Genomic DNA, 144,179 nt, shown 5'->3' with positions numbered 1-144,179 from the left:
CAAACAACAGATTTAGAGCAAATATTGTCTTAATCGTTCCTCTGGTTTAGACTGTTTAGAGCTGGCAGGTGGGCGAATCTTTCACATGAAATAGTTGTCTTGTTCCTGGTGAGAAATCGAAATGTTGGAATGATACTCATCTCGTCTTTGAGTAGCTTTCAACTAAATATCTATAAAATGCAGCTGAATTCCAGTTGAAAGGTTGTAGATTGCTTTAAACCTAACCATTGAGTCCTAAATCTATCCCCAACCCTGTAAGTTCTAACAGACAGTTTGTTAATTTGACCATCTACATATACTTATATATCTATATATTAAAATTGTCATGTTTGATTTTAAATTGTATAAATAATCTAAAAAAAAAAAAAAGTTGCATAATAAGAGTTTTGCCTTCAAGGCATGACGGGTGAAACTGTTGCTTCTGTAAAAGCATGAATATTCGCATCCTGTTTCTTTCTCAGTAAGGGCTTTTCTTTGTCAGTAGCAGTTCTAGGCTTGAATCTTGACTGTTAAAAAACTTGCATGGAGGTGACCAGAAAGAAATTAGGTGTGTTTTTAAGCTATGTAAGCAATACAAAAAGTAGGCCTGTCTAACTTACCAGAATTGTATATATTAATAGGTGTGTAACAAGCTTATATAAAAGCCTATAATGTAATTGGATTGCCAATACTGAATTGGTAAAATTCGTTATGAACCAGGAAAAGGGTGTTAACTGTTTATACCTCATGATTTGGCCACATCATTTTCAGTCTGTCTTAAGTTTTTGAGGGCTGTCATTTGTAATCTGGCCAGATAATTGGACAATATCAAAGACTCCCACTTCTCCCACCATTTGTGTTAAAAACTGGTGGAATTTTGCCTCCATCTTTTAACCTGTCTGTGATGCAGTGAGCGTATGTGCCTGGAGCATTGGCAGCCTTTGCTAAGGCACCTGGGATGCAGAAAGGCTTAGCAAAACCCACATCTAGCGGGGAGCATCAAACCCACAACCCTGTCATCAATAACCCAGTGCTCCAACCACTGAGCCGCCACTGGCGCTGTAGATGAGAGAAAAGCCCTTTTTAGGTTGGGTTAGTTTGTTAGGGGGACATCCGTTATAAAAACTTCACATCTTCTCAGTGATAAAAGTCACAATTTCGAGTGGTGTTAATATTACCACTCGTGTGCTGGCACATATTTCCGTTTTTGGGGAGGGTGAAGCAAGTTCTGAGAATTATTGGTTCCCTTTTCAGAAAGGCGTTAAAATCTACTAGAGGAGTGTGGCAGCGGCCAAAACCCCCTTTTCCCTCGAACAACAGGCAACTGGGAAAACGCAGAGAGCCTGTTTACACATGGTGTGGACTTCCCCCATTGTGAACAGATGAGATCTGATTTTACGTTCCTGCATGAAAAGATCAACTGACTGATGGTTCTGATCAAGGTAGTCTGACTTTAGGAAATTGAAAAACAGGTTTGAAGAATAGATGGTTCTCACATCCCAGTAACTGAAAAAACAGGAAATGTGAAGTACTATTTAAACCACAAGGGAACTTGTTTGTAAAACTGCCAGCTGTGGTTGGTCACTTACCTGTAAACAAAAATATGCATACACACAAAGTGAGCGAGACTGAGAGAGAGAGCGAGGGTGATGGCGCGAGAGTGAGTGAGACCGAAATCCATAACAGTAATAATAATCCTTTTCCCCAACAATCGTATTTTTCACAGCCTAACTGTATGTGGTGGAAATGCTTCTCTGTCCGCCTATGAATGTTCTTTGGGTGATCCAGCCGTAATCCGATCACAGTGCATCCTGGCGGTGTTTACAACTAAATTGTCATATGACATAAGGAAATTTTAAAAACGCACCTTAATACCAGGTGTAAACAGGCTCAGAGAAGTGAATGCGGATGGGACTAAATTGATCAAGCCTCCGCTGATTAAATCAGAGAGGAGCCCCTGTGAAAGGGAGAGTTCCTGCTTTAGATGGGCTGTTGAATGCTGTTTTTTTTTTCTTGTGGTCTGTGTTGAGTGAAGTCCAGAGACAGCTGCTGCAGTACAGTGAAGGAGAATCTGTTCCGTATGTAATAGTACTGACATGTTCTCTCGCACCAGTGCCAACAAAGCAGCAACCAAGCTGGTTCTCAGAAACCTGCCCTCCTGCATTGTTCACATCCAGCATTAACCTTCCCCTTTTTCCTTTACATCAACACCTTCTGCACTCTGACCACTAATGACTCCTCTTTACAGGCTCATTACTGCTCTTGCACTTAAAGAAAGAGGTGGTTAATATCTGATAAAGAAAGAGACGTCTAGTGAAGGCACCGCCATTCTCTGGTTTTGCTGAATATTCTAGGTCTATGTTATAATTGTATGGTTACGCTTGTGAATGTCAGTAGTAGTTTTTAAGTAGTCGCTGATGACTAACATATTTCTTTTTCTGTCTTCTCTAATTAGATTTGAAGAAAACGTGACTAAAAATGTCCAAGCCACAGAACTCTCCATCCAGGGACTCTCGGTCCAGATCAAGGTCCCGTTCCCGATCCTACTCGCGCTCTCGCTCCAGCAGCCGTTCACGCTCGAGATCCAGAAAGCACCGTTACAGGTAACCTGCGACTGTCACTGCCACTTTATTAAACTAGGGCTCAAATATATTATAAGTATTTAAGTGGGATGTCATGTCGTGAAGTTCACAGATGAGATATATTATATTATTTGGAAAATAGTAAAGGAGGGAATCGTAGCTAATTATCACTCTGACCATGAGTTTAAGTTGGGACGTGCTGGTTAGAGCTGCACGGAATAGACAAGCACTATATTATTATAGACTGTCCAGTAAAAATCTAGTCCTATCTGCCCCTTTTTTAGACTGATTTTGAAGAACACATTAATTACATATTAAACTTTGTGCGTATATATTTGTTACATCTGTGATGCGCCTCTCTCAGTCTGGTTGTATACTGCTGGTCTGCTTAATAAAAAAAAAACACTTACGATGCACTGTTAATTAGTTTGTGTGCCCTACGGCCAAAAAAGCATTCTGTGAAAGGTGTGAAGTGTGTATGTTTGGCTTAAGTAATTGGTTAGAGGCTTGCTTGTGTTTTGTACACTTTTACAGTATCAGTATATCAATATTGTTTATTCAGTATCATTCATAATTCATTTCGATGCACTGAAATGGACAAAGTTGAATTTCCATCGTCACAGAAAAAAGGCACCATGGTGCACTGAAGATTTTCATACCCCCCCCTCCCCCTCAAGTGTGATCAGACGCATGCTTTTAATAAGTTGCAGACAAAAACAACCACAGTGTAGGCTGATAGATCAAGCTTTTACCATAACCTGCTGGCAAGCATCCGGTACTGTTCATTTGGAAATCGTCAACCTTAATTTGAACCTTTTCATCAAAGAAAATCTGACACTCAGTTAAAGAACTGCAACTACTACCCATGGTGTTCTTAAAGTCTCAGTAACTTTACTGACCAATAGCACATTTATTTGGGTTTATTCTAATGTTATATAGTTTTACAGGTAGACACTCTCACTGACTTGTTTACTTGGGTTTAGCTCAAATAACAAATAGACATTCACTGAATTTACAAATTAACAAATTAATAAGTCAGTGGTCAGTAAGAGTGTCTACCTGTACAACTATATAACATTAGAATAAACCCAAATGAACATAGTCAGAGGTCAGTGAGAGTGTCTACCTGTAAAACTCTATATAACATTAGAATAAACACCAATAAACATAAAGTCAGTGGTCAGTGGGAGTGTCTACCTGTAAAACTCTATATAACATTAGAATAAACCCATAAACATAAAGCCAGTGGTCCGTGATACAGTGTACCTGTTAAACTCTATAGATCATTGTTTATTTGGGTTTATTCTAATGTTATAGAGTTTTACAGGTAGACACTCTCACTGACCATCTTTTATTACTAAACTGTGTCTTTGGTTTATTGTCCATTTTTATAGCAATTCATTATTACATAAAGCCAGTTTCAGGTGTAGTGCTGGGGCAGGGATGCAGACAAGGTTGCGGACAGACTGAGGACAGGTGCTGTTGAGCAGCTCTGGGGTTGTTGCCAAACAGGCATTACTCATTCTGTCATTGATAACTCAAATAGAAAACCAGATAACTTCATTTCAAGGGTTTCAGGAAGCAGCCCTCGCCCCACTCTCCTCCTCTTCCTCCTTCTCTCTCTCTCTGTCTCTGTGTGTCTCTCTGTCTTTTTTCTTTCACTCTGTCGTCTCTGTGCCGATTAGAGCAGTTTCTCCTCTGTCCTGTGACTCTTTCCACTGAACACACTCTTGCACTTGCTGAAGGATGTCTGTTCCGCTGTTGCCGCTTTTATTCAGGAGGAGTTGCTTTGTAGCGTAGTTAATATTCTTTCTGCCAAGTTTCCAATGAAAACGCGCCGCCGGTAAGTGTGAGCTGTTACGAGAGTGTAGTATGTTGCTCTGTGTTAGATGTCTATCTGTTAATGTGTTTTTTTTTTTTTTTTGTCCGTGATCGCTATAAGAGAATGCCGTGCTTTTATGTTACTGCATCATGTTTACTTTTACTGTACTTCTGTTTTATTTTTACAATTTAATTTTTAATCATTTCGTTTTTGACTACTGTTGAAGGCGTTTATGTCTGTAAAAGAAATGCATCTGGATACCAGGACAGCTTAAAATGCATAAATGCTTTCGGGTTGTCGGACCTTACAGCAGACATGCTGTTAGACGTTATATGCGAGTTGACTGGTGAAAAAGAGGGTAGTTATGCAGCACCCCCAAGTGGTAATAACACCACAGTGCCTTATGTTCACTGTATTGAGTCCAGCTGGTCTCATTGGAGCAAAATTCTCTAAAACCATCACTACTAGGCCAAAATCCGGTGTATTTACTCCAGTGAAAGCAAAAAAGCGTACTTAGAAGTAATTTTGGAGCATTTCTATTGGTCGATTTATCATGAACTTTTTCAAAAAATGTATATGGCAGATTTTACATTCATTATAGTTTTCAAGTTGTAAAAAACAAAAAAAAGATGGAAAGTCAGTGTTAGACACTTAACAGAATGTAACGATTCACAAAATTTAGACATTAATTTAATTCTATAATCTAAAAAACAAATTACATTAAATAAAACAAATGCCAAGTTTATCTAAACACGTTATTTTTTTAAATAATAGAATTACATTAACTTTTATATTTGTTAAATATTGTTAAGGGTCTAACACTGACTTTTTGTGTGTGTGTTTTATACTTTGAAAAATATGATGAATGTAAAATTTGCCCTAAAGTTGATTTAATTTGACACATGATATGGTTTACAAGCAGTGAGGTATCTAATATAGGAAACATAAACAATTAGGTCCTAATTTGACACTCTAACCCCAGGCTTATAAACTAGCTGCACATTGGCATCATAGACCCAGACTAAAGAGACTTATTTACGATACAAGGGTACGGTGCAATAAAATACATACAGATGTCGTATATTATTTTAATGCGTGTTGGATGTATTTCATTTGAAATATTTTTCCCCCCCTGTTTTCCTCATAGCTCTAGATCTCGCTCCCGTTCTCATAGTCGGGAAAGGAACTACCCCTCAAGAGATTTTCAAGGTAACCGTGGATACACACGTGGCTACCGTGGCTATCGCAGGCCCTTCTACTACAATCGGGGCAGAGGTCGTGGCTATTTCCCCCGTGGTTACAACCGAGGCGGTGGTAACTATGGTTACCGCTCCAACAATTGGCACGGTGGCCATCGCGACCAGCAGCAGTCCTACGAGCACCACGCTCACAGCCCGAAGAGGGGACGCTCTCGTTCCCGTACCCCTCGCAAGCGCTCCGGCAGCCGTAGCCGCTCGCGCTATTCCGACAGGTCATCATCTCACTCCCGCCACTCCAGCACCTCTTCGCGATCCTCGTCTCCGCGGCGACGGAACTCTGGAAAACGCCGCTCCAAGGACTCCAAGAGCAAGGGTTCGCCGGGAGAAGGGAAAGTGGCGATTAAAGAAGAGGAACCTAAGCCTCCTGCAGCCGTCCCCGAGGAGCCACCGAGCAAATGGGAGAGTATGAGTGACTACGGCACCAGCCCTAAGCAGTCGAGTCAAGGGCAACCGTCCGCAGGAGCTCAACCCGAGGTCAAGGTGTCCATCTCTGGAACCTCTGGCAACGGTGGCTCTCTTTGGAGAAGCATCGACAGCAAGAGCCCACCAAAGCCAGCGTCGACTTCAACTGGCTTTGGGTTCTTCTCAAAGGAAGATATGAAGGCTGGAGACAAATCGGCGCAAATCTCCACCGCGTTCAAAAAGTAGGTGATGTGTTCGTTGTCGAGGCCTTACAATTTTTCTTTTACCAACATCCCTCTCTTTTGTGTTTCTCTCGCAGTATTTGATTTATAATCATTCTTTCAAATGTGTTTAGTCTGTGCGCAGCAAACAAAGGTCCTTGGAAGAATAAAGGGTAAAATGGAAGTCAACTCAATTCAAACGCAAATAAATTCCAAATCTTGCTGGCTGTTGCCCTGTGCTATGAGGTTGTTTGCAATCCCATAATTTAGGAGATAAAGCTTAGATGATGTAAGTATATTTCCCCAAAATGAGTACTGGTCAATCATATCTGCTGTGGTGCCGTTTCTGAGTGCTCAGTGTTTTGATTGATTGATTGATTGTGTTGAGCTTTTATTTTTGTAGTAATTATGTTAAGTTGCTCTGTTGTCAGTTACAGTTCATACTATAGATACGACTGTTCAGATTAGGCCTGGGCGATATCGGGGGAGTGGAATAAGGTGTCGGTAATTATTCATTAATTGGCAAGAAACCTTATGACAGTTCAAGTAAATTGCAGTGTTAACATGGAGAACTGCTGGTGAACAGTTCCAGTTTATAACACAATGAATTTATTATCATTATTATTAATTTATTATTGTTTTTTAATATATATTATTTTTATACACTTCAGTAATTGAGATGGTAAGTAATTAGAGTTGGGTTTGGTGTAAAAAAAAAAAATTGGTGGTGGTGATAGAAACCAGGGGACATTACACATACAGTGGCATATAGAAGTTTGGGCCCCCCTGGTCAGAATCTCTGCTGCTGTGAATAGTTGAGTGAGTAAAATCTGCTAAAAGGAGCCCATGGCTGCTGATTGTTGGGACAAGGTTTGAGGAGTCGGAGTGTTTATAAAACTTTAATATGTGCAGCATCTGGCCGCTCCTTAGGATTGTGAACAAGCCATAGCTCTAGCAAGTCTGAGATCTTTAGAGAGCTTTTACATAGCACTCCTTTCCTTTTTAGTAATTCACTAATATTGATTACAACATGGAAAAGCATGTTTCATTTTTGACTTTTTGCCTTCTGGAGATCTTCTACTTGTTTAACTATTCAGTGTCAAAAAAAAAAACTTTGACCAGGGTTGGCATTTTCAGTTCAGTGTATAGCTGTTTAATTTACTCTGCAAACCCACTAGTGAAGCTACCATCACCATGTGTCTACCATGGGTCTTGTATGTAATGTTGATTATGGTAAAATAATGGGAAATCTGAAAATGTGTTCTCTTTGGCCTCTAGAGACTAGTGTTCTTCTTGCGCCATTCTAAGTGAGGTCTTAATGCCTCCTGCTAGGCCGACATGGCTGGTTTTTTAGAGTAATTTAGCGTTCTCGTTAGGACGAACAGGTTTTCAGAATTGTTGTTGGAGACAACAATGAAATTCTGTTAGAATAAATTAGAGAATTGGTCAAAAGAATTGGGGGTGGGAGTGAGAGGATTTATTGGGAGGATTTACTTTATAGTTGATATTTTTAAGCCAAAAAATAATTATCGCCCAGGCCTAGAAGTTTAGTAATGAATTCTAGACCATCCTCTGTGTCCACACTCTGTGAATATGTGTTAAGAAACCAATGTGATCGCCCGCTTCAGGTTTTTGGCAGAGAAGAAAAAGCCGTCATCCGACTGGGATAACAATCAGGATGAAGACGCGAGTGCTGTAGATGCTGAGAAGGATAAGAACAGCAGGAAGCAGAGGGGGCTTTTCGACGCGGATCCAGTCTATGGCGAGACGAAGACCGATAAAGGACTCCCTTTCTTGGATGAGGAGGAAGAGGCGTACCTGAAAGGCCTGAAAGAGAGAAAGGCGGAGGAGGAGTCCAAGTACAAGGTTAAAGCGACTCTTTCAGCGCGGGATTTATTTGAGGAGCGTTTTGGGAAATGGGATGACGACTCCTACGCCTCCAACAAAGAGACGCCTCAGCAGGAAGACGACGTGGAAGAGGAAGAGCAAGTTCTGGAGGAGCTCTACCGAAGCCGCAAGCAGGCGGCCCGCAAAGAGGAGAAGGCCTCTAAGAAGAAGGAGAAGAAGAAAAACCGTGTGAGCCCATCTTCTCCGTCGCCCCCTAGAGGCTCAGAAAGGGGCAGGCCGCTTTTCCCTGCAGCAAGGGAGGTGTCCCCTCCACCCAAGTCGTCTAAGAAGAGAGAGCCTGAGTTCAATTTTAGTCTGAAAACTTTCAATGAAGAGGCCGAGAGGTAATTAAAAATAACCGTTTACTTGTAAGAGACCTCAGAGTTTGTACATCATTCTGTAGTTGCTGTCATGCCCATACAAGGAAATCTGCTTGTAGTCCATGTTTCTTTAAGAGAAAATGGAATAGCCCCCAGATTTTATTTTAAATGATGAATATGCCTTTCATGAGAATTTATAGGTTTAATGATTGATTGATTTATTTATTTTAAGTGAGGGTGGTCTGATGCCAGCAGATAATTCAGAGGATCAATCAGAGCTTTATTTAGTAGCTTTCTAATGAAGCAACCAAGACCAGCAGCTAGTGTAATGGAATATAATTACTATAATTTAGTTATATACTCAGGCTGAAGAGTTGAACTTCTCTTGATTCTTCTCTTGGATGGTCATAGACCACTCAGAGAATTAAGAAAGCAAGTGGCAATCAACAGGGACCAAGCACCAAGGGCATTTACTAGAGCTTTTTTCCCGGACCCAAATACATTTGGTTAAGTGTGGATGCTGTATTTGAGCCTGAGAGCAGTCCAGAGCCCTGATCTCTGGTCCTTCTGAAAGCGGTTGTCTGGGGTTCGCTTCTAGCAGACCCCGGTGTGGTCTGCTGCAGGCCTGGAAGCAATCCACTCCTTGTGCCGTGTGTGGGGTTACGTGATCGGTTAATGTTTTTATGTGCTTCGACTTCTCATATGAATGGCTAAAAAACCTTCTCCTATGAGAACGGCTCCCTGTTGCTCCTTGTGGAGGTGGTCCTGCACGGTGAAGTGCCATGACTGCTGAAAAGTGCTGTTCTTTTGGGCTTGACAGCAACTACAAAATGATGCAAATGAGGTCTGCAGCTTGTATGGTTTTTCTTAGTTATTAACATAGTCAAGTTCTTTTTGTCCCCCCCCCCCCTTTCCAGCTCAACTGGTGCATTATCCAAAGAGAGACGTTTGTCTCAGGATCTAGTGCACCCTGCTAAGAAGGAGCATGAGGAGTTCCGCTCCATCTTCCAGCACATTCAGGCTGCTCAGCTCCGCCGCAGCCCCTCTGAGCTATTTGCACAGCACATAGTCACCATTGTTCATCACATCAAAGGTAACTTGAGCTTTTCATCACTACAAATGAACTGCTGCACTCTTGGTCGTCTCATAACTCTGTCCTGGCCATCCTGAAATTGTCAGGGTTCGGACCCAACCGCCCTCCTGTGCGTACTGACGGTGGAATAGAATTTTGTTTATTGTGTTCGATTCAAATGATTAACGGTTGGTGGTTGGTTTTTGTGTCTTCTTTTTCTTCCCGTTTGTAGCTCAACACTTTCGCTCGTCTGGGATGACTCTGAATGAGCGATTCGGCATGTACCAAAGAAAAGCAGCACAGATGGAAATGATGAGGCAAAGAAAGAGTCCTGAGATCCACAGGTAAATGCGTGTACGCAGCAGTTTTGTACACCTTATGTGTAACCTTTTAAACCCTAAAGTCCGGTATTTCTGTCTGTCAAATGAATAACTAGTTACAGATGGTATAGTAGTTACTGAATAATAGGTGCTCGAGTTAAGTTGCCTTAAATTAAGGCTAGTTCTTAAGTTACCTGTTAATTATTGGCTTAATAAATATGGACAATCATTTATTTTACATGGTTTATTCATTCGTTTCCTTGTTTTTGTCTCTGTAGGAGAATTGATGTGTCTCCCAGTGCTTTTAAGAAGCACTCTCGTCTGTTTGAGGATATGGAAGAGAGCGAGTACAAGGTGACAGAGCGTTTTCAAATCCAAAATTCCAGCCCAAATGTGTGCCAGCTGAAACAGCAATGTGCTTTTTCCCCCCATTTAAAGGAGGTGCATAATTCTAATACACAAGAACCCAAGTACCTTTTGTATTACTCAGCATTACGCCCTCCCCCTCCAGCTTTTGTGATATGATTAATCGGTGGGTACATACATGCCCAAACAAAAGGCTAATCAAAATGGAAGTCAAAGTGGAATTGATTCTGTTGTCCAAGCCTTTCAGTGGACCTCTAAGCAAATGCAATAGTAAGTATTTCTCCTTGAAACTGCATTTTGAACAAGTGAGGCTCTATACTAATCACCATGGGGAAAGCATGGAGCATGCTGCTTTCCCATGAGATCTGTGCAGTTATCTGTCGTGTAGTCTCACTTGTTTTTTTTGATTTGCACATTTTCATTGGGTGGCCAACACTCTCCTCTTTGTCACAACATATTGTATGTGGTTCTAGAAGTACTGTATTAGCTGTACTTTGTGCTTGTAGAAAGTTGGAATTGCACTGAACTGGAATTGCAAAAAGGGTTCCTATAGCAGAGTTGTGTTTTAACTTGGATCTAGATCATATATTTAGTTTTATAAACATGTTATAATAAAAATATTGAAATGTAATCACTGTCTAAAAATAATTTTGTACCATTAGAGGTCAAATATTTTACTGAGCTGCCTGAAAACAACTCATTCAAAACGCATTTGTCCAGGTAACTGATCCTGTGGTCAAAAATGACATATCTTTAGAATAGATGTGAATACAGGCCGTGCTGTAGTTTGAGTTTATTAAAGAGATTTAATTATTTGTCCATTCTTAAGGTATTAAAAAGCATTGTATGTATAGATGTATGTTTATTGTTTAGCTGTGCTTCAACTTTTAGGATGTAGTAAAGTTGGTAATGGGCACTGCGTGAGGGAGGGTCTCCATTTTGCACATCTGAATTAGAAGATTTAGTCTGTTATGCCTCTGAGTCACCAGTAGATGGAGCACTGCAGTGGCTTTTTTGGTTAAATGTGGTCCACAGTGCCCTGTTCACTGTTCTGTATTTCTACCCCACTTCCAGTTAGAAGGTCATGGAATGGTTTCGTCAGAGTTCAAGTTTTGCTGTTTTAGAGTTCAGTTGAGAACAGGTCCAGACTTCATATTGGTGCTTTCACTCAAAAACCTCCAATCTCAAAAATGTCAGTCAAAGACATTGTTTTTAAAGAAAAGTCAGTGTAAACATATATTTTATTAAGTAATTCCATGGCATTTCTATTGGTCCATTCACAAAAATGGAGATGCAAGTTTTTTGTGGTACAACGAGGATGTGCGTCTATAGGACTGTCTTCAAAACACAGCTTTGGTCTAGTAGTTCGGGGCGGTTTCCTTCCATCAGTTAGGAATATTCTACTGAGAAGCCTTTTGAGTTTAGGATTTGGAAAACCAGTTCTCTTATTTATAGTCTTAGATCCAAAATAAATAACTGGGATTTTTATTTAAACTTGATCCTAGTCCACATTTAACATTTAATTTGGACTTCATACTTGCCGTTTAGGGTGTTTGCTCAGCCTTTTAATACGCCATTCATGTGTATTAATTCTGTGATGCATTTCTGTGTCTCCACAGGATTATAGCAAAAAATATGAAGGAGAATCAATGGACCTTCGTTTGGATATTGAGCGACGTAAAAAATACCCCAAACGCGAGGGGGGCAAAGGCTCAGCCGGGTCACGCACCCCCAGCCGCGAACTGTCTCCTGACAAACCCTCCAAACACAAGAAGTCCAAGTAAGTCATACAGGGTGACTGGGTCAGAGAGCAGGGTTGAGTTCTGAACACTTGCCTGAGGGCTCCTGAATAAACATTTGATCTAACCGTGTGATTGATTGTTGGTCAGCGTTTTTTATGTGGACTGTTGTAGCTGTTTTTAATGGCGTACAAGGCAAATGTTAGCATTTCAGTTCAATCCTAGAAGTGGAGTGCTTTGAGAACTGCATTCAAATGGCCAAGTGCCACAGATAATTGGAGAAAGACAGAATTTTAGATGATACAGGACTTGTGACAGAAGTGACGTATACAGTGGAGTCCAAATGTCTATTTCCAATTGTCCTGGAAATAAACAGGTATTTTTAGAGTTTTAAACAAAGTTAAAATGAAAGTTGAAGTTAAGGTTAAAAGTTAAGTTGAAGAAGAGATGCTGAAGATTTCTGGGTAAGTGTTCAAATTTAAATACACGTGTGACACTGTACATGCTAAGCTGTACAGAAAGGTTAGGTGTATTCAGGTCTTCCTTTGAAGCTTGTATTCAGACAACACCACCAAATACTTGAACCTGAATTTTAAAGCTGGTCTAAACTCTTCAGATGTTCTGCTTTCAGACTTTTGAGCCCCACTGTACACTCAAATAAATAAATAAATAAATAATAGAGGTGCTATAAAAGGTTCTTTGGGTTCCATGAAAAATAATTTCTGTAGTAGGGGTGTGACCTTTTTATAATATGTATAATTAAGAGGTTATTCCTCACACTCACTCACGTATCTCTGTAGCACTCAAAGAACCATTTGTAGAACCTTTATTTTTAGGAGTGTATAATTAGCATCTTCCCCTTAACCTCAGGAGAAAAATGGTAAAAGGAAGAAAAAAAGGCAGCTGCTCTTTCAGGCAAATCTCTTTATTTTAATATAACCAAGCAGAATCAAGGATAACTTCCATGCATCTGAGGAGCACCTAAATGCAGCGTGGGCTCATATCCCAAAGATCTCTAATCTGTTGCTTCATGGATCACTTTATTCCTCATTTTAAGGAAAAGCAAGAAGAAGCGCGAGCGTTCTCCTTCTTCCTCCTCTTCCTCATCTCCTTCCCCACAACCGTACCGCTCCAGGGAGTACCACGGGGAGGATGTCGATCATATGGATAAGGGGGGATTTGATAAGTCTCGTCTAGGACCCCGGGAGTATCCAGGCCCTATGGACCGCGGACCTCGCGACTACGAGGGGGGCCACATGGAGCGGGGCTATGAGAGAGGAAGAGGGGGTTATGATCGCGGAGGATACGACAGGGGAGGATACGACAGAGGACGCGGGGGATACGAACGGGGATTTGTAAGTACAGTGAGATGAATGTATGAACACAAGGAGCGCTAATGTTTTTGGGTGTATAGAGCACTCTGTGAATTGGATATGAAAGTTACATTTTATTATGCAGTTTAAAGCTGATGTTACTGAAAAGTCACAGAAATCCTATATGTATGATTACTGCTATTAGTTTTTTCAGCTTCTACCTGCTGCTGTTCTAAAAACAGGAGCGTTTCTTCAGGGCTAAAACATTAAGCTTGAGTCAAATTAAATCAGAAATGGTGAATCAAATGAAGAACTACGGCCTCCCTGAAAAATAGAAGGTTTGTTGTGTTTAGTAAAAGGAACTTTCTGGTTTGCAGCCTCGAATGAGAGGAGGCCGAGGATGGAACAGAGGAAATTACCCTGGCAACAATAACAACGGTAATCCTGGCAATGTGAGTGGGCCTATACGACCACAGGATGAAGAGTGGGACCCAGAGTACACCCCAAAAAGCAGGAAGTACTTCCAGGTAACCAGATTACCATTGGTTCCATTGATGAAGTGATTTCATAAGGTTTTAAGGAATGACTGTGATCTAATAAAGCCTAATATTTATAGATGTTTATTTTGTAAGTGTTAAACTCTCGTTCTAAACAACACAAAAATAGGAATATAAATCCCATCATTCACTTTTTATGCTTTCTGTGATTGAATAAAAACAATAACTGTGCTCTTAATGAGCTCAGGAAAAAATACAGTGCATCCAACAAGAATTCAAGCCTCGTCCATCTTTTATACAGCCATACTAACATCACTCACACAAAAAGTGATTATGTACATGCTACATACAGAACAGTGTGCAGACTCTATTTACACCACTACTAAATAAATGAGTGGAATGTTTGGCCACAGAGGGAATGAGAAAAGAGGTTATAGAAATTTTACCTTGTGTGTTTAGGTGGTTTCTGACACATTTGTACATGCTGTTAAAAAAAATGCCGTTGATTACAATAACAGCATATCTGTCTCTCTGCAGCACGATGACCGTGACCGAGAAGGGGAGATGAAGTGGGCTGACGGGCGTGGTCGGGGACGTGGCCTGTACCCACGTACTAGAGGTTCCTTCACTGTGCGCAGAGGCAGCAGCAGTGGTGGAGGCGGCGGCAGCGGGGGCAGTCCAAAGTGGACCCACGACATGTTCCAGGGAGCCACCGAGGAGGGAGAGCTGGCCGACGACGGCCCCGAGCACAGCCACAAAGACGAGGACAAAACAGCCGATAGCGAAGCGTCCAAGCCGTAAACCGCACCACCTTCGCCTCCATTTCTCTGACCCGCCCACCCTGCTGGGTTCTTGGGGGGAGGGGGGGGGGGAGATTAGTTGCCACAGCAGTTGTAATCCATCCACCCATCAACCTACCCACCTACACACACAGGTGTCTCAGTGAACTGGAGTGTGCAGCGCTGCTGTTCTGTCTGATGTTGAGCCACTGTGAGGTTTTTATTTCCAGTTTGAATGTGTTAAACTCTTTTGTTTAGAAAATCAAACCGTGGTGATGTTTTTGGTCCGTGTGCTGAGATTTAATTTACTATTCAAAGTTGGTTTGTCTGAATATTTTTCTTTTTTTTAATTAAACAGGATAATTCTTCAGTCTGCCGTCTCTGCTTTGTGTTTAAAAAGTGCAATGTAGAAACGCACTTGTGCCTTAGAGCTGGGAACTGCAGTTAGGTCGCTCTCTACTGCGCATTCTCTCACGTGTGCTCTCTCGCTTGCAGTTCACTCTGTCTCTTGCTGATCACCCCCAAACTCCAAAAGTCTCTCACTTCACTCTTTCACTCTCTTTCCTTTCTCTTTTTTCCCTCTCGTTCCTTTTCTCAGTCTTTCTCTCACTTTCTCTCCACTTTGTCATTCATTCTTTCAACCCTTGCCACTTTTTCTCCTTGTTCTCCATCCCTCCCTCTTTCTTTTTCTTCCCTTTCCCTTCTCTTTTGGCTTTTTTTTCCTTTTCTTCCCCCACTTCCACTCTTTCTCATTCCCTCACTCATATTGTTTATTTTCCCCTGTCTTTTATATCGTCTATGTCGCACTAAAACCTCCTCTCCAAGACAGCACCTTAGAAGGAAGAAAAAAAAAAAAGGAAAAATAAAAGACGAGTCATTTTGGCACATTTCTGTTCTATCATGGAATTTGGACACAGTGTAAAGAACAACTGCCAGGTTCTCATTAGGGCAAAAATGGAGATAAAGGTTTGCGTGGCAGCGACAGAATGTTTCTTTCTCTCATGCTTTCTCTCGCTCTCTGGTCATGTTAGATGTGTATAGAGTTTCAGGGGCCTGTGGATTAGTAGCACAGGTGTGCTGTATAAAGTTCAGGCTTGTCTTTCCTCATGGTGTTTTAATGTCTAGACTAAAACCTGCAGCAGCGTTTCTGCATGGATCAGTCCGCTGTGTACCTCACCTGTTCCTCAGTAATAGCTCATCGGGAACATGTTAGAATGGAAGCGTTTCCCCACCTGATCTTAAGTCATACAGTCAAACTGGTTGTTTGTTCTGCTTCGTGGATGACCTGATTAAGATGGCTGTAACTGCTGATAGATTTACTTGTTTTTTATTTTAATGGTTTGCATTGTAATATAAAGAAAATGTCAGAATTCTGAGGGCAACTAATGCAGTTTTGCTTAATTATTTTAATTGTTTTGTTTTTTTATACTATTTGGACTTTAGTTGCTTGTTATGAGACTGTAGTAATGTGCCTCTGTCACAGCTTGGTTTCAAGTGTAGATAGTTTAATGGACGAGGGTGGCAGAGTTAGCGGGGCAGGGTTAATTTTATCGTGGCCTTTGTCTTCAAAGGAAACTGGTAAATGAAATGATGTGAATTAGAGCTGTTTACCATATTCATTTTAGACCAACAGCAAAAGCATTCGATGTGTTTTAGCTGCTGCAGACGTTTACGTTATCTGGCCTGAGCTCCAAATTGCTTCTTACACTCTTAAAATTAAAGGTGCTTCAAGTGGTTCTTTAAAAGACGCCATAGAAGAACCACTTTATGTTTGTGAAGGAGATTTGTGAGAATGTGAAGAACCTTTACATTGGTAAATTCCTTTCTTTAGCCCTTTTTAAAGGTTCTTGATTACAAATGTTTCTTTAAAGAACCAAGAAAATTGGTTCTTCTGTAGCATCGCTCACAGAGCCATTTGAAGTACCTTTATTTTTTAGAGTGTACAGTAATCTCTTGTAATGCTGAACAGTCTCAGATCTCAGCAGCTGGGGAAAGCAGTGGTTGTGTTTATCAGACCTGTTCATTGCTGCTTCTGGATTGTGTACCGGTCTCCCCTGGTTTTGATTCTGTATCTAAACGACTCTAAGGCTGTTTGTTACGTTTATACGATTCAGGCAATGCTTCAGTTTTTGTCTTTCACTCTTTGTTTCAATAAAATCCTTTCCTCGGTTTATTTAAAGAGAAGTGTTTGTTTATCACTGATTGGCCCACTGCATTTTCCTCTGGAGGCTGGAGGCTGCTGGTCTGCAGCTGGGAGCTATTAGAGACTGGATGTCATGGGAATGGGTCAAGTTTAATAGCCGTACTTAACAGAGATTGATCATATCTGCAGTTACACGCTGAAATGTGACGGCTGAACAAATGGCCGACCCCCTTTCTTCTCACACTATCGGCTGCTGACAATTACAGAGCGGCGTAATTGAAGGATACTGTTACAGAAAGTCAGCAGTTTAACACAGAATGCAGTTTTGCTGCTGCAAAGTGCAGACTGTTAATTATTATTATTTATATTAAAAATGCTGCAGTTCATATTTCCATTTTATTAAGACGTGCAAACAGCAGATCCACCAGGTCTTGATCAAAACGTTCCTGTAAAAGAGAATTTCTATCTCTGCAGTATTTTCCTGGTTAAATTTTCAGTGATGGAAATAGAGAATTTGTGAGGTAAACTGGTTGATGCTTAATTGGAATGTAGAATTAGTCTCAAAATAGGTCCCACTGGTTAAATTCTACTATTAACACAAACTTCCAATTAAAGTTAAAGTCCCTAAGAAGTTGGAAGTTCTACAGGGAACATACACAGGTTCAGTACAAACCATGAACCTCAAACACTGCTGTTTCTTCTTTTAAAAGAATCTCCAAGAGAACTAAAACAGAGGTGTATAATGGGCCAATTCCAAAACTCTCCCACAGTCTGGTTATATTTACACCACCCAAAACGTATCGGGGCTAAACGCAACAGCTAGAATATGGAAACTAAAGCCTACCTTAGCCAACAGGAGAAAACAACATTCAATAAATGTGTTCTATGGGACATTTAAGATGACATTAAAGTTTATTGGTCCTGCAAAGCCAACCCTGAACATGGAGGAGTGCTGCACTCATAAATGCCAGCCTAGCCTATATGAATGACCGATAAGGGCAGGTTGGGTTCGCTTTGTGAGTGGTCACCATCTGCTTTTCAGCTTGCGCTCCTTCTGGGGAAACAACATCAGTTAGCCCCACCCACTCACAAGATTTATATATATATATAAAGTTTCTCTGCAATAATGGTTAGTGCTGCATCCAATACTTTAACACATGAGTTGGGGCATTGGGAATTAGGTGGGGTGGTGATCATCCAACATCCTGGCCATCACAGCCATGCTCCAAAATCTAGTAAAAAGCCTTCTCTGGACAAAAGCAGCATAAACCATTTGTTTAATACCCCTGATTTAGGAAGAAACACTGTATAAGGATGTGTCCCAATACTTTTGTCCGTATAATGTTAAGAATCGTTTAAACCCACACAAACATAAGTGAACCTTATGCGGACGATTGCACCTTAACTTGGATGGACAAGTAGCCTCTTAATAGCTTAGGTCACTTTTTTTGGTCCCCTGGGCGGCTGGGGGAATGTGAGAAAGCAGCCACAGGAAGCTCAGGGCTGAGAAATGAAGGGTGACAGACAGTGAAGGGGGTTTATTTGTCTCCTGGAAATTGCTTCTGGTTTAGGGGAGGGGTTGGAGAACAGTCATTCTGAAGTCAGCTCTCAGTTCCAAATCCAGAGCTCCAAGGGATGACTGGAATGTGAATCGGCTGCTTTTGTACAAATCACAGATAAGATTTATTTATAAACGGCACAAGAAGATTCAGACGTAATGACACTCCAAAAATACAAGGTTTAAAATATTTGCGCCTAAACGTACATAAAAGTTCTTCTTGAAATATCAGAGTTAGAACTTAAAAATAAACCACAGCATTTCAATCACAGAACAATCACCTCAATGCTCCAACTCCAGAAGCCTTCCTTCAGCTTTCCTCTGGGGCTCTGGGCTGGATTTAGAGGTGGCTTCTCATGTGATGGGTTGGTACTTTCCTGAATATCTTTAAAGCCTCTACTTGAGAAGATCAGTGAAGAAAGGAACCTACTTTCACTCAGTTTCAGTTCAGTTATTGACATCTAGTTCTGGTCAAATCCATTCTGTTGTGTTGATTCAGTTCCTCAAATGTCACTTGAGGTCATCTGGAGGTTCTAGATAGGTCACTGGCTGGAGTAGTGTCAGCAGGTTTCAGTCAATTGTTAGAAACAGAGCAGTAAACTGTAAAACTGCAACATACATGCTCACATACACCAATTAGCCACAACATTAACAACACAACACCTGCCTAACACTGTGTAGGCCCCCCTCCAAAACAGCTCCGACCCATCAAGGCATGTCTGGTGGTATCTGGCATCAAGACGTTGGCAGCAGATCCTGTGGGGTGAGGCCTCCATGAGCATCAGTGAGCCTCAGGTGCTCATGACCCTGTTGTTGGTTCACCGGTTGTCCTTCCTTGGAGCACTTTTGGTAGCTACTGACCAAAACTGCACACTAGAAAAGCCTTGTAAGACCTGTCTGATGTTTTGGAGATGCTCTGACCAACCAGTTTGGTTGGTTGCTTCCAACACATCACCTTCAAGAACTGCCTGTTCACTTGCAGCCTAGTATGTAGATCCCTCCCCTTGAGAGGTACTATTGTAACTAGATAATCAATGTGATTCACTTGATCTGTCAGTGGTCTTAATGTTTTGGCTGATATATATGTGTAGGTCTGTTACAAGCTTCAGACAAAACATATGAAATGTCCTTCAGAAGCTTCAAAAATTTGTGTTTAATCTAGAACAGCCTCAAAATGGCCATATGCATCAGTGTTAGCTTTGCGCTAACGTACTATTAGAATTCCTGTTGGGGTGCTAGCAGAAGTTAGCATTACCGTAAAGGTGTTTTTTGACTATTATGGCCTGAACTGAAGCTCGGATTGTCGCAGTTCACCAATGACATACATACACACATACACACATACATTTAGAATTAAAAAACCCAAACAAACAAACCCAAAAACAGTGGACTGACTGCTAGCGGTAGTGAACCCGCCCCAGAGTGCCCGTCCCTGTCACTAGAATATCGGGCTGTCCATTCCTCCAGATTTCCCTGACGATCCTCTCCCTCTCCTCCAGTCTCCGAGCTCTTTCCAGCTCCTCCGCCGAGGCGAAGACGTTGACGCTTCTGAGGGTGCTGTTTGATTGGCTGCACTCACTCATGGGTGCCACGGTAACCTTCGGCACTTCCGCCTCCTCATCGTCTCCATCCCCGCCTTCCATCTCCTCATCGTCTCCTTCATCTGTTTAACCAGCACCAGATAAACCAGACGTTGAGACAGTGCAAATCAAGAAGACGTCTTAGATCATCACAATATTACACTGTTGCCAAATCGCCAACCCCTACCTTCCTCCTCGTCTTCCTCACTGGACTCTTTGAGCCGCTTGCGGTCCGGTGATGAGGGTTTCTTTGTGGCTGGACGTGGCCTACAGGCGATGCCCAGGATGAGGAGTGTCAGGGCCAGCAGCAGCCCGAAACACACGCCAAGCATGAAGTAAAGCGCAAAGCTCTCCATGTTCTCTGTGTCCAACAAAGAGAGACCGGTTAGGTCTGATAAGTCAAGCATTTACAGAACCGTTCTTCTACAGCTGTGACACTACTGCAAGCTTGAGCTCCTCCGCCTCCTCTTGTCCCTCTTTTCCTGCAGGAACAGGCTCTACTCTCTACTCTAGGCTTCACACTAGATGTTGGAACATTGATATGAGGAGGATTTGATTGTATTGATTGATTGTATTGATTGATTGATTGTATTGATTGATTGATTGTATTGATTGTATCCTCACAAGAGCATCAGTGAGGTCAGGTTCTGATGTTGGGAGATCAGTTCTGCCACTCCGACTCTTCCAAAGGCACTGGATGGAGTTCCAGAGAAGCAGTCCAGGGTAAAGCACTCCTTATAACTTCACAGTGAGTGGGCGGAGCTAAACGGGTGTGGGCTAAATAGGTGGTATGTAAATGCAGTGGAGGATTTGATTGTATTCAGGCTCTTGAGCGCATCAGTGAGGTCAGGTTCTGATGTTGGATGCCCAGTTACACTACTCCAACACTTCCCAATGGCACTGGATCACTCCAGAGAAGCAGCCCAAGCTAAAGCACTTCTTATAACGTTACTGTGAGTGGGCGGAGCTAAACGGGTGTGGGCTAAATAGGTGGTATGTAAATGCAGTGAAGGATTTGATTGTATTCAGGCTCATGAGCGCATCAGTGAGGTCAGGTTCTGATGTTGGGTGATCAGTTCTGCCACTCCGACTCTTCCCAAAGGCACTGGATGGAGCGCCAACCATCCATCCAGAAAAGCAGTCCAGGCTAAAGCACTCCTTATAACTTCTCTGTGAGTGGGCGGAGCTAAACGGCTCTGGGCTGAATAGGTGGTATAACACAGCAAGGTGTTTTGCGGCTTACCGTATATACACTGAATGTCCAAATGTTTGTGGACAGACACTCCTTTTAATAAAGGCATTCTGCTACTTTAAGTTGCACTCACTGCTGACGCAGATGTGCAAATGCACACTCACAGCTTGTCTAGTCCTTGTAGAGAAGTACTGCCAATAGAATAGGTCTCTCTGGAGCAGGTAAACATGACCCTTTTGGCATCATGTCTGATGCCAGGTGTGGGCTAGAGGGGTATAAAGCCCCTCAGCATTGAGCTGTGATCTCTGAAATGATGGTTAGTGCTGCATCCACTATTGGTATGAGTTGGGAATGAGGCAGTGCTTCCAACATCTTGTGGAATCCATGCAATGAAGAACCGTTTGAGGCTGTTTGAGAGCAAAATGAGGCGCAACCCAGGATTAGTCTAGTGCTCCTAATAAAGGGCTTTATAAGTGTATATAAGCCTATCTAGCCTACAGCTGTGTAGCTCCATTCACAGTGAAGCTATAATGAGTATTTTAGCCTGGGCTGCTTTCAGAATAAGGCACAGTACAGGGCAGCCAATCAGAATCGAGATCGTTTCCATGTATTAGTCCTAAAGGCACAGTAACAAACAGCCTGTTTAATTCAATGGGATGAAAAGCTCTAAATGGTTGTGTAAAAGTAAACTAAGGGGTGTGTTTGATGCATAAACCCACACAAATGTCCTGAGTGGACCACTGAGTAATCGAATAAATACACTTTAACAGTGTTTACATCCTACATCAAAGTCTTTTATTGCAGAAAAATGTGGAAAATGTGGTTTTCTATGAAACGGGCCTTTAAAACACAGAGAAAACAAACTCCATCCATCCCAGCGTGTTTGGATATTTAGCTAGAGTGAATCGGTATTTCCGAGTGAGTTTGTTGCTGCTCGTTTGATTGAACATGCCAAGCTTTTTACAACAGCATCAACACACCTGTGTTTGTAGTGGCACAAAACCCGGACGTTTTGTATGGGCAAAGGTGTAAAGCCTAATCAAACACAGCACTTAAGTCCTCGGAATGGGCTGTTTTTCTGCTCCGGAGTTCATCAGGGTAACGTCTTTTCTCCTGTTATAGCACTGACATCCCACTCAGGAGCACTGATTACATTTTACACCAAAGGTTCTCCATAACTAAGTGTTTGAGAGCTGAACAAAGTCACTCAGAGTGGGTTTGGTGGGAAACACCCTGTTCTAGAGAAACTAGAATGTTATTACACCAAATAGATTTGAATATACTGATGTCCGCCTGATGTCTGAGACCATAGTTTTGCCTATAAATGTGTTTGGTGATGGAGAAATACACCTAGATGTTTTGTAAGGAAAAACAGTTCCCATCATCATCCTCAAATATATAAAACTCAGCAGTCACATAAGGGGTGGTAGCTTTACTGTTCTGTTACTGGTGCAGCTGGTCAGCCAGCTGGTTAACCAGCATACCACCATCAAAACAGACTTCATATAGACTGATTTACTGGTGACTAGCTCTGATGAGTCATCTGTGCTAGTAGGTGTCTTGAAGCCTAAGTTCAAAGGGACATTAGCTCCAGAGTGCTCCACAGTTGGATATCAAAGAGTGATATTAGCTGTGTCCCAATTCAGGGGCTGCATCCTTTCGGAGACTGCATTCATATATGATTGCATCAGAGTGGTGCGACTAGGCTCTCCCATTTCCATGGCTCCTTGGTTGGCTGTCGAGAAACGTGTCCTTCTCTTCCATGGCAGCAAAGGATCCAACAGGGGGAAACCTGCTGTAGAGCTGACTGTTTCTGTTCGGCCTTTGCAGAATGAAGGCTACATCTTAATTAACCGCATCCCTCGAAGGATGCAGCCCCTGAATTGGGATACAGCTATTGTTTTTCTCAGAAGGATCCCTTAGATAATAATGTTGAAGTTGGTGATTTTGCAAAAGTTTACAAAGATGCATACTCCAGTTGTAATACTAGCACGGCTAATGATGAATGAAAATTAGTTGAGACTCACATTGACCTCAGCAGGGGCGCTCCCAAGGATTTTGGGCCCCATAAAAAAAGCAAAGACCTCATGTCTCCAAAATAGCAACTTTACACGGAAAGGAAAAACCCTTCTTAACTTTCAATGGTAGTCAATGTAAAAAGAGTTTATACCTTGGAGCATTTCTATCGGTTCATTTATCATGATGTTCTGACACTATATAAAAAAAACAACTGGCAGATTCAAATCCTGTCAAAAAATGAAACATTGGAGGTGGTAAAAGGTATTTCTGTGACTATATATAATAATAGGTACATGTCCTACCTTTAATATGGGCGTATGTGGCCATGCTGTTGCTCAGCAGCTCCATGTCCTTCCGTACGGGATTCATTTTTATTCTCTCTGTCTGTTACGTTCGTGAACTCTGAGCTTCGGTTTCCATTATTCACCTCGCATTACGCCTCTGCCCTTAGAGCACTGGAGATAGAAGAGAGAAAATCTTCATCTATGAAATATGAGATCACAGCGAATGTTACTGTGAGTCAGGCCTCAATGCACATCATGCAGCTTTAACTTCAGTGTTGACCCCAAAAGCTGAGCGTGTAATTCTACTACAGCACTGCTGCCTTTCCCAACCCAGCATACTCCTGGCTGCTCTAACTGCATTATGCTACTGTATGTATTGAATTGCACAGTAAATTTGATTTTATTTGATTTAGTTTCTGTCCGGAATGAGTCTGTTTGTGTTTTTCGCTTGTTTTGATATTAAAAAGTGACAAGAATGCAGAAAAAATCAACATTTTCATTCTTATAAAAATCCTGTTCACAAAACAAGACGGTGCAGATTCAATTCAGCTCATAATAAATATCTCATTTTCTACCTAGACACACTGATGAGTACTGCAAGGGACGAGATCTTTAAAGAACTTTGGAGGTTCTGTAAAGGAACCTTTAAGAAAATATTCTTAAAAGAACCCATTCTTAAGGACAAAGGCTTTTGCAAAGAGCTAATGTTTATTTCAGTGAGATAAGCATAAGGATCTCCTAGGCACATTAATTCAGATGAGTTTTTTTGAAGAACCAGATTTTACTCAGTACCAGAAGGTACTGAGGATCCCAAAAGTTCTTATACATACCTATAAGAGCACTGAGCACCTCTAAGTGCAGAACGTTTGAGTTCTTGGAGGAACCTAGAGGTTCTTCAAGGAACTACTCATGTTTTACAGCAGGGCTGCTCAATCCTGGTCCTGGAGATCTACCACCCTGAAGAGTTCAGATCCAACACAGCTCACTCTAACGTTCAGCTGCTCCTGAAGGCCTTCATTATCTGGATCAGGTGTGTTAGATTCAGGGTGGAGCTAAACTCTGCAGGGTGGTAGATCTCCAGGACCAGGACTGAACAGCCCTGTTTTACAGTGTTCACAAGATCTTTCGGTAGGACCTTTCGGAAGTCCTTCAATTTAAAACTATAGAGAAACAACTTAAAGTGTTTTAAGGAACCTTGGAGAAAAGTTTCTTAGAAGAACCCATTCTTAAGGATGAAAATGTTTGCAAAAAGCTAATGTTTATATCAGTCAGAGAAAGTTTAAGAAGTTTGATCCAAACATAGTCCCTGAAGATCTTCTAGGAACCTAAATTCTGATATTCTGTTTTTTGAAGAACAAGATTTCCAAAGTGATGAGATACTGAGGAATCCCAAAAGTTCCTACAGGCACTTCTAAGATCATTGAGAAAAGTTTGAGTAGAACCTAGAGGTGCTTTAAGGAATTGCTCATTTTTCAGAGTGTGGGTTGGACTGTAAGTTTAGAATCTGCACTATTACTCAGTTTCTCTGCTTGCATGAAAAACAACACATGAAAAATAACCATTACAAGTTCATATAAACATTAGAAAGGTGGGAAACTCTCAGGTGTTTGGAGAAGGACTAATAATTTCTGGAAACCAAATAAATAAATATATGTTTTATGTTTAATTGGGTTAAAACATGCTTCTACATCTTGCTCTCTGGGGCACTGCCATGTTAAAATGCCAACATGAAATAACTCAGAGGAACTCAGGAACCTCTCCTGAGTTGCAGAGTAGGAATTAAGATTTTGCCACCTTTTATTAAGGACATATTGTAAGTATCAACTTAGTAAGGAACTGACCGAGGAATCAGCTGACTTACAGTGGGTGGGACCAATTGAATGTGAAGAAATATCACTCTGGTCCTGGATACGTCTCTGACTGTGAAACTGAACAGTAGTGCGAGCAGGACTCAGTCGTTAGAAATAAAGAACAGTGGCGGCAGCTCGGGGTCAGAACTCTAAACCGCTAAACTGCTACAGACCAGCTTACATTTCTGCTAAAGTATTTGAAAGCTTCTGATCCGACACGTGGATCATCTTTTATAAGCTTTGAATGTTTCTGTTTGAGCTAGAATTGCCTTAATACATCTATATGGACCAGTGTTAGCTTAGCGCTTAACATTTCATTAAATGAAGGCTTGATTACATGCTTATTACATGTGCACTACAGCATTACAGCATCACTGGTAACGTCTGATAAAGGAATATGGTTGTTGTGTGTGTGATAATTCTTCAGCCCAAAAACACAAGAGCTGTGTGAGTGTCCTTTCAGGCAGCAAACTGATTCTTGCTCTTTGCCCTTAGTCAGGCAAGACTTTCTATTTTTCCCACAGGAACACACTCACAATGAGTTTCACACACACACACACACACACACACACACACACACACACACACACAGACACACATACACATACACACACGGAGAGGGTTTCTTCTCAAGAAAAATGCTCCAATCTTAGCATGTCACTCTCTCCAAGGAGAAAGACAGGATGTGTGTGTGTGTGTGTGTGTGTGTGTTTTTGTGCATTTTTCCAAAGTAAATCAAAATAAACAGTTTCAACTAACAGGATCTGCTCCTGATCCCATGTTTCATTTTCAGAAGTAAAAGAACTAAACTGCGTATTACATTTCTTCTCCAAACTCTGGTCTAATGATGTTCTAATGTAATCCATAAAGCTCCCCAACTCTGGAAGAGCCTTCCTGTTGCCGTTCAGGACTCTCCCTCCTCAAATCTAGACTGATAATGTACAAGCTTTTGGGTAATCCTCCATTTCAACGTTTCTAAATTCAGCCATGTCTCTCTACTGCTGCGTTCTCTCTTCACTGGCTCCTGTAGGTGCTGCCTGTATCAGATTCAGAACCCTGACTCTGGCCTACAAAGCCAAGAACGGACCAACCCCGACCGTACCTGATGGCAATGATCAAAAGCCGATCCGCACCAAGAGCCCTTCCAACTTCAAGTACGGCTCGGCTCGACCCGCCATTCCTCAAAATCCACGGAAGACAAGCGTCCAGACTTTTTTCTGTCCTGCACCGAAGTGGTGGAACGAGCTTCCCCTGAGTGTCCAAACGGCAGAGTCCAACGCTCGCTGTCTTCAAACCCAGACTGAAGACCCTCCTCTTCAGAGAGTACTTGGGCGAATAGCAGAGCGATCTCCATATTGACTTGTGTTTAGTAGAGTCTAAGTTTAGAGGTATCTTTGAATTATTAGTCTATTTAAACTAGTTGAGGTTCTTCTTGGGTAAACAGCAAAGCACTTTTGTAAGTCGCTCTGGAGAAGCCAGTGAAGAGAACGCAGCAGAGGAGTGACATGGCTGAACTGCCGCTGCATTCTAGATTGCAGGGGCCTGGTGGTGCACGAAGGGTCGTTTTCAACTAGACGTTTATAAGTGGGCTTTCAGTCGGCCAGACTTGAGCTTGTTTTCTGGCAAGCAGACTGTTATCCTGCTAGCTAAGCTAACGCTAACCAGCGTCTCACTCCTGAGTCAGAGCAGTTTCACATTTGCAGATGTTGTCAGACTGACAGTTTAACACTTATTGAATGATGGTTTTAAAATAGCGCAGGATGAGACTGTTCGGAAACCATGTAAACACACAACTAGCTCCACTACTTGTGCACCTTACACTACTCCCGGCCCTCAGTAATAGCATACATCACAGTAATTTGACAGCGTGAAAAAAGTGGATACCACCCAACCCCACATTCATGCATTTACATTTACGTTATCATTTAAGGCATTTAGCAGACGCTCTTATCCAGAGCGACTTACAAAAGTTTACACTCTACTAAACACAAGTCAATAAGGAGACTGGTACTCTGCTATTCACCCAAGTACTCTCTGAAGAGGAGGGTCTTCAGTCTGGGTTTGAGGACAGCGAGTGTTGGACTCGGCCATTCGGACACCCAGGAGAAGCTTGTTCCACCACTTTGGTGCAGGACAGAAAAAGCCTGGACGCTTGTATTATGTGGATTTTGAGGGACGGCGGGTCGAGCCGAGCCGTACTTGAAGCTGGAAGGGCTCTTGGTGCAGATCGGCTTTTGACCATTGCCATCAAGTATGGAGGGGCTGGCTGGTCCAGTCTTTGCTTTATAGGCCAGAGTCAGGGTTTTGAATCTGATGCGGGAAGCAGCTACAGGAAGCCAGTGTTAATGCCACACTAGATACGGCATAGCTGTGCATATGCCTGTTTAACCCCTTACCACACAAAGCTTACTAAACTGCAGGGACCTCTGTACAAACTGGAGGGTATATTCTATGGTAATAGACACTTTCGGCCCACCGGCAGGCCATAGGCTTTTAAAGCGTTTTTAACTTGCATGGACTTTCGCATTAACACTGAGCATGTGTCCTACACTCACCCACATACAGTATTTTACAGCTTGTGTCACATTAGCCATTGCTCTTCATTATCTCACTATTTCTGTCCAGTTGTTCTTGTTGTGTTGACCAGAGGAGGATGCTGAGTTCCCCTTGTGAGTTGGGGTTCCTCTCAAGGTTTCGTCCTCCCAATCTGAGGAAGGTTTTCCTTGCCACTGTCACCCTTGGCTTGCTCAAAAGAGGCTCGGACCCGGATCTCTGTAAAGCTGCGACATTCATCGTCACATCATTTGTTAATCAATATTTAATCGTGTACCACAAATACAGGTTTGTGTGTATCCGTGTGGGTGAGTTTGTGCAATGGACGGCAAAAGCTGCACACAGGATGTGACTTCACAAACATGACTCCTGAACCGGAGTGTAACTGCAATCACTAAGAGGCTCTTTACTGTGATTGGCTGGAACGGGAAAGTCTGAGTGAGTCAGTGAGACAGAAATACCAGCACATAAATAAATGCAGTGGCTCTGCTGACCAGCGGCTCACCAACTCTGAACACCCGAGAGACGGTGGGGGTGGGGGGCGGATTGGGGGGTGCTGTTCTGTTCTGTTCTGCCCACTTCCTGTCTTAGAGGCTGTAATTACTGCAGTCTGTAATCTACTGCATCACAGCCCACCTCTCCCACCCTGATCCCTATCTACACCACGGGCACAATGCTGCAGCTGTAGTATACACACACACACACACACACACACACACTACACACACACTCTCTCTCTGTATATGCGTGTGTGTTTTTCTTAGTGGTTGAATGACGTCCAAACACTGTAAAGTTTTGTCATGCACAAATGCCTGTTCATATACACACTCAGAAACACACACACACACACACACACACACACACACACACACACACACACACTCGTCTACCCACTGAAAAAATAATGCACTGAATGTGTTAATTTCCAAATGAATAAAATAATATATTGCTGTCATGTGAAAACCTTGTATCACCAAATTACCAACTTTACAGGAGAAGGAAATGGATGGAAATGGAAGAAGATTTAATTCCAAGTCATTTCTGAGCATTTCTATTGGTCCATTCATCATGAAATTTGGGCACAATGTAAAGAACAACTGTCAGATTTACACTATATCAAAAAGCAAAAAAAAAAATAAATAAATAAATAAATAAAAGAATAAGACACGGTAGCAAAAGTTTTAGTCCCCTGTGAGAATAAGCTGCTTATCTGGGCAGTAAGTGATTATTTCCTCAGTAAAACACTTTTTTATATTATTATAATAAACACTAATATCATTCCTACAGAAAGCTGTGGTGGTTTTCCGTCACTGTGTTCATTAAAACATCTCTAAAGTTCTCCTCATGGAGTATTAATTAGAGTTCTCCTCATAGCAACACCTGGTTTAGTAAATCAGGGATTATTGATGGTAAATCAGGTGAGTTGCTCCTGCTGCTGCTGATGGAGTTGAACACATCCACACTGTGCTGGCTGGACTGGGCGGCTTCCAGGAGAAACCTGGAGCCAAGCTTTGTTCTTCAGACTAGCTCTCAAGATCTCACCTACTTTCTTCAGAACGAGAAATTCTGGCTCAGAGTGATCCATCAAACTAAGGCGCTGTCATGCTGCCTGCCATCAACAGCCGGAGCTTGAGAGAGCATAACTGGCCTTGCCCTCTCTGGGTGGGTAATCGGCTCACTCTCTACCCACGTCACTGTAAATGGTGACACAGGCATCTCTTGCTGATGCTTCAGAGCTGGGTACCCGGCCAATCCCTTCAAGTGCATTGGTTGGCCATTGTCAGGTCAAAAACTGGCCGTTTTCTGCATGAAGCAGGAAGGAAGCATGTGTCAGACCCCACCCTTCCAGAGCCGGGGGAAATACATATGAAAGGGAGAGAGTCCTAAGTGGGTTTGGTAAATTGCTATTATTATTGCTAAATCTAACATTGGGGAAGGAAATTGGGTTGAAATTCTTGTTCAGTTTTACTGTATTAATGTTTGCTTGCATCTGTTCTAATGGGATCTGGAGTTTTTACAGTAAAGCTGTTTTACCGCTGAGATTCTTTTAAATAATGTGCTTAAGTGTCTAGAACCTCTACACAGCACAGTACATTTTCTTTACAAGAACTTTGTAAGCCCCTCTGCATCGTGCCCTCCCCGGGGCGAAATCGGAACTGCCGCCGATAGGCCCAAATATGGACTTCTCCCTCGGTTTCGTTCATGTGTTTGGTTTACTTGTATTGTTTTATGATTTAGTTTGTTTGGTTCATGTGTTTCACCTGGGACTGGGGGTATTTAGGGAGCCTCGACACACGCTGCCATTTCAGGTTAGGTCGGCCTTGCCGTTTTGTCTAGCTGCTGGTTCCCCAGCTCTCCTTGTCTATGTATTGAGCACTGCTCCAGTGCCCATTCAGCTCCTGACTCCTCCTACTTCTAGGTCTGTTATGTTCGCCCTTTGTGTCTGCAAGTGTTCGCCCCATCTTGGTCTGGCCTAGCATGCCATGACAGACTTAATAGTATTCCCAGTACCAGATTTGTCTGGATTAGTAATGACACTTAGTGACACATAGTTTTTGTGTTGTTTTATATTTTATTTTAAAAGACTGATCTTCGAAATGAATTACTGGGTAGAAGACCCCTTTCATTCAAGCACCACTGGTCAGACTGTGATAAGAGTCTCATTATCCGGTCAGACGGGACCAACTGTGAGGAAATAAAAGCTGCATCATACCACCCAGCACTGCCTAGACAAGGCCATCCCTCAAAACTCAGACCCTGTTTACAACTGGTCACTTCATGCGTCTGTAGTATCAGGATTACATCCGGATAAGATCAAGACACATGAAGCTGCAAGTGTAAACACAACCAAGACTCATTTAAACCAGATCCAAATCCCATCACTCAACCCACTTCAGGAGGTGGTCTGAGGTGGCGGTGGTCTGAGACGCATTTGATCCCCATTATAGCAGTGTAAACACATCCGCCAGTAATAATAAGATGAATTTGCATATTCCATCCCACATAGCAATCGGATTTCAGTCCGACTAACTGGAGACGCATTCAGCGACTGAGTGTAAATGCATGTGGCTAAAATCAGGATATCAATTAGATATACTACTCATATGAAGTGAGGTGTACATGTAAATGTACTGTGTCAGAGCCGGAGGAACAGAAATCACTGTGAAAGAGCCACGAAGTTCATTGGCTGAGACTGGAGTAAAGGAGCTACAGCCAACAATACCAAGAGCTCTGAATACAACTGAACTATTTGGGAGGGTGTCTAGAAAAAAGCCATTACTGAAGAAGAACACACATCAAAGCTGGACTGGGGTTTTCCAGAAAGCATCAGAGTGACCAAACTAAAATGTAGGGTGGGTTTTTGTGGTACCACAACAAACACCATCCCAGTTTAGCATGGTGGTGGCAGCATCATGTTGCGGGGATGCCTTTCCTTTGTGGAATTTCTTGTTACCCCCTAAACACAGCAAGGCTTATTACACAGCAAGGCAATGGTTCAGTACCTACAAGGACTTCTGTACAAACTGTTGGGGCTATTCTTTGGTACTTGATATTTGTAATAACACCTTTGGCCTGCCGGTGGTCCATAGACTGTTATGGGGGTTAAAGCTGAAGGAACAGATGGATGGACGGCGGAAAATACAAGCTTAGAAAGAATCTTCAGCTTTCAGCAGGAGAATGATCCCAAATACATGATGAGACAACACAGGAGTGGTTGAGCAGAAAGGTGAGTGTTGTACAATGGCCAAGTCAAAGCCCTGATAGGATCTCAGTCCTATCAAGTATCTGTGGCACTGTTCAGTCTTCTGACCTGAAGAATCTGCAACACATCTGCATGAAGAATGAGTAAAATTTCTTGCAAACTGTGAGACAGCTGGTGAAAACTCACCCCAGCATACTTACAGCTATTACTACAGCAAAATGTGGTACTAATAACTAGTCTGAGGGGGTTAAATACTTATGCAAACAGCTTTTTTTCAGGTTTCATACAGAAATGCTGGTAAATAATCAAGTTTATAAAATGTACTTGAAGATTTAAGGTTTATAATAAATATGCTGTCTGGAACAATCTGAGTAAGTGTTGTTTATAATTCAAACAAATTTGATGACTTTAGGGGGTGAATACTTTTGCAAGGTAAAACTGTAAATATTTACTTTACACTTATTACATTCAATAAGAATTACGTTCAGAACAATGACTGTGTTTAATGCGCAGTATGTAATATAGGTTTTACATTCATTCAAATTATGAACATTTTTGAGTCAGGTAAACACGTATCAAATGACTGTGAATAAACACACTCTTAGAAAACACACACACACACACTTTAAATACACACTTGAAATACCCAAACACACAAACACATAGCAGGAATGTAATAACAGGCCCTCAGTAAGAGCCCATAAAACCCACTTTCAGAATGAGAGAGGGAGAGAGAGAGAGAGAAAGAGAGAGAGAGAGAGAGAGAGAGAGATGGGGTATGTTGGTATGGGGCTTGTTTAGGAAGCCAACCACAGCAGCTGAAAATACCTCAGTCACAGCAAACACACACATACACACACACACAGGCTTCAGACATGACTCCATGTTTACAGCACTGTGATTCACCAACACAAAGACAAAACAGATTTTACACGCCACACCACTTCCCAACAACCACTCAGACCATCAACCTGCTGAAACCATCTGTTCTCGGAAGAGACACACACAGACACACACAGACACACACACATACACCCCCCCCCCCACACACACACACATCATGTTTCTCTGGATATTAAACTTTCCTTTGATGTGAAAATGACATCCAGACGTATAGTACCCACAATGAATCATTCAGTATCTGATATAAATTATTCAGAATATACAATTAATTATTCAGCTTCCACTAAGAATTATTCAGTATCTACTATAAATGATTCAGTATCTACTACTGAAACTAAGCTGCATCTGCTAATAAATCAGTACATATGAATTATTCAGTCTCTACTACAAAGGAAAGTTGCACCTGCTATTAATTAGTACATATAAATTATTTAGTATCTCTTTAGTAGCTATACATACTTCAGTATCTACTATAAATTATTCAGCATCTACTATGAATCATTCAGTATCTACTATAAATTATTCAGTATCTATTTTGAATCATCCAGTATCTACTATGAATAATTCAGTATCTACTATAAATCATTCAGTTATCAACTATGAATTATTCAGTATCTTCTATAAATTATTCAGTATCTATTTTGAATCATCCAGTATCTACTATGAATAATTCAGTATCTACTATAAATCATTCAGTTATCAACTATGAATTATTCAGTATCTTCTATAAATTATTCAGTATCTATTTTGAATCATCCAGTATCTACTATGAATAATTCAGTATCTACTATAAATCATTCGGTTATCAACTATGAATTATTCAATATCTTCTATAAATTATTCAGTATCTATTTTGAATCATCCAGTATCTACTATGAATAATTCAGTATCTACTATAAATCATTCAGTTATCAACTATGAATTATTCAGTATCTTCTATAAATTATTCAGTATCTATTATGAATCATCCAGTATCTACTATGAATAATTCAGTATCTACTATAAATCATTCAGTTATCAACTATGAATTATTCAGTATCTATTATGAATCATCCAGTATCTACTATGAATAAATCAGTATCAACTATGAATTATTCAGTATCTACTATGAATAATTCAGTATTTACTATTAATTATTCAGTATCTACTATAAATTATTCAGTATCTTCTATAAATGATTCAGTGTCTACTATAAATGATTCAGTATCTACTATGAATCATTTAGTAAGTACTATGGATTATTCAGTATCTACTATGAATTACCAGTGTCTACTAATTATCCACTACAAAACTAAAGTGTACCTACTACTAATTAAATCAGTACTTATGACATATAAAGTATTTGTTATGAATCCTTCAGTATCTATAATGAATTCCTGAGTATCCACTATATATTTATCAGTTGCTAAAATATATTATACTACAATATTTAAATAATTCAGTATCTATTATGAAACTAAGGTAATTAATGAGACTGAAGACTCTGACAGTTTCTTAAAGTTAAAAGATGCCACTGTAAAAAAGCTTAAATCTAAAGTAGCTACAGTGCTGTGTACAATTCTTAGAATGCCTGAGAAAATCACCTTGAAAAACTAAACTGGGCAATAACAAATTAAAAAGAATAAAATAATAGAAGAAACACAAACAAACGGCACACTGTGTGTAAGAATAAACATAGCTGGTGCTCTTTACTGGTGGAAAGGCCAGCATTCCTAGCTCCCGTCCAACAGCTACTTTATCTAATCACTCCATCATTACAGTAAATCAGGTGAGCAGTTGGTGGGACTGTGGGACTGTGGGACGAATCCAAACAGTTTCCGAAGTTCACAGAGAGAATCAGCACCCAAACCTTTCAACCAGCATCTTAAAGAACTTTATGGACCAATACTAAGCACATTCTGACCACTAACCTTATGCTTATTTATTCTAATGTTATATAGAGTTTTACAGGTAGACAGACTGCTGGCATCTATTATTATGAATGGTTTGAGCAAAGTAGGAGAAAATACTGGAAATATAAATTTAAATATTTCCAGTAAACAATTATAATACAATGAATAAGTAGGGCCTACTAGTTTACCCACTCACCTTTGCTGATGATGAAGCATCATTTCCTCAAGCTGCACCACAAAAAGCTTCCCAAAATCATCCCTGCATCAGTGTGTCTGTCTAGAACGGCCGGTGAGGAACGTAAGGCATGCTGCTGTGAGGGGGGAGAGGCGGACAAGGAGGCTGAAAGAGTGAAAGGAGGGGCACAGAGGAGTCTGGGAGGTGCTTTTTCTTTTGAGAAGTCAGACAACACAAACACGCCTTTCCTTTCCACAGAAAAGACAAAAACTGCAACACCAACCCTCCCCCTTCTCTCTTTCCGTCCTACACACGCTGGACACGGCCGGCGTCCGGGACAGAAGGAGGTTGTTTTCTGTCAGTGAGGAAAGAAAAAAAGAAAAGAGCAGTGGTATTGCTCTTGGGAATCCACTGCAGTTTCCACCCACACACTGAGAACAGCCGGGCCTGATCTCTGCACTGCTGACAGCAACCATCCTCACACTGTTCCTCACACACCTTCATTCATCATGTGACCCTTAAGTGCCTTTTCTAATCAACAAACCGTACAGAACAGTTAGACTGGTTCTCCTGGGAAGATTAAAGCCATCTTGGCCACATTACCCCCCACTCAAGGTTGCACCGGAGCTACGAGGCTAATGTAGCTAAGTAGTACTGGAAGCGTGCACCCCACCAATTAGCAATTAGTTGAGCACCCAATTAGCATCATTGGGTTATATGAGTAAACTAATTATGCAGAGTCATAAGAGTTACCCATAATATACAGGTTTATTAACTGGTTATTATTTTTTTATTTTATTTAAAGTGTGCAGATCTTGGTTAGCCTAGATAGTTAGTTACACATGCACATGCAACTATATATATATACAGTGAGTCCAAGAAGTATTTGATCCCTTGCTGATTTTCTTCGTTGGCCCACTAATAAAGACATGATCATTCTATACTTTTAATGGTAGATGTATTCTTACATGGAGAGACAGAATATTAAAAAGAAAATCCAGAAAATAAATCTAAGGAATATATATTAATTGATTTGTATTTCATGGAGTGAAATAAGTATTTGATCCCTTAGTATTCATTAGCAGTTCTGGCTTTTACAGACCAGTTAGACACTCCCAATCAACTTGTTACCTGACCTGAAGCCACCTGTTCTCACTAATCACTTGTGTGAAAAACACCTGTCCACAGAATCAGACAGATCACACAGATTTCAAGTCTCCAACATGGGTAAAACCAAAGAGCTGTCACAGGACCTCAGAGTCAGAATTGTTGACCTTCACAAAGCTGGAATGGGCTACAAAAAGATTAGTAAGGTGTTGGATGTGAAAGTAACAACTATTGGTGCAATTATCAGAAAGTTTAAAGAGTATAACATGACAATCAACAGACCTCGGCCCGGTGCTCCAAAGAAGATTTCGCCTCGTGGGGTGGCAATGATGCTGAGAACAGTCAGAAATCGTCCTGCAACCACTCGGCAGGAGTTAGCAAATGACCTGAAGGCAGCTGGGACCACAGTTTGCAAGGAAACAATTGGCAACACTTTGCGCAACAATGGATTCACATCCTGCAGTGCCCGAAAGGTACCCCTGCTGAAGAGAGCACATGTGGAGGCGCGCCTCAAGTATGCCAATGATCATTTGAAAGATGAACCAAGTTATTGGGAGAAGGTTTTGTGGTCAGACGAGACCAAAATTGAACTTTTTGGCCTCAACTCCACCCGCCATGTGTGGAGGAAGAAAAATGCTGCCTATGACCCCAAGAACACTGTGCCCACCGTCAAGCATGGAGGTGGAAGCATAATGTTTTGGGGGTGTTTCTCTGCCAAGGGTACAGGGCTACTTCACCGCATCACTGGGAAGATGGATGGAGCCATGTACCGCACAATCCTGAGGGACAACCTCCTCCCCTCTGCCAGGGATCTGAAAATGGGCCGTGGTTGGGTCTTCCAACATGATAACGACCCTAAACATACAGCAAAGGCAACAAAGGATTGGCTCAAGAAAAATCACATTAAGGTCATGGAGTGGCCCAGCCAGTCGCCAGACCTCAATCCGATCGAAAATCTATGGAGGGAGCTGAAGGTCAGAGTTGCCAAGCGACAGCCCACCAACCTTCATGATTTAGAGAGGATCTGCAAAGAAGAGTGGGCCAAAATTCCCCCTGGTGTGTGTGCTAAACTTGTGGTTAACTACAACAAACGTCTCACCGCTGTGCTTGCAAACAAAGGCTTTGCCACTAAGTATTGAGTGTGTTTGGCAAGAGGGATCAAATACTTATTTTCCTCATTGAAATACAAATTAATTAAAATATATTCTTTAAAATTATATTCTGGATTTTTGTCTTGATATTCTGTCTCTCCATGTTAGAATATATCTACCATTAAAAGTGCAGAAGGATAGTGTCTTTATTAGTGGGCAAACAAAGAAAATCAGCAAGGGATCAAATACTTCTTGGACTCACTGTATATATATATATATTGATAGACATATATAATATATATATATATTGTACTTATTCTGTTTCTCTGTGTTTATATTGATATTCATAAGATTATGTCGGTAAAAGGAAGAACTGCAAAGTAAGAATTTGATTGTACAGGGTAACTGCTTGTTTCTGCTGTGCATATGCTGTGCCTATTAGTGGATTAGGTGGATTAGCTGAAGTGTGACTCACAGTCAAATCTAGATAAATCAAGTGTGTATCCACTGAGAAACTAGTGTGTCTCTCGGTATTTCAAGACTTGTACTTGACTACTATTTACTAATAATCTAATATTAAGCTCTAAAAATAATATCACCTGTAGCTCTAATAGTCATAAAGCTTCTTGTGTGGGCAGTAAGTGTTAATGTCCACAGTAAAACACTAATATTAGAATATATAATAATAACATTAACACGGTTGTGGTGGTTCTCCATCACTGTGTTTGTTAAAACAATGTTCTCCTCGTGGAGTCTAGTATTAATTAGAGTTCTCCTCATATCAACACCTGGTTTGGTGGTAAATCAGGGCTTAATGATGGTAAATCAGGTGAGCTGCTGCTGCTGATGATGATGATGGAACTGAACACATCCTCCACGCTGTGCTGGCTGGACTGGTGGCGTCCAGGAGAAACCTGGAACTTTTGTTCTTCAAACTAGTTTAGAGGATCTTAACTACTTCTTTCAGAATGAGATCTTGTTCCCTTTTACTAGATTCATGTTTATCTGCATCACTTCTAATTTAATCTGGAATCTTCTACAGTAAAAACGTGCTGTTAAGTAATTTGCCTAAAGCCTCAGCACAGAACTGTATGTCAAAAGCAGATCCCAAAAATTAGCAAAATTATTATCAGGATGTAGATATTGAGTTTTATTGACAATTGACATTTTCCCATCATCTGTCATTACATATCTGAGCAAAATACTCTATTAGTGAAAATGTGGTAATAACAAACCATCATGCACCCCCTAAAAAAAAAACTTGCCCATGGGCTCAACCATGGGCTAACACACCAAACTCATTGGTACGTCACATGGACAAGAGCGTCAGCCAAATGCTGAAATGTAAATAATGAGACGTTGTTCCTTAGATTAAAGGCACTGTTTACGATTCTGGAGAATGACTGGTATATAAACTCAACAGCAAAACAAATACACCCCTCCCTTCAGTGCTCCTTCAGAGGCTCCGCCCCTAACTCCATGCATGTATATTGCCAAGGTAAACACACTGGGCTAGAGGACTGTCTTGCCGCCATGGCAAGTAATTTGCTTTAGCTAGGTTAGCATTAGCTAGGTTGTGGCTCAGCAAACTGTTGTTATAATGTTGTTATAATGGCCCCCTGTCCTGTGCATGAACGCCCCCTGTTGCTGATTGGCTAAAATACTGTGGAGTTTCTCCACATTCTTTGTTTGCCATTTACAGAGGCAGGGCTGAGTACGAACACCAGACTAGTTTCCTGGACGCATACAAACCGTAGAGCTGGCAAACCATTAGGAAACATTTACTGAATTTTTACGAATGTCTATTGGCTGGAAATCGCATACAGTGCCTTTAATTAATGCATTTGATAAGGAATAATGTCTGCTTTCCTACCTAGGCTAAGAGGCACATCAAGTGCTTCATCCTCCCCATACTGAATGCCTCAGACATGCAGGATTTATGACAAAGTCTGAAGGCATTCGATTTTATCATAAAACCTGCATGTCCTCTACTTTACTCAACAGCAATTAAGAAGACTATTCGTCACTTCCACAGAAATACTTACACCCAGATTCAGATGATATCTGGGACGAATGAAGCCAAGCTCACAGTCCCTGCATTTTGGCAACGCAAGCTTTAGCACAGGTTCTTTTCCAGGAAGCATATCAGTGGTGCTGTTGTTGCCCATCGCCATCTGAACAAGAAGCCTATTGGACTGGAGGTAATGTTGAGCTTAGGTGTCTACAGGAAGACAGGATCCATCTTCTGTACAGCCTGTGTTTAAAGAGAGAACTGAGCTCAGAGCCAAAGCTGCGAGCTGGGTGGAGCAGGAAATAGTTTCGGAGGGCCGCAGTGGGCACAGAGCCTGACTCTAGCATTAAAAGGGTTCTTTGTGTTCAGGTTTGTTTCAGGATCCCGCTCCTGAAGAGAGTCTACTGACGCAATGAAACATCTCACCCTCCATGCTCTGGCTTTCCGTAAAGTGCTGTGGAGGAGCTCAGTTTTGTCCTGGAGCTTCGAGACTAATGTCCACTATATGTGCATAGGTTGGTGGACACCAGTTCCCTTCAGCAAATTGAGGTTTTTCAGGTGTTCAGTTGGGCAGCTTGTGTAATCTACACAGAAAAGCACTGGCCAGTAGAGCGGGACACTCTGGAGGAGCTGCACATGACCCTATGGTCACTGTGTCTAATGCTGAGCATGGGCTAGAGTGGTATAAAGCCCCCCAGCATTGGATTGTAAAGCAGTGGAATTGTGTTCTTTGGAGTGATGGAGTGATGGGGTTAGTTGGAGTGACAGAACTGATCATCTAACATCAGTAACTGACCACTGAGGCTGAATGCAGTCAAACCCAAAAATGGTCCAAATCATAAGATTGGTAAGATCATGTTCCATCAGTTGATACTGTGTGATAGCTGATAGCACATACTGTTAAACACTCATGGTACAGCTAATGTACCTCATGGAAGATGATACCTCGCAAATTAGCATGAGGCTAACTCCTAATTAGCTCCTCTCTGTTTTTTTGCTCAGATCAGATTTGGCTTTCTTGACGATTCACATTCATAAATGTAAGTGAACTGAATCTGTCAGTAATGTGAACAAATCTGTCCCTGAAACTACATGCATGCGCATTAAAAGGTTTAAGCACGTTGCCTCCGTCACCAACAACAAAAAACGTCCCTCTCCACCGCCAGGGGGAGGTCTGAGGGGTCTGCTTTTTTTACATACCCACAAATTGGACACGTATTTGATCTAGGACCACATATTTAAGTATGTTCGAACTGCCAGCACGACTTTTGGCATATCTAGATTGTCTCCAGTTTAATTATTGATAGTCTGGACAGCAAAAAACTGGATCCAAACCACATTACAATCAGATTTGGACAGACATGTCTCAGCCTAGACGCTATGGCCGCTCAAAGTGTCTTCTGCGTCAATCACAACGCGACAAACCACGACCATGCTCAAATCCAGAGCGACCTCTACCTCTCCCGCTTCATTGTATGATAGCAGCTCTTCAGGGCCTACGTCGCTACATCAGGACGTTTCTCAAATCAGATCTGTTGAAATGACTGTCCGCACTTTTCATTGCAAATGATCAGATCAGATTTGTGTATCCAGACATCACAAACCTGATCTGACCGTAACAGATCTGATTTGAGGAGCAGCTCCGATTTTCCAGCCCAAATACAATTTTCCAGATTGATTGTTGGTAGACTGGCCTTACGTCCCAGAAGAGACTGAGATAAAGAGACTGGACAGCCAAAAACACATGAAATTCCACATTTGGAGGTGGTTTGAAATGGTCTGGACGTTCTGGGCGTTCAAATCCGATATCAAAGTGTCTTTTACGTCTCTCAATGCGACCATGTCCAAATCCAGAGCGTATCTCCCTGTATCTCTCCTGCTTCATCGTATGATAGCAGCTCTTCAGGGCTACGTCGCTACATCAGAACGTTTCTCTAATCAGATCTGTTGAAATGACGGTCCGTACTGTTACTGTATTTGTAAGTGATCAGATCAGATTTGTGTGTCCAACTGATTTGAGGAGCAGCTCCGATTTTCCAGCCCAAATCCAATTTTCCAGATTGATTTTTGGTAGACTGGCCTTATGTCCCAGAAGGGACGAAAGGGACTGAGAGAGAGAGAGAGAGACTGGACAGCCAAAAACCATGTGAAATTCCACATTTGGAGGTGGTTTGAAATGCACCTACAATCAGATTTCTACAGACACGTCTCAGTGTGGACGTTCTGGGCGTTCAAATCCGATATCAAAGTGTCTTTTGTGTCTCTCTCAACACGACCATGTCCAAATCCAGAGCGTATCTCCCTGTATCTCTCCTGCTTCATCGTATGATAGCAGCTCTTCAGGGCTACGTCGCTACATCAGAACATTTCTCTAATCAGATCTGTTGAAATGACTGTCCGTACTGTTAATTGTAAGTGATCAGATCAGATCAGATCACCATGTGGGAGACCAGGGTTCGATTCCCGGACTGGGTGACTATGCTGCGCTACACCAATAAGAGTCCTTGGGCAAGACTCCTAACACTACATTGGCCCAACTCTGTAATATGAGTAACCTTGTAAGTCGCTCTGGAAAAGAGCGTCTGCTAAATGCCGTAAATGTAAATGTAAATTTGTGTGTCCAGACATGACAGTGTGGACAGATCTGATTTGAGGAGCAGCTCCGATTTTCCAGCCCAAATCCGATTTTCCAGATTGATTTTTGGCAGACTTTCAACACAACCTTCATCTCTCCTGCTTCCACATATGAAAGTGCCTACGTCATTATCACAGCTACCCATGCAGAGAGGTTTGTGATGTCCGGACATGCAAATCCGATCTGATTGTCTAGTGCAGACAGTCATCTCATCAGATTTACCTGAAGTCTGAACAGCACCAAAGTCAAGACTGAAATCTGATTAGAAAAGATCAAATCTGTGTCTCATTGAGGCAAAAATCTGATTTGTGTCACGGCAGCCAGGTTATGCGACTGTAGCCTTTGAGAGATGTGGCAACATGGCGCTTATGGAAACCCCAACAGCTAACTAACTAACTGTAGAACAGTTTCTACACAGATTTTCATCAGATCACACAGATCATCTGAACAGTAAACATCAGTGTAGAGTTCATTCAAGTCCAAATGAACTCTAAATAAATCATAAAGAGAAAGAAGGAAAACGTACATGTTGTTTTGTGTTGCCCAGAATAGGCCGGTTTTCACTGGGCTGAGTGTGAAAAAGGCTGAAAGGCTGTGATTATGTGGTTAGCGTCCGGCCAATCAGCCCACTGCGGTTCACCACAGCCTCTCCTGTAGCAAAAACGTTTGTTTCAAAAATAAAATAGAAAAACCCAAAACCACTCTTCCCAGACCGACCTCAGGCAGAGACAATCGCACCGAACAACATCACCGGACAGACATCCTCCCGCAGGAGAGCCTTCAGCTGATCATTTTTATCTGCATGATGTGGAAGAATAGGCAGCTCAGCATTAGATTGTGTTATTAAACCTTGTGGAGCTCCTCTGATAGTCTGGCTTTAAAGACTACGAGCCACAAAAGCAAAGCTTACCTTCGTCACTTTAGTTTTTAGTTTATTTTATTGATGTAAATTGAATTTATTGATACGATTCATGAACTGAAATTAATAATTAACTTCATGATTCAGAAGATTCATGAACTTCATAATTCAGAATTTTTATGATTCATGAACTTCATGATTCAAAAGATTCAGCAACTTCATGATTCAGAAATGATTCAAACGTATTGATTCAAAACTTAATGAACATCACGGTCCATGCTACATTAATTAAACCTTTCTTTATGCGTCAGAATTGTCTGTGAATTATGAACCTTAACATTCAGAAACTAATGATGAATAAATAATACGATCAAAACTGCTATATGAATAATGAATGAACTTTAGAAACATTATTATTTAGAACTTTATTATTCAAACCTTTTGATTTGATTTAACTTTATAATTGAGGAATTGATTCAGAACCTTCTGATTCAGTCTGATTCTCTTAGTCCCGAAAAACATTCTTAGGAATGTTCACTTTTGAAGGGCTGTAGTTCTAAGAGTACCCTGCCTTTAGTGTTTACTGCTTCAGGCTCACTGCTGTGAGTTAATCTAATAGTTTGGCCTTGAGATGATGAGGGGGTGTTTCTTCAGTCTTTCAACTTCTGTTTTGAAAAACACCAGAATTCAGCAGGAGAGATAAAACTCATGGATTCATACACACTTCAAATTCCTGAGCTTCTTAAAAAAATGCAAATACACACACCCTCCTCTCTCCATCCATCGTGTTCCTCTTATCAGAAAAGGCTGTCTCATACAGAATGTCCTTAAATCATTTAAAAATGATACAAAACATAAACAGGCTTCCTTTTTTATAAAAAAGAGCTTTTGGGGACGGAGTAGGACTGAGCTGAATAAATACTTTTGTGCGTATTTTGGCCATTGTCCTTCTTTTACTTTGTATTACTCTTAAATTCCAGTGTGAATTGACGGTTTATTTGCTACTGATGTGTCTCAGCCAAGTCTGTTCTGCTACAAAACCCTATCGCAAGAATGCAGCGCTAATACGGTTATAAATCTGGCAGTAGTTGTTTCATCAGCAGCTCACAGTGAGAGCTAGCCAGGCTAAAGTACAGCCTCCAAACATGGTGGAGGTAGTTTCCTCAACAACTCACAGTGAGAGCTAGCCAGACTAAAGTATAGCCTCCAAACATGGTGGAGGAAGTTTCATCAACATCTCAGTAACAACTAGTCAGGCTAAAGTACAGCCTCCAAACATGGTGGAGGTAGTTTCATCAACAGCTCAGTAACAACTAGTCAGGCTAAAGTACAGCCTCCAAACATGGTGGAGGAAGTTTCATCAACAGCTCAGTGAGATGTCCGTTAATGGTGCTTTGAGGCCACCAGATGGCGCTCTGAACACAAAGACAAGACAGAACTGTCTAAGGACACCTGATCTATTAAAATATGCCTTGATTTACCCTAGTAAAGACTAAATATGTGAACAAATCTACAGAAAACTCATTTCCAAAAACATTTTCCACACAATTTCGATTGTTTTACTGAATTTAACATTAAGGAAAAAATTTAATAATATAACACATATCCAATGTACCTTACCATAGTTTTATTTGTGTGTGTGTGTGTGTATCTGTGTGTTAAATTCAGTGAATAAACAGTAATTGTGTCCTAAAACGTGCAGAACTGTGTCTGATGAGGACATTAATTCATTTACACTTAGAAAATCAATCAACACCACATGTAATTTGAGCAGCGGTGTAGAGATCTCAGGTTGAGGTTTTGAGAACTAGCCCAACTGGCTGAGATCTTGTACACTGGCATAAAGCCATAACTTACTGGCTCATACTGATGAAATGAGCTGGCATATTGGCAAAGCTCACTCTGTGGCTTTGTGGTGACAGCAAGCAGCCTTGATACTTATGGGCAATAAATAAAGGCATGTAAGGAATACAAAAACGCAGCTAATAAATCCATCAATCAAAACAGCAAGATGGTGCTCAGGCCTGTAGACATTGCAAAGAACACAAAGAAACAGAAATGCTGGATAGGTTACGTCTTTTTTGTGTTCATGAGCTCCAGAGAACAGCGAGAAAAGCCCACAATAATCCATTAATTAAGAAAACTGAGTCCAAAATGATCTCAACGTTATTTCTTCTTCTTGGCGAACTCTTTCCTCCCTCCTTTCTCGGCGAAGTGCCGAACGCGGTGTATTTTGTCCAGCTGAGTCTGAATGGTCTCAGCGATGTCCATGTGATCGGGGATGTGGACGTAGCGGACGTTGCGTCCCGTGATGAACAGGTCGGCCATCTCGCAGACCCGGCCCCGCCTGTCTCTGTACAGGACCTTCTCCAGGCGGATGTTCATGAATGCATCCACGTTAATGACACGCCCGCGGGCCGTGCTCTCGTCCCGCAGGTCCACCGTGGTCACCTGGCCATGGAGACCCTGCAGCAGGACCACCAGGCTGTTCTCCGCAATGGTACGCTCCCGGATGGATTGAGAAGCCATGTCTGTCTCTCTGTTCCTTGTTGGTGTTTACCTGCAAACAGAGAAGCAACAGAGTTTGGCACAGATGCCAATATGGGACAGAAATACGGTCACAGGGAAGGTCCTGTAAAACAGCTGTGTAGTTGTTGTGTGTTCACTGGAGTAAAATGATTTGTGCTAAGTGGTTGCTATGGTGTTCCAGCTGAAGTTACACATAGTTTTGTTTATCTACAAGCGTTTACATCATCTATGTATGGGTAACGGCTGACTTTCAGATCAAATATGCGTGTATCTGTGATTGACTGACAAGTTAGCTGAGCCTGATGGTCAGATCATAATACAGTAGGACCCATATTTTGCAAGTTGCTGCAGTACTGCAGTTTCTCGTTTCACCACTAGACGGCAAGACAAACCTCACTGTTTTTGTTCCTATGTTTCTATGATATCTGACTCCCAGCTCAGATGAAAACGAGCGCCATGTAGCGGGAGGCAGAGTAAAGACTTAACACCACTAACCTGACCTAGCTAATCGCCTAGCTCAGAGCAGTGTGCTCAACACTGCAGTTCTGCACAGGAATTCACAGGCTTTCAGCTCCACAGCGTTTAAAATGTGGTTGATTCCAAAAAGCTAAAAGTACATTTCATCCTGAGAGACAGAAGCCATGCACCATGAATCATTATCAACTAATGCCTGGGAAGGCTAATGTGGCCTCCATCCTCGCCCGAGATCGGTATCAGCAATCGGCCATGCTGACAGACGATCGGTATCGGCCCTAAAAACCCTGATCCCTCTAGTAGTTATATTTTTGCTTGGCAATGCGCAAGTATGTTCTCATCTACAGCAACTGCCTACCAACCACCCAGCAACACCACATCAACCACCTGGGATACCATGTCAACAATCCAACACCGCCACAGTAACCAGCTAGCAATGGCCTGGAAGCGAGGACCACGTAATCTGTGCAGCCTTTCAGGATTTCCTCTAGAAAATGCATAAATTTTAATGTTGGGGCCCCAATTAGCAACGCTGTGAAACGTCACTCATGGCTAACAACAGAAACAACAGGACTAGGAGCTCACAGTATTGAGCAGATATGAGGGAATACTGTAGCCAGTTTGTTGATTGCATTATTTTGAAGTAATACCATAGTAACACCAATACGGTTAAACACCAGACAACCATCTTCACCATTTAACCCATCCGTGCAGTGAACACACACACATTAGTGATCAAACACACACAGTGACAGTGAGCACACATGCCCGGAGTGGTGGACAGCCATCGCTGGAGGTGGGGGGTCTTGCTCAAGTGCTGAACAGTGGCAGCCTGCTGAGCCCAGGTATCGAACCCACAACCCTGTCATTAATAACCGCTGAGCCACAAACAAACAAACAAACAAAGAAACGTATAAATATAACATCACCAACTTAAGCACACTACATATGGGGCTAGACCACCCTGGATCCCACCCCAAGAAGTCTGTAACAGTGGGAAGTCCTGCATTTTATAAACACACAATCATAAAAATGATATAAGACACACTTCCTGAACTAAAGGCAGAATGGGGCTGCTTGGTGCTTGCTGTGGTATACCAGGGGTTCAGTGGGGCTGCTGGGGCTGCAGTATGGTGGGTGCTTTACCACGTGCAGCCATAACACACCACTCTGCAGACACGTGTGAACACACCTCCCAGTAGAGAAGCAGATCAGCTGTACAAAAGAAATACAACGTTTAATATGAATATTGGTGACTTTGTGGTCTTGGATTTACAATGCAAACGTCTGACGTTCATTTAAATGCAGCCTTATGATTTAGCCCCAACAGGCTGCAACTAGCTAAAAACGCTTTCCCCTCGTTTAAGGCTCGGCTCAATTAAAAAAAGTAAAGATAATAAAGCTGCAAATCTGCAAATAGTTCAGTTAAACAAAGCGCAGATTGATAAAGTTGAAGAAATAGAAGGTTTTAGTTCAGTACAATCAGTTTCCGTTCTCCCGAGCGGCCATCCCAGTTGTAGTTTTAAGCGGGGGACGTTTGAACGCGTTTAGATCTGAGCAGACGGACCAAAAAACTACAATTCCCAAGATGCGGTGCGAGATACCGGGCAAAACACAGCTCAGAAGTTCAGAGCTTTGAGAAAAAGATTGAAACGCTTAAAATAGAGAATAACAAAACACTGTAACTTATCTGTATATATAAAAAAAATCGCGTTACACATTTTATTATCCAACAAAACTTCTACAAAGCCGTTTGGTGGTAACGTGGCATTAAAAACGAAACGAAAAAGGCTCAAATAAATCCCTCTCAACATGTTCCCATACTATCAGCTGCGCGTTAATAAGTGCAGTTATTTGCGGTTAAAGTTGTTTACCTCGTAACTTCGGAGAAATTCTGCATCGTTTAGAAAAAGAGCTTCTCCCCGGCCATACTCGTGCCTGACGTCATGGACACGTGGTCGGGGCGCCCTCTGGTGGCGAGAAGCGGTAGTGAGAAACTAAACCAGCAGCTGCTCCAGTTTCTGTACTTATGTTTTATTAATGCTATTAATGCTTTTATTAATTTATTATTTAAGGCTATGAATCAAAGTTTAGTTATATAGCCTTGTATTTCATTTGGTGAAAATAATAATGGCTAATGACAACACAGCTAAACAGTTGTGGAGACCTTGGCAGCATAAGGCCGAATTATCGGCCTCATGATTTGGTTCCAAAGATCTTTATCGCTACACTGCCTTCTAAAACACTGACCGTGATCGAATTGGTTCCCTATTTACATTTTAGGGCACTAATGAGTATGTCTTTCATTTTTCTTCGAGTGTCTGAGTCATAAAGTGTGGCTCAGCAGAGCACCAGGGCTATTGATGACCCTCTCTGCTCCCAGGGCGCTGCAGCAATGGCTGCCCACCGCTCTGGGCATGTGTGCTCACTGTCCACTGTGTGTGTTTGATCACTAGTGTGTATGTGTGTGTGTTCACTGCACGAATGGTCATTCAAATTCCGCCTGTGTCCAACACTAATGGTGAGCATTGAGGGCACTACAATCCCCCACAAAGCTTACTACATCAGCTGAATATGGACCACAATGCATTGTGAGTGGCGTTATTAAGCAACAGACAGTGGAACCAAAAGGAGCCGACGATGTTTGCTGATATAAGCCAGTGATGGTTATGAGCCACCGGGAGTGTCCGAATTCAGCTATGTTTCCAGTGCCAATAAACAGTAAAATTATTAATAGTCCCTCCTTATACAGGGCAATAATAATGAGGGAGTAGGGATCCAGTGCTCACAGCCACTGATTTGCGAGACAGCGAAAGCTTCATTTCAGCTACCTCCAGTGTCAGACACACAGCCTTAATGATTTCTGCTGATTTAGCTGATTAGCCAACCCTTTAAAGCTGATCTTATCATATTTGATTTATTAAGTTTTTAAAACCTGTACATTGTGTGATGATGACAAAACTATCCTTAATGATACATAAATAATATCACACATATTTAATAAATGATATAATAATTACACAACAAAATAGCACATCTGGCAGTTATTTAATGGCTTTAAAGGGATAAGAAGATCATAATAAGATGAGCTGCAAAAATACTAATAAAAAAATAATTAACCTATTATAAGAAAGGTCACACAGAGGTTAGGGACGTACTCTGTTCTAGAGTCAGGATTGTTCACAGTAGTAATGAAGGAAATCGATGATGGTCATAAAATCTAGCTGAGACTGATGGGGTTGATATTTGCTGTTCTATTTAGTGGTGTAAATAAATGTGCCAGTGTTTCACACAGCCTCAAGAACATTTATTTGTCAGCTTCAAACTGCATAGGGTCATAAATTCATCACACTTCTAGCTAATGTTGCAACACACAACCCCATCTAATAGAGTTATATATAATACTATATTAATACTATATTAACCTAAGCTGATATATTTAAAAATACCACTAACTCCAAACTGTGTTCACTTGTGCTGGGGTCTGCTCTACTTGGCTCTACTGCAAACTACAGCAGTAAAATTTTATTTTCTCATTACACACAAACACACACACACACACACACACTTCAGAGTTCATCCATCATGGCCAGCAGGTCATCGCCTTTGTTGCTGGGGTTTTCAGGCTGCTCCTGCTGCACAGCTAACTCAGCTGCAATGCGAGTCAACTCTGTGTTGGCCTGATGATCCTAAAAAAGAAATAAATACACTTTTAAAAACACATTTCTTCTGCCTAATGAGTGGCCACTTTACTGGACTTTACACACTTCCCTTGTTCTTCCACTCACTGGCCACTTTATTAGAAACACCAGCCTTGTACTTCCATTTACTGGCCACTTTATTAGAAACACCAGCCTTGTACTTCTACTCACTGGCCACTTTATTAGAAACACCAGCCTTGTACGTCCACTCACTGGCCACTTTATTAGAAACACCAGCCTTGTACTTCCACTCACTGGTCACTTTATTAGAAACACCAGCCTTGTACTTCCACTCACTGGCCACTTTATTAGAAACACCAGCCTTGTACTTCCACTCACTGGCCACTTTATTAGAAACACCAGCCTTGTACTTCCACTTACTGGCCACTTTATTAGAAACACCAGACTTGTACTTCCACTCACTGGCCACTTTATTAGAAACACCAGCCTTGTACTTCCACTCACTGGCCTCTTTACCTTACAGCTCAGCTGTACAGGTGTACAGTTACTGACTGCTGCACTTCTGCTGTGGCGCCATTTCTCAGGCACCCTCTACCCCATTCACCACTGGTCAGTTTCTGACCACAGGGCCACGGTTGATCAGATGGTGATCGGACACAGTAGTGCTGCTGATAGAGGAGATGTATGATATGGTGGTGTTCAACAAATCGTACAAACAGCACCTCACCTGTGTTGCCTGAATATTTATGACACCAAAGAGCTGCTCATCTGCCCCAGCTGAGATGCCCCTGTAAAGACAGATCCAGCAGTCAATATTCATTCAATCATACCTTGGTCTGCTTGATGACTGAAAGATTTTTAAAATAATAAATTAATAAAACATATGTTAAATAGTATTAAATTACTCTGACTTGGTCTACTCTTGGTATTGATAGTGCACTATATGGACAAAAGTATTTGGACATCTGTTCATTCATTGTTGAATAACGACCACCCCACCTCATCCCAAAGGTGTTGGATAGAGCACCATCATCATTTCAGAGAACGCAGTTCTTCCACTGCTCCACAGCTCTATGCTGGGGGGCTTTATACCCCTCTATAGAGCTCACACCAGGTTTTAGGCAGCATCATGGTAATAGTAGGTTCATGTTTATCTGCTCCAGAGGGTCCTATTCTATTAGCAGTGCTTCTCTACAGGGACCGTACAAGCTGTGCGTGCGTGTGTCTGTGTCAGCAATGGGTGCAACTTAAAGTAGCTGAAAATACATTCATTAAAAGGGGTGTCCACAAACATTTGGACATATAGTGTATTTGTACATGATAGTGTATTTGCACATGCTCGTTTCAATCAGAGGCAGTGGACTAAAGGGCTGAATCAACAGACTGGGGCTCTGAAGGCGCTGTGCTGTTTAAATCTTAGGGTTTCTTCTTACCCCTCATCCTCGTCCTGCTCTGAGGGGAACAGGTTCACTCGTACTCCTCCTTCTGCATTTGCCAGATTCCACACCTCCATCCCGCCCATCAGCTTTGCCAGCAGGTTCAGCTCCTCCTTAGCCAGGGGATTGGGATTCACACTCCCCTGTCCAATGCACATAGTTACACCGGACCAAGGATCGCACGATGAGTTTACCTCCAACCCGTATCCATCACACCTCATCCAGCCTCTTAATGTCTTTAATCAGACGTCCTTGCTGTCCCAACTGAATAGGGTGTGTTTGAATTTGGGTTGGAGGTGAAACCTGCAGGAAGGCACATACGTGATCCATTAGTTAGAGCTACAAAAGTACAGTTGGGGGCTGAGTCTGTACCTGATTGGTTTTACAGGTGTTCTTGGAGGTGTCTGAGGTACGAGTGTCTTCACTCGTCACACAGTACCTGTGCAAATACAGAGACAGCACTGTTCAACAGAGAGAAGCTTCATGTAGAAATGTAAGTAAGGAAAAGTAAGCAGCCAACCTTGGCTCAGGAGCTTTACCGTTTTGCAGTTCCAGTCCTAATATGCCAAACTTGCTCTGGTAGATTTACCTCTAACCTCTAACTCTAAATGCAGCTTCTTTCCCCAGGCCCTTTCACACTCCTCCCTCCTCTGGTGAATGCCCCAGCAGAAATGTGCAATTCACTCCACTCAAATGCCTTGGCTTATTGCGGCCAAACAGCATTATTTTATCTCTTTACCTTCTCTGAGTAAATGCTCGCCCAACCTGAACTGCTGGAAGATTGCCTGCTGAGGTCCCCTCTACCTGCGTCAGACCAGCAGCCACCCCCACCACCACCACCACCACCCATGCCAGACCAGCGGCACACCCTCCTACCACTGCTACCTGTTTAATGACCATGTTAAAACCTAATGGACTCTTAACCATCTGCCACTATTAATATCACCACTATTAACTATCATTACTCTCATTACTCTGGCCATCATTGCCATGACTATATTAGGTTCTACTACACCATGATTATTATATTATGATTATGATCAGAGCACTTCAACAGTATAGATGGTTTGGTAACTTTTAGCAATAATTTATAAATAGTTCTGACCAGAGGAGGATGGATGGGTCTTGGTTCCTCCCAAGGTTTCTTCCTCCAGCTCTGAGGGAGCTTTTGCATTTTTAGATTTTTCATGTAATTTTTTCTGTCTTTTATTAATTACTAATTATGTAAACTTTGTGACAACAGTTGTAAAAAGCGCTATACAAATACATTTGACTTGACTTCTTTAGATGATACATTTTGTGGTGTGGGTGCACAGAAGGTTTACTTCCTAAGACTTTTCCAAGAAGGCCATATGTGTGCAGGTGTTCCTGCACAGTAGAACAGTGCACCACCACTCCAGTGCCTGCTTAATCTTCCTGGAGATCTTTTGCAACCCAATAATAGGTTACATTTACGAGCAAATCTCTCTGAAATCTTTCTTGGTCTTCCAGCATTCCACCATTCCTGTTAACTGGCATTTCTTACTTTATGAATTGAGGCTTTCTACCTGAAAACACTTTGCTGTCCCCTTTTAGCCTTCAACTGCTTTGAGGGCATTGCTTATTTAAGTTCTCAACATGCCAGGCAGCTTCTTAGAGGATCCCACGGCTGAGGTTTGAGAGGTCAGAGAGTTTATAAAGCTCTGAAATTTGCATAATCTGCATCCCATAGCACTAAAAAGTTAAGCTAAGAGTTGTCTGAGAGCTTTGAAAGGCCTTTTTTCATAACCAGTCACACCCTTGTCTTTTTTTTTTTACCATAATGGAGCTCATGGAAAGTGCTGTGAGTTATCTTGGGCCATGAAGACATCTACCCTGCCTTCAAAAACCGGTGGGATGGACGTGCCTCGGCAGGTTGCGTTTTATGCAAATATGAAATGGTTCATGATCATTAATGCCTCTTAGCACTGCCTGATTACTTACAGACACACCCAGGTGAATGTGTGCATGTTCAGAATGTTCCAAAAGGAACGAGGGAGTGATGGATGAGTGATGTTAGTGTGTTCATAAGTAAAAGCCTAGTGAAGCCTAGTGTGATGTTGTGATGTTTACATGTTTGTGCCAAGACGTGTCACTCGATCTCCTGCAATGTCAAACGAGCCCTCCCGCACAGTGCTGGTGTAACATCCTCCGCTTGGAAACTCACGCCTCCTTACCTCCCTGCCTCTGCTGTTAAACCACCTGAGAGAGAAAGAGAGAGAGTCAGTTCCACCCACTGCTGACACAGATGTGCAAATGCACACACACACACATAGCTTGTCTAGTCCCTGTACATATTGACAATAGAATAGGACTCTCTAGAGCAGATAAACATGGATCCATTGGCACCATGCCTAATTCCCGGTGTGGGCTAGAGGGGTATAAAGCCCCCATCATTGAGCTGTGGAGCAGTGAAACTGTGTTCTCTAGTATGATGGAGGGTGCTTCATCCAGTACTTTTGGGATGAGTTGGGGAGTTTGGGATAAGGTGGGGTGGGTGGTGATCACCCAACATTCTGACCTCACTAATGCTCTTGTTGCTGAATGCCATTAAATCCTCACAGCAGTGCTCCTAAATTGTAGAAAACAGTAAAAAGCCATCCCTAGACAGGAGAGGCAGTTATTCCAACAAAAGCAGGATAATTTTTAATACCCTTGATTTGGGAAGGAACAATGAATGAACAGGCGTCCTAATACCTTTGTCCATATAGTGTAACAAGCGCATAGCATCCATAACATCACCAACTTCTGGGTATGGGGGTGTGGTTATGCTAACCCAAAAGTGTACCTGATTAATCCTGGGACGTCTGAACCGTGAGGAACAGGCCCTGAAGTAGACAGTACGAATCGGCCGTCTGGGTTCTGAATGTTCTCTTTCAGGAAGATTGACACCTACAAGAAGAAATATCGCAGGAACAGAGCAGCACCTTTAAATGACCTGTTATTAGTTTCACCAAAGTCCTTTAGTATCAAATTCAAAACAGATGTAATAACAGCTGTACGAATGGCATGTAACTCTAACTGTGATCTCTGCTCAAGAGCTGCTGGAAGGTTTACTCTCAGATCTTGTGTGAACTTGCTGACAGTTCACATTAAAAAAAAAACATTCAATACCCCGCAGCTAGAAGACCACCACAGACTGGAAATTAGACTGTAGAGATGATCTCTTCTACAATGCATGGTCTTTTTTCAGCTTAAGGTTGTCCATAGGTTGAATATGTGTGTGTGTGTGTGTCTGCTTTCCAAAAATCTTTCCAAAGACAGACCCCAAACCTTTAAAGGAAAAGTATAGAATAATTTTTTTGTTTAGTTCAGTTTAGTTTAGGATGTTTTTTTCAGTACTGACTAGATCAGTCATATGCTTTCAGTTCTCCCAGTCACTTGCTCCCAGTTTAGTCAATACTTTAATAAAGAAGGGATTAGTCGCTGCTTAGGGATTAGTAACAGAGATAGTCTGAACTGTATGACTATCAATTACCATGACAGCTTTTTTTCTCAGTTTGGCTTCTTTTAATAGTAGATTGCTTCTAAAAGGGTAAGTGCCCGAGCATTTTGCAGCAAGCACAGCTGACTGACAGTAATGATGCTATTGTTGCTTTGCAACAGCAACAGAGGCTAGAAGCAGCAGTTAGGAAATGTGTGTAACACAGTACCACCGTTCTGGTACATGGCACTGAGCACCCTCTAGCACATACAGTATCTTCAATGCATCGGGACTGAAGCGTTTATTAAACTGTGAGTATGAAGAAACTACACTTGTTTATCCCTTAAAAAAAACTACGTCCCGCTGGAGGGCCAAAAGTGTTATTATACGCTTTTTTATAACCAAAGAATAATTTATTGCCACAGTGTTCCCTTTTTTTCATGAACAGCTCATTAACAGTTATATAAACTCATAAAAAGCTCACCCTGGTGTGCATGTCTTGAAAGAGAGCAAGGAGAGTCTGTCTCATGAACTGCAACTCACCATCTGATAAGGGAGAATACATCTACAATAAAACCAGAGACACAAGAATCAGGCAAATACATTGAGCAAACACAGCAAAAAAAAGTCACAGCAAGTGAAACCCTTCTTTACTGATGCACTCTTAAAAAATCTTTTTTTATTATTATTTAGGATTGATTTCCTCTTGCTGGGACCTGTGGTGTAATATAAAACCATGACAACTCAAAAACCGGTTGCCTGGTGGAAAACCTTTTGTACATGTTCTTTATAAAACCTTTAAAATGGTTCAGTATATCACCTGGGTTCCACTATTTTTTCCCTTGTGGATGGCCCCCGGATGGCTGTGGAATCACCAGGGATCAAACTCACGATATTCTTTAGTTTAGCACTGGGGAGACTAGGCTAATGTAACGCAAAGCCTGAGTGAAACTGAAGAGTTTTTGAGTTTTAACAAGGTTGTGGGTTCGATTCCCGGGCTTGGCAAGCTGCCACTGTTGGGCCCTTGAGCAAGGCTCTTTACCCTCTCTGCTCCACGGGCGCTGGAGTTGGCCGCCCACTGCTCTGGGTGTGTGTGTACTCACTGGCCCTAATTCACTAGTGTGTGTGTGTGTGTTCACTACCACAGATGGGTTAAATGCAGAGGACACATTTCGCTGAGCGGTGTACACTGCACAGTGACAAATACGTGCACCTTTACCTTTACTGCTCATCATTACTGAATTCCACTTTAATAAAAGCATCCCTTCTTTCCACATGAAGTAGTTTGTAAATGCTGAACTGAGCAAAAATGTTCAATAAGGTCTAAAAAGCCCCCAATTTTGTTTTTTTTCTGTGCAGAACTCTGATAAAGCGAAGTTTGGGTTAAGAAGCAAATCGTCCAAATGCTTTTTTTTAAGTGAACCATTCAATGAGTAAATCTTCTGAATCTGCGGTCAGATGGAAGCCATGCTGCTGGATGATTTGTGGGTGGATACCTCTATGATTTGACGCTGTGCGTCATTAATCTGGTTGACAAGGCAGGGGCTGGACTTGACCATTTCCCTGACCGCGTCAATGTGGTTACAGGAGATGAGTAGCAGATCCCGCGGTCGTGGGCAGAGCAGGAGCTGGTACTTAAACGCCATGGTCATCAGGTCATACAGCTGCAAACATGCATCACAGAAACACAAAGATCCATAGGAGAGATTATAAGGGGTCGTTTAAAAGGTCCACTATAAAGACTGAAGGAAAACCCTTACAGTGTACAGTATGTACATGATCGTACAGTAAATTTAGACGACTACCATAAGATCAGTCATTTTCAACTTGTGGACTGTGGTAGTACTGCAAGGGAGCTGGTGGATGGCATTTTTGTTTGTTATAATACATACACATTATTCTAACAATATTAATACAGATTAATACACAATAATTCTAACATATTACTGTTGTGATTAGGGTTGGGTGATATAACGGTAACACTACATATCGCAATGAGGACGCTAAACTTACAATCTGTCTCATTAATGAATGTGCATTTAAGACTTTATTCTCTAGACATGTATGCTTGCATTTGTAGGCCTGTCACAATATTTACATTATCGACTTATCTTACAATATATGGACATCAATCATTTTGCTTACATCAGTATTGCCCATTGTGTTTAAAAAGCAAAGTGAGCCCATTAACATGAATGAGCCAGTATGTTGACTGTTTTAAAACAGTGGTTTTATTTTCTTTATGTTTCATTTATGGGGGATAATCAACAGTTTTATTATTGCCAATGTAATTAAAAGGTAATTGCTCTTTTAAAGGGTGTATTTGCATTATTATACTATTAGCAGTGTATCAGTGGCATAAAATGGTTCAACAATGGCAATAATATAGTTTATCGCAACTATTTCTGGGACAGTATATCATCCAAAAATAAATTATCGTGACAGGCCTAGTGATCTGAGTCTCAGTTAGCTGAAACACTGTCTGTGCTGTGGTGTTTAGTCTGCTAGCCAACTTATCCAAAGTCCAAAACAAGGCAGAACCTGCAGCTTGTGGCCTGGTTTTTACTGTGGACAGTTTTTATCGTCAATATTCGTGTCAGTTAGTCAATAGCAGCCGCCTGCACTGAGCTGTCTGATAAGTCTGCAGCTAGCTAGCTTAGTGAGAGGGCTACAGATCCAAAACAACGGGGAAAAAAGCTTTCAGTCTTGAAATCTGAGTCAGACAGAATTGAGCTTGTTATGTGGAGAGCAGAATGTCATCATGCTAATCAACTTCTCTCTCCTGATTCAGAGCGGTTCAACATTTGCAGATTTGTCAGATTGATGGTTTAAGATTTATTGGATCATTTATTTAAAAGTGTGCATGTTGTTTACTTAGTCTGTCACCCTGTGAGCAAACTCAGACTTCATGTCAAAATAACGCTGGGTAAGTTATTTGCTCCGATTTATTGATTGGTCTAGCAAAAACAACAACTAGTTTGTCTCACTAGTAGTTTGTTTCCATTACTTTTTTGTTTCCTGTAATATGACTAAAATCTTCTTGTGGGCTGCAGACGTTTTGTGATCAGCTATGTGGCCTGAAACTTCTACTATAAATTAATACAGGAGTGTATATTTTATTATATTACTGCAGTGCTTCTTTTAGTGCTTCTTTTAAAATAGAATAGAATAGAAAATCTTATTGTTCATGTCTGGACATTTGTCTTTGGCTTCACCAGGCTGCATACTAAAAAAGTAATAAATTAATCAATACATATAAAAAGCACAAACTAATGAGTGACTTAAGAGTTCATTAGAAAATTTCCATAAGAAATAAATACATTTTTAAAAGTATTTCTTGTGGCCCAAGGTCCTCTCTATAACGCTTTCCAAATGAGCAAAGATCACATTCAACTAACTGAATGAAGATCCCCCACAGTTTGCTGGGCTTTCTTTCTTTTAATAGCATGTGTCTTAGCTAAGGTAAGTGTGGCATCACCAATGCTCCGTCCCTGCCGGCTTCATAAGAGTGCTAACATAAGACACGGGATATTCTTCAGAAGTGATATTCATATGGAGGCCAGAAGTCTGGCTCGACTTCACAAAACGTCTACTACTGATACTAATAAAGGTTCCTCACTCGGTCCATGCTGGCGGGGTTGAGCCTCATGATGGAGGTGTGAGCTAGCCGCGTTAGCACGCAGCGCAAAGCTCGGTGAGAGTACAGATCCTGTGGCTTCATCAGCTCCCCCATAAATGCTTTGCTGAACATGGTGCGCACTATATCATTCAGCACTGCGGACAGAGAGAGAGAGATTAACACTGACCAGTATGGATAAGCAGCCCTAAACACCGGCTATCACAGAGACTGGCTGAATTTTACAGCAGGGACAGTGGTCCAACTAGACCCCACCTGGACACAGGTCTCAGACAAGCTTCTACAGGTACAATTCATCTGATGTGAAATATGCTGTTAAATGCAGTGTTCTATGCTTGAAAAGAGGCAATACAGCAATAATTAATATGACAGTAAATGCATCATTACCGTGTCACCACCATGTTCTCTGGAAGACGGGTCTAAAAGGGGACTAAACTCTAAAGTCACTGAGACGGGACGGCAGGATAGAGAGGAGGGGGGGAGTGGTGTACCTCTTTTTCTGTCATCGTCTGACCAAAAGCCTGCAGACAGTGGAAAGAGATTGGACATGAGATTATTTCTGAGGTCAGTATTCCTGCACAGAAGTTTGGGGTCTGATTCCTGTTTCTCAGTAAGTAAAACTACGGCGGCTTAACCAGGATCCCACTGACCCCAGTGCAAAAATACACAGTCATATCAGTGGACTCTATTAGGTGACGGAAGGTGTTAATTATAGAGGTTCTGGTCCACAGTGGCGCGCCGATTGCTCTGTACATCTCACCGGATTCGTTGTTCCCCTCTGGCATCAATGGCCTGTGGGTCACCACTGTTATGCTGCTGGGAGGCTCTCAATGTCTCAAAGTTTATTCTTAGTACACCTTCACTATAGCTGCTCTAAAACATCCCACGAAATCAGAGGCTTCTGAGATGCTACCACCCTTCACCACTATGTTCACAGTCATATCAGAACATACCACCCCTGGTTTGGAGCGTACTTGGCCTGGAACGTCAGCAGATGCCACGTGACAGGGTTTGCTGTATGTATGAATAAGAAAGCACTCCAGTCAGTTGTAGCAGAGTGCAAAATGATCGCCAGGGGCGAAGGACGCGCCTTAACGGGAAACATAATATGGTACCGGGCAAAGGTGGTAGCATCTTGGAAACAGCTAATTTCATGGGACGTTTTAGAGCTGCTGTAGTGAAGGTGCACCGAGAATGAACTTCTCGGATATTGGCGGCATAACAGTGATGCCACATGGGCCATTGATGCCAGAGGGGAACGACGACCCCTGTGAATAGTACACAGCAATTGACACCTTCTGTCAGCTAATACAGTCCATGTCACAACGTCTCGCTAGTGTCATCCAAGCCAGGAGTGGTTAATCCCACTATTTAGTAGGTGGTCATAATATTCTGGTAGGACTGTGTATTATACACACTATATAACAGTTAACACACAATACATCTGGACGTTTAGGGGCATTTTCACACCTGAAAGTCTGGACCAAGGTCTGAAAGAAGGTCTAAGTGGGTGTTACCATGGTACATCTGTTTCGGTTAGCTTTGGTTTCACACTGCACACTGGTTAGCAAGCGTACTAAAGAAGCAGTAGGGCATGCATCTGACGTCAGTGTGCTGTCAGTTCGGTGGGTTGCCTTTCCCAGTGTTCGGTTCTACTAAACTGCAAATATTATGACATTACCACCATCAGCACCAACTTCAAGTGCAGAACTCCAGACCAGCTCCAATTCCCTCAAACTGCAAGAGTTATATCCTCACTAACAGATATAATGGCTCCATGTCCTCCTGCTGCTCGTTTGTACTTCTTCTATTGTTTACTGGGTGACAATGGCCTGCCGTAACTTTGTGGTCTGAAAACATCCAAAAAAGTTAAAAAAAAAAGCCTGAAGGTCCAGACTAAACAAACCCTGAGACTTTAAAGTTGAAAATCATTCATATATCATGTCATATTACACAGGTAGGAAAATGCGGAGTTAGGACTCTTGCCCAAGGACTTGTATTGGTGTAGAGTGATCTAAGCCAAAGCCACAGGAACGATGGTGTTGTTACCCACCACGCTACAACATCACCCAAGCCTTTTAGAGTGGGACTGATGTGAAACGCTTGATTCTCGAGAAGCTCACCAAGCTGGTCCCATTGGTGGTGAATGGTATCAAACATCTAAAGAGTTCAATTCCTCTAAAAGCTCCCTCACACAAAGTTAGCAGGATAAGTGATTATAAATGCACTGCATGATTCCTCACACACGGTTGACCAAAGTGGTCATGCAGATAGACCAGCAGGTCCATCAAACTCTAATAAAACCATACACTAAGTAGGTCTACTTGGTCTACTAGCTTACCAGTATAGGGTGGCACTATTTTCACCTGGATGACCAGCTACCAGCAAATACTGGCCATGGTTTTTTCAGGAGGGTAGTTTTCGCAGGTTGGCTTCATGCTGGATCATGCGGTCATGCTGTTATTTGGAGGGTTATGACTATTTTAACAACATTACATATCAAATCTGAAGACCTGTGATGGTGGTGGTGGTGGTGGTGATGATGGTGGTGGTGGTGGTAGCTTCACTGGTGGGCTTGGGTAGTAAACAGACAGGGGTGCTGCTGTCATGGTGAACCCTCCTATCTCCATCATTGTAGCTAAATACGTTTAAAATAGATGTAAATACACTATAAACCTCATAATATCAAAATAAATCAACAAGTAAGACGTTTGTAATGGTTTAGGGTGCAGTATGAATGGCTGCACACAGTATTTTTTAGCAAACCAGTACTCATGTGTTGACTATAAGGGTTCTAGAGAGAATGGAAGACCGTATAAGCTCTAATAGATGCCAAGAAAAGGGGTCTATATTGTTGTAAATGCCTAAGACTGTAGTTTGGTACTGGAATTATCCGTTCCACCTTAAATGGTCCAGCCATTGCATTGCCTCTTACTGTGGCCGCGGCACGCGCTCCAGGCTGCCCCTGCTGCACCATTTAAGGTGGAACGGACAATTCGGATCAGCCTCGTCTAAAGAAGGGGATTAGGCTCGCTAGAAGCTACTGTGCACTGGGGGCTATGGGTGCTACACTAAATCTAACTGTATTAGTTACCTCTCTGAGTTTTATCGTCTGTCTCACTCTGGGCTCGGAGACGCTGGTCGAGGATATACAGCATTTCACCGCCCAGGTTAATAACGAGCACCGGTAATGTTCTCAGAGACATGGCGGCTGCCGGAGGACCGCAGGACCCGATAATTCAGCTTGTGACCGGGCACAGACTGTCTAGCTGGCCGGCTTTGGCTTTAATCAGTTCTTCCCGAACTGCAAACTGCTCCGAAAGCCATCTACTCAACCCGAAATGCTGCAGTGCTGCCTCCTCCACTTCTTCTGACCTGCAGCTCTGAGAAGGAGGCGAGCTGCAAAGAGGCAGAGCGGCCAGCAGAGGGCCCTTATAGCACTCGCCCGTGTCCAAATGTTTGTGGACACCCCTTCTACTGAACGCATAGAGTTGAGGATGAGGTGGGGTGCTGACCTCACTAATGCTCTTGTCCCTGAGCAGGTGTTCTAATACCACTGTCCTTACAGTGCATCAGCTAGATTTAAAGCAGCAGTGTTGTTTACTTTGAGGTCTGCAAGGCGTCCGATGCTGCTTGAACAGCTTTAAGTGAACTGCCTTTATTGTCGTTGTCATACTTCATCATAGTTCACTGTAAAACCCATTACACATCTGGATATATGAACCCACACCAGAACCTACAGTAACTGCACCAACTCCAACCCTAGAACCTACAGAAACTACACCAACTCCAACCCTAGAACCCACAGCAGAACCTACAGAAACTACACCAACTCCGACCCTAGAACCTACAGAAACTACACCAACTCCAACCCTAGAACCTACAGATACTACACCAACTCCAACCCTAGAACCCACAGCAGAACCTACAGAAACTACACCAACTCCGACCCTAGAACCTACAGATACTACACCAACTCCAACCCTAGAACCTACAGATACTACACCAACTCCAACCCTAGAACCTACACCAGAACCTACAGAAACCACACCAATTCCAACCCTAGAACCTACACCAGAACCTACAGAAACTACACAACTCCAACCCTAGAACCCACAGCAGAACCTACAGAAACTACACCAACTCCAACCCTAGAACCCACAGCAGAACCTACAGAAACCACACCAACTCCAACCCTAGAACCTACACCAGAACCTACAGAAACTACACCAACTCCAACCCTAGAACCTACACCAGAACCTACAGAAACCACACCAACTCCAACCCTAGAACCTACAGACACCACACCAACTCCAACCCTAGAACCTACACCAGAACCTACAGAAACCACACCAACTCCAACCCTAGAACCTACAGAAACCACACCCACTCCAACCCTAGAACCTACACCAGAACCTACAGAAACCACACCAACTCCAACCCTAGAACCCACAGCAGAGCCTACAGAAACCACACCAACTCCAACCCTAGAACCTACAGAAAACCACACCAACTCCAACCCTAGAACCTACAGAAACCACACCAACTCCAACCCTAGAACCTACAGAAACCACACCAACTCCAACCCTAGACTCTACACCAGAACCTACCTTAAAGTGCACCCAGACCGTATTTGAACACTCGTGCCATCCTTAAACATGCTTTAAGTTACATGTACATTTACATTGAAGGCATTTAGCAGACGCTCTTATCCAGAGCGACTTACAAAAGTGCTTCACTGTTTACTTAAGAAAAACCTCAGCTAGTTTGAATAGACTAAAATTCAAAGATCCTCTAAGTTTAGACTAAACACAAGTCAATATGGAGACCATAGTACTCTACTATTCACCCAAGTATTCTCTCAGAAGAGGAGGGTCTTCAGTCTGGGTTTGAGGACAGCGAGTGTTGGACTCTGCTGTTCGGACACCCAGGGGAAGTTCGTTCCACCACTTCGGTGCAGGACAGAAAAAAGCCTGGACGCTTGTCTTCTGTGGATTTTGAGGGACGGCGGGTCGAGCCGAGCCGTACTTGAAGCTCGAAGGGCTCTTGGTGCGGATCGGCTTTTGACCATTGCCATCAAGTACGGAGGGGCTGGCTGGTCCAGTCTTGGCTTTGTAGGCCAGCGTCAGGGTTCTGAATCTGATACAGGCAGCAGCTACAGGAAGCCAGTGAAGAGAGAACGCAGCAGTGGAGAGACATGGCTGAACTTAGGGACATTGAAGACGACCCGTGCCGCTGCATTCTGGATGAGTTGCAGGAGCCTGATGGTGCGCAGAGGAAGACCAGCCAGAAGAGAGCTGCAGTAGTCAAGTCCTGAAGTGACGAGAGACTGAATAAGCACCTGGGCGACTCTCTAGAGAGGAAGTGTCAAATTCTCTGGATGTTGTACAGGAGAAATCTGCAGGACCGAGTTACGTTTGTGACATGACTTGAGAATGATAACCGATCATTCATGACTACACCAAGACTTCTAGCTTCTGTAGAAGGAGTGACCAGTGAGTTCTCAAAGGAGCTCATGGCAACAGCTGTTAAACTAACTTTAAACAGATCAGTCCAACACTGCCCTTTTGTTTTGTTTTGGTGTTGTTTTAAAAGACGTCTGTAGTGTTTCAGGTAATTATCGTTTGAGGTTTACATGCAAAATGCCTTGAGGTTAGTTCACAATCCCATCAATGAACACCATTCATTCAGTAATCGTCCAAAAAAACAATTCTGGTCCTATAGGAAAGCAATGAAATATAAAAAGACGAGACACTACAGGACACTTTTTTTGTTGCAGAATTTTCCCTTTTTCTCCCAATTTGACCTGTTTTTAGCTCTCCCAGCACTAGAAATGCTAAGAACTTAACACATGGCGAAATCAGCCACCCGCCTCTCTTTAAACTGGCAGCCCACACATTTCATTCATTTACCACAAATCAGTCATGTAAATGAGCTGTGTCACAGTGTCATATTTTCAGTTCACTCATTGTAAAACTCCTTACTCAGATGTTTTGAGCTCACTGGATGTGAATGGAAGCCACTGCTGAAGGGTTAACGTTAACGTATCTTGGAGAACGTTGGTGTGAGTGTTGCTCGTACTGTATTTGAATGAGTCAACATTAAGACGCACTAAAATTTTCATAAACTGCTGAGGTGTCCGGTTGTCACAGTTGTCAATGCAAAAGCGAATTGCTGGTTGTGATGGACAGACGCCCCCACGCACACCATGCAGTTCCCTTGCATCGGATGGTAGCAGCTGGTACCTCAAGATAAGGGGGAAACTAACTTTTTGTCTCAGGAGAGAAGGTGAGATACAAGCTGGGAAGGAATAGCAGTCATTTACAGCCTTTAATCCACTGCAACTGAATTGAGAACATCATTGGCTCTACTAACAAGGAAAGACCAGAGATCTGACCTAATGGAAGATCTGTAAGGGAATGAATTCAGTGCTGGAGCATCTTAATCAGCTTGTTTTTAAGTGTTTACAGGGTTTATTGTAGGTATATTTGACGTTTAGGTTGGTTTGTTTGCCATTTTGTGAAGAAATTAGGTCCTGAAGAAATCCCTATTGCTACAAAAGGATATGTTAACCTGGTTTGAGGCAGATGGAGCTGGAACAGCATTTATTACAGTATCACATGGTGGCTTACTCTGCATTTGATTGTCCTCTGTGTAATTATGTAGGCTGCAGTTAGAAATAGTGTCTAAAAAAATTCTGTAAAGCTCATCAATTCCAAGTAGCTGCAGATACTGTGCAAATGGGTTGAGAAACACTTGAATGACTTAAAAACAAATATGTCAAATGCATCATGAAGGTGTGTTTATTTCATGTATTGAACATAAATGCCTTCTTGTTGTTGCACCATAGACACAAATCAGGCATAACATTAACATCACCGACTTGTGAAGTAAATGACACTGTAAATATCTGGTTCTACAATCTATGTCCAAATGTTTATGGTCACCCTTTCTAATGAATGCTTTCGGTTATCTAGTGCTGACACAGATGTGCAAACACACACAGCTTGTCTAGTGCCTGTAGAGAAGTACTGCAAATAGAATAGGAGTCTCTGGAGCAGATAAACACGAATCTATTGGCACCATGACAAATGCCAGGCCTTTTCTAGAGGGGTATAAAGCCCCCCAGCATTGAGGTTTCGAAGAACACAGTTCCACTGCTCCACAGCTGCTTAATGATTAAGGCTTACGATTATGTAAATAGGTATAGTCTCTGCTTCCCAATAATATGAAGAAATCACAGAATACACTCAGACAAAACTGACGTCTCTTTGACTTTTGCAGGACACCCGTTTCATCCCGCAGAACTTGTGGTTGCAGAGAGAGCAAAGGATCATGGGAGTCCTCGTGTATTGCTTTGTGCTTGTGCTGTAAGTCCTACTGTTATATACTGTGAAAATAAATGTCCTGTGTAATTAAAATAGACTAAAAAGTTAACAGGCATGGAAGAAATCCTGACTGTTGTAGTATGAAGTGATTGGATAGACTTGACATGCTTACCGTTTACCGCACAGGTTTGCTGCTCATCAGTGTGAAGGAACCATGGAGGGTTTTAATGATTACAGAAGCCTGCATCCCAAACACGTCAATCTGGACTGGATGAAATGCATTCCAGATGGTCAGTCCCTCTCCACCGTGTCCATCCCAGGAACACACCAAAGCCTGAAGAGAGACGGATTGAATATTTACAGGAATTTTCAGGCATGGAAACTTTTGAATCAGCTGTACGCAGGCGTGCGATTCTTTGACATGACTGTTTGGATATGGTTCGGCACCCTGTATGTAGAAAACAATGCAGTGTATCATTATAAGAATTTTGCTGACGCGCTGCACGAGCTACAGATTTATCTTAAAGATAAAAAGTCTGAGACTTTGCTGTTGAGGCTTACTGGTGGTGCCAGTGCAATCAGTCTCGCTAAAGAAATTTTAAATCGTGAAGCAGCCAATGATCTTTGGAAGGATAGAAAAATCCCAACAATGCGTGAAGCGAGGGGGAAGATCATCCTCATTCAGAGTCCTGATTTTGATTGGGGGCTTCCGATCAATGCCATGGTGGTGGGCACTGAAAACAAGGAAAATAATATGAAGGCAAATATCAAAAAGGCGTCACAGTACTGCTCAAATGAGATGATGCTTACAGACACTGGAGCCAAAGGTCAATGGGAAATCCCACGAACGGTAGCAGAACAACTGAACAAACAGCTTGATGATCACCTCTTGAGTCTTCTTAGTTCAAAGAAGCAGCCGCCGTGTTTAGGAATAATTGCCATGGACTTCCCAGGTCCCAAACTCATCCAACAAATAATCAGGTTGAGTTGCCATACAGGAAGTGGCTCAAGCGGAGAGCCAGATACCGGCAAGGATGGAGTTGTTGCTCTAAATGAAACTTCAATACCTGAAACTGGACCTACAACAAAACCCAAACCAGAAAGTACAGCAGCACCAACACCAGAACCTAAACCTGAAACTACACCAGCACCAATACCAGAACCTAAACCTGAACCTACACCAGCACCAATACCAGAACCTAAACCTGAAACTACATCAGCACCAATACCAGAACCTAAACCTGAACCTACACCAGCACCAATACCAGAACCTAAACCTGAACCTACACCAGCACTAATACCAGCACCTAAACCTGAAACTACACCAGCATCAATAGCAGAAACTACAGCAGCACCAATACCAGAACCCAAACCAGAAACTACAGACGGACATGCACCAAAACCTGAACCAGGACCTAAACCAGAGCCTACAACTGGTACCACCCCAGAAACTAAACCAAAACCTATCAGAAAAAGAAAGAAGAAATGTCGCCCAGTTCACAGACGTAAAAAACCCTCACCAGTAATCTCTGTGTTACCTTCTTCTTTAGTTCAGTAGTTATTTGTAATTAATTTAAAGGTCACTAATTATTAATTTTGATGATTATTATCTTAATTGTGTTGAAATTAACTTCATCCACTTCTGTTGCTTGCTTTGCCTCTGAGGACTCTGAGCAAGAATACTTACAGCATCTGTTGGATTCAGAGTTTCATTGATCCCAAACCCTCATGTTTGGTTTTGTAGCCTCAGTCTGTAGCTCCATTCCTATAAGGATCCTCTGGGCTCCACATGCCTCCTTTCTGTTCTCAGCTTCTCTAAGGTATATTTATATCAGTGGGGTGGAGCTTACCTTTCTGATATGGGTGGATCCAGTGAGAAAGCCTGGTTTAAGGCTTTCAATAACCACACAGATACTGCAGTGAGACTGGGTTACAACATATTACAGTTAAAAAAACATAATCTTGTTTATTGTTATTATTTAATGTTTATTTTCAGTGTAATATTGCCATATTTAATTTGACCTCTCTTTATCTCTTAGAGTTAGAGTTAAAATACACTGTTTCCATTACTGATATTTACCTCTATATATATATATATATATATATATATATATATATATATATATATATATATATATATATTGGCTGTCAGGTAAGACGTGGCTACTGCTGTGGACACTGATCATAAAGTGGCTAGCTATGCTTAATGCTACTAGCTATGTAGAGTGTAGCTAGACATTAATTATTAAGACATTAGCCTAAAGCTAAATAAAGAATCAAATGGTTTGTGTTTCTGTGGATAATAATCATACAGCATCTAGCTATGCTAGTCCAACATTCCAGCAGACTGTTCCATGCTATTTAGAGCACAACACAAAAAGATCGGACTGCTGTGGGGTATATATCCACCACCTTCTGAAGAAGCCTGCATCTACTGGTGAAGGCCTTAAATTTAAAACATCCACCCAAATGTCCACACGTTTGCTTTTTATTTGTGGAGGGAAAATGCCAAAGAAACTTAGGTAAGGTGGGCGCGGCAGTGCTTGTAAGGCTTGTCAGGTAAGACACTAGCCTAAAGCTAGTTTGGTTTATATCAATTGGTTGTGGTCGTGCCGTATTGAAAGTTGAATTTGAAATTGAAATTGAATTTAGAGCTATATAGAGTGTAGCTAACTAGCTTTCAGACCCTACATAAAAAGATCAGACTGCTGTGAGGTATATATCCAAAAGTGGACCTGCATCTACGGGTGAAATATCCAACCAAACGTCCATATGTTTGATTTTTTTTTGGCAGGGAAACTTAGTTCTGAAGCTCAGGTAAAACAGACGTGTCGGGTGCTTGTGAAGCTCTCAGGTAAGACGTTAGCCTAAGAGCACCAGAAAGCAGTCAGTGCTAAACAGTCCTTGGAAATTGCATTGTGAAAGGGCGGAGCTAAACTGTGGTAGGCTGAATAGTTGGAAATATGTAAATTAATTTGTTTTTATGACATCAGACAAACAGTTGTTCAAAACAGGCAGTTTTTCAGCTGTTTCTATATACATATTTTCTTCTTTAAGATATTTAAACTTTTACCAGAAAGCTCTGAAAACACAAGGGCAGACAATTGTAAATTTAAGCTGGACAGATAATGAGATGGGAACAATGTTAGCGAGTTAAACTGTTGATTGTCTTTGGCGTAGGCCCCGTCGTCAGCCCAGGTCCGGGAAGAGGCGGAGCCTACCCCTGGGCAGCCGTCGGGACCAAAGTGGTGGCAGTGGAGAGGAAGGAGCGAGAGACGTGATGTCTTTTCGAAAGGAGCAACAATAGCGTGTAATTACAGGTCTTTTAACACAGGTGGAGAACAGCTGGTGATTGGATGAAGAAAGGTGACGCTGCATTAGAGTCTCCTGGTAGAACTTTTGCCAGAGGTTTCATATCTGGACGTTCGATCTTCATTTGAGCAATACTTATAATATAGATAATAATGGTAATAAAACTAAACACATACATCTGAAGAAATAGTTTTCATAATAGACAAAAAACAGACCGTCTGGACTAGAGGAGTGTTTTGAGAGCAGTGCTTCTTAATTTATAACTCCTACTAAAATATTCGCAATAACAAAAAATGATGATTGCATTCTGATCAAGTAATGTATAATGTATTTTGTTTTATCACTAATATTACAACATTAACCCACACCTTCAAGAGTTAAATAATAGCTCGATATATGATACATCTTCCTAGCTATTTACATGCCCAATTCTACCCCCTGTAGAACGGTTCTAAATACAATGGATGTATTTTCAACTAGGAAATGAGTGCGACTGGTAAATCTTAATAAAGTGCTCAGTATATGGCAACAGTTCACTCACACTTCATCCTAGATGTGCTTACACCTGACTTTAGTACAGAGTGAAATCTAAACATGAGACATGAATAAGACTATTATACCCTCATACAAATAAAGGTGCCTCTGGAAACCCCCCTGTTCTTTGAGTTGAAGACAATAGATTTTCTTTTCTGTGTGGATGTTGTAGCTCAACCTGGAACGTTCAGCTACTCATATCCCTCACCGTGCTGACCATAGAAAAATGTTGTGTTGGCCACTGGGAAAGGGTGCCATGGGGTGGAGGGTTGGGGGTCTGTAGCCACCCCTTTCCTTGCATGATTCTGAGTTGAATTTCTTGTTGAATGTTTTTTATATTTATTTATATATTCAAATAAATTAATAAATAAATAAGGCAGATTCATTCCTCGGACTGAGTCGGACTGAGTCTTGGTTTCTCCCAAGGTTTCTTCCTCTAAGTATGAGGGAGTTTTTCCTTGCCACTGTCGCTATCACCTCCATTGTGGTGCTTGCTCATAAGGGAGGACCTGGATCTCTGTGAAGTGCTTTGTGACAACAATTGTTGTGAAAGGCTTTATATATATATATACATTTTGAATACATACATATACATAAATACATAAATAAATATACATAAATAAATACATCAATAAATAAAGGTGCTTCAAATGGTTCCTTGAATGATGCCACAGAAGAAGCTGTTTTGGTTCCATGAAGAATCATGTTTGGAATAGATGGTTAAAGATGGTCAACTTTACCAGTTGAAGAGATCTTACACTATTACTAACATGGTTCTTGATGGAACCAAAACCTAGAGTGTCTAAAGTGTTTCAGATCGTTTAGGTTTGAGCAGTTCTTCTCCAGACATCCACAGGTTTGTGTCCAAAACGCCTTGTTTTTTATGTTTTATTGATCTCTTGTTCTGTTACTTACTTTACTGTTTCCTGTAAAGCTTATTTGTGAAGTCAGCTGTAAAAAGTACTTTACAAATCAGTTTGATTTGAGTTCACAATTCAACCAGTTCAATCAACACCAGCTCGCTGGCAACACTGTAAGAAAAACAGCCCCAGCCCTGACCCCAGTGCGGTCTGGCTAGAGTTCTTCTCCAGACCTTCTCCACACACAGGCTCTTCCTTCAGAATCAGATACCATTTTGTTAAACAAATAAACATTATGAATCTTTACATTTATGTCCAATTACTTTTATTCTAGACTGCTTGAAAACATCATCATCTTAAAGCTTTTATTCTACTAATTTTCTATGAACACTTTCACGGGTCACTTCTTAAAAGCTACAACCACCAACTTTGGCACAATTGTGGAACCAATAGCACAAATCTATGCTTGGTAACAATCTGACAAAAAGCATTCATACAGTAATTGTCCAAACACAAATTTTCTTTCCATAGAAATGCATTGAAATATGCCTTTTGTCAAAAAATCCAAATATCTTTATGGGTTGCATTTTTGGAGCATGGAGCTACAACCTCCAAATTTGGCACAAACATAGAGCACAGTAGTCTTCTATTAAGAATGAATAATGGGACCAAGCTTATATTGGGCAAATGTTTTTCCACCTTATTCTTACTCCATACTAACAACCTAGCAACACTCTAGCTACCAAATTACAAGTTACCATTACAACCACCTGGCAATGAATTAGCAACAGCATATTACAATAGCTACTACCTGGCAACTCCTTAGCAACCATCTTGTAACACTTCAACCAACACTTACATCATAGCAACCATTAAAGCAACTAGTAAACATTAGCTACCATCGTTTTCAGGATGTTATAGTGTTTTTAACATTACAGTTAAATTATCCAAAAAAACATTCAGCTCTTCAAACATGTAGCATTCACATTTTATATTGTTTAACATGATCAACATTCAGAATTTTAAGGGCATAACAATATTTAACATTATTATTATTATGAACATTATTAATATAATTAACATTATTATTAGCGTTTAACAGCTTGTTAAACATTTTAACTTTATAGTTGCAACATTTGAATAATCTTGAAAAAAAAGAACAGCATTTAACAATTTCAATGCTATTAGTATTTTAACCATTACAATTAAGACATTCAACAACAGTCATCTCATAGCAACACCTTAGCAACCAATGTCTTCTGGATGATGTAGTATTTTTATCTGTTTAAGGGAGACCAGCCAGAAGGGAGTTGCAGTAGTCAAGTCTTGAAATGACAAGAGGCTGAACAAGCACCCAGGTGACTCCCTAGAGAGGAAGAGTCGAATTCTCCTGATGTTGTAAAGGAGAAATCTGCATGGACGAGTTAAGAGCGATAACTGGTCATCCATAATTACACCAAGTCTTTGTGCTTCTGCAGATGGAGTGACCGGTGAGTTCTTAGAAGTAGATGGCAAGATCCTTTTTCAGGAGTTTCAGGTGATGAACTTCCATCCAAGACAAGACATCAGCGAGACATGCTTCGTAATCCAGCAAGACATAAAATGTGATATGTGTCAGTGCCATATACTGGCTCTCAAATAGTATAATTTGACATAAATTATTAGGTAATTACTAACTAGACACTCTTAAAATGCATCATATGGCAAATTTAAGTTCTAGTTTAGGGAAGAACATTGTTCATGAAACACATTTCATTCATTTGCCACAAATCAGTCATCTAAATGTGCCATATCAGAGTGTCATATTTCAGTTCACTCATTGTAAAACTCTTTACACAGCTCATTTGAGCTATCTGGGTATGAATGGAAGCCACTGCTGAAGGGTTAACATTAACGTATCTTGGAGAACGGTTCGAGTATTGCTCGTACTGTATTTGAATGAGTCAACATTAAGATGCACTAAAATTTTCATAAACTGCTGAGGTGTCCGGAGATCACAGTTGTCAATGCAAAAGCTAAATTCATCTCATGATGGATAGATGCCCACACACACACCAGGCAATTTCCTCGCATGGAATTATAGCAGCTGGTACCTCAAGATAAGTGGAAAATCTTTGTCTCAGGTAAGAAGGTTGACAAGGTGAGAAGGAATGGCAGTCATTTACATGCCTGTAATTCACTGCATTCACTGCTCAACTGAATTGAGAACATCACAAGGAAAGACCTGGTCAAGGAAAGACCAGACAACCTTATGACCTTATGGAAGATCTGTAAGGGAATGAATTCAGTGCTGGGGCAGGTTAATCATGTTTGTTAGTGTTTAAAGGACATATTTAAAGTTTGGGTAGGTTTGTTTGCCATTCTGTGAAGAATGAGGTCCTAAGCAATCCCATATTGCTACAAATGGATGTGCTAAACATGAGGTTTGCAATGCTGCTAAGCTGGCTTTAGGCAGATGGAGCTAGAACAGTATAAAAAGTATTATATGGTGGCTTGCTCCGTATCTGATCATCCTGTATGTAATTGTGTAGGCTGCAGGTAGAAATAGTGTCTGAAATGCTGTACAGCTTATCAATTCCAGGTAGCTGCAGATACTGTGCAAATGGTTTGAGAAACACTTGAATGAATGCAACTATGCCTTGAGACTCTTGTATGCTACATATATATAAAGTGCAGGTATGACAGATGAAGCTACACTGTTGTTTATTTCAGCCGTTAATGTCTATGTGAACACAGATCAGCCATAACATTAAAACAGGTGAAGTGAATAACACTGAATATCTGGTTCAAGTGGTGGATTTACTAGGCAGCAAGTGAACAGTGTGTTCTTGAAGTTGATGTGATAGGAAGAAAAAATTGGCAATCGTAAAAATCTGAACCATTCTGGCATTTTAACAAGGGCCAAATTGTAATGACTAGAAGCCTGTGTCTAACATCTCCAAAACATTAGGCAGGTCTTGAGGGGTGTTCCCAGTAAACAGTGGTCGGCACCTACCAAAAGTGCTCCAAATAAGGACAATCAGTGAGCCAGCCATCGGGTCTATGTTCAAATGTTTGTGGACACCCCTTCTAATGGGTGCATTTAGTTAATTTAAGCTGCATCCATTGCTGACACAGATATGCAAATACACACACACAGCTTGTCTATTCCTTGACTCTGAATACAAGGTCATTGTTGTTATGAGCTGTAGATAAAACATTGTTGCTCTCAGAACAAAAGCTCCAGGCTCATCATATACATGTGAGCTTGAAAACAGGCTTTGCTGCTTCCTTAGGATGCATTTCAGCTCTGTCTGGCATTCGGTTGCCAGTTATTTCCAATAAATGGAATCCAGCTTGTTGGTCATATCTATTGCTGTATCTTTGATGTCTGTTGATCTGCTGTTTCGAAGGCAAGCTTATAGCAAGCTTGTTGTTGGACTTATTTGATTTTGCTAAATAACAGGAATGACTATCAACATCTATGCCATATAGGGCGACTGTCCCAAAGCACAAATCAAGTAGAAGACTTGCCTCCCATCCGAGCATCAGAAAAGATGAGCCAGTGGCATTACACGCCATGCACACAGGCATGAACCAGTTATCCCACATGCTGGCTTCAATGTTGTTGTTTTTCTTGGGTGGTTGATATGGAGCACTTTGTGACAGTCTCAAGAGTTCCGGCTCTTAAAATCTCTTCCCTGATCCCAGTGGATCCATGTAGAAAGACCATAAATGACAAAATACTTGGTTCTTAGTTGGAAAAGCTTGAGCATAACATGTGAAATGGTCTGTTACCACTAACACAATAATCTGCTTCTATCAGGGACAGGAAGTCAATACAGACGACATTCATTGGTCCACTGCTCATGATCTGATGTAATGGAGATACTAATCTGACAAGGTGATTTCTGAGTGATACGCTGCCCATAATTCCTGTGTATTCTTCTGCATTTTAGCACTTCTTCTTGAAACTCCCTAGGCAAGACAAGCTAAATGAGGTCCTCTTCATAACATGGTGAAGAAGCCTATCTTACTTTACCAACTTACCCATCTCTCATTTCATGTGGGCTATCTCTGGGCAGAAGTCAAGCCTACGTTTTCAAGCCATACCATTCTCAATAGCCTGCATAACTGGTTCTATCACAGTATTGTCTTCTTGAGCTCTTTTAAGCTTTGCCCTGTATGCCCTGTACATCTGTCTCAGTGGCTAAAATTGTCCATGTGAGTTGGGAAAGCATTGATATCTGGAACACAGTCAAGAGACACAGATAACTGGTCCACACACCTCATGGGACACATAGAAGTGTCAGGAATGCTGGCAAATGGATTTCATGCCAGACTGGGTTATGATTTCCCATGCCTCAGTGCTTTTACCTGGGATCTTCCTTGACAGGACATCAATGTTTATACCGTGTCTGCCTAGCTGGTACTGAACATCAAATCATACGTAGATAAAGAAGCAAGGTACCTCTATACAACAGCATTGAGTTTCACATAAAGAAACAAAAAAATTCTTGAAAATGTAACTTAGGTTGAAAGTTAAGTACATTTTGTCTATCTGATGAGAAACTCAGAGAAACTGCCATTAGCTCAGTGCTACAGATTGCCCACTGAGGTCGACTCTACCTGCGCCAGACCAGCTGCCACCTATCAATCCGACCATCAGACCCCCTACACCCACCACCACCCATACCAGACCAGCGGCACACCCTCCTACCAGTGCTACCTGTTTAATGACCCTCTTAAAACCTAAATAGACTCTTAACTATCTGCCACTATTCATATTACCACTATTAACTGTCTGTTGTATCTGGTTTGGTAATTTTTACCAATAATGTTTAAATAGTTCTGATCAGAGGAGGATGGGTCGGGTCGGGTCCCCCTTGTGAGTCTTGGTTCCTCCCAAGGTTTCTTCCTCCAGCTCTGAGGGAGTTTTTCCTTGCCACTGTCGCCGCTGGCTGCTCACTGGGGGTCTTTGATCCTTCATGTCTTACGTTATTTCTTCTTTTTGTCTCTGTCTTTTACTAATTACTAATTATGTAAAGCTACTTTGTGATGACAACACTTATAAAAAGCTATACAAATAAATCTGACTTGACTTGACTACAAGGTACTACAGGTTCAGAGAAACACTTGCATATATCAACCTTTTTTCAGGTTCTTCATGGCCTAGCTCTAAAGGTTGCTGCTTCCCACTTGTGTGAAGAACTCACAGCATAAAAAGAAATGTCCAGACAAAACTTCTGAAAACTTCTTGTTGACTTCTTTAGGACAACGTTTCATTGGTGGCTTCCTGTAGGACCTGTGGTTGCGGAGGGAGCATCATGGGAGCCCTCTGGTATTCCTTTGTGCTTGTGCTGTAAGTCCTACTACAAATTTACTGTAAAAACTTTCTAGATGGTAGTCTCTCAACTATTGTGCGATCTTAAAAATAAAGGTGCTACAATTGGTTCTTTGAGTGATGCCACAGAAGAACCACATTTGGTTCCATAAAGAACAATGTTTGTCATAGAGATGATTGAGTGTGAAGAACCTTTAAATAACTCAGAAAACTTGATGTAAAGGTTCTTTATCAACCAACAAACACAGATCTCCATGGAGCCAAAAGTGGCATCACTCAAAGAACCCTTTTTATAGCACCTTTAATTTTTGGAGTGTAGTATGAAGTGATTAGATAGACTTGACATGCTTAATGTTTACCGCACAGGTTTGCTGCTCATCAGTGTGAAGGAAACCTGGGTAATGTTATTGATTACAAAACCCTGGATCCCCAACACGTCAATCTGGACTGGATGAAATGCATTCCAGATGATCAGTCCCTCTCCACCGTGTCCATCCCAGGAACACACCAAAGCCTGAAGAGAGATGGATTGAATATTTACAGGAATTTTCAGGACTGGAAACTTTTGAATCAGCTGTACGCAGGCGTGCGATTCTTTGACATGACTGTTTGGATATGGTTCGGCACCCTGTATGTAGAAAACAATGCAGTGATTTATTATAAGAAATTTGCTGACGCTCTGAACGAGCTAAGGATTTATCTTAAAGATAAAAAGTCTGAGACTTTGCTGTTGAGGCTTACTGGTGGTGCCAGTGCAATCAGTCTCGCTAAAAAAATGTTGAGTCATGGATCAGCCAATGATCTTTGGAAGGACAGAAAAATCCCAACAATGCGTGAAGCAAGGGGGAAGATCATCCTCATTCAGAGTCCTGATTTTGATTGGGGGCTTCCGATCAATGCCATGGTGGTGGGCACCAAAGACAAGACAAATCATATGAAGGCAAATATCAAAAAGGCGTCACAGTACTGCTCAAATGAGATGATGCTTACGGATACTGGAGCCAGAGGTATCTTTGAAATCCCGCGAAAGGAAGCAGAACAACTGAACAAACAGCTTGATGATCACCTCTTGAGTCTTCTTAATTCAACGAAGAAGCCGCCGTGTTTAGGAATAATTGCCATGGACTTCCCAGGTCCCAAACTCATCCAACAACTAATCATGTTGAGTTGCTCAAGCAGAGAGTCAGATACTGGCAAGGATGGAGTTGTTGCTCTAAATGTAACTTCAATACCTGAAACTGAACCTGGACCTACAACAGAGCCTGCACATGTAGAAGAACCTGCACCACAGCCTGGAGGAGAATTTAAACCAGACCCTAAACCAGAACATGCAACAGAACCTGAATTAAAACCTGCACCAAAGCCTGAACAAGAACCTACACCTGAAACTGAGTCTAAACCTGCAAAAGAATCTGAACCTGGACCTGCACCAGAGCCTGAGCCTGCACCACAACCTAAGACTGAACCTGCTCCAGAACCTGAACCTGTGCCAGAAAAAAACCCTGAGCCTGCACCAGAACCTAAGCCTCAACCTGCACCAGAACCTGAACCTGCACCAGAACCCCAACCTGAACCTGCACCAGGACACCAACCTGAACCTGCACCAGAAACTGAGCCTCAACCTGCACCAGAGCCCCAACCTGAGCCTCAACCTGCACCAGAACCTGAGCCGGCACCAGACGTTAAACCTGAGCCTGCACCGGAAACACAACCTGAACCTGCAAAAGAACCTGAGCCTCAGCCTGCACCAGAACCTGAGCCTGCAGCAGAGGTTAAACCTGCACCTGCACCAGAACCACAACCTGAACCTGCACCAGAAACTGAGCCTCAACCTCCACCAGAGCCCCAACCTGAGCCTGCACCAGAGCCCCAACCTGAGCCTGCTCAAGAACCCAAATCTGAACCTGCACCAGAGCCTGAACCTGCACCAGAAACCAAACATGAACCTGTACCAGAGCCCCAACCTGAGCCTGTACCAGAAACCAAACCTGAGCCTGTACCAGAACCCAAACCTGAACCTGCACCAGAACCCAAACCTGAACCTGCACCAGAAAACCACCCTGAGCCTGCACCAGAACCTGAGCCTCAACCTGGGCCAGAAGCTGAGCCTGCACCAAAATCCGAACCTGAGCCTGCACCAGAAACTGAGCCTCCACCTTCCCCAGCACCCCAACCTGAGCCTTCACCAGAGCCTGAATCTGCACCAGAAACCAAACCTGAACCTGCACCAGAGCCCAAACCTGAACCTGGAGCGGAACCCCAACCTGAGCCTGGAGCGGAACCCCAACCTGAGCCTGCACCAGAATCAAAACCTGCACCAGAAGCCAAACCTGAACCTGGGCCAGAACCTGAGCCTGCAACAAAATCCGAACCTGAGCCTGCACCAGAAACTAAGCCTCAACCTGCCCCAGCGTCCCAACCTGAGCCTGCACCAGAGCCTGAATCTGCACCAGAAACCAAACCTGAACCTGCACCAGAGCCCCAACCTGAGCCTGTATCAGAAACCAAACCTGAACCTGCACCAGAACCCCAACCTGAGCCTGCACCAGAATCAAAACCTGCACCAGAAGCCAAACCTGAGCCTGGAACAGAACCTGAGCCTCAACCTGCACCAAAACCTGAACCTGCACCGGAACCTGAGCCCCAACCTGCACCAGAGCCCCAACCTGAGCCTTCACCAGAAGCCAAACCTGCACAAGAATCCCAACCTGGGCCTGCCCCTGAAACCAAACCTTCTCCAGAACCCCAACCTGAGCCTGGACCAGAGCCCCAACCTGAGCCTGCACAAGAGCCCCAACCTGAGCCTGCACAAGAACCCAAACCTGAACCTGCACAAGAACCCAAACCTGAACCTGCACCAGAACCCCAGCCTGAGCCTGCACAAGAACCCAAACCTGAACCTGCACAAGAACCCAAACCTGAACCTGCACCAGAACCAGAACCCCAACCTGAGCCTGCACCAGAAGCCAAACCTGAACCTGCATCAGAACCTGAGCCTGCACCTGAAACCAAACCTGCTCCAGAACCCCAGCCTGAGCCTGCACCAGAACGCCAACCTGAGCCTGAACCTAAACCTGAGACTCAACCTGCACCAGAAACTGAGCCTCAACCTGCACCAGAGCCCCAACCTGAGCCTGCACCAGAGCCCCAACCTCAGCCTGTACAAGAACCCAAACCTGAGCCTGCACAAGAACCCAAACCTGAACCTGCACCAGAACCCCAACCTGAGCCTGCACAAGAACCCAAGCCTGAACCTGCACCAGAACCCCAACCTGAACCTGCACCAGAAGCCCAACCTGAACCTGCATCAGAACCTGAGCCTGCACCTGAAACCAAACCTGTTTCAGAACCCCAGCCTGAGCCTGCACCAGAACCCCAACCTCAGCCTGAACCTAAACCTGAGACTCAACCTGCACCAGAACCTGCGCCTCAACCTGCACCAGAGCCCCAACCTGAGCCTTCACCAGAACCTGAACCTGCACAAGAACCCAAACCTGAAACTGCATCAGAACCTGAGCCTCAACCTGCACCCGAAACTGAGCCTCAAGCTGCACCAGAGCCCCAACCTGAGCTTGCACAAGAACCCAAACCTGAACCTCCACCAGAACCAAAACCTGAACCTGCACCAGAAACTGAACCTCAACCTGTACCAGAACCACAACCTAAACCTTCACCAGAATCTGAGCCTCAACCTGCACCAGAGCCCCAACCTGAGCCTGCACCAGAGCCCCAACCTGAGCCTGCACCAGAACGCCAACCTGAGCCTGAAGCTAAACCTGAGACTCAACCTGCACCAGAACCTGAGCCTCAACCTGCACCAGAGCCCCAACCTGAGCCTGCACCAGAACCCCAGCCTGAGCCTGCACCAGAACGCCAACCTGAGCCTGAAGCTAAACCTGAGACTCAACCTGCACCAGAACCTGAGCCTCAACCTGCACCAGAGCCCCAACCTGAGCCTGCACCAGAGCCCCAACCTGAGCCTGCACAAGAACCCAAACCTGAGCCTGCACCAGAACCCCAACCTGAGCTTGCCCCTGAGCCCCAACCTGAGCCTGCCCCTGAGCCCCAACCTGAGCCTGCACCAGAGCCCCAACCTGAGCCTGCACCAGAGCCCCAACCTGAACCTGCACCAGAACCCCAACCTGAGCCTGCACCAGAGCCCCAACCTGAGCCTGCACAAGAGCCCCAACCCGAGCCTGCACAAGAACCCAAACCTGAACCTGCACAAGAACCCAAACCTGAACCTGCACCAGAACCCCAACCTGAGCCTGCACCAGAAGCCAAACCTGAACCTGCATCTGAAACCAAACCTGCTCCAGATCCCCAACCTGAGCCCGCACCAGAAGTTAAACCTGAACCTGCACCAGAACCTGAGGCGGCACCAGAAGTTAAAACTGAGCCTGCACCAGAACCCAATCCTGAACCTGCACCAGAACCTGAGCCTCAACCTGCACCAGAACCTGAGCCGGCTCCAGATGTTAAACCTGAGCCTGCGCCAGAACCACAATCTGAACCTGCACCAGAGCCCCAACCTGAGCCTGCCCCTGAGCCCCAACCTGAGCCTGCGCCAGAACCACAATCTGAACCTGCACCAGAGCCCCAACCTGAGCCTGCACCAGAGCCCCAACCTGAGCCTGCACCAGATGTTAAACCTGAGCCTGCGCCAGAACCACAATCTGAACCTGCACCAATAACTGAGCCACAACCTGCACCAGAGCCCCAACCTGAGCCTGCACCAGAGCCCCAACCTCAGCCTGCACAAGAACCCAAACCTGAGCCTGCACAAGAACCCAAACCTGAACCTGCACCAGAACCCCAACCTGAGCCTGCACCAGAGCCCCAACCTGAGCCTGCACCAGAGCCCCAACCTGCATCTGAAACCAAACCTGCTCCAGATCCCCAACCTGAGCCCGCACCAGAAGTTAAACCTGAACCTGCACCAGAACCTGAGGCGGCACCAGAAGTTAAAACTGAGCCTGCACCAGAACCCAATCCTGAACCTGCACCAGAACCTGAGCCCCAACCTGCACCAGAACCTGAGCCGGCTCCAGATGTTAAACCTGAGCCTGCACCAGAACCACAATCTGAACCTGCACTAGAGCCCCAACCTGAGCCTGCACCAGAGCCCCAACCTGAGCCTGCACCAGAACCCCAACCTGAGCCTGCACCAGAGCCCCAACCTGAGCCTGCACCAGAGCCCCAACCTGAGCCTGCACCAGAGCCCCAACCTGAACCTGCACCACAGCCCCAACCTGAGCCTGCACCAGAGCCCCAACCCAAGCCTGCACAAGAACCCAAACCTGAACCTGCACAAGAACCCAAACCTGAACCTGAACCTGCACCAGAACCCCAACCTGAGCCTGCACCAGAAGCCAAACCTGAACCTGCATCAGAACCTGAGCCTGCACCTGAAACCAAACCTGCACCAGAGCCCCAACCTGAGCCTGCACCAGAGGTTAAACCTGAGCCTGCGCCAGAACCACAATCTGAACCTGCACCAATAACTGAGCCGCAACCTGCACCAGAGCCCCAACCTGAGCCTGCACCAGAGCCCCAACCTCAGCCTGCACAAGAACCCAAACCTGAGCCTGCACAAGAACCCAAACCTGAACCTGCACCAGAAGCCCAACCTGAGCCTGCACAAGAACCCAAGCCTGAACCTGCACCAGAACCCCAACCTGAACCTGCACCAGAAGCCAAACCTGAACCTGCATCAGAACCTGAGCCTGCACCTGAAACCAAACCTGTTTCAGAACCCCAGCCTGAGCCTGCACCAGAACCCCAACCTCAGCCTGAACCTAAACCTGAGACTCAACCTGCACCAGAGCCCCAACCTGAGCCTTCACCAGAACCTGAACCTGCACAAGAACCCAAACCTGAAACTGCATCAGAACCTGAGCCTCAACCTGCACCCGAAACTGAGCCTCAAGCTGCACCAGAGCCCCAACCTGAGCTTGCACAAGAACCCAAACCTGAACCTCCACCAGAACCAAAACCTGAACCTGCACCAGAAACTGAACCTCAACCTGTACCAGAACCACAACCTAAACCTTCACCAGAATCTGAGCCTCAACCTGCACCAGAGCCCCAACCTGAGCCTGCACCAGAGCCCCAACCTGAGCCTGCACCAGAACGCCAACCTGAGCCTGAAGCTAAACCTGAGACTCAACCTGCACCAGAACCTGAGCCTCAACCTGCACCAGAGCCCCAACCTGAGCCTGCACCAGAACCCCAGCCTGAGCCTGCACCAGAACGCCAACCTGAGCCTGAAGCTAAACCTGAGACTCAACCTGCACCAGAACCTGAGCCTCAACCTGCACCAGAGCCCCAACCTGAGCCTGCACCAGAGCCCCAACCTGAGCCTGCACAAGAACCCAAACCTGAGCCTGCACCAGAACCCCAACCTGAGCCTGCCCCTGAGCCCCAACCTGAGCCTGCCCCTGAGCCCCAACCTGAGCCTGCACCAGAGCCCCAACCTGAGCCTGCACCAGAGCCCCAACCTGAACCTGCACCAGAGCCCCAACCTGAGCCTGCACAAGAGCCCCAACCTGAGCCTGCACAAGAACCCAAATCTGAACCTGCACCACAGCCCCAACCTGAGCCTTCACCAGAACCCCAACCCGAGCCTGCACAAGAACCCAAACCTGAACCTGCACAAGAACCCAAACCTGAACCTGCACCAGAACCCCAACCTGAGCCTGCACCAGAAGCCAAACCTGAACCTGCATCTGAAACCAAACCTGCTCCAGATCCCCAACCTGAGCCCGCACCAGAAGTTAAACCTGAACCTGCACCAGAACCTGAGGCGGCACCAGAAGTTAAAACTGAGCCTGCACCAGAACCCAATCCTGAACCTGCACCAGAACCTGAGCCTCAACCTGCACCAGAACCTGAGCCGGCTCCAGATGTTAAACCTGAGCCTGCGCCAGAACCACAATCTGAACCTGCACCAGAGCCCCAACCTGAGCCTGCACCAGAGCCCCAACCTGAGCCTGCACCAGAACCCCAACCTGAGCCTGCACCAGAGCCCCAACCTGAGCCTGCACCAGAGCCCCAACCTGAACCTGCACCACAGCCCCAACCTGAGCCTGCACCAGAGCCCCAACCTGAGCCTGCACAAGAACCCAAACCTGAGCCTGCACAAGAACCCAAACCTGAACCTGCACCAGAACCCCAACCTGAGCCTGCACCAGAAGCCAACCCTGAACCTGCATCAGAACCTGAGCCTGCACCTGAAACCAAACCTGCTCCAGATCCCCAACCTGAGCCTGCACAAGAACCCAAACCTGAACCTGCACCAGAACCCCAACCTGAGCCTGCCCCTGAGCCCCAACCTGAGCCTGCACCAGAGCCCCAACCTGAACCTGCACCAGAACCCCAACCTGAGCCTGCACCAGAGCCCCAACCTGAGCCTGCACAAGAACCCAAACCTGAACCTGCACAAGAACCCAAACCTGAACCTGCACCAGAACCCCAACCTGAGCCTGCACCAGAAGCCAAACCTGAACCTGCATCAGAACCTGAGCCTGCACCTGAAACCAAACCTGCACCAGAGCCCCAACCTGAGCCTGCACCAGAGGTTAAACCTGAGCCTGCGCCAGAACCACAATCTGAACCTGCACCAATAACTGAGCTGCAACCTGCACCAGAGCCCCAACCTGAGCCTGCACCAGAGCCCCAACCTCAGCCTGCACAAGAACCCAAACCTGAGCCTGCACAAGAACCCAAACCTGAACCTGCACCAGAACCCCAACCTGAGCCTGCACAAGAACCCAAGCCTGAACCTGCACCAGAACCCCAACCTGAACCTGCACCAGAAGCCAAACCTGAACCTGCATCAGAACCTGAGCCTGCACCTGAAACCAAACCTGTTTCAGAACCCCAGCCTGAGCCTGCACCAGAACCCCAACCTCAGCCTGAACCTAAACCTGAGACTCAACCTGCACCAGAACCTGAGCCTCAACCTGCACCAGAGCCCCAACCTGAGCCTTCACCAGAACCTGAACCTGCACAAGAACCCAAACCTGAAACTGCATCAGAACCTGAGCCTCAACCTGCACCCGAAACTGAGCCTCAAGCTGCACCAGAGCCCCAACCTGAGCTTGCACAAGAACCCAAACCTGAACCTCCACCAGAACCAAAACCTGAACCTGCACCAGAAACTGAACCTCAACCTGTACCAGAACCACAACCTAAACCTTCACCAGAATCTGAGCCTCAACCTGCACCAGAGCCCCAACCTGAGCCTGCACCAGAACCCCAACCTGAGCCTGCACCAGAACGCCAACCTGAGCCTGAAGCTAAACCTGAGACTCAACCTGCACCAGAACCTGAGCCTCAACCTGCACCAGAGCCCCAACCTGAGCCTGCACCAGAACCCCAGCCTGAGCCTGCACCAGAACGCCAACCTGAGCCTGAAGCTAAACCTGAGACTCAACCTGCACCAGAACCTGAGACTCAACCTGCACCAGAGCCCCAACCTGAGCCTGCACCAGAGCCCCAACCTGAGCCTGCACAAGAACCCAAACCTGAGCCTGCACCAGAACCCCAACCTGAGCCTGCCCCTGAGCCCCAACCTGAGCCTGCCCCTGAGCCCCAACCTGAGCCTGCACCAGAGCCCCAACCTGAGCCTGCACCAGAGCCCCAACCTGAACCTGCACCAGAACCCCAACCTGAGCCTGCACCAGAGCCCCAACCTGAGCCTGCACAAGAGCCCCAACCTGAGCCTGCACAAGAACCCAAACCTGAACCTGCACCACAGCCCCAACCTGAGCCTTCACCAGAACCCCAACCCGAGCCTGCACAAGAACCCAAACCTGAACCTGCACAAGAACCCAAACCTGAACCTGCACCAGAACCCCAACCTGAGCCTGCACCAGAAGCCAAACCTGAACCTGCATCTGAAACCAAACCTGCTCCAGATCCCCAACCTGAGCCCGCACCAGAAGTTAAACCTGAACCTGCACCAGAACCTGAGGCGGCACCAGAAGTTAAAACTGAGCCTGCACCAGAACCCAATCCTGAACCTGCACCAGAACCTGAGCCTCAACCTGCACCAAAATCTGAGCCGGCATCAGATGTTAAACCTGAGCCTGCGCCAGAACCACAATCTGAACCTGCACCAGAGCCCCAACCTGAGCCTGCACCAGAGCCCCAACCTGAGCCTGCACCAGATATTAAATCTGAGCCTGCGCCAGAACCACAATCTGAACCTGCACCAATAACTGAGCCGCAACCTGCACCAGAGCCCCAACCTGAGCCTGCACCAGAGCCCCAACCTCAGCCTGCACAAGAACCCAAACTTGAGCCTGCACAAGAACCCAAACCTGAACCTGCACCAGAACCCCAACCTGAGCCTGCACCAGAGCCCCAACCTGAGCCTGCACCAGAGCCCCAACCTGCATCTGAAACCAAACCTGCTCCAGATCCCCAACCTGAGCCCGCACCAGAAGTTAAACCTGAACCTGCACCAGAACCTGAGGCGGCACCAGAAGTTAAAACTGAGCCTGCACCAGAACCCAATCCTGAACCTGCACCAGAACCTGAGCCCCAACCTGCACCAGAACCTGAGCCGGCTCCAGATGTTAAACCTGAGCCTGCGCCAGAACCACAATCTGAACCTGCACCAGAGCCCCAACCTGAACCTGCACCAGAGCCCCAACCTGAGCCTGCACCAGAACCCCAACCTGAGCCTGCACCAGAGCCCCAACCTGAGCCTGCACCAGAGCCCCAACCTGAGCCTGCACCAGAGCCCCAACCTGAACCTGCACCACAGCCCCAACCTGAGCCTGCACCAGAGCCCCAACCCGAGCCTGCACAAGAACCCAAACCTGAACCTGCACAAGAACCCAAACCTGAACCTGCACCAGAACCCCAACCTGAGCCTGCACCAGAAGCCAACCCTGAACCTGCATCAGAACCTGAGCCTGCACCTGAAACCAAACCTGCTCCAGATCCCCAACCTGAGCCTGCACAAGAACCCAAACCTGAACCTGCACCAGAACCCCAACCTGAGCCTGCCCCTGAGCCCCAACCTGAGCCTGCACCAGAGCCCCAACCTGAACCTGCACCAGAACCCCAACCTGAGCCTGCACCAGAGCCCCAACCTGAGCCTGCACCAGAACCCAAACCTGAACCTGCACCACAGCCCCAACCTGAGCCTTCACCAGAACCCCAACCCGAGCCTGCACAAGAACCCAAACCTGAACCTGCACAAGAACCCAAACCTGAACCTGCACCAGAACCCCAACCTGAGCCTGCACCAGAAGCCAAACCTGAACCTGCATCAGAACCTGAGCCTGCACCTGAAACCAAACCTGCTCCAGATCCCCAACCTGAGCCCGCACCAGAAGTTAAACCTGAACCTGCACCAGAACCTGAGCCCCAACCTGCACCAGAACCTGAGCCGGCTCCAGATGTTAAACCTGAGCCTGCGCCAGAACCACAATCTGAACCTGCACCAATAACTGAGCCTCAACCTGCATCAGAGCCCCAACCTGAGCCTGCACCAGATTCTAAACCTTCCCCAGAACCTGAGCCTGCACCAGATTCTAAACCTTCCCCAGAACCTGAGCCTGCACCAGATTCTAAACCTTCCCCAGAACCTGAGCCTCATCCTGCACCAGAACCCCAACCAGCTGAAACCCAGCCTTTACCACAGACTGAACCTGCACCAGAACCCCAACCTCAGCCCGCACCAGAGGCTAAACCTGCACCTGCTCCAGAAGCTAAACCTTCACCAGAATCAGCACCAAAACCTGTCAGAAAGATGAAGAAGATATGTCGCCGCGTTCACAGACGTAAACTGTCATCAGTAGTCTCTTCGGTGCCCTCTCCCTTAGTTTCCTAATAGAAAGAAATTATTTATAGTTTACTAATACATTTTATTATTATTTATTGCTTTTTAAATTAGTTATTTTGCTAGTGTGGACCACAGCCTGAACTGAAACTGGAGGGCGGACTCAGAATATTGTTGGTTTGGAGTTCAGGCTTTCCTGTGGTCCATTTGTTCAACACAGAGTTGAACTGAGAAGTGTGGGTTTGAGGGCCAGGAGGAGTTTGGGAGTGCTCCTCCCCCTCACAATTTAGTCCACTATATAAAAATATAAAAAAATAAAATGAACGCCATCCTCTTCTGTAAGACATAGGCTTGCTTTGCCTCTGAGGACAGGGTGTTTTATTTTGTACCCTCATTCTGTAGCTCCATTCCTATAAGGTTCCTCTGGGTGCCAGAAGCTTCCTTTCTGTTCACTCTGTGAGATGTTTTTGTCAGGATCTCTATGGTAGATTTATGGTCAAGACCAAAAGACATTGGAAACCATGCAGTTCTTTCAGAAAAGGCACCAATCTTCCCATTTAGAAATGCTCTGACATTACAATTTCTATTTGCTTTGTCACACAGAACTCAAAAAATGGACTGGACAAAATTACTTGTCACATATTCAACCAGTAAAATGGAGAAATGTTGACTCTGTAAACCACACTGAGCTTGGAGTTAAAAAGAAGAGCAAAGAACTGGCCAGAGGAAGAGCCAGAATTGTGGAAAAGTATGAATAATCTTGGCTACAAGTTCATCTCCAGAGATCTTAATGTTCCTGTGTCCACTGTGCAGAACTCATTAAGAAGTTTACAGCCCATGGTACTATAGCTAACCTCCCTGGACGTGAATGAAAGAAGACACACAGTCTGAGAATTATTCAACCCCTTCATAACAAGCTTCGTTAGTACTTAGTAGAGATCCTTTTGCTACTGTGACCTGCTGCAAACGTGATGCATAGCCAGATGCCAGCTTCTGAGAAATCTTAGCCCATTCCTTATGGGCAATGGCCTCTTGGGATTGCACTCCGCCCCCCTTAGTTATAACCGCATCACAACCTACATTACTTCCCTTCTGTAACTTCCAGCTCAACACCAGCTTCTGCTGGTAACTGGTTTTATTCAGATAACCTAAGCATGTCCTTGATGGTCAAGGTGGTTGAAAAGCTGGTCATCTCAGTGAAAACATACCCTATGCTGGTTAAGCTGGATATGCAGCTTAGCTCTTGATCAGCATGGCATATGTTTTCATATGATTTTGATGGTTTAGCCGGTCTCTCAGTGTGACCAATTTGACCAAGGTGGTTGACCACTTGCAAATGTCACTCCACCATACCAGCAAAGCATGCTTTCAAAAATCCAGTCTATTGACGTAAATTCAGTGCACAGTAGCATTAGCTTACATGTAGCAATACTCATATTTCAACCTTCTAACAACCTGGTAATTTACCAGGTTTAAACTCCATTTTAAAAATTCTTTCTAGACCCAGAGGTCCAAATATGGGCATAATCGTATGGTGCAGACTACATAATTACGACATGACTTCAGTGGTCTAGGGTGGCTAAATAACTTCAATCAACTTCCCAACAAATTCAGGCTGACCTGCAGACACAAGGTACATCTGAATGACTGAATGAAATGGGAGGCTATGGTAGTAGACCCAGGAGGAAACCACTGTTGACCCAGAGACAGAAAACAGCCAGAATTTACCTGAGGAAGCCCACAATCCTAGAGAGTGTGGAACTGGCTAGGAATGAGTCCAGATCCAAATCCTATAGAACACCTGTGAAGAGATCCCAAAAAAAGCAGCTGGGAGAAGGCACCCTGGAGAAGTTTTTGGATCACAGACTAGTTCCAAAAAGTTTTCTACTAAATGTTAACTTAAAGATGGCAATAATGATGTCCAGTCCATTTGGTCCAGAGTTCTGTGTGGCATAATATCAGATTAGGCTTTATGTATATCCTTGGGGCAGAGCTTGTCTTTATTATATGGGTGTAACCCAGTGAAAAAGCCTGGCTTAAGGCCTTCAGTAACCAAGTATGCCTAGTCTGCCTAGACACTACACTTAGAGTCTAGTGTCAGCAAAACTACACTACATACTGGAGTGAGACTGGGTTGCAACATATGACAGAAAAATCAGTAAAGATCAAACCAAATATGCGATAAAAAAATTTGCTATGTTTATTTTTACTCAGTGTAATATTGAGATGGATGAGCTAGCTATCTACTTTCCTATTTGCTGCATTCACCTGATTTCCCCTTATCCTGTCTTAAAGAGCCCATACCCTACCTTTTATTGTATTTTATCTTTTTTCTTTGGGCTCCATTCCTAACGTTTTTCTGTAGGTATTTAATTTTTACTCTTTTCAACCTTTCTTTATCTTCTAAAATAAACTGACTGTTAGTTACGGATACAGTTGCAAACTCCTATTGCAAATTAGGTTTAACCAACTTTACCTATAAGTGCTTCTCCAAATTCACCACTTTTAATGATGACTGTACACTCAGTGCTATTCAACCCCTTCATGACAAGGGTCTTGGTATGTAGTAGAGCTCCCTTCTGCTGTTATGACCTGCTGTAAATCTGATGCTTAGCCAGACACCAGCTTCTGCCAGCATTCCTGAGGAATCTTTGCCCATTCCTCATTGGCAGTGGTCTTTAGTTCACTAATATTAATTTTTATAATTATAATTTGCTGCTGCAAGCGCCTTCTTCAAATCCCACCAAAGATTTTCTAAAAGGTTCAAGCCAGGAGACTGTGACTGCCACTCCAGAATCTTCCAGGACTTCTTCTGAAAACAAGGTGTTTTTTGAGCATAAGCTTAATTTATCCTCCTCCAGACATACCGTTGATACATAGTCCCAAAACGTTCCAGTTGAATGTCTGGATTCGCTGTATGTCTGGAGGAGGAAGAATTAGGCATTCATTGAAAAGAACACCCTGTCTAATCAATTCAAATCAGATATCACAAAGCAGCTTTACAGAGATCCAGATCCGAACCTCTTTTAAGTAAGCCAAGGGCGGCAGTGGCAAGGAAAAACTGTGAGTCATGAGTAGTAGTATTAATTATTTAAGTAAACACATTGGTAGCGATCAGTCAGATAGGATCTAAACCAAGTAAAGGCAGATCCTTTAATTCCTACAGTACGCTCACAATGAATCACAATGTCTATGGTGTCCAACGCATCACTAAGTTTTGCTAGTTTTTTAAAAGGCGTCTGGAGTGTTTCAGATCATTATCATTTGAACAGTTACTCTCCAGACGTCCACAGGTTTGTGTCCAGAGTGCCTGAGTTCAGAATCCCAATAAACACCAGATCACCGACAGTGCTTTAAGACATATCATTTTGTTAAACATGAAAAAATAACCCAATAAACACAGATAAACTTAAAAAATGTTTCAATGTTTGGAATGTCCAAATACTTTTGGCGCACTGTATTCCAAGGCAAATGGTTACTGCTGGGCTAATTCTTACTGCTGATTGGAACCATCATCCGTAGTTGTAAACATGATGCTATGTGACGTTTCTGTGGTATCTAGTATGAATTTCTGATTGAAGTTTCAGTGTTACATACTGGTTGTCAAATATAATCAAATATTATATAAAAAACAAGTATAATTAAATATTTTAATATAACATTTTCAAGTACTAAACTAGCTACTCCATGAATGCATTCTATGGCACATTTAAGTTTGTTGTTCATGAAAAACATTTCCTTTATTTGGCACGATTCAGTCATGTAAATTCATAGTGCCATATATTTTCAGTTCAGTCACTGTAAAACAATTCAAATATGAATGGAAGCCACTGCTGAAGGGTTAACGTTAACGTATCTTGGAGAACGTTGGTGTGAGTATTGCTCGTACTGTATTTGAATGTGTCAACATGAAGACGCACTAACATTTTCATTAACCTTTGAGGTGTCCGGAGATCATAGTTGTCAATGCAAAAGCTCACTCCGTCTCGTGATGGACAGACGCCCCCAAGCACACCATGCAGTTCCCTTGCATCGGATGGTAGCAGCTGGTACCTCAAGATAAGGGGGAAACTAACTTTTTGTCTCAGGAGAGAAGGTGAGATACAAGCTGGGAAGGAATAGCAGTCATTTACAGCCTTTAATCCACTGCAACTGAGATGAGAACATCATTGGCTCTACTAACAAGGAAAGACCAGAGAACTGACCTAATGGAAGATCTGTGAGGGAATGAATTCAGTGCTGGAGCATCTTAATCAGCTTGTTTTTACAGGGTTTATTTGAAGTTTAGGTTGGTTTGTTTGCCATTTTGTGAAGAATGAGGTCTTAAGAATCTCATATTGCTAACCAATGGATGTGTTAAACATGAGGTTTTGCGATTGCGATGTCTAGACGGCTGCGTCAGAATATCTCCAAAACAGGTCTTTTTTTCAGTGGGTTTTCGGTATGCAGGGGTCAGTACCTACCAAAAGTCCTCTAAGGAAGGACAACTGGCGAACTGGGGACAGAGTCATGGTAACTTCAAGGTTCATCTATGTGATCCATGAAGGCCCCATCTTTCAACTTACAGGATCTCTCAGCTTAAAGGACCTGCTGCTAACTTCTTGGTGCCAGATACCACAGGACATCTTCAGAGATCTTGTGGAGCCTGTGGTTGGTTGGTTAGAGCTGTTTTGGTGGTACAAGGGGGGCCTACACAATATTAGGTATATATATATATATATATATATATATATATATATATATATATATATATATATATATATATATATATATATAGTGTTGTGTTACACCATGGTCCTGGAGGACAATAACAGCCTTTCGACATCTTCACTTTTCATGGTCTTAACCTGCTGGAACTGTTCAGAGGTGGACTACAGTCATACAGATATGTTTGATGTGACAATATAGTGCCTACAACGCTAAGAAGATACACTATATGGACCAAAGTATTGGGATACCTACGCATTGCACATACATCCCTTAACATGATGGCTAAATCCATTAACATTAATATGGAGTTGGCCCCCCTTTGCAGCTCCAACAGCAGGTCTGGAGCTCTGCAACTGTAACTTTACATGGTCTGACTGTAACTTTGTTTCTGTTGCATCCTATGGCATCCTATTACACTTAACACCACGCTGGAATTCAGTGAGCTCTTTAGAACCACCCATTCTCTCACTAATGTGTGGAAAGGCAGACTGCATGGCCAGGAATTTAATCTGAAATTAGCACCTGAATTCAATGATTAAGAGGTGTGTCCTAGTACTTTTGTTGATATAGTGTATGGCGGTCCTAGTGGGTTACAATGGTATTTTAAGAATCTGACCCCTGGGCGTTCTGGATTCACCACTGACTGTGAAAACAAGCTAATTCATTTTTGTAATTTTTCGGAACAGAATTTTAAGGCTGTGTTGAAAAACAAAACATTGAAATTCCTAGAAACTCAGTGCTCAGAGCCATTTACCCAAAGTACTCAAATGAGTAATAGCAGAAAGTAGCCTTCAAGGCCTAGCTACAATAATGGTAATGGTTGTGGTCCAATTGTGTACACACACTAATTCTATATGTATAGACTGCAGACTCATCTTAATAGTGTGGGTTCGGCAGGTTAGTACACAAAATATTAACATACTGACCTGTTTTGTAAAATGAAGTGCTGCTATGCCAACATGTTGGTGCAAGTTCTCCTGGCAACATCACAGCTACACTTCCATCGTGCCATTTTTCCCAATTTTTCCAGAAGTGAGTAATTCCTCAATTCCATTTCGCATGCACCCACTGCTTCCCACCAATGTCAGGAAATCACAGCATAAATAGAAACACAAACCTGACTTCTCGTTGACTTCTTAGGACACTCGGTTCATCCCTGGATTCCTGCAGAACCTGTGGGTGCAGAAGGAACGAAGGATCATGGGAACCCTCGGGTATTACTTTGTGCTTGTGCTGTAAGTTCTATGGCTGATGACTGTGATAAACCATTTAAACCATTCTGAGTAATTAGAATAGACAAATAAGTCTAAAACACAAGCATGGTAGTCTCCTGACTGTTGTAGTATGAAGTGATTAGATAGACTTTACATGCTTAACGTTTACCGCACAGGTTTGCTGCTCATCAGTGTGAAGGAACCATGGAGGGTTTCAATGATTACAGAAGCCTGCATCCCAAACACGTCAATCTGGACTGGATGAAATGCATTCCAGATGATCAGTCCCTCTCCACCGTGTCCATCCCAGGAACACACCAAAGCCTGAAGAGAGACGGATTGAATATTTACAGGAATTTTCAGGCATGGAAACTTTTCTTTCAGCTGTACGCAGGCGTGCGATTCTTTGACATGACTGTTTGGATAAGATCTGGCACCCTGTATGTAGAAAACAATGCAGTGATTTATTATAAGAATTTTGCTGATGCGTTGCACGAGCTACAGATTTATCTTGGAGATAAAAAGTCTGAGACTTTGCTGTTGAGACTTACTGGAAGTGACAGTGCAATCAGTCTCGCTAAAGAAATTTTAAATCGTGAAGCAGCCAATGATCTTTGGAAGGACAGAAAAATCCCAACAATGCGTGAAGCGAGGGGGAAGATCATCCTCATTCAGAGTCCTGATTTTGATTGGGGGCTTCCGATCAATGCCATGGTGGTGGGCACGAAAAACAAGGAAGATAATATGAAGGCAAATATCAAAAAGGCATCACAGTACTGCTCAAATGAGATGATGCTTACAGACACTGGAGCCAAAGGTCAACGGGAAATCCCACGAACGGTAGCAGAACAACTGAACAAACAGCTTGATGATCACCTCTTGAGTCTTCTTAGTTCAAAGAAGCAGCCGCCGTGTTTAGGAATAATTGCCATGGACTTCCCAGGTCCCAAACTCATCCAACAAATAATCAGGTTGAGTTGCCATACAGGACGTGGCTCAAGCGGAGAGCCAGATACCGGCAAGGATGGAGTTGTTGCTCTAAATGAAACTTCAATACCTGACACTGAACCTGGACCAGCACCAGAACCTGCACCAGAGCCTGCACCGGAACCTGCACCAGAGCCTGCACCAGAACCTGCACCAGAGCCTGCACCAGAACCTGAACCTGCTCCAGAACCTGCACCAGAACCTGCACCAGAGCCCGCACCAGAACCTGCACCAGAGCCTGCACCAGAACCTGAACCTGCACCTGAACCTGCACCAGAACCAGAGCCTGCACCAGAACCAGAGCCTGCACCAAAACCTGCACCAGAGCCTGCACCAGAACCTGCACCAGAACCAGAACCTGCACCAGAGCCTGCACCAGAACCTGAACCTGCTCCAGAACCTGCACCAGAGCCTGCACCAGAACCTGAACCTGCACCTGAACCTGCACCAGAACCAGAGCCTGCACCAGAACCTGCACCAGAGCCTGCACCAGAGCCTGCACCGGAACCTGAACCTGAACCAGAACCTGCACCAGAGCCCGCACCAGAACCTGCACCAGAACCAGAGCCTGTACCAGAACCCGAGCCTGCACCAGAACCAGAGCCTGCACCAGAGCCCGAACCAGAGCCTGCACCAGAACCTGAACCTGCACCCGAGCCTGCACCAGAACCAGAGCCTGCACCAGAACCTGAACCAGAACCTGAACCTGCACCAGAACCTGCACCAGAGCCCGCACCCGAACCAGAACCTGCACCAGAGCCCGCACCAGAACCAGAGCCTGCACCAGAACCTGGACCAGCTCCAGAACCTGCACCAGAACCTGAACCTGCTCCAGAACCTGCACCAGAGCCCGCACCAGGACCAGAGCCTGCACCAGAACCTGAACCAGCTCCAGAACCTGCACCAGAGCCCGCACCAGAACCTGCACCTGAACCAGAACCTGCACCAGAGCCCGCACCAGAACCTGCACCAGAACCAGAGCCTGTACCAGAACCCGAGCCTGCACCAGAACCAGAGCCTGCACCAGAGCCCGCACCAGGACCAGAGCCCGCACCCGAACCAGAACCTGCACCCGAGCCTGCACCAGAACCAGAGCCTGCACCAGAACCTGGACCAGCTCCAGAACCTGCACCAGAACCTGAACCTGCTCCACCAGAACCAGAGCCTGCACCAGAACCTGAACCAGCTCCAGAACCTGCACCAGAGCCCGCACCAGAACCTGCACCTGAACCAGAACCTGCACCAGAACCAGTACCAGAACCTGAACCCGAGCCTGCACCTCAACCAGAGCCTGAACCAGTGCCAGAGCCTGCACCAGAACCAACACCACCACCTGTCAGAAAGATAAAGAAGAATTGTCACCGTGTTCACAGACGTAAACCATCAGCAGTAGCCTCTCCCTTAGTTTCATAATTCACAGGCTTGCTTTACCACTCCTTTAAGCTACTTGATGTAAAGGTTCTTTACCAATTTAACCCCTCAGGCCATGTTACACACTAGGGTGGGGGGTATTATTTGGAGGGTGGGGTATTATTTGGTAATAGAAGTTAGGTTGTTTAAAGGTTAAGGGTTCTTTACACTCACACATCTCCATTACAAACATTAAACATGGTTCTTTTTGGAGCCAAAAGCCATTTATCATGAAGTGTTTGCTTTAAAGTTTCCCCCGAAAGTATTTGAACGCTCGTGCCATCATTTAGAAAATGAGCTGTTATACAGATCAGTCCAACACTGCCATTTTTTTGGTTTTCTTTTAGAGGCGTTGGAGAGTTTCAGATCATTATCTTTGGCGCAGTTCCTCTGCAGACGTCCACAAATGTGCGTTCAATAGGCCTCTGTACACGTCTGAGTTCACAGTCCCTTCAGTTAACACCAGCTCACCCACACAGCACTGTAAGACTTTTTTAAAGCTTCCAACTCTTCTCCAGGCGTCCTCCACTCAAACGCTCTCCCATCAGAAACAGATATCATCCCCTTAAACACTGAATGAACCTGATAAACACCAATAAACATTACGAATGTTTACATTTTGAATTTTATTTTATAATACAAATATGCCTGTGGTGTCCAGTGTGACCTTTTGAGACCTGTTAAAGTGGCCACAAGAGGGATTGTGTGATATACTGACTCTCAAATAGTAGATTAGATATTTTAATATACATTATTTAGTATCTGCTATGAATAAAGAATTAATAGTAGTTGCTAAGGATTAATAGAATATACAGAATCAATCAGTTACCTAATAATTAATAGTAGATCCTACATTATTCACAGAAGATACTGAATACTGTATATTTAATAAGAAATTGATTAATGAGAGGTTTATAGCAAATACTTCATCATTCATAGTAGGTTTTAAATGACATAGTAGGAACTGCGTAATTCATAAAGGCAAATAATGAATTGTACAGTAATGTATTATAGATACTGAATAGTTCACAGTAGATACTGAAAATTCCTGGATAATTCAAGTACAAAATAATTTATTGCATTTACTGATTCATTTATAGAATATCTTACAGTTTATATTAAATAATTATATTTAATAATAGAGATACTGAATATTTTAGTAATTTTTAGTACATAATAGTTTATAATAAATCATTCATAGCAGTTTTATTTATGTAAATAATTATTAATCAATTAATTGAGATGATATGAATTAAAATAGTAAGCAATATCAATAAAAATATATGAAAATTGATCAAATTGATCAACTAATCCAGGCCAGCCAGTCGCAGAGCTGGAGAGTTGTCACGACAGGCCAATCGTAACCCTGGTCTCGGGACACCAATAGCCAATGAAATTGTGGAAGGCGGGGCTTGAGGTGGGACGGGAGGCGGGGCTTGAGGCTGGGCTGGAGGCGGGGCTTGTTATGGAAGATATACGGCAGTGACGTTTCGCAACACAGGTAACTAGAGAGAGAGAGAGAGAGAGAGAGAGAGAGAGAGAGAGAGAGAGAGAGAGAGAAAGAGAGAGAGGCAGAGAAAGAGAAAGAGAGAAAGAGAGAGAGAGAGAGAGAGAGAGAGGGAAAGAGAGAGAGAGAAAGAGAGAGAGAGAGAGAGAGAGAGAAAGAGAGAGAGAGAGAGGCAGAGAAAGAGAAAGAGAGAAAGAGAGACAGAGAGAGAGAGAGAGGCAGAGAGAGAGAGAGAGAGAGAGAGAGAGAGAGGCAGAGAGAGAGAGAGAGAGAGAGAGAGAGAGAGAGAGAGAGAGAGAGAGAGAGAGTTGGGAAAGTCCGCCTGTCAGACAGTTAAAAGAGAGAGACAGAAACCCGCTCGCTGGTCATGTGGAGAGAGAGAGACTCGGACCAGGCTTGGCTGAAGGTGAGTCGGATTTTGGTCAACTTTACAGCTTTCTGTCGGGAGACTTTGCTTACTTACTGCTGAACCTGACTAACGTACAGACCGCTGTTACAGTAAACCGCGCCGTGCTGAGCCGTGCTAGTGTCCGAGTGCGCGGCCTTATGGCCTACTTTAGAGAGTCAGTCATATATGTGCCTTAGCAGCTCGCAGTCCAGTCTAAACAGGGTTAAGCAACAAGTAAGCCTGGCAAGAGCGCATAATTAACTAGCTACCTCCAAACATGTCTATACAGCACAACAATCCCAGCAATTTAAACAGCTCTACACATATCCTACCAGCAAATACACCCATCTGAACAGATCTGACTACTATCCAGTATGTGCAGGTTTAAATGGGTTTAAACAGCAAATAAATCATTCTTATACACCAATTTAGTCAGTAAACAGTCTTTACACATGTCCAAACACTTAATAATCCAGTTTGAGCCGTTTTAAATAGGTATAAACAGCAAATAAATAATTTTCAGTCACTGATTTAGTCAGCAAACAGTCTTTACACATGTCTAAATAGTAAATAATCCAGTTTGAGCCATTTTAAATAGGTCTAAACAGCAAATAAATCATTCGTAGTAACAGATTTAGTCAGTAAACAGTCTTTACACATGTCTAAATAGTAAATAATTCAGTTTGAGCAGTTTTAAATAGGTATAAACAGCAAATAAATAATTTTCAGTCACTGATTTAGTCAGCAAACAGTCTTTACACATGTCTAAATAGTAAATAATCCAGTTTGAGCCATTTTAAATAGGTATAAACAGCAAATAAATAATTTGTAGTCACTGATTTAGTCAGTAAACAGTCTTTATACATGTCTAAACAGTAAATAATCCAGTTTGAGCCATTTTAAATAGGTATAAACAGCAAATAAATAATTTGTAGTCACTGATTTAGTCAGTAAACAGTCTTTACACATGTCTAAATAGTAAATAATCCAGTTTGAGCCATTTTAAATAGGTATAAACAGCAAATAAATAATTTGTAGTCACTGATTTAGTCAGTAAACAGTCTTTACACATGTCTAAATAGTAAATAATCCAGTTTGAGCCATTTTAAATAGGTATAAACAGCAAATAAATAATTTGTAGTCACTGATTTAGTCAGTAAACAGTCTTTATACATGTCTAAACAGTAAATAATCCAGTTTGAGCCATTTTAAATAGGTATAAACAGCAAATAAATAATTTGTAGTCACTGATTTAGTCAGCAAAATAATCCAGTTTGAGCAGTATTAAATAGGTCTGAACAGCAAATAAGTCAGTAAACAAACTTTACGCATGTCTAAATAGTAAATAATAAATAAATAGTTTTCTGTTTGATTTTGAGTTTGGATGTTAATTTACTGTGTACAGTTGTTTAGAACTTGTGTTTGTTAGCAGGAGACGTAGAAAATCTAACTTAAATATACAAATAGTACAAAAAAGGAAATACCCAGTGTCTACTGATTGTCTACTAAATTGGTGTTATTCTTAGACACCAATTTATTCAGTAAACTGTCTTTATGCATGTCTAAACACTAAATGATCCAGTTTGAGCAGTTTGAAATAGGTCTAAACAGCAAATGTGTTTAACTAAACAGGCCGTCTGTACTCCTCTACACAGATTTATCAGGAAATAATCTCGTCTAATCAAGTGTAATCAGTAAACAGTGCCATCTAAACAGCTCTACGCAGCTCTAAACAACACACAGACTCGTAAACAACACATAATCTAATCTAAACTGGTCTGAACGACACATAAACCGTACTTAGCTTCATATTAACAGCTGTATACAGGACTAAACATTAAATAAACCCATCTAAGCAGGTCTAAACTACACACAGTCTAAACGGTATATAAACAGCATATAAACTTTTTTCAACAGTAAACTGCTCCATCTAAACTGCATTATACATTTCTGTCCAGGAAAAGAACCAATATTAACAGCACCTAATGTCATCTAAAGTGGTCTGAAACAGGTCGAAACATCATAAACTGTATCTAACAATTTGTACATGTGTCAGTGTTGGCTGATAAATGAATGACTTTTCTGGTCTAGTTAACTTTGGCCTGTTTGAGTGCCTTTGTTTAACAAATCGCTTTATCTGTGATTTGTTTCTTGGGGGAATTTTGTGTCAGCTTTCTTTGTCTGAACTTGCCCATCTAGTGAGCATGACAGAGGAACTAAGAGGAACTTGGCCGTTTTAATAACGATGACAGTTTTCTATTAGATTTTGAGTTTGGAGGTTAATTTACTGTGTGCCAGTTGTTTAGAGCTGGTGTTTGTTAGCAAGAGACGTAGAAAATCTAACTTAAATATACAAATAGTATAAAAAAGGAAATATGCAGTATCTCCTGGATGAAGTTGAAACAGACCAGATATTGAAATGTTCTGTACTTTCCATCTGTTTATGGATATTCATTAAAGAAGTGATGTTTTCTCAACTGTTTTCATTGTCGCTTTCCCAGTGTTGGTGGCTATGATTGTGTGATCGGGGAAGTCCAAAATAGTGGGTAGGAATCAGTAGTGGCTAAATTTGGGGGACATATTGGTGGGGGAAAAGTAAATCAGATGAGCTGCTGGTAGAACTGAACAAATCCATACCGTGTCTGGAGTTCACAGAGAAGATCAGCGCCCAAAACAGTGCTCTTCTAACCATGCTTGTCTAACTCCAGTATAGTTTTTGAGTTAGAGTATAGAGTTTTGACTTCATACACAGCAAATATGTTATGTAGACAAGCACAATCATCTCAGATCTCATCAACATATCCAATGTGCCTCTTGTTTTAGGTCTGCTCGTCTAACCATGCTCTTCTAACTCCAGTTCATAGTTTTTAAGAGTTTTATTGACTGTTAAAGACTTTTAAACTATGATTTATCTTCTCAAAAGGCAAAAACTGTTACTGTAAATTTTCTCAATGTTTAAGATGTTATTAAGTTATTAATGTCTGGTCTGGACTTTTTGACTTCATACACAGCAAATATGTTACCTAGACAAGCACAATCATCTCAGATCTCATCAACATATCCAATGTGCCTCTTGTTTTAGGTCTGTTGACATTTGACTAATTTTGATAAATGCAAGCTAAATTGTTTTTCAGTAGAATCGGAGTGATTGCATTTCAGAAGGTATCAGTTTCTGTAGTGTGGGGTAGTTTTCTGGAGAGTTACTGGTTATGCATCATGAAATGGATGTATCATTACTTTCAAACTGACTGAGTTTGCTTTCAGGCTTTCACTTTCATAGAAAATTTAAAGAAGCAGAAGTTGAAGTAAGTGTCTTTGTCCAACTGTTTTAATCTATGGTCCTTTTAACAATATAACAATAGAAAAGACTGGACTTAATTACAGACTATTCAAACTAGACATTACCATCTAATTAACTACACCCACACTCTGACCACTCTGTCAGTTGGTGAAAGACTATGACGTAGATGTTCAGTGTGGTAAAGAACACCAGGCTTCATGTAAATGAAACAAAGAAGCTTTGTAATATGACCGTGGTTTCCGCTACAGAGTAAAATGAATGAGCTTGTCCAGAAGAAGGATCAACGCAGCAGCTTAGGCAGTGTTTTGGTTCCCAACCAAATGAAGGTGAAGAACTGCTGTGTGTTAACAGTTTTAATTCTGTATGTGCTGAGTATTATCAGTGATATATGAACATAGCCCAGTTGGTAGTTGTCTAGTAGTTAAAGGAACAGTTTGGTGAAAAATCTAATGAACATTATTGATAACTGACCCCAGATTCAGTCGATCAGTCAAGACATGTTTGATATCGGTTGCATCCTCCTTTAGTTTTGATTGAGAGATGCTAGGCTAACATTGGTAACTGAAACTGGACTTGACAAAAAATAGGCTCTTCTGAGGTTCATTTTAACATCATACCTATATCCCACAGTCCAATATCAGACATCATCATTATATCATTTTAATTATTAAAGAATGCTGCAGCGCAACACCAAAAATCTGAATTTATTAAATTGACTGCAAATGTGTTTCATTTATTTACAGGTGTGTGTGCATTTAGAAGGCCTTCATTTGGGGAAATGAGTACAAGCATTGCTCCCATCCCTGCCCTGCTCTCTGCTTTGGATACGTACGCTTGGCCTGACCTTCGTAGCGCCTCCTGGCTGTCTTCTGTCCACACAGACCCGCATGCATGGGGATCTTTGCCCTCTTTGCCCAAGCCGTTAGTTTCTTGTAGTGGCAGAATGGAGGACCAGACCAGTTCCAGCTTGGCCTCAGAGGAGCCTGCAGACCTGGGCTCTGAGTTTCAGACGCAGTTGGATCTGTTTCGGAAACTGGGCTTCTCCCAGGCGCAGGTTAGGGCCGTCCTGCTGAAGGTTGGGCTCAACACAGACACAAATAGGGTTCTTTCTGAGCTAATTCAGGCAGGAGTGGAGACTGAGGACAGAGAGGAAAACCAAAGCCCCATAGCTCCGTCGCTCGTCTCGCGTGAGGACAGCAGCAATAAGTGCCTCAGCAGCATATCTTTACCCACAGAGCAGGAGGAGCGGCCTGCTGAAGACGATGACGCCCTGAGACCTATTGTGATTGATGGCAGCAATGTAGCAATGAGGTAAGTGTTATTATTATCTCTGTGAGTCCATTAAATACATCTGCTGTTGCCTCCAGAAACATCACTGATGATGTGTCAATGTGTCCAGGAGCAGGGGATACTGCCATTACTCACAGTTTATATATGACAAATATGATCTATATAGTCACTGAGGGAGGAGCTGAACCATTCATTGACTGTATATATGACAAATATGATCTATATAGTCACTGAGGGAGGAGCTGAACCACTCACTGACTGTATATATAACAAATATGATCTATATAGTCACTGAGGGAGGAGCTGAACCACTCACTGACTGTATATATAACAAATATGATCTATATAGTCACTGAGGGAGGAGCTGAACCACTCACTGACTGTATATATGACATATGATCTATATAGTCACTGAGGGAGAAGCTGAACCACTCACTGACTGTAAATATGACATATGATCTATATAGTCACTGAGGGAGGAGCTGAACCACTCACTGACTGTATATATAACACATATGATCTATATAGTCACTGAGGGAGGAGCTGAACCACTCACTGACTGTAAATATGACATATGATCTATATAGTCACTGAGGGAGGAGCTGAACCACTCACTGACTGTAAATATAACATATGATCTATATAGTCACTGAGGGAGGAGCTGAACCACTCACTGACTGTATATATGACAACTATGACCTATACAGTCACTGAGGGAGGAGCTGAACCACTCACTGACTGTATATATGACATATGATCTATACAGTCACTGAGGGAGGAGCTGAACCACTCACTAATTGTATATATATATGACATAGATGATCTATACAGTACTAGGGTCTAGATTAACTGGACCTTGGTGGCGAAGGTTGGAAACTGTGATCACTGTACTTAATATCAATAAATACTCATTGCTGTGTACGTATTGTGCAAGATTTGTGTTTTTATCATCAAATTTATCTTAATAAACATATCCTAAATACATTTAGATGTCTTTTATCTCTGAAGTGTTATTAGGCTATATAGAAATTGCTATGCATGTAATTACATGCATTGTTAATGTGTAACTACACAGTTATTAGAGACATGTAATATAACGTGGGACCTAAAGATCATTATTGTTTATACTTGTGGATCTTTGAACTTAAAATAATGTAAATAATGTATATTTTTGGAAACAGATATTCTGAATAAATCACAGTTTTTGTTATTAAACTCAGCCATCAATAAGCAGAGGTAACCAGTCATGTAACCAGTCAAATGTGAATAAAATGCTGTATCTAATACACATAAACACATTTGTTTCTATGAATTAAAAACATTTAATCCTTTATTTCAGCATGAGATGTAAGCCAGCAATCAGGCTTTTTTTGTCCGTTTTTATTATCAGGTTGTCAATGACTGATGGCAAACATCACTTATGTGAAATTCTTCACTTACAGTTTCTGTGAAAATCCAGATGCTTTCAAGGGGTTGTTTACTTCCATTACACACACGCTTCTGTTCAGGAGTCCTGTCTCGTGAGCTTTGTTCCTGTTTTCTCGCAGCCTTTGTCTATTGTTGTTATTCAGTCATAGAATTTAGACATAGTTCCTCTTGAGACTTTTGAAAAACACCCCAGAAATTGCTTTCAAAATCACATGTCTTTATCTGAGACCACGAGAACACCTGAATAAGAGTGTTAGAATAAACCCAAATAAACATAAAGTCAGTGGTCAGTGAGATTGTCTACCTGTACAACTCTATATAACATTAGAATAAACCCAAATAAACATAAAGTCAGTGGTCAGTGGGAGTGTCTACCTGTAATTAACTCTATATAACATTAGAATAAACCCAGATAAACATAAAGTCAGTGGTCAGTGAGAGTGTCTACCTGTACTTAACTCTATATAACATTAGAATAAACCCAAATAAATAGTCAATGGTCAGAAGGTGCTGTTGGTCAGTAAAGTCATTGAGATGCTGGTTAGAAGTGAGCTCGATTTAGTTCCACCAGCAGCTCAAATAATTTACTTTAATGAAGGACTGATTTAGATAAACTAGGTGTTGGATAGGAACTGGAAATACTGGTGTTCATGCAGGAAAGTGAATAGTGAAACTAACACATAAACATACTGTACACTCACCCAATACAATGACAATGGACTGTTTTATTGTTTATTTATATACATAAACAGCTTCACAGATAATTTTCTCGGATTTCCTGAGACTTTACCACAATACTGTGTATCACTCCTGTCACCTTGTATCTCCATTTTTGCTATTTTTGATTTTTTGACTATGTGAATCTGTTCTTTACATTATGTCCAAACTCCATGATGAATGGACCAGTAGAAATGCTCAAAACTGTCTTAATAAAATCAGTTTACATTGACTTCCATTGAAACTTAAAGTTCACACCTTCTCGTGCAAAGTTACCATTTGGGAGAGAATGTTGTGTGTGTGTGTGACAGCAATGCTATACTGATAAATTACTAGTTTTAATTTACATGGCTGTCTGAGAGCAGTTTCAAGAAGCCCACAGGCGCATGGCCCACTTGTCCCAGCCAACTCCTCTATTCTCCCCCTGTATGCAAATCTACTTCTATGCAAATCAGGGCCTCTGCATTCCCTGGAGAGACAGGCTGTCAGAGGTAGAGTACGAAGCCAGAACTGGCTTGACTAAACAGTAACCCTCTCGGCTCCCAGCTGCGCTGTTTGGACGTCACAGTCCAGTTTCAGTTCAGCTGAAGAAAACTAGGCTAGCAGGAGGCCCTGGAAGACCATTTTGGACCCCTTGGGGCCATTCTTGCAAAATAAAGGTGGTCACATATCATTTACATGTTTTAATATGGTACCAAAAGTGGTTCTTCTATGGCACTGCTAAAGAACCATTTGCAGCACTTTTTTTTTGTTAAGCGTACAAAAGTGTCTTAACTTCATACGTAAAATAATAATAATAATAATAATAATAATAATAATAATCTCAATTAAATCGTATATTATTATATCCTAATAATTTCTGAGAACATTTCTAATAGCAATTGTCCTTGGTCCTTAGATTTTTCTTTACTGAATGACTTCTCTTAGACTGTTAGAGGTCAGAAGAGTTCTAAAATGATTGGCTTAAATCGCTGAATTATAGAATTTAGTTCAAGAGTTCAGAGCTGCTTTTGAGTTAGTGCATGAAGCTGTGGCTCCTCGTGGTTAAGGCGAATAGGAAAAGGCGAATAGGAAAGAAGGGAGGAGATGGGGTAGTGGTAACTGGTGCGATGTTGTTCAGTGCGAAAAAGGGAGTGACAGTGAGCGGTTTCTATATATGGAGAAGGAGTTAGGGCATGGTCCATCTCCCCAAAGTCAATTATGATATTACTCTACTTGAAGTGGAGAATGTTCTTAAAGTACTGTTAGTTTTTATTACATGAGGAAAATAATGGCTTTCTGATTCATCACAGTTTTTATTTCATTCCTTTAATTTCCTGTCAGCTGTTCCCTCCACCATCACTTTTTAAAGCTTATTTTGATACTTTTGGGAATTTAAAATGTGTTGTGTTGATGATAAGCTGTAAAATGCAGAATAAGAGGCTTTGTTACAAATGGCTACGTAAGAAAACGATCAGTATTAAAAAAAAAACTTAAACAATGAAGACTTTCTGAATTGCATTTAATAACATTCTGCCTTATTCATCCAATATCTTCCTAATAATTGTCCCAAGAAAACCTGAAAATCCTACCAAAAAGTCAGATTCATGCTCTTATAATTATGGATACCATTGTCCTTGTAAATTGAAAAAAAAGTCCCAAACAACTGCATAAGTGGGTTTCAGGAAGAAACATTAGTGGATGAGGCTCATTCTTATTAAGTGTAGAGTATAGAAGCTTGTGCACAATGCCAATTGGGACATGTGCTCATTGATTGTTTCTTCCTAAATCAAGGGCATTAAAAAAAAGAGTGTATTCTGGAGTATGCTGGAGGCACTGTCTCCACAGTCCAGGGAAGGCTTCCTATTGGATTTTCAAACACTGCTGTGAGAATTTAATTGCATACAGGGACAACAACATTCGTGAGGTCAGGATGTTGGGTGATCACTACCACAGCTCATGCCCAACTCCCCAGCTCCTCTCAAAAGTATTTGATGGAGCAGCATCCATCATTCCAGAGAACCCAGTTCCTCCACTTCTGCACAACTCTAGCTCATGCCTGCCATTAGGCATGATGCCAGTAGATTTATGTTTATCTATTCCAGAGAGGCCCTTTACGTCTCTACAGGCACTAGACAGCTGTGTTATTTGCACATCTGTGTCAGCAATGGGTGCCACTTAAAGTAGCTGTCCATAAACATTTGCAAATGTAGTGTCATTGATTGCATTGACTAATTAATGTTGTATTTTGGGCCGTAAATTGTCAGATCTAGAAGACTTGGACTGGCTGTTCTGTGGAAGTCTCTGCTACTACGGCTAAAATTCCCAATAAATGTTTTCCTTGTCTTGCAGCCATGGCAACAAGGAAGTGTTCTCCTGCCTGGGAATTCAGCTGGCTGTTAAGTACTTCCTTGACCGAGGTCATGTAGACGTTACTGTGTTTGTCCCCTCGTGGAGGCGGGAGCAGCCCAGGCCAGACGTACCAATCACAGGTGAGATGGAAGGAACAGGCTGGCGGTTGTTCATATTCCTAGGAATCATTTCCATTTGTTCCGTTTGTTTTCCAGCTCATTAATTTAAATATAGCCTGCGAGAAATAAAGGACAGTCATATCAGTCTATAATCACAGCGTCTGTGCCCTGACACTTTTGGAGGTGTCATCACTGTTACTATTTTATTTCTTTATTTTTTTTTTACTTTATTTATGCCGTTGTTCTTACAGATATAGACAAAACCATATTACACACCCACTACCTGCCCTCTTGTACAGGGTATATTAAAATAAAGACAAAAATACACAGAATGAAAGGGTTTATTATTATTATTATTATTATTATTATTAATAATAATAATTATAGTAATAATAATTATAATCAAAATAATAAAATGTGAATTGGTTATAGTAAATATGCTGTTTAATTGGCCAGACACTTATGTAAAGATGTTGGTGTTGTTTGGGACCTCAGTAAAACTGTGAATTTTAAAGTCAGTCAGTTGTTTAATCCCTTAACACTCCAAGCCTTATTATGCACTAAAATGTGTTACTCAGGAACTACAGGGACTTCTGTACAAACTGGTGGGACTATTCTAATAGAGGTTTGTATTAACACTTGTGGCCCACCGGTGGTACATAGGCTTTGACTTATTATACAATACATGGACACAACCTCTATAGTTTTTTGGTGACCTCTGTATTGCCCATTGTGTTTACCGGCATGTTTTTTAGCCAGTCGTGCTGTTCTGCTCGTTCGCTTCTATCATGACACAGACACAAACGGCACAAAGGGTGATTGGTCTATTTTGATATGACCAATTTTTTTTCTGATCCAAAAATTATCCACAAAATGATCCGTTCTGAATCGTGGGTTTGTGAGCAGTTACATCCAGACGGACTTGGTTTGACATTCAACAGTTACGTTATACAGCTCCAGTGTGGGAACTTTCTGGCTTTAAACCGAATGGTGTGAGGAGAGCCCATTAACGTGAATCACCCGGTATGTTGACTTTGTTTAAAAAGTTAATTTTATTTAGGATATTTAAAACATTTTTAAGTTACAATTTATATTACATCTAAATATTCTTAATAATCAAACGCTCACCTACTTTTTAGCAAAGGTCTAATTGCATTATTATGCTGTTATATTATCATTATATCAGTAACATAAAATGGCTTTATAATAATTGTCACAGTTATTTCTGGGACAATTAACACCCAGACAAAAACAAAAAAAAGTTAATGTGACAGGCTTAATTTGGGTGACTCTGGACTTCTACACTAAACTATTTGTTTTATTGATCCCTTTTATTGATCCAGGTGGGTTTAGACTTTACTGCAATTGTTCATAAGGTGAGCCAGTGTTTCAGTATTGCATCAAAATTTACATAAAAGGCCTGATAGGCAAAAACATAATTGCAGTTGCCGCTCCTAAACCAGAGGCTGTGGTTTGTTTCTGGATGTTACCCAAAACTGCTAAAGTGTAATTAGTTCTCGTGCAAATTTGTATTTATAAAAATGTGATTTGCTTATATTCAATTTTTTCCATCAATGATGCAACTTGTCTGTGGACTTCTAAGGAAAACGCACTGCATTTGTTTCAACCCAGATATACTAGTTGGCTCATGTTAAAGATGCTTGGGTGACATGATATAATGGATGATATCATGGTAAAAAGAAATACAAAAACTCTCCCACTTCTAAATATTTACCTAATATATCTGTCCCGTCCCCAGGCCTGCATAAAGTGAGGCTACTCCCACACACTTTAAGGTGGAAAATAGATACATATCAGCTAGAATGCAGCAAACCAAGTACAAGTACCAGAGCAGCACCACGGTAAATTAGCAGGATTATCTGTTAGTTTGCTAAAAGAGAGACCAACTAATTTACATGCTTTTGTCACATTGTTTCACTGCATATATTGATAGGCTAGCAAGAATAATCAATAAATATATATTAAAATATTTTCATTATGACATTATTTTTAGACTAAAATACAAATAAGCTATTTTATTTTTTTTACTTTTATTATATTATTGTTGTGTCATTTTGTAGCTACGCCTTAAAAAAGTAAGTTTAATTTTTCTTTTCTACAAAAGTTGTCCCTGTGTATTGCTCTCTCTTTACCTCTTTTTATATATATTCACTAATATTTTTACGTGACCTCAAATTCAGTCAAAATCAGCATGATAATTAGCTCCTGCATATTAATAACCACCATTCAGTTTTTTCAGTGTTCTTATTTGGTACCAAATGGGCTGTCATGAAGAATCAGAGCCACAGATTCTAATAAAAGATGCAAAAATATAAGTTCCTTGCAGGGTTTTTCAATTTAAAAACTGTGAAGGAACCTCGTACAGTGCTTTGAAGTAACTCTTTTCTTCTAAAAAACTTTTACTGAAGGTTCCTCACCTTAAGATATCTTCACAGTTTCAAGAATCTCCAAAAGTTCCTCAAGGAACGTTTACTTTTGTTATACCTATATACCATATACCTTCTAAGCTTTTGACCTAAAGCACCTAAACATGCAGTATTTGTTGAACAAACAACTTAAACATGGTTCAAATGTAATATTAACGTCTATCAGCTGTGAAATGTGACAGCAAAGGTTAATGAAGTAAAAGCAAAAGCATCCAGATACACTGGCAGTTTCAGTTTACATAAATTTCACGTTTGCGCAGACGTGACTTGACGTAAACCTGTAGCTAGATTCAGTCTGATATTTGAAGCCAATAAAGTCAAACTGCAGTCAAGTTCAATCCAAAGTTCAATCCATATTTAAGCTTTTAAATATGTGAGTTAATCAGCTCAGTGTGTGTACGAGCCTCTAGACAGACTTGTGAAGCCAAACATGTTGGAGAACATTGTAGAAAAGACAAAATTACATTTCAGCATCTTACTGGGATTGGGAGGGTTATCCACTTGGAATTGTTTTGTATATTACACTCTTTAAAAGCATAAGATAATTGAGAAACTTTCGGAGGTTCTTAGTTTAAGTTTAAAACTGTGGAGGAACCTCTTAAAGTGACATGAGAAAACCTTCAAAAAAGGAGAAGGGTTCCTTCACAGTTCCAAATGAAAGAACCTTCAAATATTACTCGAGGATCTTATGCTTTTAAGAGTGTAATGTTTTGTTTTAAATCAGAAAACAGTAGTGTAATATTGAGAATGAGAAAATGTGTCAATGATATCATTTCCTTGTAGTGTCAGTATAAATGTGAGGGTGCTTTTTCCAAATGTTTTTGACAGAGTTTTGCTAGTTTGAAGCATTATTATTTGTCCACACCAGCAGATCAAATTTCTATATTAAATTTCTTAAAACAAATGTAAACCTTCAGCTGAGAGTTGAGTAGAAAAGAGAAAGTAGATTAGCTCCTCTCAGCTACCGCACTGAATGTCACCCTGTATTTTAAGAATATAAAAACAATACAGTTCAGCAGGTTCAGCAGCCATCCTGCATGTTCATGTGCCATTCAAAGTAAAACTGTGAGAAACCTCAGTCTCCTGTTCCAACAAAGCTGACGTTGGCTTCTTATTTGCCAGCTGTTGCTCCATTTAAGGTAAAACAAGAAAATACTGTTAGGACAGCAGCGAGTAAGTTCAGCCTGTAGCAGTTGCATTTGTTGCAAATTGGAAACTGAAATATTCTGATGGAAAAAATTCAATTCTGAGCTAAAACTAGTTTGTAACAAAGGTCAGTGCGTCAGTAGCCATTGCAGGGAAATGCAGCGCGACCAGTAGAGGGCACTGTGTGAGGGCTAGAAGAAGAAAATTTCCCAAAGCCGACGATCAATACATGCATTAGCGTGTTAGAATTATGGGCTGGAATTTCAATATTGGAAGGGTAATACATTTTTTTCTATTTATCAAATTATAATGAATCAGCTGCAGATATGTTCAGAATTCTTAATAATCTGAATTACCTTACACTTGCAGTGATTGGTCAGACAAAAGAGAGCTAAATATGATTTTTTGCTTTGATGTGATTTCTGTTGGTCGTCATGAAATTATGACACAATGTAAAGAACAGCTGTCAGACGTTTTGTCATGACCGTAACATTTTGCTTGTCTTTTTGCAGTGCAGTTTTCATCCAAAATGAAAAATATTAGATTAATGACTGGCTTGACTAGCGTCTTATTCAAAAGCCAGCCTTCATTGCAGAACTAAAACATTCAGTTTTCCCTGATTGGGACTTTGAGTGACCTCAGATTCACAGTTTACATGTTATTTTCATCGTGTACTTCCTTATTTGTAGGGCTTGGCGCAGTAGACTTTAGACCATGGTTAAATATAAATGAACATATACTGTGTTTGTAGTCATAGAGGGCACTGATTCACACGTGGTTGGTGTGGCGCAACAGATAACACCACCACCTGCCATTGAGTTACAACAACAGCATGTGGAAGACCAGGGTTCGATTCCTGGTCTGGGTGACTGTGGGTGCTGCGCTACACCAATAAGAGTCCTTGGGCAAGACTCCTAACACTACATTGGCCCTCCTCTGTAATACGAATTACCTTGTAAGTCGCTCTGGATAAGAGCGTCAGCTATACCTTGTAAGTCGCTCTGGATAAGAGCGTCAGCTAAATACCATAAATGTAAATGTAAATTCACAGACTTTGGCTGTAAATGCCTCTTTTACTCAACATCTCTGATGCGAAAACACAATGGCATAAGCGGCCAGGAAAGCAGGGGGGGAAACCCTGCTTTGTTTCTTTCCCTTCATAGCTAGACTGGATATGCCTTATCTCCTGAGCTGTTGACTTGACTTGCCCACAGGCTTTTCTTTGTAGAGCTTAAATACTTCCTACAGCCTGATGAGAAACTGCACTGTCATCATACTTTTCGCCTGACTAGAAAAGGCTTTGCCAAATATGTTCAGGTTTAACACACACACGACTACTGTTTCCTTAAAGACAATCACACATTGACCACCATGCAAATAAATGACACAGGAATGCAAAGCATTTAGACACTTTTTGCATGTATATACACTGGATTCGACACGTCAGGGTTTAGTTCAGGGTTTAGTTCTAACTAGCTAAGGTTTTCTTGGGTAAATAGCCAAGCACTTTGTAAGTCGCTCTGGATAAGAGCGTCTGCTAAATGCCATAAATGTAAATGTAATGTAGTTCAGGGTTTAGTTCAGGGTTTAGTTCAGGGTTTAGCCAGGAGTACAAAAATCAAACAGGAAGAATGTCTTTAAAGAAGTGGGGAAACAATGACTTTAGGGAACAATCTTTATGATGGAACAGAAAAATGGGGCTTATCTAGTAGCCATGTAGATCCACTTGATAATAACCTTTGGAAGTAAACCATCAGTGTCGCACAAAAGCCTTGTATCTCCAAAAACGGCTTTTTCTAGAGAGTTGCTTCAATAGGACCTACCATTATCTTGGTTGTCACCATGCCAACGCCAACCCTTTGAACCTCTATAAATCACATTTTATATATATATATATATATATATATATATATATATATATATATATATATAAAATGTGATTTATAGAGGTTCAAAGGGTTGGCGTTGGCATGGTGACAACCAAGATAATGGTATATATAATGGTATATATATATATATATTACACTTCACTGAAGGAGCTGTGACACATATGAGACCCAAACATGCATAAACTTTTATAAAAGCTTAAGCCGCGGTTGCACAAGACTTTTGCCATGCACAATGGGCATGGACTGGGGCCGGACCGGACCAGAAGCATGGTGACCAAAAAGTCCACCATCTTTAGTGTTGTTGGAAAGCTTAACGTTAGCCAACCTGCCAATCATCATAAACAGTAAACACTGCCAACCAAAATTGGCAAATGTCTTGTTTGAACAAGCCTTTATAAAGTGTTTGTGCCGGTTTTGTCCGGTGTTATGAAAAGCTTCTGTGGGTGTCGTAGCATTACACAAACACTGACCCACGGTGGGGTTTTACAGTCTGTATTAATAGGAGTCCAAAGGAAGTTCATTAACTTCTGCTTTCAATTTATTTGCCACAGATCAGCATATTCTTCGGGAGCTGGAGAAGAGAAAGATCCTCGTCTTTACACCATCAAGACGAGTGGCTGGAAAGCGGGTGGTCTGCTACGATGACCGCTTCATCGTTAAGCTTGCTTACGAGTCAGACGGCATCATCGTGTCCAACGACACATACCGCGACCTGCAGGGGGAAAACCCCAAGTGGAAGCGCTTCATTGAGGAGAGACTCCTTATGTACTCTTTTGTTAATGACAAGTAGGTCCCACTGCACAACATTTACATTACATTACATTTAAAGCATTTAGCAGACGCTCTTCTCCAGAACTTACAAAAGCGCTTTGCTATTTACCCAAGAAAACCCTCAGCTATTTTGAATAGACTAAAAATTCAAAGATACCTCTAAGTTTAGACACTAAGTCAATAAGGTGACCATTCTGCTAACATGCTGTTGTTTTCTTGCTTTGGAAAGCCGTAGGCCAGCATGGGATGACCTTATCTGTTAACCATTTAGATTCCATTTAGATTGGCTTCATTTAGCTGATTAAAATATGCACTTCAGAGTAGTAGGTGGACTGTATATCCAGCAGCATGTGGGACTGGAGCTTTTTGTGAGCTACTGAGTTTCTATAACTGTATCATCTTTGGATGCACTGTGATAGTTGAGCAAGCGTGTTCACGCATTCACAGGGAAATGTACATCACTATGAACTTTCTTATTATTAACTGTGTCTCTAAAAAGTAAAAACAATATTCCAGTTCATTTGTTGTCCTGATGGAAGTGGTAGGTTGTGAAATGTCAGCTTTATGAGATATTCTTTACATATAAGAAATGAAAGCTAAAATAGCATTGAGATAACACAGTATTGAAGAAGGCTGGTAAGCTGGGTCAGGTTTGAGTAGGTTAGAGTAGATGAGTTGAATCAGGTTGAGCATTAATACGGCCTTTGCAAATAAAATGCCTCAGTCTTGCAACTTGGCCTTATAACCTTTCATGAACACCTTCTTATTGATGTGATTACTTAGACCTTTGTAATCTGTGCAAGCATTAACTCTTCTTACCCATTTTGCTCTCCAAGGTTCATGCCCCCAGACGATCCGCTTGGAAGACATGGGCCTACTCTTGACAACTTTCTTCGGAAGACTCCCCGGGCTCCTAAAAGACTACCCTGCCCTTATGGTGAGTAGGCACATCCTCTCCAACTTTTTTTTATTACAAGCACTTAATATGCAAATATCGTGCCTCTGTAGAGTTACCCAACTTATGCTTGCAAGTCCTAATGGAATTATAATTCTGTTTTATTTATAAAGGTGTGTATTTGTTTTTTGGCATGAGGAGCTTGAAACCATTTGAAGTGTGTGAATGTGATGCATTCAAGATGACACATTGACACTTTAAACACCACCTATGCCATTACAGTGTCATTTACTTTATTAAACAGGTCATACCATTTTGTAGTTACTGAAATAACATGTTTTAAATACAAAGTAATTGCATGTTATGAAGCCAAGCTCAGTTATCCAAGCTCAGAGCTTAATAACAATCCATTCTTCTCAATTCTAATGTTAGGTAAGAAATGCACTTATGGCATCAAGTGTAAGTTCAGCCACCCCGAACGAGCCAAGCAATCTCATCGTTCTTTGGCGGACGAACTGCGTGAGAAAGCCAAGATGACCCCCTCCTCACACAGGCCACCATCAGCAGGCCACGGTGCTTCTCTGGAGGAGGTCATGGAGCAGAAGCTCACCCTGGATCTGAAGGGGCCGCATAAGAAAACCTACCCGAGCGAGAATGTGCCAGTGTTGAAAACTGGGCCACAGTCTACTCAGAGGAAGTTCCATTCAAAGCGAGAGCGGCCTGGCCACTACTCCTCAACGAGTCTGGACTCTGTCCATACTTCTTCTCAAGAGCTCCTGGACTCTGGCCTGGGCTCATACGAATGCCAGTGCGCAGAGCTTCATGGTAGTCACTGTGACCACACTTTCAGAGGGGAGTACAGGAATTCAAAGCACCAACCTTCCAGTCGGCACCGGACCCCACTGTCCAACGGCCAGCTATGCAGCTGCTGCTCGTTCCAGTCCATGAGCTCCAGCACAGGCTACCAGCACCACAGCATGGACTTGGCTGGCTCCCAAAACTCAGGAGTCATGCCTTACTTTCAGCCTCAGTATAACTCCTATGGAGGAGGCGCCTCATACCTACCAGTGAACATGCCTCAGTATAGCCTTCCCCATGACTACCACCACAGCAGGATGCCTCCTCCGCCTCAACATGGCTACTGGTCTGAGCCCTACGGCGGCTACAACCGTTCACCCCCTAGCCCCATGCAGGGTGAGATTGCTCCCTGGGGTCCGGGGAAAGCCAGCCCAGCGAAAGCCAGCTCTCAAATGCTTGAGAGAGAACAGGTACGGAAGAAGCTGCGGGCGGTTTTTAACACCCATCTTGTGGACAGAGCCATGGAGTTGTTCCCTAACCTAATGGATGCTCAGAAACTGGCTGTGGAGATACTCAATCTGCAGTCATATGAAGGGGTTTTGTGAGTTCCCCCACATCTTTAGCAGGTTTCCATGCTTTGTACGTCTGAGTTAGATGTTTTAATGCTCCACACTGGAACAGTGGGACACTGGATGTGTTGAACGCTCTTGTGTGATGCATTTTGGGTAGGTGTTTAAATGCATGGTATAGTTTTTTTTTGTCTGATTTTCAGACCTAAGCTCTTCTCACACTCAAAACTTGCCAATTGTAGACTTCACAGATTTTTCCCATGTTTTTGTCTTTGTTTACACATGAACCTTTCTGGTAATTCTGCAGAAACTCAATATTTCCTATTTAATTAACATTACATTCCTGGCTAAAAGTAAGTGTGCATGTGTAAAAGGGGCTTTTATGCCACGCTAGAAGACATGTCTCTGACAGGGTTTTATTAAATCACAGATTTCTAAATGGTAAATGTAGTTCACATGGGTTCATATGTCTTGCCAGTTATTTGAGTTTGTTGGGTCGTTGTGGGCTTAACATGTTGTATTTGTGCTAAGTGTCTTATTGGTTGCATTAACCAACCAAGTGTAGTGTTTTATCTGGATTTGGTTCTCAGGTCCTGCTGCATTGTTTAGTCAGCACTTTGGCATAGAATATTATAAACCATGGCATAACAATGGTTTACACTTTATTTATTTGTTTTTTTAAGTGATTATTGATTATTTTATTATTTGTTTATTTTCTTAGGATTGTCAGTCTCGACTCATTAAGGTGACAACAGTCATACAATTAATGTCAGGTTTGCAATTTCACTCTAGTTCTTAAGCCATCCATGTTTAAGTAGTGTTAAACTGTTATTTGAGTATTAAGAATAACCAACATCCTCAAAGTGTTTAATATGCTAGTGGTGGTGACATGTGGATGCAATCGGTTGGCACTGTGTGCCCTAAACAGCAGTCCCAATGCCAAACTACCTAAAACAGGTAGATGAGTGTACACCCTGTGGGTTTTTTTTGTGTATGCCCCCATTTAGCTTGCTGGAAAGCAGTACCTATAATCACTGTGAGGTGTAATTGCCATGGCACAGGTACTCTGAATGTAATGCCACTAAAGCACACATTTATGCAAATCAGGGTTCCCAAGACTAACAGTCAAAAGGAAACAAATGCTATACCACTCCCTCCTCAGTATGTGATTTTAACACGGTCAAATAATGTCACCAGGCTGACAGATGTAGATTAAGCTTTTCTTTTAGGAGTATGCAAAGTTGACATAGTGTGCAAGTGTTGCATTCAGAGACTGTCGCAGAGTAAAGGGCGATGTTGCCTGCTCCATTGTAAAATGTCATGCAATAAAAACAAACTATTTTGTACCAGACAATATGCCATCTTTGTTTTCTATGTCTGCTACAGTAATAGATCAGTGAATGGCCGAGACTTTCTGCTTTTTAGATAAACCTATAGTCTTCACATTAATACTAAGGAGTTATGTTGCATTCATTGCATTGCATTTACCATAACATTAAAATCACTGACATGTAGTGCATGACACTCTTTATCTGGTAACAGTGGCACCTGTCAAGGATGAGACATATTAGATAGCAAGTGACAAGTAAGGTCTTGAAATTGATAAATTGTGTTAAAAATAGGTAAAATGTATAGTATAATAGTATAAAACATCGTAAAATATGCTAATGAGAGGATTACAACATGCCAACAATACATTTACGACTACGGAATTTGTCTGTGCTGCTGTAGCTAATCTAATGTTTAAGATGCTTTGACTGTACAGTTAGCAGACTGCTAATGTTAATCTTAACAGCTTCAGGTCTATATCCACAAAAAAAAAGTGATATACAAAAAAAGTGATAAACTGAACATGTGCTTGTGCAAGTATTGCTATGCTGGTCTGCTTTGTCATTCAAGAAACAACGCACTGTTTATACTTAGCTAACCCGATTAAAGTATTGACCTAGAGTTAAGCCTGGCTGTTGGTTCCCCTCTTCTGCCAATGGCAAGCATTTCAAGTTGTCATAAATATCTTTGGCACGCAACCAAAACCCACTTCATACAAAATATGCAGGTGTGTTTGGTGGTGCATGTTCTTCATATGTGAAATTATTTTAATACATAAATAATGCTGGGTGGATCATATATAAGAAAAACTGTAAAAACGTGGCAGACTGAAGGACACTTTCTATAACAAAATAAATAAAAAGTCTTAAATGGATTGAGAACAGGCTCCAGAAAGCCGGCAGAGGTCATGAAAAATACACCTACATGACCTCAGACCACTGGTTAAACTTTATATAATATTTATATAAAATAAAGAACTGAAAAGCAATGCTACATTTAGCTATATCTACAGTACAACCCATAACACGTAAAGCATAAAGCAGATAATTAACAATTTGTCTTTAACTTTCATTACTGTTTTTTTTTCATTTTAGGCAGCCACTAAAGTAGAAGCCTAAAGTAGCCAAATCTTTCTAGCTGCTATTGTTGTTTTGTTGGCCAAGTGCTTCATTCAAAGGGTGGTGTTGCCTGCTCTTTATAAAATGTCATTCAACATAAACAACCTGTTTTGTCATCTTTGTTTTTCTGAACATCAATCAACGGGTAAGACTAACTGTTTCTTAGATAAACCTACAGTCTTTACGTTAATAATGAGTGAATACATTCATTCCATTGCATTTACTATGAAGTTGCATTTACCATAAGTTAATGAAGTGCATACACTCCTTATCTGGTTATAATGCCGCATGTAAAACAAGGGGTGAGACATATTGGATAGCAAGTGAACAGTAAGTTATTGAAGTTGAAAACAGGTAAAATGGGCAAGAGTAAGAAACTGTGATGGCTAGACGACTGGGTCAGAACATCTCCAAAATATCAGGCAGGTCTTGTGAGGTGTTTTCAGTATGCAGTGGTCAGTACCTCCCAAAAGTGCTCCAAGGAAGGACAGCCAGTGAAGTGGTGACAGAATCATGGACTGCCAAGGTTCAATGATGCTCAGACGCTGCTAATGTCTTGGTGCCAGATACCACATGACGCCTTCAAAGCGTCTTGTGTAACCCAGGCCTTAGGCAGATGGGTTTTTTTTTAAAGCATGGCTGATTGTTGTAAAAAGTACAAAGTGTACCGTTGGCCTAACATTCCTGTGTCCAAACAAAGAACAGTGTACTGAATTGATGCAGCGTAGGTCCTCATTTTTTGTAACAGTTGGGTAGGCTTTATCTTCACCAATCACAAAGTTGATGTGGTTTGTTCCACCCAAATATGTTTGCCAAAACTATGTGCTCCCCATAGTTTCACTCCATTCAGAGAAGCTTAGTGAGTGAAAGCTAATCTAGCAGTCATAACAGATACACATACAAGCTGGATAATGGCTTTGTTGAGGGAACATCATGGGTTCTTTACAGCTCCACCTGTATATGTAGAGCATGTTGCACTTTTTCCCTACATGGTCCTTGTTGTGCTGTTGTGTTGAGTTTAGCATGGGCAGTCTAGCAGGCTGGGATTCCAGGATGTTAAAATGTTTGGTATGATAATATGGGTCTGGTCTTTTGTGACACCGAATGGATTGATGTCTATGCTTACACAGATTGGGTATATATTACAGTGAGGAAAATAAGTACTGGAACACCCTGCGACTTTGCAAGTTCTTCCACTTAGAAATCATGGAGGGGTCTGAAATTTTCATCTTAGGTGCATGTCCACTGTAAGAGACATATACTCTAAAAAAAATCCGGAAATCACAATGTATGGTTTTTTAATAATTTATTTGTGTGTTACTGCTGCAAATAAGTATTTGAACACCTGCCAATCAGCAAAAATTCTGGCCCTCAAAGACCTGTTAGTCCACCTCTAAAAAGTCCACCTCCACTCCACTTATTATTCTAAATCCATACAGACATCTGTCCACCCCACACAATCAGAAAGACTCCAACTACTAACACGGCTAAGACCAAAGAGCTGTCCAAAGACACCAGAGACAAAATTGTAGAGCTCCACAAGGCTGGAAAGGGCTAGGGGGCAATTGCCAAGCAGCTTGGTGAAAAAAGATCAACTGTTGGAGCGATTATTAGAAAATGGAAGAAGCTAAACATGACTGTCAATCTCCCTCGGACTGGGGCTCCATGCAAGATCTCACCTCGTGGCGTATCAATGATCCTAAGAAAGGTGAGGAATCAGCCCAGAACTACACGGGAGGAGCTGGTCAATGACCTGAAGAGAGCTGGCACCCCTGTTTCCAAGGTTACAATATAGTAAAATATGCTAATGAGAGGATTACAACATGCCAACAGTACATTTACAGCCAGGGAATTTGCCTGTGCTACTGTAGCTAACCTAATGTTTAAGATGTTTTGACTGTATAGTTTGCAGACCGCTAACGTTAATCTAGTTAACAACTTCAGGTCTATATCTACCAAATAAAAGTGAGAAAGTGAACATGTGTATTGCTATACTGGTCATTCAAGAAACAACGCACTGTTTATACTTCACTAACTTGATTGAAGAATGGACCTTAGAGTTTAGCCTGGTTGATGGTTCCCCTCTTCTGCCAATGGCAAGCATTTCAAGTTGTCATAAATATCTTTGACACGCAACCAAAACCCACTTCATACAAAATATGCAGGTGTGTTTGACACCCACTGAATACCAAACCACTCGTTTGCAGTAACATGTAAGAGCTCAGTCAATGTAAGAGCCTTTGAATGTACAGTAAGTTGCTGCTTATGAGCTTTTATGTGTTGCTTCATGCCATCATAAAATGCGAATAGATGGTGGTGCTCGTTCTTCATATGTGAAATTATATATATATATATATATATATATATAATACATAAATAATGCTGGGTGGATCATATAGGAAATACAGTAAAAACGTGGCAGACTGAAGGACCGCAGTAATGGATGACTGAAGAACACTTTCTATAATAAAATAAATAAAAAGTATTTCATGCATTGAGAACAGGCTCCAGGATGCCAACAGAGGTCATGAAAATACACCTGCATGGCCTCAGACCACTGGTTAAACTTTAAAAACAGAACTGAAAAGCAATGCTACATTTAGCTAAATCTACAAAACAAAAATGAAATTGAGTCTAATCTAAAACAAACAATCATAAAGAAGATAATAAACAATTTGTTTTTCATTTTTAATTCTCTTTTTTCATTTTAGGCAGTCACTAAAGAAGAAACCTAAAGTAGCCAAATCTTTCTTTCTAGCTGCCTTTATTATTTGCTATTGTTGTTTTGTACTGAGAGGAAATGATACACAAATGTATACAGTTATAACTAATGATAGACATTTGTGCACTGTAAAACAAATCATAATTTTATGAAAAATAACTAAAATGACAGCAAATCTCTTTAAATTAACAACTGATGTGTTTATGTATTATGCTAAAAATTAAAAGTTACATGTAGTTGTTATTTTACAGAAATATACTATTTTATTTATACATTTTGTTTCTGTTTTCTTACAATCAAATGTAGGTAATTTAATTTTTTTGTAATAAATATGCAGATAATCGTAGAAAGGTTCATTGTCCACACTAACAAGTTATTTAGTTTTATATTTGTTTACACTATTAAAATTACAAAATGACTGACAAACCAAAACTATTAATTACAGTTAAATGTCCCAAACCAAATTTAGCAGAAAAACAATACATGTACATAATTGTTTATATGTTTATATATACAGAGAAACTGTAACCTCATTGGCTTCTGGCATTATCTATTTGCATACAGGGTCTGTCCTCCAGTCACTGACACTCACCGGCAATGAGTTTTCCTTTTTCCAGGGCTACCTTCACTTAGACATCCTTATATGTTTTATGCAAGGGTTGACTGCCTGTTGACTGACCTCTTGCTAAGTGTGAGTGGCTGTGTGCTAGTGTTCACTATTGTGTGGTATATTGCCACTGATTGATAGATAGTTCATTTTGTTGCAGAATTTTAGTGTCATCACTTTATTGAAAGTGTCTGGTTGTAAAAAAAATTGAAAAAATCTGTAAAATAAGTTTACTTTATTTATTTATTACTGTTTTTAGTCATTTAATAGTTTTTTTATGATTTTGTTTTACATTGTGTATCATTATAATAAATATAAAAAAAAATCAATACTTTGTAGTAAATACTAAATAATAAGCCAGTTTATTAAAAAAATAAAAATATAGACCTGTGCCAAAATCATTTGTACAGATGAGAAGATAAACTGGAATGCAGTGCTGGATTGCTGAACACCTTAACGCAGACTTTTTACACACTAAGTTGTATTATTTAGTAACTACCGGGGATTTCTGTACAAACTGGCAGGGCTATTCTGTGGTAATAGAAGCTTCTATTAACACTTTTGGCCCACCGACGGGCCATAAGCTGTAAAACATCCATACACATGCTAACAACATTAGCATACATACTAACATACATAACTAACAAATTAATGAACTACACTTAGCACTGCCATTTAAAAATGCAACTGTTAATAATGTTGTAGTTATAACGTTATAACGATTTTTGTAGAATCTGTGTGTTTACATACCATTATATGATATAATGTGGTAATATTTGGAACCCTGCAGTTATGTAATTGTCATGATTGCTCTAGTGACTGCTGTGAAACTAAGCTGTAAGTTTTGTGCTTATGAGAGTGGGTAACTGTGGATCCACATTTCAGTTCCTCAATCGCATAACTACAGAACTTACTCATAAGTTTCAGGCTGATGTAGTGTAGTGGGTAACAGCACCTTCCTCATGACAGACTAGGGCATGTTTCCCCAATCAAGCACACCATGCTATGCCAAAAAATGGCTCTTAACTAAGACTACTAATACTACATTTTCCCAGGAAGTTAGTCCGGACAGTACTGCCAGACTATTAGTTTGATATTACATACTAAATAGTTTTTGCTACATATAATTAATTCCTAGAAGATACTGAGCACTCCATAGAAGATACTGAATGTTTCAGAGTAAGTACTGTAAAAAGTGACTCATTTGTTGTAGATACTGAGTAATTCATAATAGAGACAGTAAATACTGAATAATTCATAGGAAATACTGTAAATGTTGAATAATTTATAGTAGACACTGAAAATATATTAGTAAATATTGAAGAATTAATAGTAGAGGCTACCTAATCCACAGTGGATACTGAATAATTTACACTACTTATGCATAATTATTAATAGATACAAAAAATCTAAATATTTCATAGTAAATAATTCATCATATATAGTTGTTATAGCATACTTCATAGTAAATACAGTACAGTATATACTGAATCATTTTCAGTAGATTCCAGATAAGTAATAGTAGGTTCTGAAAAATCAGTAGTATTTACTGATTAATGAATAGTAAATACTTAAATTATAGTATTTGCTATAATTTAAATAATTCGTAGTAGATACTGGGAACTTCTTGGCAGATATTGAATAATACACAGTGGATTCTGAATAATTTGTAGTCAACACTGAATCATGTATAGTATATACTGGACAGTTTGTAGTAGTTACTGCATAATTCATAGTAGATCTTAAATCATTGGCAATAGCTTCTGTATAAAAAGATTATAAGATTGATATGAAATAGGCCTGGGGAAAGTCTGGACCGATGAGAAGAACTGGAACCACAGAGCTGGAATGAGGAAAGCATGAAGCCTCATGAGGAACTGTTCATGATTTAAACCTCATCAGTGAAATGTTGTAGTGGAACTGGTTCTCTTCTTTTCATCGCTGATGTGACAACTGACTATTGTTAGAGTTAGTTTTTTAAATGAGAGGGAAGCACAAACATGTTGATGTTTATCTCCCAGTACTGGAATGTAAACTAACCAACTAGGTGGAGTCTGAATGTTTATGTTTAATTAGTCATTTCTGAGATTCTTTCCCTACAGTGTCAGTAGTATATATATATATATATATATATATATATATATATATATATATATACACTGTATATGAGAGAATTTTAAGCTGATGTTAGAAGGGACATATTTTGAAAGACAAAATTTAATTCTTTCACTTTTCTGGACTAAGAGACTTAATTGTATGATGTATTATGAAAATTTCCATGATTCATTTCCAGCGCATGTAATCTATAAATGGAGGCTCCAAAACAGTAACAAAAACCATCTGTTTCATTGACAGGAATAAACAGGCTGGCTGTGGTCATATTGAAATTAATTATGACTGATTTTAGCTCATAGACCACACAATCATCACAAATCATCAACACAGCATGGAACATGGGATAGTAGTGCAAGGACAGTAGACAAAACAAGACAATACATAGACATACAGTGGACAACAGACAATAGATATAATACAATGGATACACATATATGCATGTGCAATTATGTGCACAAAGGCAGAGGTGGAATTTAAGGTGCATATGTATATGTATAGTACATGTTACTATACTAATAAGTAAACTGTAAGTAATATGTAGTCCAGTGATTGCAATACTATTAATAATGAGTTAATAATTAGTGTTAACATCAGGAAATGCCACTGTTACTTATTCTTATAATATGTTCATATTCTCATCAGGATCCTAGCACTGTTCTGGATGTATCCTACTAATCTCTGAAGACTCTTGCTAGAAATCCCAATGAGAAGTGCAGTACAGTAATGCAATGTAGAGGAGCGTGGGCCAACTTTAAATCTTTTGTTAAACCTGTTAAATGAAAGCTTGAGGAAGTCACTCAGAAAACATCTTAATTACTTTATATTAGATCCATTGAGTTGGTGAACAGAGGGGAAAAGTCCACTGTCAAAATACTTATGGAGCTGCCTGTATAACAGTACACAACAGTACAAAGTGCCTTAAATAATAAAATCTTTATAATTTACGAGAAACGAGAAAACAGGCCACACCTAGCCATAAAACTGCTTCTTAGTCAGTCAATTACTTGAATGAGCTTGTAAACAATGAAGTTTAGAAACTGATTATTGGTTAATGCAGTATTTTTGTTAAAGTAATTGAATTAAAGCTGAAAACCATCACTCAAATCACATCTTAATGACTTAATTTCAAATCCATTGGGATGGTGTACCGTTTTTTTGGTGTCAAATGCTTCTGGACCTGCCTGTATAACAGTGTACAACAGTAATAAGTGCCTGATTGGTCAGTGTTAAATTCTCGTGTATTGTTTTTTCTTGTGAAACCATCTAAGAAGAGGAATGTGTGAAACTGATGTTCCAGATAGATAATCTCAAATAGGCCAGGCTCATCAGCAATGAGATAAAACTTGACGAAAGGATGTGGTTGCAGAACTGAAATGAGTAAAACCACTTTTCTCAAACATAACAAGAGCAAAAGCTTAACTTTATATACTGGATAGCAGACTGCGTAATTTAGGGTTGGTGTATTGTGGGATTCATTTGACAAATGGTCTTGACTTCTGTTTCTGAAGATGTCTCAGAACAAATACGGTGGTAAAACGCAAGAGAGAAAACCACTGCTACCACCTGATAAGGTACTACTACACAACTGTTGGCCAACTAACAAAATCATTCTTAATCTGCTACATTAATACAGCCTGAGTGATTATTTTATAACACTGCGATGAACAGTTAAAGGCTGTCATACAACAATCAGGGCCTTTTTGTAAGAACAGGTCATGGGGCTTTTAAAATCTTTTAAAAATCTATTTAAATCTAATCATTTAATAAGGCATATTCCATCATGAGGTTAAATGGCATCTGGATTAGCAAAAGTATTGACAGATTACTGTCAATATCTTTCCGGGTCTGAGGCTGCTCTATCGGATACACTGAGAAGCTGAATCAAACAATGGTTCATACAGCAGCTCTGATTTATGTAAATAAGTTCTAAATAAATCTGACAGCCAGGTTAAACTACAGTGTTTAATCTGCTGTTTTCCCCACTGCTATACTCAGTGTACTTAAAGGTTTCACCAGTCATTTTCACCAGTCGTAAAGTTAAAGAGTTAAATAGAGATCAGTTAGGCCTGTGAGGTTGGAATGCTGAGAAGCGGGTTTTCAAATCTAAATGGACAACATTGACAGAGGTGAGCATTTCACCAGTTTTCTGGATAAACTGTGTCTTAAAACCAGTTAATAACTGAAAGCCAACACTGGTAAACAGGAGTGGATGGGTTGCTGATTTCAGAGTGTAGTTATATATATATTCTAAAATGACCTTAATTTGAAATACTGAAACAGTATATGAGTAAAGTTAAAAGTGAAGTTAAGTGAAAAGACAGAAACTTATCATTAGATATTAGTATTAAACATATGTTCAGGGTATCAGAACTGAGAACCATATATTACCACATTGATCATCTGGAAACTGAATATGAAACTGGTAAATGTCTTATTTTAATCACGTTAGTTTTAGTTTTTCTGGACAAAAAAGTGGAGACTAAATGTTTTGTATGATTTTGCAGATTCTAGCTTAAACCATTATTTACACTTGGTGTCAAGGCTGTGCTCATCTGCTCAACACTTCAAGAAATGTTTAGAAACCCCCCTTTTAATGAAATACTTTTTTACTTTAAGTACATTTTGAGGTGAGTACCTTTATACTTTTTAAACTTAAGATGTAATACTAACTATAGAGCTTGGGTACTTCTTCCGCCTCTGTCAGAGGAGGAAAATGACTGATCTGATCAAAACCAATGAGTTGTTCATAGAGTTGGTCTCCCACTAAGTCTGGTTACTGGACTTTCCCACTCTTTTGGTCCCCACTGAGTGCAACTACCACACACCCAACCACTTACACTCAGTGTTTTACACCCCCGCATGCACTTACTTACACCCACACACACACCCACACACACAACTAAATGTTAATTGAACGTAGCACCTAAAACACACACATATAGAAACTCACATGTGTATGACTGTATGACTGTGTCAGAGAAGGAAATGGTACTTCCTATTGCAAGATACTTGGTATCCATCTTACCATTACTGAAGAATCAGAGCTTCCATTCATGCATATCTTGGTTTATTTTGTTATGCCCGTCCTCCATGTGAGGACAATAACAATAAAGCTCTAAACAGTTTGCATAATTTTCTTAAACAGGCGTGAGATACAGATTACTTCTATGGTCCGAATTGACTCACCTCAACATGTTTAACCACTAAGAAACTTTGGGTTACCACTGCTGACTCCCTCCTGTAGCTGAACAAACATTTGACCAGTGCACACTGACGATGCACTCAGCATGTTCAGTCTTGACCTGGTTTTGCTCTAATTTGGACTCGGATGTCTAAGCACTTGGACTTGATCTCATTTGGTTGGATTCACTCTTATTTGGACTCAGTCTTTACTCAGTCTTCACATTGATCTCAGATTTAATGACACCTTTAAGTCATAGTCATGTCTTAGTGACAAATACGTGCACCTTTACCTTACCTTTACCTTTAGTGAGGTAGTTATCACCAGGTATGATCATTAAGACGTGGCCTTGATGTAATGATCTTGTTCCCATTTCTACATGTTAATAGGTTCTGGTCATGCATTCAGGTTTGCGGACAATGGAGTGGAGGAATGCCAGTGTTTAGGGTGCTCTCGTGTCTGTGTTACCTTCTGGCTCTCTCCTTGTAATTAGGCTATCCAAACATCACTACTTCCTTCTCTTTACCTTTTTTGAGTTAATGACTGCCCACCTGTCCGGCCTGAGACTGATGCAAGTTTCCATCTGGGTCTCCTGCACCCAGTGGAAGTTTCACCATCAGCCTTTACTGCTACCCACCTTAGGCCAGTTACCCTCCTTCTAACTATTGCTACTTGGACTAGTGGCCTACCATTGTTTACATGGACAAGTACGGCTATTAGTCTTATTCTTATTATAATTATTACCATTAACCATCATCATTACTTCCATTATTCGTATCATTACTATGGTAACTATGTTTTCTCCTCCAGCTTTGAGGGAATTTGTCCCTGCCACTGTCGCCTTTGGTATCCTGCACCCGGTGGAAGTTTCACAGTGGGCCTTTGCTGATTCTCACCTCAGACCAGCTGCCTTTTCTCCAGCTTCTGTTACCTTACTTAGACTAGTGGACTACCATTGTTTACATAGGCTCTAAATGCGGCAATTATTCTTATTAGAATTATTATCTGTACTTCCATTACCATGGTAAGAATTTTTGATCAGAGGAGGATGGGTCCCCCCTTGTGAGTCTTGCTTCCTCCCACGGTTTCCTCCCCCAGCTTTGAGGGAATTTTTCCCTGCTGTTGTTGCCTTTGGCTGCTCACCGGGGATCTTTTAGTTTTTTTCTATTTTTTTCTGATCTTTTGTATCATTATTAGATTTCTGTAAAGCTGCTTTGCGACAACATTAGTGCTATACAAATAAAATGGATGCAGTATGACTTTTTAAGAGCAATGCTAAAAGGCATTTGAAAAAAGATAAGATAAGATAAAATAGTCCTTTATTAGTCCCGCAGTGTGTCACAGCAGAAAGGGATAGCAAGACACTCAGTTACAAAAATGTAGATAAATAATTTACAGCAAATGACTCTTAATTGCACATGGGGGGGGGGGGGGGGGGGTTGCACATAGTAGAACAGATGAATTAATAATAAATTGTTCAGTAAAAGTGTTTTATCTTCAGGAAATCACCACTGAAGCAAACTGCCATTTCTGGCCTGCAAGCAGCTAACCACAAAAAAAAACACTGTGGGTTTGTCAATATCTTCTGCCTGTCTTAATGACCTACATACTACATTTATACCCATCAGTTTCTGTTTTTAACTGTAACCCGTGTAGGTGTAGGAGCATGTGTATCTGCCTCTAAACTCCTCCTCTTACCAGAGATGCATGCCGCATGAGTAATGACTATGTGGGACTGGATTTTAAACATATTATAAATAAAATGCCTCTGAATCATTTGTATATAAATTTTTATAAAGCAAATTTATCAGCTAAATTTAGGTGAAAAGACATACACTGCTTATTTACATGCAGAACCCGAGCTGCAGTGAAGAACACCTTGGTCAAGTCCATGTCAAGACCGAGTCCAAATCAAGATGATACAGTCAAGACCAAGACAGACAGATGATAGGCTGATGATAGGCATAAATGAGTCCATTTGAAAGTCAGTCTGAGTCGTGAGTTGTGTATTTATATTCATTCATGTATCGTAACATGACTTTGCAATCTTAAATTAATAGTGTTTGTACTCTACTCTCATTATTGATAGATGTTGTGACTCCATTATAAGATCCTTTAGGTTGTATTTTCCCACTCTAAGTAAAGAGAGAAATGGCCTGGATGGCATTAGTGGCGGTTCTTCAGGTCTTAATCCCTGAATGTTGTGCCCAATGACTCTGAATGATTCGCATCACATTCAGAATTTACTTGACCGCATGAATAGCCAGGTCGCAACATTGCATTGTGATCGAATTATGATCAGATCACTCAAACCCCATCTTGAGTGCTTGCGGTATTACATAGTGTGTTATGTTGCAGTTTCCATAGTTGTGGGAATGTGAGAACTAGCTATATTTCCAAGCCGTTGTAGAACCACTACAATCACTCCTAACAGTTTCCAGGAAAAGAGCGGGACAATTTTGATGAGAAACCATTGTTTACAGAAAGTAAAACAGAAATGAGGTACGTGTTGATGATTTTGGACTTGGGAAAGTAAAATCGGACACATTTCAGTGACGAGTGTAAACAGAATCTGGTTGAAGTAGATCCACATACTATTCGGATACAAAATGCATGTTAGTGCCCGATATAAGCATGCTTTTACTGGTGTAGAGTGATGGGCTTTCCCAGCCAAAGAATCTACCCACTGTGCCACATGGAAGGCAGTGTTGTTACCCCCTACACTACAGCAACCACCATCACCACCATCATCATCAGGCTAGGTCAATTTATTGACTAGAGAAATGGTCATTCATCCTATATAATCCCATACAATATGGCGTAGTGTATAATAATCGTCTTTAGTGTTTATGCCATCAAATCACATTGTGTTTTTTCACTAAAAGAAAATCAGTGACTTGTATATAGAACACACCTTCCTTGAGTAGGAAAAGGAGATAATAAAATCCAGAAACTGATGCAGTCGGTTATCTGAGCTAGCCTACGTGTTATTCTCTTAAAATCGTGTACCTCCTATCGCTAAACTTCATCTTAGCTGCGTTAACACGGTCACCAGCATGGCTACAGTGTGTTATATCGTAACACACACATGCATTATACAGTAAATCAGCAGCTTTCTCTTTAATGCTTGACTCAGAAAGTCAGCACAGGTGTCCTAGATCCTAATCAAGATGTTTTCTCAGAAAAACAACAGCAATAACGCGTTTTCCTCTCTTGTGGTCGCTGTGGGAAACACAGGAACATATGTGGCCCCCCGCCTCTGTGTCAGTGGAGAAGGCGTTACTGGTTTTCTGTGTATTTTTTCATTACAGATATATTTATACATGGAACAAGTGCTCTTTGATACTTTTACCGTAAGGCCTGTTAAAACAACCCAACACAAACAGTTCTAGGTACAAAAAAATACAGATTTAGATTCTCTATACAGTTTATTTACCTTTATGACAGGGGGTTGGCAGATGGCCATTCACTTAGTAGAACTTAAAGAACAAGTGAAATAGACAAACAGGGAAAAATATGGGCCCTTCATGAATTGGAAATTGAAATTGGAAATGAATCATGAATTGGAAACTGTAGTTTACTACAGTGTATCCACCGCTTGTCTTCTGTGGATTTTGAGGGATGGCAGGTCGAGCCGAGCCATACTTGAAGCTCGAAGGGCTCTTGGTGCAGATCTGGTGCATATATATTCATCGTTTTTATGTGCCTATCTTTCAAAATATGATCAGTAGACACACACAGACACTCTTGTTTAAAGTAATGGCTACAGTGCGGTTCACCTCTTTACCTTTTGGTTATTTCAAGTAACATATGAAACCACAAGTGACATGGTGTTTTAATAGCTTCTCCACCCTGTCTGAGCTGCCACTCATTTTTATACGTTACATAATGCGGGATGTGCTTCACAGAAACATGTAACCAGTCTTTTATCCACTAGCAAAATACAGGCCAGAACAAGCCACTGAGATGTGCAGGAGAAGAGGAATGTGTCTTTGCAGAAAAGTACACAAAAGTATTTGTGTTGTCATTCGGTTTGTGAACGTCTCCAACTCTTGGTGTACAAAATGCCAGGAACAAGTTTTAGAGCACTTAATTCTAAACCAGACATCAATCTTCATATTATTGTTGTGCTTGCCATCCCACCTAGCTAACACTGACATGATTCTGGCAGAGTTTTGACACTGGAATGTTTTAGAGGGAGTAAGGCGATGTGGTAGTGGTGAAAAATAAGCTCTGGCTGATTAATGAACAGCTCACTTGTTTACTCACTTCACATGTACTGCTGCACTCTAGTAAGTAAACGTGCTGAAGAACCATTAAGAACTGTACGTGTGAAGACCATCAAACTAAGCCCTGGAAACATGGAACCAAAGGTGGCATCACTTCTAGAAGATTTTGGAGCATTATCTAGATGTGTTGGTCCCACTTACAATTAGACTCCCGTTATAAAGGGTTTATTAATTTACATTTATGGTATTTAGCTGACGATCTTATCCAGAGCGACTTACATGGTTACTTGTATTACAGAGGTGGGCCAGTGTAGTGTTAGGAGTCTTGCCCAAGGACTCTTATGGGTGTAGTGCAACATAGTCATCCAGACCGGTAATCGAACCCTGGTCTCCCACATTGTGTGGTAGCTCAGTGGCAGGTAGTGGGGTAATCTGTTATGCCACACCAACCTTAAACACTGTTGTTTGTAACAGAAATTCCAGCAGAACCAAAACAGGACAGTAAAACAGGCCAGTTACATGGTTATTAATGGTTATTAGGTTGTTATAAATCCCCAATAACCAGTTACCTCACAATTTAATAAAATGGGCAATGGGGATTGCTTTTGCTGGTTACTTATAACCCCCCCCCCCCCCACCCAAACATGTGCAATTAAGAGTCAATTTGCAATTATCTGTAAATAATCTGTAAATAATATTGTTATTGCTATTTTTTTACTTCTATTATTTATATTGTGTATATATTATTAATTTATGTAAGTTTTTGCATCTGAGTGTCTTGCTATCCCTTTTCTGCTGTGACACTGTGGAGAATTTGATCTTATCTTATGTTATTTTACTGCTTTTTCCATCTGCCAACATTCTACCAGTCATCTTCAGCAGATATGCCTCCGTAAGTCTCTGGAGCTTTTATTAGTCAGAAATGATCACTTGTTGTTTACCTTCACATTTTCTTCTTACTCATGACCATCACAGGAGTCGATGTACTGCTGAATGTGCTGATGTACACCAGACAGGTCCTAGCGGTAGCGTTGTGACGTTTGGTGTGGGTTGGGATCTTCTTTAGGAGAGGGTTTTAGGTCTGGCACAGCTGGTGACCAGTATGTGCTCTTTTATTTTGCAATTGCTACATCACAGATTTGAGGTGTTATTGTTTGATTTGATGATTAATACATAACTGGAAGCCTTATTTTAAAGTGTTTTGTTTTGTAGCTAGTAAAATCATTTAGCTTCATTTCAAAAGGATTTGACAATTTTGCAGCAACAATCATCAGAGTAAATCAATTTGGAATTGAGTTAAATTTTGGTGAACTTTGATAATACTACGACCAACAGTGCACCTGCTCTGGCTGCTCCAAAAACACAAATGTCTTCAGTGTCTTACGATTTCACTGCACAACCACTTCTCCTCCTTACCAGCTGTAAATAAACTGATAACTGCCAAATGGGACAGAACACTTTATTGTGAGACAAGACAAGACAACCATATTTGTGTCAGACACAGATGGAATTTGGCCTCTGCCTTTAACCCATTCATACACACCAGTGAAACACACACAGTGGACAGTGAGCACACATGCCCAGAGCAGTGGGCAGGCATTGTTGTGGAGCAGATAAAGTGAAGGGCCTTGCTTAAGGGCCCAACAGTGGCAGCTTGCCGAGCCTGGGTATCGAACCCACAACCCCCATCATCAATAGCCCGGAGCTCTAACCGCTGAGCCGCCCCTGCCCCTTTACACCCACTGGCGATCATTGGCGACTAATAAAAGCTCCAGTTGGTGTAAAACTGTAGTGGGTTCTTAACAGATCTTTGCTGAAGCTGACAGGTAGAACACAAAGTACGATCAGAAACCAACAACATCTAAGCTTTAAAAGTATGGACCTCACTATTTGGCCATATTTTGCCTTTTGTTAATGTGCTGTAATTAATTATTATCATTTTTTAAGAAGTGTATGGTCTAATTAATAACGTATAAAGTAATTCTCTGGCACTTGTAAAACCTTTACAAGAGAAGATGAATAGTTAAGTGGTATATTTATCTTGTTTAAATATATTAGATGTTACCTTTCTCATAAACATCACAGAACATTTCCAAAAGCAACATAATGTGGCTCTCATTTCAACACACTATAAATCAGTTGTCTGCTCAGCTTTGTTTGTTTAACAGCACAAGCAGTGAATTCTGAGGAATGAAGTTTGGGGCTGAACCTCCGTTGAAGGCTTCAGATTTCATCTAACATGCAAATACAGTTCATATGTTAATGTGGCTTTTAAACTCTTCCTTAATATGCAAACACATGCAGTTCTGTCTTTTAGGGAAGTTCCAGAGTGATGTCAGATTTCATCAGCGGGTCCATTACACCAGTCGGTTATTACTCATCGTCTGTGGTCACAGACTTGGATGACTTAATCTGAGCAATATTTGCATTTGTGTTACAGTCACTTGTTATCTCATTTAAACCGGGTTGAAACACTAACACCTACTGACTAGAAGCAATTGATATTAAAATATGCTTTATTAAGCCACACAGTGGGCCATAATGCATTTGGACTATTTCACCATTTAAAGGACTCATAGACTGCATGAGTGTTTAAGTTGTTGTTTAATGTAGAAATAGTAATTATGTGACTGGGGTGAAAAATGCTCATGTGATTTTACAAGCCTATTTACCACCCTGTTATTTTGCCTCATAATTGGCAACATTAGCTCTTAGCATTTTAACCTTGCTTCCATATTTTCCTCAAATAGCCACTGTGTTTAGCCTCAAAGGCAAACTCTAGTGGGCGGTGGGGGTAAATATAACAAGTCAGAATGTTACATAACAGTTTTAGGGTTTTGAAACGGGCCTGTTTTACTGTCCTATTTTGGTTCTGCTGGGTTTTCTGTTAATAGAGCAACAACAGTGTTTGAGGTTTATGATTTGTCACTGCCATGTACTAAACTCTCATTACTCAACTATGCCAAGATAAATACAGGTTTCCATTCCAATGCACATTTATTCATTGATTAAAGGATCAGCTCTGTTGTTTAGGTTTAAGTTAAGTGTAAGGTAAAGACCTAAATAATTTATAGTTTAAGTGCTGATGGTTTAATCCTGCATTGCTGAATGAGTGGTCAATGCAGCAGAGAAAATGATAATACTCCTACAGCCTTCAGCACAGGCCAGGCAGTTAACCAATAGACATAGTATAGGGAAATACCCAGCAAAGGCTAGCCTGGGGGGAGCGAACAACACACAGTTTAGTGAGTAGAGACGACAGACCACATAAGCAAAAATGTTAATTAAGAAGACATGTATAAATTACTGATTCCAGTCCAAATATGAAAATAATGTAATAAGTAAATTCAAATAAGAAAATAAGTAATGCAAATTAAAAATTAACAACCAAATAAACATGACTTTTACACTGATCACCTGCTTTGCACTTTTTAATGCTGTATTCAGGGTAGTGCCTGATTGTATATTGCTTAAAATTATATATCCATTATGTCCAATCCAATATTCTATTGTTCAGCTTAAGCAGATAAGCTCAGCTCATAGTGTGGCACAATTCTTTTCATCTATACATTTCATAGTACATGGCGTTACACATCCCACCACACCCCCAATAAAGGTCCCTTCTACTTTTTCTTTGCTTAGCAAAACCTGTCAAAGGAGCATTGAACTTTAATTAGACAATTGAACTTTAAGTATATTTATTGTATAAAAATCAGCTTATCCCAGCATGGATCCAATGGCTGGGTTAGTCATGCTACAGCAACCCTGGAGCAGAGAGGGTTAAGGGCCTTCCTGAAAGGCCCAACAGTGACAGCTTAGCAAACCCAGGTATCAAACCCACAACCCTGTGATCAATAGCCCAGCACTCTAATCACTGACCGGTCAAGAATTTTTTGTGGAATAAGCTCCACCATCAGAACACAGTCTACAACTGCTGCTTATTTCACAAATGGTGTCTAGCAGGGGGTGTAACTCTACACCAACTGTCATCAAGGTTAGGATTTTTACCCCGGAGTGGTACAAGGAGAAACCTGTCCTTGTTTCTTCAAGTTTATTCATTGTAACACTCTGTTTGTGAAAAAGATTAATATCAACATATCGTAATATTCAAACGTGTATGATTGATTGACATTACTGTACCAGCCTGCTACACCAGAACTAACTACAATAGAGCGAGTGGAGTAGCGAGAAATGAATTCTGGCATGGCTGGTTGGATTGATGGACAAACAAGTAAACAAACAATTAAATCAATGGGTGAATAAATTAACTGATGAATGGACAAAACAATGGACATGAGACCAGCAGAGAGACTGATTTGCTTGCTTGTTAGTTTTTAGTTTCGAGTGGTTAAGTTAGCTTAGCCTGCTAGTTATCTTTTGTCAGCTTCTCTGAATGAACCCAGTGAAACAGTGAAGAACCTTTTTTTTTTGCTAAAGCAATGGGGCATCATTATGTGTGACCACCCACTTGACCCAAACAAGGTAGTTATTGTGATATATAGAATCACTAAGCACTTTATTAGGAACACTACAATCAACCCAACCTGGTCTTCTGCTTGGTTGGAGGTGTTGTTCAATTAGAGATGCTTTTCTGCTCACCATAATTAAATATATAATAATTAAAATTAATACATAATTCACCATAATAATAATAATGTACAGAGTGGTCATCTGAGTTACTGTAGCCTTTCTAAAGGTAAAAAAGGCGGACGTTTTTGTCACTATGCTATGTACAGCTAAATGTGGCCTCTGCATTTAACCCATCTGTGGTAGTGAACACACACACTAGTGAACTAGGGGCAGTGAGTACACACACACCCAGAGTGGTGGGCAGCCAACTCCAATGCCCATAGAGCAGAGAGGGTAAAGGGCCTCGGTCAAGGTCCCAACAGTGGCAGCTTGCCGAGCTCGGGAATCAAACCCACAACCATCATCAATAGCCTGGCGCTGTAACCGCTGAGCCACCACTGTCCACTGTCAACTCCAACCAGTCTGATCATTCTCTGTTGATCTCTCTAATCATCAAGGTGTTTCCATCTGCAGAACAGCCGCTCACTGGATGCCTTTTCTTTATTACACCATTCTGAGAGAGCTCAAGACCGCTGTACTGAAAATACCAAGACATCAACAGAAAACTCAAAATACAAACCAGCCCTTCTGGCACCACAATTGTGCCATGCACAAAATCACTGAGATCATATTTCATATTTCACATTAAGATGAATTGGCCTAATCTGGGGTAGTTAAGCTTTATTTGTTGTAGGTCTTCTTTAAATAAATGAAAGTCAATAAAACTGTGGTTTAAGTTGTGATGGCACGTGATCAAAAAACAATGTCCTAAATTTCTAGTGTCCAAGTGAGGAACCACCATGTGGAAATCACCAAAAAGTCAGTGACATAGGGCCCTATCTTACACCCCGCCAACAGTCTAGTTTCACACCTTCTGCCTGCATTGTTTAAATAGCAACGGCGCTTGCAGATCTATCTAGATATATTCTATATCTAGATGGATATATATATAGTGGTTGGTGTGGCTCAACAGATAACACCACCACCTACCATTGTGTTACAACAACACCATGTGGGAGACCAGGGTTCGATTCCCGGTCTGGGTGACTATGCTGCGCTACACCAATAAGAGTCCTAACACTACATTGGCCCACCTCTGTAATACGAGTAACCTTGTAAGTCGCTCTGGATAAAAGCGTCTGCTAAATGCCAAAAATGGAAATGGAAATATTCTAGATATGTAGATCTCGAAATGAGGTGTGCTCAGGTCAATTTCTGGTGTGTTGCTATCTTGGCAACGGAAACAGAGGTGCACCACCGGCGATCTTAACAGTGAATTGTCAACGGGCGCATGCAGCCCAACACATGTATACCCCCACTTGTTATGCACACATGGACACGCAGCAGTACACAAACCCAGACTTTTACATCAACAGTCCGGAAGAATACAGGTCCGGCAGTGAGTTCTGGTCAGTTGTCTTTGCTGAAAAGCATTAGACACATCCAGGTAGCTGCGCCACTAAAATAGTAATCCACCAAAGTCAGGCCGCACCTGGCTGTTGAAGGGAACGACGAGTGACACGTTAATTGGTTTATTGCACATTACGCCCAAAACACACCCATAATTCATTAAGAGATCTGTTGATCTCTCTAATCATCCAGGTGTTTCCATCTGCAGAACAGCCGCTCACTGGATACCTTTTCTTTATTACACCATTCTGAGAGAGCTCAAGACTGCTGTACTGAAAATATCAGGACATCAACAGAAAACTCAAAATACAAACCAGCCCTTCTGGCACCACAATTGTGCCAAAATTGTGCACAGTTGTGCCATGCACATTAAGAGGCTTAGTACAGGACTTTTGCGTGATTCAAGCTGTACTTTTTCTGTCGTTACGATAGCAAAGACACACCGACACGCCCTAAATCAAGCTGTGCGGTGTGCGTTAGATTGTTAAAATCTAAAAATCTAAAACCTTGTATCTCCAAAGCAAAAACGAACAAACAAACAAAAAACGTATCTTTTAATGAAAGCCAAACTTATACTTGTCCATTCATTAAGAAATGTTAAACTCAGTTTGAAGAACAACTGTCAGATTCACATTATGTCAAAAAGTAAAAAAACAAAAATGGACATTCAAGATTTTTGAAATCCATCAACATGTAGCATCCACCTTTTTACATGATAAAGTGGAAAGATTACCAAACATGGGATTTCACATTGAGCAAGTTTTTTTTTTATTACATAATTTCTCTTTTTAATTATTTTACATTTATATTCATTAATTTTAACCCGGACCTTTCAGTGTCCCACATTTCCTACAGAACTGTCATCAGCCCTGACATGTCTACCATTCCTGTTATGAGTGGGATATCTGCAATATCTCTATTGCTTTGTTTGGGACACATTAGTTTGGATAGGGCACTTTCTATTGTATTTAATGTTTTGGCCAAACTATATTCCAGAAGTCTAAAATATAGAAGAAAAAAAAAAAAAAAAAAAAAAAAAAAAAAAATATATATATATATATATATATATATATATATATATATATATATATATATATATATATATACACAAATACTCACACTGAGGTTTTTTTTTTTTAATACACTCATATTGTGTATGTTGCCATGTTTGAAAGTCTTTTTTTTTTCTTTTCTTTTCAGTATGCAAACCCTGAGAAATAATTTAGGTAGGTTTAATCAAAATTACGCCACTGTGCCTAAACCCGCTGGAACGTTCTGTTCTTTTCCTCAGAGATGTCATAAATTATTTAATCAGGACCTCACTACCAAACGTGTCAGAACTTGCAGAAACTGAAACTAATAAGTGCATCTGTCTTCACTGAGGCCCATGTCTTGTGTGTCATCACTCTGGTAGAAATGAAACCACTTGTCTGGACTGCAGCCTAGAAAATTATCCCTTGATTAGAAAAGAGGAAAGTGTGAGACACACAGCACTGTGGATTCTCCCCACAAGCTCTGATAATTTCCCTGATGCCTTCAGGTCTTTATTTGCATGTGATCAGGTGGCAATGAGCCTTGTGCTTCTTGTTTTGCTGTCATGTTTAAACGGAGGGCACATTTCCCACCACAAATCTGACCCACTTATAGTGATACTTTCAAAGAAGAAGTGTAAGGAAAGACCTCTGAATACTTTTTGGGTTCTCTCTCCTGTTTTAGTGTTTACTTGATGTTTGGATCTTTGGATGTTTGCCGTGAAAATGTACAATGTGGGGACAGAGCTGTACCTGGACCATTTGGATGTTGTGTGGTGGATCTACACAATTCCAGGTAATGTGTGATTAAGGACCCTATGAAAGTTTAAAGTCAGGTCAACTGTAAGTGATGCAGTAACTGATTATAGAGTGTTTATACTGAGTCAACTCAACTTAGTTTAGTCCAAAGTTCTCCTATCTCACATTTCCTACTTCTACATCTCAGTTTGGTCAACAGTACTTGCTGAGTTGAGCCTCAGAAACATTAATAAATGAACTGCAGCGGAAACTGATTCGGTTTGTTCACAATTTATTCCCATCTGCAGGTTAGGTTTGGGAAGTCCCAACCTGCAGATGGGAGTAAACATTAAACAAACTGAGGGGGAGGAGCTACAGACTAAACATCCTGTCGGTTTTGGCGAGTTCAGCCTCAAGATACCGGTCCACCATGAGCAGAACTGAGGAACTCTGCTTCCTGAGAACCAAGACCCTGTTCACATCTGGTCGATTAATATGACTGTTGTCTGGATTGAAACCAGGTACCATTTTAACCACATGTATTTAAACTACCACTATTAAAAACACAAATGTTAATGCAGTTAATAATATAGCATTTGAAATATGATATAACCCAGGTAGCAGATGTTTTTGGCCCAAACATGGTCTAGTTTACCGGTCAGCTATGGCAATGCTATGGCAAAACCAGCCCAGTTGTGGTTACCATATTTGAGGCCCATCCTGACATTTGACCTCTGGGCCACATGTGGTCCTCTTTTAGCCAACCATTAGAAATGTCTGTAAAGCTTTTCTACAGTGAGCGAACACTGACTCACCGTGGCTGTTATTCCGCTGTGGTGGGCCGTGACTTGTTTGCTGTCGGGGCATCATAGACTCATAGTTTCCCTGGACAATAAGACTCAGTATAAGTCTAGTTCTTTCATTTGAGACTCTTGTGAAGACTGTATTGATACGTCTGAGACCCAAGAGGTTCCATTTTATACTCTATACTATACACTAAAGCATTGTGTGGCTGACCAAACAAAGTACATCAGAATATCTTTTCAATTCAGAACACATCTGAATCATCGGCTAGAAAAATATATATGGCCCAGTTCCGAGACACATTAGTTTTGTGCCAGAACTTTTTTGTCACCACAGATTTCTTGTCCATATGAATTAATCTGATCCAGCGACAAAATGAATGGTGGTTTAATTCTGACCTGTATTTGCCAAATTCTGAGATTTCTGAAAGCACTGATTAGCACTGCAAATTCTCTTTGACTCTTTGATTGTTTTGTACCATAAAGTACTTAGACTCTCTAAGTCAGACTGATGAAGGGAACTGGTCCTAAACAGGATAACTAAGATTTGTATGACAAAAAATCTTATCAGAGAGACAATCAGGTTTATTGCATTAAATGTAATTAATTTCCCTTGCGAACACCAGCAATGTTTAAAAATCCCGGTTTCTAGTTTCTAGTGCTTGTTAGTAGACTACACATTGAGAAAGAGAAAGCTTTTAAAAGCACATTTAAACGTCAGAATGAGGTACGCTCAGAACATAACGCCTATAACATCTCTGACAGAAGGATAATAACTGAGGAAACCCGTCTCTTCTTTACACAGCTCATTATGAACATGATTTACAGTCAAAAATTAAGAGTAGTGTATGTTAGTCAATACTGACATCTAGTGGAGGGTGTGTGAGTGTACATGGTATAGTTTCCCCTATTTGGGACACATACACACACACACACACACACACACACACACACACACACACACATATATATATATATATATATATATATATATATATATATATATATATATATATGGATAGATAGATAGATAGATAGATAGACACACACACACAGTAAAGTGCACATATTTGTCACTGTACAGTGAAATGTGTCCTCCGCATTTAACCCATCTGTGGTAGTGAACACACACACACACACACACACTGTGAACTAGGGGCAGTGAGTACACACACACACCCAGAGCGGGGAGCAGAGAGGGTAAAGGGCCTTGCTCAAGGGCCCAACAGTGGCAACTTGCCGAGCCCAGGAATCGAACCCACAACCCTGTTATTGATAGCATATATATATATATATATATATATATATATATATATATATATATATATATATATATATATATATATATATGCAGTGTATAAGCAGTATAAATGTAATATAAGAGCACTAGCAGTGCAGTATTTATATCCAGGATATGAGCACTATATGAGCTGTATATGGACAGTATATACTCCCAGAGAGTAGGAGGTAATTCAGTGTGTGGCTGGGGCAGGAGGAGTCACACTTCGATGGATGGTAGCGGTGCGGTGATGCACTGAGGATTCTTCACCACCTTCTGCAGGGCCTTCTTGTCATGATGCTTCAGCAATCATCTTATTTTCAGTCTAAATATCTACTATGTCTCAATTAAAGACTGTTGCAATAAAAGGTTACATTTATTTTTTAGACGCATTTCAATTTCTTTACGTTTTACAATAAAAAATATACACCAGTGTATGTTACAGTCTTTTTTATATACCTCATAGTACATACATATATTTTTTCTGTAATCATTTATGACATTTTAAAAATATCCAATCTTCTTTCGCAGCCATGAAGTGTTTTACTGATATCAGAATCCATTTATCTGCATATTGATTTTATTTAACTAAAAAAAGTTGTTTCTGAACTTTTGGATGCTAGTGTAATTATGGAGTGGGATATACATTATAATAACTGAAATCAATTGAGTCAAAAAAGCCAACAGTGCAGCAGGTCCACAGCAGCATTGCACAATCCTGTACTTTCCTCCTCTTTATCTGGCCCAGCTCACCTTGTGAAGAGCTTGATAAGTAGCTGATGAGCAGTAAAAACACTCCACCGTGTGCTGCACTGCTCTGTGTAACCCTGAGTTCTGCTGAGAAGTGGCTCTCGGTTAAAAATTGCAACCTACAATGATCTCACTGTGCACAAACAGGAGAGCCTTCTACATAATACTGCTTATATTCAAGATAAACACATGTGTAAAACTTTCAGCACTGCATGTGCAGCCCTGCATGGTTTTTTTATACACCAATCAGCCAGAACATTAAAACACAAGTGAAGTGGACAACATTGATTAACTTGTTCCAGTGGCACCAGGCAAGGTGTGGATGTATTAGATTTAGACTTTGACTAGGGCTAGATTGTAATGGCTATATAACTGGGTCAGAACATCTCCAAAACATCAGACAGGTCTTGTCGGGTGTTCCAACTATGCTGTGGTCAGTATCCACCAATAGTGTTTCAAGGGTCATGGACACCCAAGGCTCATTGATTCTCACAACTTACAGGACTTAAAGGATCTGCTGCTAACAGCTTGGTGCCAAATGCCACAGGACACCTTCAGAGGTCTTTGGAGTCCATGCCATGATGGGTCAGGGCTGTTTTGAAGGCTTACAAGGTATTGGGTTTTAATGTTATCACTCAAATCACACAAATCAAACATTCCCGCAGTAACTGGTAGGGAAATGGTTGGATTTTTGCAGTACCCTAAAATAAAGTCAATTTAATAGATAATATTAGATTATAGCTGCATGAACAATATACCTTAAATATACCCTAAATAATTGAATAATTGCAGTAGGCAGTTGTTTGTCCAGTTAACTCAGGATAATGATGCTGATATATCAACACCCTTACCCACTTTGATTTGTGTGTCTTTTATAAAGCTTTTGGATAAGTGCAACAGTATTAGTATAGTAAGCATCCAAACAAAACTATTGTGTAATGAATGCATTAAAATGTGTCCATAAAATTTACCCAGAAACTCAAATTTCTCTACAGGGCACATTTTTCGAGCTATAAACACCAAATGTGGCACAATCGCCTAACAAGTAGAATAGTGTTTTTTATTTGTTTGTTTTTTTTTCATATCTAACCTACCGCCTTTGTACAATTATCGCATATCATATTTTGCCCCATAGGAATGAGTGGTGACATTTTCAGAATGTTCAGCTCTCCCACACACCAGCTGAGAACACGCATGCAGCTCCTGTTTCCCATTGCTCCCATTTCAGTACTGTCTGTGCATAGATGAGCTTCTGGACCAACCAAACAGGAAATGCGCCTTCTATTTCCTCTTGACGTGCCATAACCAGTCTCTGTGGTGTTGCTAACAGAAGTCTGTGCAGTTACAATACTTACCTGTAACTATAAAAATGTCCATACATCCATGCAAGTGTGATATTTTGCTCTGTGTTACTCTAGTTTGTTGCTGGTCTCTGTGTTTGTTTGGCTCTGTTTGTGTTTTGTCTTGTAGTATATTCGTTGGCTTTGCAGATGTAGAAAAGAAAGGGGGCCCCGTTTCTTGACCAAATCTACACAAATTGAACAGACATAAGATGCTGTTTAGATTTGGACATCCCGTTGGGCAGACGTGTCAGTGATTTAAACGCTGTCCAGATGTGGCCATGGACCACTTAGGTAATGGCGGAGCTAATGGCTGTTCCCTATGGATGAAATGTAAACATTCCATATATGGCAACATTCCAACAGAATGTGGCGTGAAATAAGGTATAAAAACTCAAGGTATTCCTAAGTCGGGGAGAGAGAGACCGAAGGGCACCCAGAATTGGCAGACTCTCTCCACACTGTTCTTTCGATTGCAATAAAATATATTATTGTTACAACTAAAGACGGTGGCTACAGACTTTCCTTTTTGAATAACAAGTCCATCTCCAGAAGAAGACGAACCGAGACGACAGTCTCAGCTCCGCCCTGTCATTAATGTTCCCACCTGTGCCTTCTTTGTAGCCCTGCCCTCTCATTATCCTCTCTGTGAGTTCTGTGCTAGCTATTAAAAAGTTAAATGAAAGCAGCTCACCCTAACCGCTCACCGCAGCCAACCGTAACCCCCCAACTGTTACAGCAAGATCAGTAATCACTAAAAATGCTGAAATTCCCAAATAACCCACGTAACTGCAACAGTTGCATTGACTTAAAACAGTTTAAAGCCTGTTTTTCTTTATTTTATTAGGTTTATTATAATATATTATAATACACTGCTCAAAAAATAAAGGGAACACTCAAATAACACATCCTAGATCTGAATGAATGAATTCAATGAATACTTTCGGTTTCTAACCGTTTGTGCAGACACATGCACATTTGTGGCCTGCTGGAGGTCATTTTGCAGGGCTCTGGCAGTGCTCCTCCTGTTCCTCCTTGCACAAAGGCAGAGGTAGCGGTTGTTGCCCTCTTACAGCCTCCTTCACATCTCCTGGTGTACTGGCCTGTCTCTTGGTAGCGCCTCCAGCCTCTGGACACTACGCTGACAGACAAGGCAAACCTTCTTGCCATAGCTCGCATTGATTAGCCATCCTGGATGAGCTGCACTACCTGAGCTACCACGAGTGTGAAAGCACCACCAACATTCAAAAGTGATCAAAACATCAGCCAGAAAGCATAGATACAGAGAAGTGGTTTGTGGTCCCCACCTGCAGAACCACTCCTTTATTGAGTGTGTCTTTCTAATTGCCAATAATTTCCACCTGTTTGTCTATTCCATTTGCACAACAGCATGTGAAATTGATTGTCAATCAGTGTTGCTTCCTAAGTGGACAGTTTGATTTCACAGAAGTTTGATTTACTTGGAGTTATATTGTGTTGTTTAAGTGTTCCCTTTATTTTATTATTATTTCCTGTTCATCATTCATTTTACAACTCCTTTTTTACACCTTTTTGTTCTTTTTAGGAAATTCTGCCTTGTTTACTCATGTTTAGATTGTGCAAACAAATTCTTCATGAAGTGCGGACCACGCTTGCTTGGCTGAGGCAAAGAAAGGAAAACTGGGCTGGAGTTCCAGGAAGCTTTGAGTTGATGGGACCTGAAGCCAGACCCCTCTTCCAGGCAGAGGTTGAGGTGGGTGGGTGGAGTGTAAATTTATGAAGGTTGTAGTCCTTCTCCCAAACTTTTACTTATTACATAACTTAAATTACAAAAAAGAAATGACCCTGCACATTTCCAGATTCTCACGTCCGTCGGTTCCTGTAAGCAGGCCATTTCATTTTGGTCTGGTCAAAACAAACGGCCCAGTCCAGCTTTAAGATGTTTTGCTGTGTTACTCAGCTTCACAACTCCAACCAAAAACCAACCAAGAGCTAACCAACCAAGCTCTGTAAATGTTCAGACCCACAGGTCTTAGAATCGGTGTCAGTGCATACCCATGATCGTGGGACAGACATGGGATTTAGGCCTGTATGACACGTAGGCCGTAGCTTGTGTTTCCTATGATCTGGCCATAACTTTTAGTGACAGTGTTAGTGGATGAACAAGTCTCCAATTTATCAGTTGTTTAGACTCGTCGACCAAAGATGTCATGACCGTCTCTGGGTCTCAGAACATATTATCTATTAATTCTATTATCCTATCACATGATTACGTAATGACTATGTGTGCCTCTCCTCTTCTCAATGTATATATACTCTGCCTTTCTGGCCAATAAACGGGAAATCATTTGAGTACAGACCTATCTCTGTCATTCTTTGAGTTCCCCCCAGCTGGCTGCAGGATCGGGAAGGACGGAGGGCTTCATGCTTGTACAGCTCTAGTATTGAGGTTGAACCAGAACCAGACTATCAGCAGACGGTTCTAACAATCTGGTGTCAGATGTGGGATAAAATGTTTTCATGTGTCTTCCATAATAATTCTGTTGTCCTTGAGTGCATTTTGCATTCTTGGCCTACTGATATTATTTGCTTGAGTGTTACAAAAGTGTTCTTTGTGAATCAAATTGAATAAAATGTAATTTCTTATCACATGTATTACCTTATCTTTACCCTCTGATACTGCGAATCAGGTTGTTTAAATATGCTGCCCATACTTCTGCTGGGAGTATTTTCTCATATGGTGCTTTAAGCCCATCAACCTACTACCTACTGTTTTATTAGGGCAGCTTCACCTATAAATACACGCTAACATTATGGCTGCATGTTTGCCAGAGTAGCCCAACCGCTGTTCATGCCTGCAGCTGTCACTTCACCTATAAGACTTTCTGAGGTGATTCATGCTCAGAGGTGATGTTTGTAGCAGCTCCTGACCATGACGATGTGTCTCCGCCAGTCCCTGATAAATGAATCTGTTCATTAGTATCATGGCATGGATTGGATAAGATTTGTTTGTTTTGATACTGGTGTATAAAGAGGCATCCTAATTTTATGTAAATTTAAAAATTCTAATGCAATTTCTAAAGATGCCACCTAACAGGCTAGCTGATACTGAAGTAACCCTTACATATTCAAAAGTTATAAGCAATGTCATTTTTTGTAAACAGACCAACAGCACTGCTTGAGATCTAAGCAAGGACTCAAAGTGCCTCACTGCCAAGGCGGTGTGATTTTACCTCCTTAGTTGCCATTTCCTCTTTAATGGCTTCGCTATGTGAAAAGCTTCTATTAATAAATATAGTTCAGAAATGGTACATTGGTTTACAACCTCCAGGGGGCAGTATTTGGCCTGTCTGGCGACACAAGGCCTTGACCTTCTCATATCGGATTAAAAAATAACAAAACCCATCATTCATTAAAAATATTTAAGAATAATCAGAATGGGTAGATCGTATTCTACAGAACATTCTATAATAATTTCCCCTGTTCTGTTCCCTGTTCCTCCACCATTCAAACTGATCCAGAATAGTCTTTCTTCATTAACACTGTTCTAGATTGTTCTACTCTCTTTCACTGTTCTAGATTGTTCTACTGCCATCCACAGTTCTAGAATGTTC

General features: G+C 41.6%; 7 protein-coding genes across 12 annotated transcripts in view; 4 read left to right on the top strand and 3 right to left on the bottom strand.

The window, feature by feature from the left end:
- Positions 1–16,731, top strand: part of thrap3b (thyroid hormone receptor associated protein 3b) — a 68,454-nt gene extending 51,723 nt beyond the window's left edge. For 3 of the 4 annotated variants that reach the window (XM_072674271.1, XM_072674270.1, XM_072674269.1), the window contains exons 2-11: positions 2,435–2,582; positions 5,531–6,286; positions 7,894–8,496; positions 9,390–9,565; positions 9,777–9,888; positions 10,143–10,218; positions 11,850–12,010; positions 13,027–13,324; positions 13,660–13,809; positions 14,317–16,731. In XM_072674271.1, the coding sequence (XP_072530372.1) occupies positions 2,458–2,582; positions 5,531–6,286; positions 7,894–8,496; positions 9,390–9,565; positions 9,777–9,888; positions 10,143–10,218; positions 11,850–12,010; positions 13,027–13,324; positions 13,660–13,809; positions 14,317–14,580 (2,721 nt within the window). In that variant the 5' untranslated portion in view covers positions 2,435–2,457 and the 3' untranslated portion in view covers positions 14,581–16,731. Of the gene's footprint in view, positions 1–2,434; positions 2,583–4,130; positions 4,405–5,530; positions 6,287–7,893; positions 8,497–9,389; positions 9,566–9,776; positions 9,889–10,142; positions 10,219–11,849; positions 12,011–13,026; positions 13,325–13,659; positions 13,810–14,316 lie in introns of those variants that run through there. The other variant, XM_072674272.1, reaches the window with a different exon arrangement.
- A 1,629-nt stretch (positions 16,732–18,360) lies between these two features.
- Positions 18,361–34,552, bottom strand: eva1bb (eva-1 homolog Bb (C. elegans)). 2 transcript variants are annotated; one of them, XM_072674278.1, is made up of 4 exons: positions 34,432–34,552; positions 23,353–23,505; positions 20,027–20,200; positions 18,361–19,922 (listed from the first exon to the last, which is right to left on the bottom strand). In XM_072674278.1, the coding sequence occupies exons 2-4, from the start codon at positions 23,417–23,419 to the stop codon at positions 19,657–19,659; spliced, it is 507 nt and encodes a 168-aa protein (XP_072530379.1). In that variant the 5' UTR covers positions 23,420–23,505; positions 34,432–34,552; the 3' UTR covers positions 18,361–19,656. The 2 variants fall into 2 exon arrangements, with proteins under 2 accessions (XP_072530379.1, XP_072530380.1); XM_072674279.1 differs by lacking the exon at positions 34,432–34,552 and adding an exon at positions 26,287–26,464.
- A 9,646-nt stretch (positions 34,553–44,198) lies between these two features.
- On the bottom strand, positions 44,199–44,665 carry lsm10 (LSM10, U7 small nuclear RNA associated). Its single transcript, XM_072674264.1, has one exon. It carries the CDS (start codon positions 44,640–44,642, stop codon positions 44,280–44,282), a length of 363 nt encoding a protein of 120 aa, XP_072530365.1. The 5' UTR covers positions 44,643–44,665; the 3' UTR covers positions 44,199–44,279.
- A 2,376-nt stretch (positions 44,666–47,041) lies between these two features.
- Positions 47,042–64,828, bottom strand: oscp1a (organic solute carrier partner 1a). 2 transcript variants are annotated; one of them, XM_072674262.1, is made up of 12 exons: positions 64,794–64,828; positions 57,681–57,814; positions 57,276–57,430; positions 55,153–55,320; positions 54,141–54,221; positions 53,021–53,124; positions 52,306–52,434; positions 50,587–50,653; positions 50,212–50,357; positions 49,506–49,566; positions 48,685–48,805; positions 47,042–47,086 (listed from the first exon to the last, which is right to left on the bottom strand). In XM_072674262.1, exons 3-11 carry the CDS (start codon positions 57,405–57,407, stop codon positions 48,686–48,688), a joined length of 1,008 nt encoding a protein of 335 aa, XP_072530363.1. In that variant the 5' UTR covers positions 57,408–57,430; positions 57,681–57,814; positions 64,794–64,828; the 3' UTR covers positions 47,042–47,086; position 48,685. The 2 variants fall into 2 exon arrangements, with proteins under 2 accessions (XP_072530363.1, XP_072530364.1); XM_072674263.1 differs by lacking the exon at positions 64,794–64,828 and adding an exon at positions 60,388–60,663 and having other exon boundaries at positions 57,785–57,814.
- Positions 64,829–75,479: 10,651 nt separating this feature from the next.
- On the top strand, positions 75,480–93,847 carry LOC140546860 (uncharacterized). Its single transcript, XM_072670285.1, has 10 exons — positions 75,480–76,331; positions 77,250–77,333; positions 78,354–78,995; positions 79,050–79,571; positions 79,764–80,021; positions 80,412–81,425; positions 81,570–82,229; positions 82,542–84,464; positions 84,618–84,917; positions 92,519–93,847. The coding sequence occupies exons 1-10, from the start codon at positions 75,480–75,482 to the stop codon at positions 93,770–93,772; spliced, it is 7,509 nt and encodes a 2,502-aa protein (XP_072526386.1). The 3' UTR covers positions 93,773–93,847.
- On the top strand, positions 91,574–92,414 carry LOC140550204 (1-phosphatidylinositol phosphodiesterase). The gene is made up of 2 exons (XM_072674046.1): positions 91,574–92,343; positions 92,396–92,414. The coding sequence occupies exons 1-2, from the start codon at positions 91,577–91,579 to the stop codon at positions 92,412–92,414; spliced, it is 786 nt and encodes a 261-aa protein (XP_072530147.1). The 5' UTR covers positions 91,574–91,576.
- Positions 93,848–95,614: 1,767 nt separating the features above from the next.
- Positions 95,615–114,810, top strand: zc3h12ab (zinc finger CCCH-type containing 12Ab). The gene is made up of 6 exons (XM_072673533.1): positions 95,615–95,682; positions 99,709–100,276; positions 104,732–104,871; positions 110,884–111,118; positions 111,940–112,040; positions 112,431–114,810. Exons 2-6 carry the CDS (start codon positions 99,744–99,746, stop codon positions 113,399–113,401), a joined length of 1,980 nt encoding a protein of 659 aa, XP_072529634.1. The 5' UTR covers positions 95,615–95,682; positions 99,709–99,743; the 3' UTR covers positions 113,402–114,810.
- The last annotated feature ends 29,369 nt before the right edge of the window (positions 114,811–144,179 follow it).

The sequence above is a fragment of the Salminus brasiliensis genome, chromosome 2 (assembly GCF_030463535.1).
Source record: "Salminus brasiliensis chromosome 2, fSalBra1.hap2, whole genome shotgun sequence".
Taxonomy (NCBI): Eukaryota; Metazoa; Chordata; class Actinopteri; order Characiformes; family Bryconidae; genus Salminus; species Salminus brasiliensis.
Note: the sequence above shows the minus strand (reverse complement) of the source record. Positions and strands in the feature narration are given on the sequence as shown.

Bases quoted from the DNA above. Each gene is read 5' to 3' on its own strand.
- eva1bb (XM_072674278.1), bottom strand. From the start codon at position 23,419: ATGAATCCCGTACGGAAGGACATGGAGCTGCTGAGCAACAGCATGGCC. The intron at 20,201-23,352 runs GTAGGACATGTA...TGTTGGACACAG, and splicing joins CACATACGCCCATATTAAAG to AGAACATGGAGAGCTTTGCG. The intron at 19,923-20,026 runs GTAGGGGTTGGC...CTGGTTAAACAG, and splicing joins TGAGGAAGACGAGGAGGAAG to ATGAAGGAGACGATGAGGAG.
- lsm10 (XM_072674264.1), bottom strand. From the start codon at position 44,642: ATGGCTTCTCAATCCATCCGGGAGCGTACCATTGCGGAGAACAGCCTG.
- oscp1a (XM_072674263.1), bottom strand. From the start codon at position 60,499: ATGTCTCTGAGAACATTACCGGTGCTCGTTATTAACCTGGGCGGTGAA. The intron at 57,431-57,784 runs GTACACCACTCC...CTCTGTCCGCAG, and splicing joins AGACGATGACAGAAAAAGAG to TGCTGAATGATATAGTGCGC. The intron at 49,567-50,211 runs GTAAGAAGAAAC...CTGTCTTTACAG, and splicing joins GAGCAGGACGAGGATGAGGG to GGGCATCTCAGCTGGGGCAG.
- LOC140546860 (XM_072670285.1), top strand. From the start codon at position 75,480: ATGCGTGAAGCAAGGGGGAAGATCATCCTCATTCAGAGTCCTGATTTT. The intron at 81,426-81,569 runs GTTAAACCTGAA...GTTAAACCTGAG, and splicing joins AACCTGAGCCCGCACCAGAA to CCTGCGCCAGAACCACAATC. The intron at 84,465-84,617 runs GCACAAGAACCC...CCCCAACCTGAG, and splicing joins CAGAGCCCCAACCCGAGCCT to CCTGCACAAGAACCCAAACC.
- LOC140550204 (XM_072674046.1), top strand. From the start codon at position 91,577: ATGGAGGGTTTCAATGATTACAGAAGCCTGCATCCCAAACACGTCAAT.
- zc3h12ab (XM_072673533.1), top strand. From the start codon at position 99,744: ATGAGTACAAGCATTGCTCCCATCCCTGCCCTGCTCTCTGCTTTGGAT. The intron at 100,277-104,731 runs GTAAGTGTTATT...CTTGTCTTGCAG, and splicing joins GGCAGCAATGTAGCAATGAG to CCATGGCAACAAGGAAGTGT. The intron at 104,872-110,883 runs GTGAGATGGAAG...TATTTGCCACAG, and splicing joins GCCAGACGTACCAATCACAG to ATCAGCATATTCTTCGGGAG.